Genomic DNA, 144,179 nt, shown 5'->3' on the forward strand with positions numbered 1-144,179 from the left:
TGGTTGTTTACCACTGTCTGAGAGACCCCAAAATGCCACTTCCGCTAATGACTCAAGAGGGTGTGACTTTTCCTTGGATTTGGCATCCTGTTCATGTCTTGGATGCCCTGGGGTGATCACGAGCTCCAACCCTGGCTTCTCAAGTGAGAAGCTCTCTGCCAAGGCACCTGAAAATTAAATAACACTTTTCCTAGTGCTGTCCTGCTCTGCCCTTAGTGGCTGCAAGCCTCTGCCCACAGGCTGCCTGAATAGCCCAACCTTCCCTATTTCTGCTCTTAGTCACACCTTAAAACCAGGGTGGTCACAGAATCACAGAATGGTTTGGGTTGAATGGATCTTAAAGACCATCTCGTTCCAACCCTCTGCCATGGACAGGGACACCTTCCACAGGTGTCCTCACTTGGAGCAATACCTAAGGAAGGTACAAAAGAGATGTTCACTTTGCAAACTAAGATTTCCATCAGTATTCAGTCTGCATTGTAACATGGTGTCCAGGACATATTTTATGACTATTTCTTTCCAACTCTGTGCTCTCTGAAATGTCACCAAATTTCATAGTTATTCCGAAGCTTAAAGTCCCTTTCTTTCCACTTCTAAAAATTCAGCCAAGTATCCACTAGATTATTTGAACCAAACCTGTCTTCACATGCCTGTCAATAATACTTATAAAAAATGCAGCAAATGTTTCTTTGCCTCACATCTCTAATGCTCTATCAGTAAAAATTAAAGATAGATTTGTCTGAAAAAAAGTTATAATTTAGAGTGTCTCTTCCTATTCTACATGAAGGGACTCATCTTCAAAGCAATCTGCACAAATCCCATTAACAGCAATAACAGAATTTGTGCAAGTAACTCCCCAAACACCACTTTGAACATTAAGCCCTTTAGTTAATTCAATATCAGATAAAAACACGATCTAAGGAAATGCAAAGAATGGATATTCTGGTTTGTGTTCCACAATGGGTTGGATACTCTCAGACAAGCATACACAGATATCACAACTCAACAATGGTAAATGGAAACAGAAAAGCTGTTTTGTATTAGAGGAATTACATTGGGGGGGAGGGGGGGGGGGGGAAGTAAAGAGAAAGGCCCCAAAGAGCAACCTCAAATAGAAACTCCATTCCCAGAAGAGAAGCAAAACCTGGAAACACATTTCTGAAAATGTCAGATTGGGTTTCAGAGGAATCACAGCGGAAAACATCTCCCCAGATTGGGTGCATCAGTCTGCAATTAAATTCCCGGCCTCTTTTCCAGTTTCCATCTTCACTCCCTCCTGTCCTATTGTCTATCCCATCAGGCACTAGGCATCCTGGCTCCCAGCTTCTTTTAAGTCAAAGGACAGACTGTCTTCACTGGGTATGGACCTGACCCCCCCATCACCCACATCCCAAGCTTTGGTCACTCTGTGTCTGAACCTCCTGGTGAGGACCTTCCTTGAGACCTGTGGGCACAATAATGAGCTCAGGACTCCTGATGGAAGTGATTACCACACTTGTTCACTGGAAATCTAATCCATCTCAACTATGCATTTTCTGCTCTTACTTTTATTAATTGCTACATTAATCACTAGTCATATTGAGCTTTTCAAAATGAAGTGGCCCTTCAGTGGCAACATCAGCTCGGTGGTTTTGCCTGGGAATATTACACTTCATCATCCAAATGCCATCACTTTTTTTTTTTTTTCATATTCTGTGGAAGGGCTGGGGAATGGCTTGTTGCTGGAGGTCTTATTTTGACACTCATCTGAAGGTCAGGTTAAACAAATGCCAAATAGGAATAAGATTTGTCTAATTGGTCCTGCCTTGCAGAGGGGAAACAGTCAACCTGACACCTCAAGGTGTCCTGCAGCACTATTTTTTTCTCTGGTTTTAAGATTTTATGACTTATTAGAGAAGACAGCATAATTACAGCTTCAGCTGAGATGCAGTTATAAAATCAGCTTACAGTAATTGAGTGCAGACACTATAGCAAGAGGTGTATCATACTTAAGTAAATATTGTAGTAGTAGAGGGACTTTGAGAACCACTAAATTTCACAGGAAGGCATGAATCTTAAAATTAAAAAAGCAATAAAAATGCTATCGAAAGCAGCAGTAACAGCAACAGCATGGTTATTAAAAACAATAATTATTTGCCTTGGAAGTCTGTCTAGAAACCTTAGCAATGAAATGTAACTGCTTGTTTTGTTCATTCTGTACAAAAAAAAAAGAAAGATGGTGTTTCCTCAGAGAGCTGAAAATCCAGCTTTATTTTTGTAGGGTTTTTTTTTTCATGGAGTAGTTGACAACATACTGCCACTTCCATGAATGTTTGATTGTGTCAACAAAACAAGGATCTAGAAATCCTTCACAAATTAATTGCACATGAAAAAACACATTAAAAATGGAGGAGTCTTCAAAATCCTGGTCTGTGATGCCAGAAGCAAGACTGGCTGGTAGATTTTTTTTTTCCCCCCTCAGGAAATTACACATGGCAACAATATTTCATGTGTTGGTCATTAGTTTCAAGGAGCTCAGTTGGAATATCTTGCCAATTTTTTACTAATAACCACTTCACATTACATTCTTCAAAAATTAGCTCTTTGCAGAGCTCTGAGCATGTCGTTCCCTGAGCTGGGGCAGAACTTTTAAAACCAGTGTCTGACCTTTGCATTACTTCTAAATGACTATGTAATAAGCTGCAGGTAGATACATGGATTTATCTTCACCTCTGGATGCTGAAGAGTATCATAAACCATTCAAGCTTTTGCTCTTTTAGTTTTATGTCGCCATCAGATTTATCTCAGAATTATTTCCTTTTATAAATCCTTCCCCATTTTCTACATCACTTTTCAGTGAGGCCTTCTGTGGTCTAGCAAGCCATTTGTCAACACACATCACTACCCATTGCTCTGATTCTTTACTCTCCAGGCTGTTTGGACAAATCACTTCACTTTCAACCTGCACTTCTGCCCCTCCCAAAGCATGGACTGTGGTACAGTATTATAATGAGTAAGACCACAGGATTTTCATCACAGGACTTTATTAACATTGTAAAAACAATCTGTTCAGTGGCTCAGTCCTGTTGTAAATCGCCCTAAACCCACGTGCTTGCCCATTGTTGTTATTTTTGCCTGATAAAAAGCAGCCAGTCTTGGTGAAATAAGAAAAACAGTGGAAGATGGAAGGAGCGATTTTGTTTCTCCCTTTCTGCTGTATCCGCAAGAATGGGATTGATGGAGCAAAACCAAAACAAAACAAGGGCCATCCAAGTTCTTTTCATCTAATTCTGTGCTCACTTTCTCCCATGCACCCACCAATGGATGCTGTCGGGGTGTGCTTTCACTTTCACTGGGGAATGGGGTGGGGTGGGTGGGTGATGAGATCAATGAAAAATGCTTGGTAGCCAAGCTGGCCCCACAGAGACCTTCACAGCAGGACTCGGGATGCCACTGAGAGGTCTGAAAGGAGAGATGACTTGCAAAGCTGGAACTTAAGCTCCTCAACACATCCTGTAACTGCAGAGAAAATTTTATACGAGACATGTAAGAAACATAAGGTTTTGTTTTTGCAAAATGTCATCATCTCTGCAGCTCACCCTTTGGAATACACAAACAGCCCTTTTCCACCACTGCAGGATGGCTTTGCCCACGTTCAGTGGTTGCTGTGTACCTGGAGAAGCTGCATTTTGTGCCTCTACTCCATGTGCTGTGGCCCTGATGTAATTCTTGCACTGCCACCACCAGCTCCTCTGTCCCTAAACCCTTCTTTGCCTGTTGCTCATTGCATCACCTTCATTCCTGTCTTTCACCCTGATCCCTATCACTCTCCTAAAAGGTATTTTGATATTCTTGTGTCATTCTTGTCTCATGTTTTCCCATACTGCTTCTGGGAAGAACCTGCAGGCACATAACCCCAAAGCCTGAGGCTTGGCATTTATGGAGTGCTGAGCCAGGGAGTCTGTGTTGTACCTCCCTGGAGGTTTGGGGGTTTAGTGAGGGCAACACTCTGGTCCAAGCAGCTTGGGCACATTCATCAGGGCTTTGTGTGGACCATGCAGAGCACACAGATACATCAAAACACAGCCCAGCTAAACAAAAAACTACGCTGGAGAGATAGATGATTTATTCTTACTTTATTAACAACGTGGCTTACAATCGTTTCAAGTAAAAAGGGGATTTATTTAATTCTGAATAAAAATTAAAATATAACTCTGAATATAGATTTTCACTTATTTACATGAAAACATATATACAGAATAGAATCTTACAGCAAACTAACAACATGCCCTTCGCCCTGTGAACTTTAAAAAGTAAAAACACCAGCATTGATTGATTTATATGTATATATATATACACATACATATACACACACACATATATACATATATATACACACACATACGTATTTGTTACACACCAAAGGGATTTATTTACACAACTTGTAAGTCAAACTTTCAGTACAAACTGGAATTCAAAACAATTCAAGGGTTTCCAACGTGCATCACCACGAAAGGACCATAGACTGCTGGTTGTGGAGCAAATTTCTGCCATTCCGTAAGGGACAGGAGGGTTCAAGTGCTTGCCTTGTCCTACCATGGCACATGAAAAGTCTCAACTCCCCTCAAAGCCTGCACTTGAGAGTTTCACCTCTGTTGGAACACACAGGTGAAGGCTGCTGGAATAACTGCACGTGTTGGCACATCCTGACCAGGTCTGGCAGAACAGGGATTGGGAAATTTGATGCATACATTTATTTATAATGTATAAATTATGGACATTTATAAATTCATAATCCCCAGTGAGACTGGAGCAACAACAAGCAGGTAGAGTGCCTCGGGAATGAGCTTTTTCATCCTGTTACATCCTAACACACAGTATCTTGTAGACCCACAACCTGAACTCAGGGCACTGTCACCTTTTCCTATGGGACAGAGCTCAAGTGCTAGCCCGGTATTTCCTATGGAGGTCTGAAAGGTGCAAGAGAAGGTTCCTCAGCCTCCAAAACCCAGAAGACACTCAGGAGCCAGGTACAAGGAAGCAAGATTGATTTCTCCTACTATCCAGCCACGGGGCCTGGAGACATCTGAACCAAATTTCTGCCATCTCCACTGGGAAAACAAAATATGAACCTTTCAGCATTGTAGCTCTGAGTCTCCAGCCAGTTTCTTTCCTTCCTCTCACCTGGCCCCTCTAGAGGCTCGAAAACATCTTTGCTGTGAAAAAGACTCAGAAGAGCTTCCAGGAATTGATGCTCATGGGCCACAGCTGTGCTTCTCTGTTGTGAGAGGTCCCTCTCCACAAAGATACCTCTCTCCTTCCTAAATCCCACCCTCCCCTCTCCCACATCCTTGGCAGTCATCAAGACTTACCTTTTTCCTTGCAAAAAAATTAACACAAAAGACTTAAAGAAAGAAAGGCCACAAGTATTTAAAATTATGACCCACATTGGGTTTGTGCAGTTCAGCGTCCCCTGTAAGAGAATTCCCGTGCATGGCACCAAACCACTGCAAAACCACTCTTCTTCTGCAGGACAGCTGACATTTAAAGGACTGCTGGGCTGTAAAACCCTCATCTTTGATGACTGGCTCATATTCTACAGGCAGCCATTAAGATCATTTATACTTCTTGCTGGGGTATTGTACCAAAGCATAAATGAGAACATTAAAAGCTTCTGCTCCTTTATTGGGAGTTCATGAGCACCTAAGGACATAAGCCTTCTCTTGTGAAGTCTGGCAGATTGCAGCTGGATTTCTGCCTACTAGAAGCAGGAGGCATTTAAATTTTCTGATAATTAAGTGCAGGCTTTTTGACTTTTAAGTGAAAAAAACTGGTGAAAACTTGGTCCCACAGCCCACCCATTTCTGAGGGTCCTAACACTAACCTCAGTTATTTCTGGATCAAATCCTGAGTAACAGATTCCTTTAGTTCTGGGTCAGCTGATGTGATGAAGAATACTGCTGAGGAGAAAATATACATGCATCCACATTCTGAAAGAGTTTTTACATAAATATACTGTATAAAACATTTCCAAAACTCACAGGATTGGAGGTGATGGGGTATTTGTTGAGTGCATCTGAGTTAAAAAGTGTACAGTCACAAGTAAAAAAAAAAAACAAACCCTAATGTTCAAGACCTTGCAGATTACAGAAAAATATTTCCTGGAGAAGGGAATCAGATTTGTAATCCCAAGCAATGGAAAATACAGCGTGACATATCTTAGCACCAAAATGGAGCCCTTGAGACTAAATTTCTCCACGTGTAATAAAGCTGGTTTTAATAGTGTTCAGTTGCAGCATGTTCTTCTCTTTTGGCACTTGAATTTGGAAATGAGAGGAACAGTCTGAATTCATCGTTTTCCAGACGCACTGCACCAGAAAAGCAAGAAGTATTTGAAGTGGCCTGATTGCACAGAGCTTCTAAAACACTGAGGTGGCACAGCAGCTCTGCCAAATTCAATTTTGTGCCCTGCAAAGACCAAGGCAGGCTTTTCAGGTGACCAAATGTCGCTTATGGCAGCCCAGCATCGCCTGGTGTGTGTTCAAAGAGGCTCATGCGGCCCTCTTTGACTGCAAAAGGCTGAAGGTTAAAGCCAAGGAATGGTGACTCCGCAGATTAAGGCAAATTAGCTGTTTGCCCAGAGTGAAATATTAAAGGGGCTTTAGGTGTCTAATTTAGTGAGAAACTTTGCAAATCCTGACAGACATCCAAATACCTCTGGCAGTGGGTCAGGCCATCTCAGCTAGAAAGTGCATCTGCAAGATGCTTCACTAAGGACAGGGTGTGCAACCATCAGCCTGGATGTTGGCGTTTCCTGAGGGAACACAGCATTTTTGGGAGGTTTCTGCACCCCACAGGACCAAACTATCAAGGGTTATGGCACGTGGTTAGCACGGTGGAGCTGGAGACCCTGAAATCCTTCTCAGAGCTGAGAGGCCATCATGCCTCTGAGAGGTAGAAAAAGCCACGGACTTTGGTCTTCCTGACACTGAGGAAAAAAATGGGAGTATGGATGGGAGCCATGTTTTGGGGCTGAAAAAGGAAAAAGTGCCCTAAAACCAAAGAGAGCATTTTTCCTCAAGGGAGGAGAGGAGCACCCATGACAGCAGGAGAAAGGCAGGACAGCCAGAAAGGGAATCACGGACATTCCCTAAGTTAATGCTTTAATCCAATTTCAGAAATGAGTGCTTTGGGCCTGAAAACTGGGAATTGGCAAGTCAAGTGCTGAGAGGATTGGGAATGGAGCAGGGACCTGCCCACGGATCTGTTCAACCTCACAGTGCAAGCTCAAAAGGAGTCAGTGCAGATGAGGATGGGCAGGTAACACACACTCTTCAACCCCCTGCTTTTCTTCCAGAAGTGACCATCCTTGGTCCTGTGCCTGAAGAGAGACCAGTAACAGGGGCCTGCACACCCTTCTTGTGGGAGAAGAGTGGTCTGTGTGAATGTGCTGCAGTTCAGCATCCAACAGCCCAAGAGGAAAGTCAGGGTTGCTCCCCAGCCTCGGGCGATGGCCTTGGATAATCCTGAGTTCAGCTCTTCACAACTGTGGACTTTTGCAGCTGATAACACAAGAAACTTCAGGCCTGGATGCCAAATTCAGAACAGAGAAGATACCACTGTCTAATATCAGTGTATCTGTGAAGGTGCACCAGCTCTGAAAATTTAACTTAGAATCAGGTCTGGACCAAAAAACCCCACACTTCCAGTGGTTTATACTTCTACATTGCAAGGTAAAGTGATATTTTACCCCAGGAGGATCAGGTTTCCATCATTTCCTTTGAAATACATTACTCCAAAGCCTTACTAATGTTCCAAAATTGAAATGAAGTCCAGGCAAGAGTAATTAGTTCCTTCTGATCTCTGCTTAATCCAAGCATACTTGTCCAGTTAAACTACACACCATCCACTTTCCACTTCTGTAAGAAATTGCCCAAGAAATTCAGCTTCAGCTTTTCTGGAAAGCAATCAGTGCAACAGACAACAGTACCCCAATCCCACATTTCTTCCCAACCCGCAGACTAAAAAGAAAAATAAAGCATTTACCACCCAAGGTAACTTAGGTTTCAGGTTTTCAGCTTCTCTGAAAGGACAGAGTGTGATAAATGAGGTGACACTGAAAGACAAACTGTGAGGACAAAGAAACCTGAGGGAATAAAAGAGCCAGAGCAAGATAAAATTAAAACTCTTTTTTTGTTGTTGTTGTTGTTTAATAGGCGAGTTTTAAATATGGTTTAGCTTCCCTGAACAATCAGTAAAGATTCCCATGTTCTCGGCTCAATGCCTCACCCGTTCCCTACTCAGCCCAGCATCAGAGCTGGTTGCTCTCAGAGTCTGTGTCTGTCTGCTCCCCAGTTTTGCCTCCACGAGTAATTAGCTGCCATAGGAATATCTACAGTTACAAGGCTGATGGAGGAAAAAAAGTGACATTTTTGCAACGTGTCCCAGAAAGCGTTAAATGTCTCTTGACAAATCCCAGAGGCAAGAAACTCCAAGGACATCAGAGCAGCAGAGGATGCTCAGAAGAAGGTGGATGTGGCAAGTAAAGGATCGGTGCTGGGATGCTGTTTAACAAACAGCCATTCTGCTCTCCCTTCCTTGAAATGTCCTCACACACCAGTTCTCCTGACAGAATTCTCTCCTGCTGACAGAAGTAACAGGAGGACTGGGCTGAAGGAAGGAGGAGCTGGGAGAACCAACCTCCCTGATCTTCTCAGCTGTGCTCTCATTTTGTCCAATCCTTTTGTCTTCAGAGACAAAACAAGGAGCAGCGTTTTTAGGGGACCCTGAGAGGGATCCAAAGCGGTTATCAAACCAGTTGCATTGACACATTTCTCTGCTACTGTCAGTAGGAAATCCAGTCTGAAACCCAGTTTTTTGACGTCTGACTCCACTACAGAACCTTATTCCTGGATTTCTGAGAAAGAAAAAAAAACACCATTTGATGCAGAGGCAACTGCTACTCTCTTGAGTTGGCTAAAACTTGAACAGGATCTTCAGTACAAAGCAACAGCTGAGAACAGATCCAGTCCTGCTGATCTCCCTTGTAAAAAAGATCTGATGAAGTCTCAGGAGTTGGCAGGATCTGGCCCAGCCTGCAGGAGTTGCACCAATCACATTCCTCAGTGGCAAATCAGGAAACTCAGATGCACGGCAAACAGAGTCAGTGCTTCTTAACACACCCTCTGGGGCAGTTTCCAATGCAGTCCAGAACATTTATTTCTGAAGGTTCCCCCTTCACTCCAAAGGATTTAAGGAAAACTGATGAGGGAGAACGCAGCAGCTGCAGCCTGGTGTCGGTCAGTAGGTTCTTCGGAGCCCAGGATGGTCAGCAGGACTCTCTGATCCAAGTCTGCTGTCACCATATGGGATGTGCTTGAGGTGAGGGTTATCTGGCCATAAGCACTGGCTTCAGATTTAGGGCTAGAAGTGACATTTCCTTCTAAAGAGGTTTTCACTGAGTGGGCTTTGGCTTTAGGGCATTGTAACAGAGCTGTGTATAACTTCCAAGCTGATTTCCCTGAGGCCAGGGAACAGGGGTCTGTTTACGGTGTGAGAACAAAAGTCTGCCAATGACAGTGGTTTCCTATGAAAACAGGCTAAAACTCAGCATGAACCACTTCTGGAGGGTGGGATTCATTTGCACCTCAAAGCTAGAGCAAAATTCAGTCATGATCCCAGTTTGGTTTTTTGGGAGAACTTCTCATCACCGTGATGCCACCAACCTCTGCTGAGTTACAGAAAATTCAAGCTCAACAGGTGTCACTAATGGGGTCATACATCCCTGCAAAGTAAATGGGATAAGAACAGAAACACAACTGAGGCAAACCTAAGGTGTCCAACCCACTTCCTCAGTCTCTCTGGTGCTTTACCCTGCTTGGCATGAAGCAAGCCCCCAGTTTCACTACCCAGGGTGGCACTGGACACACTGGGGGCTTTATAAAGAAACACAGAATCATTAAGGTTGGAAAAGACCTTCAAGATTATTGAGTCCAACCTCTGAGTGATCACCACCTTGTCAACTAAAACACAGCACTAAGTGCCAGGTGAAGTCATTAAATATAGACCATGTTTGATTGGATCCTAAACACCATGGTTACAAAGCCTGAAAAGATTGATGCTTTTTATTCCCACCCAGCAACCAGATTCATGGAGATGCAAATGAAACCAGCATTCCCTCAACAGTCCCATCATTAAATCTGAACAGCCTTTTTTTTTTTTTTTTTTTCCCCCACCCTGTGGGGTTCAAAGTCAGATCTTTGAATTGACTTGGATTTAAGAGGATGGGCTTGACTATGAAAGCTTTCATGTTCCTGTACAAGAATGGAGTATTGTACAGATGCCATCACAGAGACATTCAGCTTATTGTGCAGAGCCAGCACGGCTCAGGATGTGCCACTGCACACCAGGTCTTGTGTCATCCTTGCCAGTTTGCTGCATCTTTGTCTGATACTGTAGAGACCATGGGTTGAGTCCTCTTTCACGAATCACTCAGGAATAACACAGCTTATGACTGGTGTAACACTTTGTCCTTTTGTAAAACTGGAGAGGCAGGAGAAGAAAAAAAAAAAAAAAAGCCCATTGATCACCAAGATCAAATTTGCAGTAAACCCCAGGTAATGCTACAAACGATCACTTACATTTCAATATGAAAGAAGTGCGCCAAGAGTTGGCCAAAATAAATGTTCATGCTCAGAAATTGGCTTAGACAAACCATCACCATCTGGAAGTGTCTGACCCTTCTCCTTGGGAATGTGTCTGCCACGAGCAGGTTTGTTTTGAGGACGACAAACCATCTGATCCGTGCTGGCCCTGCACCACTGGGTGACAGGCTGGTGAGGCTCCTGAGGAGAGGTGCCAGCAGTCTCTCGGTGTGCTTTACAAGTACAGAAAAATTAGTTCCATTTGTTGCTAGTTTTCCTTTCTGTTTGTTTTCCTTCCCCCTTCAGATTAATTCCCAGTGCTTCCAATCCCGCGTGTTCTTGGAAAAGAAATGGGATATGGGAAAAAAAAACACCCCTTGAGCAGGTTGAAATGTTAAAAAAAGAGAGGGAACAAGAGGGAGGACAGAAAGAAGTGGAGAAGTGCAGTCAGTTGGCATATTGTGCATAGAAAGCAACTTTTACTCGCTCGATCTGGTGGCACAGTTTGATGGCTGGACCAAGCTTCAGCTCCATGCACTCCTGCACCGTGGGCAGTGTCAGCAACAGAAGGGCTTGGCCATCGATGTCCTGGGAAAGAAAAGACAGGGAGAATGTGGTTTTGGGTTTTTTTTTAATGGATTCTTGAGGCAGAAAGTATAACCAAGTTTGGAGAAGCAAAGAAAGGAAGTTTGCCCCAAAAATTAAATGCTGTCCTCTGCCCTTTTTTCCCACTTTGGTGCTGTCCTTCTACTTTCTCTGGGATACATCATGCTTTTCCAGAAGTTGTCTAGTGTGTCTTCATAGGCTCTTTCACCTTCCAGTTTGGGAAAAGCCTGCCAGCTGCTCAAATGAGGAATCACCTTCTAAAGAAACCCTGTAGGGTCCACAGAGACTTGATCAGTCCCATTTTATGCCTGAGGAACTGAAACAAGGGAGAGGCTGCAGAGAGCACACCAGGAGACACAGAGGGAGCTGAATGGAGAAACTGATGATGGTCCTCTGCCAAGTCAGACCCTTCCCCCAGCTCCTCTGGACCATGATTTGCTCAGCAGAGGTTTCTTTCTGACTTGTTCTATTCCATGTCCCCTGATCCACCCAGGACCTGCCTTGTTCCACTTCAGCCACTGAATGGCCAAGACAGAGGGGCCTGGACCACCTGGAGCCCTTGCAACCTCCAGTGTCCCAGAATGGTGCAGTCTGGAAGGGACCTCTGGAGGTCATGTCTTTCCCTATGCACAAAATTCCATGAGCTAGCACCCCAGATGAGCAATTTATTGGGGACACTACTCCTGGCTTTGTGATCCCTTTCTTAATTAAGAAGCTGAAGTCCTCTTTATTCTTTAAAGAACTGAGAAGCAGACAAGAAGGCAACAAAATTCCTTTTTACTCCTTAGGGAGGATCAGAGTCTAAGCCCAGCAACTCACAGGCAATGCAAACTCCCCAGCACAGCCCTGATTAGTCAGCATTGCACACAGGGAGGATTTGGACACTTTAAGTGCTGCTTTGATCAGGACTGTCCATGGCTAAGGTTCTTCCTCCACTCAAGCTTCATGGCATGGCCCATTGCACCACAGCTTCACAAGGAAAAGCTCCAGTCATTTGTGTGTTTGATTAAAGTCCTTATAAAACTCTCTGGCAAAGGAGAGGAAGGGTTGGTTTTCAAGCCCTGGCATTATTCCAGGCTTATTAACAAATGGTTGGAGCACACTGTGACACAGTGACTGCACCATCCTGCTATGGAGAGTCTGAGCCTTGCTCCAGGCTCACACTTCACCTTCTCCCAGTCAAGGCAGCTGCCTCAGGTACAGAGTTATTCCTGGTGAAGAATCAGAGACAGTTCAATGTGCAGTTGGCCATACCACTGACTGCCATCAGCCATGGCCTAATTAGCCACACTTGCTTGTCCCTAACTATGATTTGTTAGCTCTGCCCTTCATTTTCAGTGGTGGCTGCTACTCATTAGCCAAGGAATGTCTCTTTCCATATAAATGTTAACCATTCACACTGGCTTGAGATGAAGAGTATTGGCTCCTGCAAACCCTTCTGCTTAATGGGGAGATGACTGCCATCTCCTAAAATCAGGTCCTCCAAGGGCCTGACTAGAAAATGTAGTGAGCAATTAGGTGTCTACATACTCAAGGCATCTAGGTGTTAATGAAAAAAATCAGGCCAGTTTCGGGTTTTAAGCAGCATTTTTCTGCTTCCCAGGTAAATACTTTAAAACAGGGTGGAACCCACGTGGCCAGGAGAAAGCTTGCTACGTACCAGATAACCACTACCTGTTTTACACCGAGGTGCTTACCTATGTGATACCAGAATGGCACTGTGGACCTCGGCACAGAGCGTCTAAACCTCCTGCTCAGGACTCATTCTATTGAGTTTCTGGTCCCTCTGAGGATCTGGCAAGGATCTGACTCAAGTTTCTAAGGGTTTTCATGCCTTGCCAAAATCCGGGCTATAATTTGGCCTGAAGAGATCTAAAGTTTGTTCATAAAATCTTTATCAAAGCCCCAGGCCCAGCTATGAAGGTGGTATGTGCTATGATTTGAACAGACACCACAGACACAAAGAGACAAGTTACATAAAGACTTCTACCTGCTCCTGAAATATTTTGGCAAGGGGTGCACAGTCAGTGAGTTTAATAAACCTCACAACATCCGTCACAGTCCACTCCAGTGGGTTACTGTCCAGGACAAGCTTCTCTTCCTCTTCTTGCTTAATTTCCTACGAACAAAAGAACCCCAAAAGCTTTCACAAAGCAAACTACCTTGTGTGGAGAACCAGGGCAGGGCTGCCCTCCTCAGATGAGGAAGGTTTGGCACTGCACTGGCGTGGCCTCACCTTGAATTTTGAATATTGTGGCAGCTTTGGTCACTGCAATATTAAGAAAGGTATTAAGCTCTTAGAGAGTGTCCAAAGGAGGGCAATGAGGATGGTGAAGGGCCTTGAGGGGGAGCCATGTGAGGAGCAGCTGAGAGCACTTGGTGTGTTCAGCTGGAGAAGAGGAGACTGAGGGGACACCTCATTGCAGTTACAATTTCTTCATGAAGGGAAGAGAAGGGGCAGGCACTGAGCTCTGCTCTGTGGGGACCAGGGACAGGACCCCAGGGAATGGCCTGGAGTTGTGTCAGGGCAGTTTTAGGTTGGATATTAGAAAAAGGTTCTTCACCCAGAGGGTGGCTGGGCACTGAACAGGCTCCCCAGGGCAGTGGTTACAGCACCAAGGCTGACAAAGCTCAATAAGCATTTGGATGACCCTCTGGGGCACGTGGCGTGACTCCTGGGGATGGTCCCTGTGCAGAGCTAAGGGTTGGATTCGACGATCCCTGTGGATCCCTTCCAACTCAGCACATTCCTGATGGTTAATTTAGGAAGAACACTGCTGTTAATGGGGATGAAGCCAATGGACACACTCACTTCCTTGACCTGCGAGCACTTCTCTGCCTCGCTGTAGGAGTGGGGCTGTGCTCTCCGGCTCCGCCGGGCCCTCTCCGTGGCGGGGGGTCTGTCCGACTCGGTGCTGCTCCGCAGGGTGACGGCTCGCCGGGGCCTGGCCGAGGGCACCTCGGCCGAGGACGTGTCCGTCTGGTCATCCCGGAGCTCCGAGCTGGTCTCCTCGCTTCCCGTCTCATCCTCCATCGCGTCCGGCTCATCGTCTTCGCTCTCCTGCGCCAGAGGAACAGCGCTCAGAGATTAATCCCGCAGCAAACCCGGTCAAACTGCATGCCCGGGATCACGCTGGTCCAGGGTAACATTTACCGTAACCCAATTACCTCATTTTCATTACAGTGCTAAGTAAATTAGCCCTCGACTTAGATTCGTTACGAAATGTAGAAGGAAAAAAAAAAAAAAAACCCACGACGCAAAATCCTTTTTCTCCTTCCAGCGAAAGGTCAGCAGCAATAACTCATCTGGCATGAACTGTTCCTCTGCTGGGCTGGTACCTGTGGCGCTGCAGATGAGCAGGAGGAGGGGAGATGGAAAACTCTGAGGGGATAAAATGAAACTCAGGTTGCTGGAGATGAAATAAGATCAGAAATAGGCTGGAATTTATACCTTCAACGTTGCTTCAAATTGTCGTGGGCGTTACTGGTGTCGAAAGGAAGGAAATTTCTTGTGCCTTTTAAAAATATCTAGATGTACAAGTACTAAATCAAGCATTTGCTTTCTTAGCCGACATTTCTGTAAAGCCCAGGGGAGAAGAATTCACCCAGATTTCCCTGCTTTCAGCCCAACACCTAACTGCTGAAGGGGGAGCACAAATTTCCATTTAAAGGATATTATACCAGCTTCTCGTTATTTCTGTCACACAGGGCTTGCAAGCACACACCAACTGATGGAAACTGTGCATTTTCAACTTTATATATACATAAGCTGCCCAAATGGCTTCGACAGCTTAGCTCTGATCAAAGTGTGAGCATGCATCCAAGCCATATGCTCAGGTCTCAAGTGAAAGAGGAGTTTTAGACAAAGATAGTTTTATCAGCTGAAAAACTTGGCTAATGGTTGATTTAGGCTTAAGTTTAAGTTCCTCTGAAGCAGGTATAATCCGAGGAAATGAAGCAGAACTACACCTAAATGAGGACCAAGCCATGAGGATGCAAGCAATCAACTGAAAGCTGAGTAAAATAACCCCCTCCAGCCCAAGAAGAGGGAATTGAGGTAAATCAGTTTTATTTCACATTGCACAAAGCTGCAATCACTGCTACTCAGCTGAGGGAGGAAACCACACATGAACTTTGTTAATGCCATCACGGGAAAATCACCCAGAAACAATCCACATAGAACTTAATCCGCTCCAGACTGTATTTGGACACGAATCACTGCTGAAGCTGAGACCCTGTTGTATCACACAGCATACTGAGGCCTCAAATACCCTGTATTTGGGACACAAACCATTTGCTTGTATTCCAAAGCTTCTAGAGCTACTATTGCTTCATGTTATGAGCCAAGAAATATTACCAATAGTTAATGAAAAAATAAAATTCCTTGAAACCACAATGGCTCATGAGCTATTTTTATTTATTATAATATTTGGAGATCCCAGACGTGAATCACAGAACTCTTTCACTCTGGTAGATGCTGTGAAAAGCATCTAACAGGCTCATCTGCCTGCTTAGAAGGAAGAAAAAGAAAACAAAGATATAATATTAGGCAGAATGTTAGTAAGTGAGCATTAGGAAGGTGGGAGCAAAAAAATCTGTTTGCTAACTCCAAAATGGACAAGGTAAAAACCCCCAAAGTGTCCCAATAAAACCAGTCTGATGTTAGAAGAACAGAGTAGCACGGAAAGGATTCAAAATAGAAAATTAAGAAAATCAAAGTGTTTGGGTGTGCTGAGAAACCCCACAGTAGGAAAATGCAGAATGGGGGACAAAAAAAGCACCAAGGGGCTTCTGCTGATTTATCCCAATGCAACACATACCTCTGCAGAGCCTGCAGCATTCGAGTCAACAGCTGATGACCTCCTTTTCTTCTGCACAAAGATGGATTTCCGCCTTTTCCTGCGTCTGGCTGGCTTGACATGACCACTTTTCATGTTGTTATTTTCCCCAATTGGTGGCTTAATGATTTTTTTCCTCTTCCCATAGTAATAAGCTGGAGAAATGAAGCAAAATGCCTATAAAAAACTTTAATCACCGAAGGAAGGAAACCTTGGCTTGCTTCTCGCTACAGATTCAGCACTGCACTCTAGGTGCACTTTAAACTTTAAAATACATGGATATGGGAAAAAATGTCCAGTGTAAATATAAGATGTCATGTTGGACCAGCACAGAGTGTTACAGCTCTTATGTATCCAGATTTATTGATGATGAGTGAATAAGTCAGAATTTAACAATATGTGTTTAGGCAAAGCTTCCACGAAGCTGAGCAGTGATTTGGAGGGAGAGAGGCCAGTGTGTTTCAGCTCTGACCCAATGCAATTCTTTGTCATTTAACAGCCTTAGACACACTTTCACTTGCTAATGTTTTCAGCAGAAAGTGGACAGGGCCAGCAATCCTCAATCACACACAAAGGAACAGGTTTTTATTGCCTTCAACTATTTTGTGGCCCAAGTTGAAATTAAGGATGAGAGTCCTCTGAGCTTTACACTGGGTGCTTGTGTTAAATGCATTTTGACATGCTCTGGGGGTGAAAGATACTCTGCCCTTGACCAGCCAGGGTATCCCAGGACAACTGAAATGGCACTTGGCACCCATGTCAAAGTTCAGAACTGAACGAGTTGTTCACCAAATCAACGGAGTTTTGAGGAACAATTCATCCAGCCACATACCACCATCAGCTTTGAGATGACACCATCTCAGCTGGAGCTCCCCCAGCTGCACTCCTCCAGCTCTCCATTTCCTACCAGCAGGAGTCTAGCTCAGGTATAGTCTTCTACAGAAATCCATCCTAAGTGATCTGAGTATCTCCCTGAGCCTGTTTCTCCTTCTACTCTGCCACCAACAAGAAGATAATTGCTTTAAATCAATCATATCGCTTTTTGCAGCCTTTGTGGAAGAAGGACAGCACTCACTTCCAATTTCCTGACCTGTTTAAAGAGCCAATAACATCAGTAACATTGACAACAAAAAGTGCTGAACACATGCCTAACAGCAGCCTTCCTGTATGGGCAGGAACATTTTTAAATATTAAACAGCCTGAGCAGAGAGAGTTAATGCTCCCAAACTCCTTCCACCACCACAGCATCGTGATACTGGCCTGTGATGCTGAATGTGCCAAAAACTCTTCGCTGAGTTGGACAGGATTGATCTCACCTAACAAAGCTGTCTCAGATATAGCAGTTTAAATCTCATCTTACTACTGCAGGTTCCTTTTATGGGCTCTTCATGTTAACTTTACATATGAAGAAAAGTCAAGACTTCCAAAAATGAATGACTTTCAAACAGATACATTTGGGTGGAGTGAGATGGATGGCTTCCTGGAGATCCCTGTTTCTCTGTACAGAATACTAAAGGAACCTGTGGTGGCCTGGTCAGGATTAAATAACTGCTCTTAGATGAGATGAATCCTAATCAGTATTAACAATATCACACAGTAACACCAGTATTAACAGTATTACACAACTCCTGGTCTTCATCACACACTGCTCTGATTCCCAGCTGGCACCAAGAAGCGTTTTGGCCAGTACTCACTGTACTTGGTTTTAGTGTGAATGGAGCAGTTCTCGGGGCAGACTTCGGCCACCAGCACAGGGCTGAACAGGTTGGGGCAGCACTCCAGCTTGGCACAGACCCTCCTGCAGAAATCCGCCACCTGATCCGACGTCCGCACAATCTTAACAGTTGCCCTGTAAGTCTTCCCTCTGTACCTAGAGAAGAGTGAAAAACCCAGGTTACCACTCAAGCAACACCCTCTCATGCTCCAGGCCAGACTCTCCTCTTTTAGAGGAGTGACTTTCTTTGGGAGAGCATTCTCTCTTGGGAAGGCAGGCAGAATAGGTCTATTTGTTTCAGTGGCTCCATTTCAGATGGATTTGGAGAATCAAAAGGTGAAATAAATCAGAGGTGTGGACATGATTCAGGAAGGAATGTGTGTGCAGACTGGGTATGTCTGTAGATACAGCAAAACTGTGATAGGAAAAAATCTCAGTAGGCTTGGTGAGGATACTACACAGGACAGAAAACCCATATTATGAAGTCATGCAAAGTTTTTGGGAGAGGATGTAGTCTCTCTTCATACTCTGACCCATGATGAGATGCTTACACCCCTTGCAGAGCTTTCTGGTCAGCACGCTGTGCTTGGGCTGCACTGGAGATGGTACTTTTGGTCTTGCCCATTGCCATCTTTCTTGCTCCCATTTCACATTCCATCTCCCAGCAATCCCAAAGATTCAATGTGTCATCTGCAGCTACTGGGACACTGTGAGGAAGTATCTGAGTGAAATGGTTCTCTCTGCCACACAGGGACCAGATGATTTCAGCACTCTGAGATATGGGCAGTACAAAACCTGAGGACCTCACCAGGAACCTCTGGAGTTGTGTAATGAGGCTGCAGCAATGGGCCCTAAAAATTGACTCCTAGGGAGGAATGCTTAGAGCAGAAACCTCCAATGAAAGGTTTGTCTTAAATTTGTTCTGCTACTAAAACATTTATTTCAGTGTTTTACACAAAGTGTTTCTGAGCGATAAATGGCTAAGAAAGATACAGTTACACCCCTGCTGTACTACACTGCAGATGTGAACTCTGAAAAACCAATTATCCCCATAATTTATTAAACAGCAGCACCAAGCTATCGTAAACAGTGAGATAAGGCTTTTAAAACATCTCTTACACGTCCTGGGGAATGCAGCACAAGAGACAATCACGCGAGCACCTGATGCTACGGCATTATAAATGTGCTCAGGGAGGAGAAAAGTAACACACACAAAAGAAAAAGAGGGAGAGACAGTGAAAGAAAGATTACTGGGTGGGAGGCAAGGAAAGACAAAGATACAGTCATCAGGAAAAAATGAGACAAAGCATTTTGGAGTGTGTTAAGATCCATAAATTCCTAGCAGTGAATCAGCTGGTGATAGTCAGATATGGAAGAGGAAGAGGAGGCGGTGGTGAAACAACGTTGTGGTCAGAGAGTTAAAATATGCAGCGTGTGCCCACTCTCCATTCCCTCTCTGAAGGTTTCACTGGGTCACACAGAGCAACTGGAACGCCACCTTTTGCTGTGCTCCCTCCCAACAGCTCTTTCTGGAAGCACTGGGGTGTGGGGAAAGGGTTTGTGCTACAGAAAGTGTTATAAAGGAGAACCCAAGTGAAACTTGTGTCTGAGAACAGCCCATTCCACCCATCCTCACATCACAAAAGACTCAGTTCAAACTATCACCTCAACAGAAAACTCTTCCATAACCTGAATGAGCATTTCCACGAGGTGCCAGGCTCTGGTATCCTATTTGGTGCCTGACCAAGGACCTCAAGCCATGGAGACAATCCTGGATTCATTCTAATGAATGAATGAATGACTTAATGAGCCAACTTTTCACACACCTTCAGAGGCCTGGAGAGATGCTGTAAAATGGAAAAGTGTTCCTTCCAGGCACAGAGAGCTTCCCTATGAAACAGCTGCAGAGGCAGGCTGACTAAAGAGAGTTTGGCAATACTTAATACCAAAAGATCAAACTGCCACAGGCATTTGAATATATCTACATAAAAATGTTTTATATTTCTTTCCAATGTGTTAGAAGAGACTCCTGCCCTTATTACTTCTCCAGGAGCCATGAGGTCTAACAACAGCCCAGAGCACTGGGTCAGTAAGTCTGACTCTTGTGACAGGCTGCAGGATTTCACTGTAATACCTTCACCTGAACCCAAATAACTTTGGTTGGACTAAATCATCACGTCCAGACAAGCAGCAGCCTCCCCTCAAAGGCCTCTACACTGGAAGAAACCTGGCAGAGAGAGCACCTGTACCTATAACTCATGTGCCTACAGCTCATTTTAGGTCTGGATGCGTCTGAACTAAACTTACATTTATTTGTCCTTGTTCTGACTTTCACCACTAGGATGAAAAGGCTGCATCTGGTTTTGTTTCCTTGCAAACGCACTATAATCAAATTGCCTCTTGATCTTCTTTCTTACAAGCTAAGGAAGCTGCCTGATGGGTATTATTCAAGGATGGCTGACTTTTTCTAACTGTGTGCTTTCCTATTGTGTCTGCCTGCCCAGAAAGGACCCATTGTACTACAGAGCCTGCTGAAAGGAAAAGATGAAACCAGGAAAATGAACAACTGACTGATTTCATAGCCTGCTCTGAATGCAACACACATGTTAATTAACAGAACGGATGGTAAATGGAGATCACCGTGACTGCAGCGATCAGTCTCAATAACCCAAGGTGTTAGTACTGGCCACAGTACTAATACTTTTTACATCATTTTGGCCTTGGCAGCACCTCTTTCAACTATAAACCAGGTTCTACTAATATTTTCCATATTCCTCACTCACTAAAGATTTTTAAACACAAGCACCACCAAATGTAATCTGAGCTGTTCTAGGACAGCCACGTGGAAGGAGCTCATTTGGATATAATCAGAAAACCCTTTTCCACTGGCATCTCTCAAAAAATTACCACCTTCTGATACTCCTATGCATGTTTTTATACCAGGAGTCCTATCATCCCAACCACTTGTAATCAGCAAGTAATCTGCACGCACAACGTGGCAGCAAGGGAGACCTGGAAAACTGCTGTGTCAAGGATAGTATTTTCAATTTTCTTAGAAATCACCATTGTCTTAAAAAATTATTTTTCAGCTAAAACCAAAGAAATCTTCCTTCCCTCTTTCTCTGCCCTCAGATCCCCAAACTGGAGAAAACTTTATGGCTGAAACTATTTCCAAAAAAAACACACTTGGGATCTTTGCTGACCCACAAGTGAAATTATTAAATGAACAGCATTTTTTCTGCAACATCATTCTTCTGTTGAAGTTTCCTTTGGTACTAAAATAGATCAGAGGTTTATGAGAACATAATATCTTCTAGGAGCTCCACTTCAGGACTATTGTGTGATGGCACAGAAACTCTTGTGCTGAAGACACTTCAAACAGCAAGAACACTGAGATTACCCTCATTTTCAAAAGTCCCATTCTAAGGAGTTCTGACAGTTCTTGAGACTAATTTGAACAACTCAGGAGCTAAAAGTCTCAATTTCCTTTCGGGGGGGAAAGGCAAAAACTCCTGTCTACTCTTTTGCAAGAAATGTCCATTTTGTCTTACTACCTTAAAGTCTGCCAGATACAAGAAGTTAAACTTCCTTCAGAGCTATTTAATCATCCAAGTGACACTTTGAACTCCTGACGACAGGATTCAGAAAGGAAACTGGAATGCTCTGATTGTAAGGTCATGTTTCATAAGTCTCCTCCTGAAATAAAGGCTTTAAGTCATTCCACTGGTCCTAATGACTTCTATCTCCAGTATTTGGCACAGAAGGCCACCTGGTCACATTAACTCCTCCTTGCAGCGCTTCAGTGGCAGAGCTGGTGTGGAAGAGAAACCAAATTACACAAGCTGAAGCTTTGTACTGACCTTTGGGGAGACCCATCACTAACTGGCTGCCACCTGGACTTCATGTCAGTGATTGTGTCCAGTTCACTTTCCACTCATCACACACACCTTCAATTTTTATCTCCACAGCCTGGTTCTAAGGATACCGTGGGAGACTGTGTGGAAAAGCCTTGCTAAAATGACTGTAATTTCCACTGTTTTTAGCTCAACCACCAAACCAGTTGTCACATCAGGCACAACTCACCCTCTGGTTCTTGCCAGTCACCTATTGGTCCTGCATGTTCTTGGAAATGGCTCCCAAGAGTACTTGCCTAATAACCTTCCCAGGAATGTTAGGCTGACAGCCTGTACTTGCTTGGATTCTCCTTCCTGCCCTTCCCAAGAACGGATGTGATGATTGCCTTTTCCCAGGTATCAAAAAACTTCCCTCATCCTCATCAACTTCCAAACATGGCAGTGAGTGTGGCCTTGCAATGACACTACTCTCAGGCAGAGCTGCCTGCATCCCAACTGGTTCCATGCACTCTTGCACATCCAGTTTGCAGCTTCCAGTGTATTTAACTACTTTTCCATTTACTGTGGGTATCATTTCACTCTCTCAAACAGGATCAGGGTCCTGGGAGGCTTGAGACCAACCCTTATTAGCAAAGGCTGAGGCAAAAGACTTCAAATACCTCAGCATCACCTACCACAAGTGAAAGGCAGTCTTCTAAAACATCTGCAGTGAAGAGACTTTCTTTGAAATGCAGTCTCATAAATAAGCAACTATGTCTGGGACAGGGGTAAATATTTCCAGAGTTCAGCTACTGGATTTGAGCAGCAATCAAAATTTCATTTAGTGAAGGTGTCCAGGAATACTCTTATATCTTATTTTGATCAACTGGGCTTCATACAAGACCCAGGACACACACTGGTACGGTTGATATTATATCCAAAGTCCTTCAAAAATATGTAAGTCCAAACAACCCCACTTACAGCCTTCAGAAATTAAAACACTTGAAAAGCATGAAGTCCCTCAAGCATTTTATGTAAAATTGGGAAGGCAAATACAGATGTAGGCACTGAACTTAAAGCACCAAAACTATGAGGGCTGAATGCCTGCAGCTTCGGCTGGCCCTCCTGGGAATTCAGAGGATCAAGCCTGACATTTCTAACTCATCATCACCAATAAATCAGGTTTGACTATTTTCACGGAGAGCCAGCAGCGCTGATGGGAAATGACTGCCCTCACACATTGCAGACACATCCCTTTGGACAATCTAAATTGTTTATCTCCTTTGCAAGGTGAGCGTAAATGATTCTGCTCTGGTCACTGAAGACAGCGGAGCAAACTAAACGCAGGCTGCCCCAGGACTGACATCATGCATTCCTGGCAGGGCATCATTTGGGCCAGTGGGGAAAAAACAGCCTTCTCTTCTCCTCACCACCCTCCTCCCTCCCCGTTGCTCTACCCCACTGCACCGTCACCACAAACAAACAACAACATTGCCGAGATCCAAGGAGGTGTCAGTTCCCATCAGAAGGAAGGAGGTGACATGACATGTCACATGACAGCAGCGCTGCTCCAGCTGTAGAACTGTCATCATTAGCAGTGAGGCACCATCAGAAGCCCGTGCAGCTGAAAGTTGGGATACACAGGCTCATTACAGGTCTCTGTTTAAGCTTCTGGAGCACAGCTGACTGTCGCTCCTGATGTGATGTGTCATGTGCCCTTTGCATGTTCCACAGTGTCTGATTTCATGACCACGTTTTCTTTTCTTCTCCTGAACATTAAAACCTCTGGATGAGAGCAACTCAAGCAAACTCAGGAAGTCCTAGGGCAGCCAGACAGTGTTGGAGCATATCAACCCTCTGTCATCCACTCCTGGAAGTACCCAAACTACCCACGGGCAAGCTGGCATGGCCACCAAGCACTGCTCTGTGAGGAGAGCTCCAGCCACAGAAGCCAGACAGCCACAGGAACAAGGTGCTGTCCAGCCCCATGAGTTCTCTCTCCTCAGGAGCCACGCTGGATGAGAATACATTGCTATTCTCAGAGGTCACTTCAAAACTTGCTGTTCCAGCTCTGATCCATTCTGTGGCTTAACAAAGTTGAAAGATGCTGCCTGACTCTCTGAAGAGCTGAGGTTGCTGCTTCCTGGGGCAGCCAGCACACAGCAACAGGTACACAGCCTGGGACTGGCTGGCCAAAGTAAAACACCAAATCTTCTTGCTGCTTTTATCTGGCAGCTATTTAGATGTAAGATATACCCCAGCAGCCTGGCTGTCCTGCTGAATAGATGGGCAGAGGAAACACACAGGAAAGGAGGGGCAAAAGCGTGATGGAAGAAAAGTAACAGAGATGCAGGCGCTCATGACTATGATTAGCACATCAGGTATCAGTGACGGAGGGTAAGTGGTTAAAGTGATACAAAGGAGTGATAACAATCTCTAGCAGCCCGTGTATTCCCAGCTGAGTTGGTCCAACTGGTCTAAGCATACCTGGAGTCAGCAGGCTGCTCAGGGTTGCAGTGGATTGAGCTGCAGACATAGCTGACTATCAAGGATCGACAGTCAGACAATTTCCAGGCTGTCTCCCATTACAAATACGGATTGCAGCAGCCTTAAGAAATAGATGCTTCTGCTTTTGCACAAAGTAAATCCTACTTTGGATACTGCTAATAGGAAAACTGCCCATGAGCTCATCAGTTCTCTGCAGGACAGGATATTAAGATGGGGCATTTACAACCTGATCTCACAGCTGTGTAAGTACCTGTCCTATGCACTTGTAGAGTGCATTATCTGAAGTCTGGCGGTACAAGGTGTGGGAGCCTGGAATCAGTGGAAACCAGGTCATGGACAATTACTTGTTTTTTTACGAATCTGCATGAGCAAGGTTGGCTTTTAGATTTCCACCCAGAACATTTTAACTGACAAACACAAAAGCATGACTTTCCACATGGGTGAAAGAAGCAAATTAAAAATGAGATTTTCTAGTAGCTTTTAATTTCTATTTGCACTACTCCTTCACAAAAGCAGTTTAAGAGTATGCAGAATAAAAGGTTCTCAATTCTCTCCCTCAAACAGAGAATACATGAACTTTCTAGAGTATCTGCATGGGCCAAGATCAAATACAACAGCAATCAATAGTGCTGCATTTGGCAGCCAATCATTTCTAATAACCAAGAGAAAATTGCTTTTCTTTGAAAAGGAGTAACAGAGTTCAGTACAAAGGGTGAGATTCGCTGCATTTAACTTCAGTACTCAGAAAGTCAAGGTGACCATCATTCAAGCAAGAGAGCTGCCTTCAAAGAACTGTTTGTTAACATCCATCCTGAAGTGGGAAGAATTGCTCTTCAGAGGGACTCTGACGAAAGCTTAGGTGAGACTCCCCTCTTTTAGAGAGACAATGGTTGGTGAAATACAACTTAAGTATATCCATTAAATAAAGAAGACATAAATGGGTAGATTTTAAAGTTGGAAGGAGAAAACGAGTATTTACTAGACACATTCTAGAAAGGCATCAAATCTTGACCTGAGTCTCCAATCTGCTACTATTTTGTCCTAATCATTCTCCTGCTAACAAATGTGTCCCTTGTAATTTGTCTGAACTTTTTTCTTGGTACCATTTATTCTAACCAGTTTTTTCTGCATTAGCCTGACAGACTCTATATTAAAAGCAGCAATATTCCTACATTTAGAAAGCCAGGAATTGAGTTAATTCAGTAATAGCCAAGCTTATAAGAACAGCTTATCATAAAACTCAGGACTTCACTTCATCAAAAACTGGACGGCTGCTTGGAGAAAGACAATAGAAATGAACCATTCAGGTGAATATTTCATTTCTGAAGTTCCTACAGAGAGAATCAAATAATTCAATGAAGCAAAAAGATAATTACAAAAGTAAAACTCTCACAATAGGAAAAAAAATAATCTTTTCTTCTCTCATTTTCTTTTTTCCTTACTCAGTTCCGCTTTTGAAACCTCCCGAGTAAAAGAACACACACTGAAGACTTACTTTGCTTTAAGTGTTTCCTCTTGGAAATTCCACTGAGGGTCTTCCACGAGCTGCAGTTCCCGTAAAACACTCCCTGGCTTGTAAGCTGCATTGATCACCATGCTGAGAACCTATTGAGAGACAAAACCAACAACACTGACGGGTCTAAAAGCAGTCCCTGACCACACTGAATATGGTCCCAGGTGCTGCATAGCCAGGAGGAGTTTACAGGTCCCTGTTTATGTCCAAAACTGCACTGGGTAAGTGGCCGGATGCAATGAGTAGAGGTCCCAGAGTGGATCAATGTGTACTGTAGGTGACACCTGAGTCTGACATGGTAAGTGCATTAAACGCTGCCAGCTAACCCCCAAAACCTCCTGCTCATCAGTAATTTTTGTCTTGGAGACAGACACTCTCTCCCAAAGTAGATTCCATTTGCTGCATCTGTAGCGGCTCAATTTATTAAAAAAAAAAAAAAAAAGAAAATAGTTCTGAAGGCACAACCAGGTACAGTGTCACGTGCACCACCACACACTGAACGCTGAAGGGGAAATTCACACACTTGAGGTCAGCAATATGCTTAAATGCCTGAGTGCTGTGTGCCTTGACTGTATTAGCAGAATATTAATGAAGTCTACACAAAAAGAGTTTGCAGGAGGTGTGCCTGAAACCCAGTGTGTGTCCACTCCGTACAACAAAACACATGTGCCGATCCATTTAATCCAAAGTCACCGAGAATAAAAATGCTTCCTTCTATTGGCTCAGGGAATCCAAGCTTTAATAGTCTACACTTGGCCTAGGGAGATAAACACAAGAAAAACAAATCTCTGAACAGCACCAGACCGTGTGTTTGAACACTCTGAATTGTGTGCACATGAATGACTCCACAGTGAGTCTGGATTGGTTTTCATCTAATTTAGCTCTTTACCTAATGCCTGTTCTTAATTCTTTGGGGGCCTGCAAATGATTTCAGTATGATTAACATCTTGAAAGTTTCCCCAGCACCCATGAACGTAGTTCGCCAGAAATGAAAAACTAACTAGGTCATGCTGCAAAGACCAATGTGTTTATGTCTGGGTTTTGGTTTTTTTCCTAGGTTGATTTTTTTTTTTCTTTAAATCCAGCAACCTTAGGATTTGCTAACATTTTGAAAACCCTGTAGGATTAATCATTTCCAGGTAAGGGCTTCACTTAATGCTGCTCAGTACTCTGTAAAATGGCATCGGTTGGAATTGCCTGGATAGGTTATTTACTAGAAGTAAAATTTAATCTATCCTTGGGCCCTAGGAAACATTACTCGAACCACTCTTCAATAAAGTACAATTAGAGACAGCAAAAGTCATGCCTAATAATAGCACCAACACCTTATGCAGCTCTGATCATCTGCACATTTCAGAGCACCCCATAAGGAAGGGCAGCAGCACAGTCCCTACCTCACACATGGGGAGACAACAGCACAGATTTACCTACAGCTCTCCAGCTGGTTCTTATTTCATCACACAAGCCTTTACACTAGTTACTAATCCACATTGATTTCAAGAGAACAGTTGATGAGAAGCTCGTTGCAGGATGAGAAGCTTGACATGACCTGGCAATGTGAGCTGGAAGCCCTGGAAGCCAACTCTGTCCTTGGCTGCACCCCCAGGAGCATGGGCAGCAGGTGAGGGAGGGGATTCTGCTCTCATGAGACTCCACTTGGAGTGCTGCATCCAGCTCTGGGACCCCAAACATATGAAGGATGCGTTGGAGCAATTCCAGAGGAGGCCACAAAGATGCTGGAGCACCTCTGCTCTGGAGACAGGCAGAGAGAGCTGGGGGTGTTCAGTCTGGAGAAGAGAAGGCTTCAGGCAGACCTTATAGTATCTTCCAGTACCTGAAGAGGCTAGAAGAGAGTTGGAGAGGGACTTCTGACAAAGGCATGGGGTGACAGGACCAGGGGTAAGGGCCTCAAACAGAAAGAGCATGTTTAGATTAGATATCAGGAAGAAATTCTTTAGTGTGAGGTGCTGAGGTACTGTAACAGGCTGTGCAGAGAAGTTGTGGAAGCCCCATCCTTGGAAGTGCTCTATGCCAAGTTGGACAGGGCTTGGAGTAACCTGGTCTAGTGGAAGGTGTCCCTGTCCATGGACAGGGGTGTTGGAACTAGAGGATCTTTAAGGTCCCTTCCAACACAAACCACTCTAGAACTCTGTGAAAAGAAAGCTCCTGAGTGAGCCCATCCAGTTGCTCATCCACATCTTTTCTTGCCTGTCTCTCACCAAAAGAACTGATGGGGCACTGGCCTCTGACACACAGACACTGAGACCTGATGTAGAGAAGCCAAAGGCGAGTTTTCAAAACATCAAGTGCCTGCATAGGTCCCACGTTCATTTACAGCTCATCAGGTGTGTTCCCTCCTTGATCAGCAAATCCACAGAGTTATTTAACAACTACACAGGAGCCTGTGTGGCAAAGCTCTTCTTAAGCCCACTTCTACACCCACCCTGTTGGTGGTGGGATAGCCAGGAGCAGAAAGCATCTTGCTGACCAGTTCCTACAAACAGTGCTGTCCTGCCCCTTCACCAGGGTGATGGTGTTTGCATGAGCTGTCAGAATAGTTAGGAGGTGAGCAAGAAAAGAAAAGCCAACTCTGCAACACCAGTGTGGCCATGTCTGGGCATTATCCCAGATCCTAATCAATTCCAGCCCTGCAAAGGGACCCACCATGCCAGGACTTTTCTCGAAGCTGGCTTGTTATCAGCAGCACTCTGTAAACTTCTAAACTCAGTTTAAAAAAAGAGTGTTTTGTAAGAACCACCATTTCCCTTTCAGGGAAGAAGAAAATGGTTTTTTTAAAAGCTCTGGCTTTTACTCCTCTTGTATCTCAAATAAGTCACTGGGTTTGGCATTTCACCCTACAACAGAGTTCTCTACCACGTTACCTTCTAACAACATTATCGCTTCATATTACACACAGATGTAAACAAACAGGTTCTTCGAAAAAAATTAACTGTGATTTAAACAAAAAGAGTGACAAAACCTGGATCAGTTTCCAGCTTTCCAGTTTCTGGCTTTCTTATGATGTCAAACATATAAACCGGTCAAAATCCCTTTGGCTGGAGTGGTGACCAGTCTGAGATTTTGGTAGCTTATTTTCAGCCCTCTCCATCAGGAATAGTCTGTGTGCACCCAATTGTGCCTTGGAACAGAGTGGGGGATAAGGCAACACCAGCCTTTGCTGCTGTGCATCGATGAGGTTTTATTTTGATACTGCTGAACTTTGGGTTTTCAGAGGATGGAGTCACATCAGTGAGCAGGATCACTCAGCACCACCACACGCCTCTAGCCAACCTTACCAGCGCCTGACATCTTAGCTACAAAGTTTTCCAGTTCATGCATTTTCACATACTCAAGGGCTCTTTTCTGAGCATATTCACACGTGCCTGATGCCACTGGGAAGCTCAGCACTTTTCTTCCCATTAAATCTCTTTGGTATTCACATATTTCCTATCTTCATCCTCCTATAAATGGTCCCAACCCTGGATGAAGTGTTCTCAGGAGTTATCACTGGCAAGGTGCAGCTCAAAATACCATCACACCTCTTTTCTCCTGTTCAAGATCCCAGTGATCAGCATCCTTGTGAGGAGAAGCTCAATTTCCCTCCTCTATCTGAGATATAAGCCCACAGTTTCCTAACGAGTGGGTTGCTAAGTCCCAGGCTAAAGGCAGGACAGTAAACTTTATTTTATTTTACTTGGAATACTGATGGGGCACAGAAAGAGAAAGGAAAATGAGATATTTGGGATTCTTTCATTAGGTGATCAAGGACCTAAAAGCCATCTTTTGCCATAGTCAGAGCTGTAGCAGTGAAGTGCTGACATGCTTATGGCAGTTCATGACATTCAAAGATACAGATGGTCAGATCCTAACTTGGAGGAACTATTACAGACAAGCTGAAGCCCACAGAGCTGTCTTGAGGAGGATGTTACTGAACCCTCTTTCAGAAATGCAGTTTATACCTTTCCAGACTTTGGAGGTTTCTGTCATTCCAATATCTGATCAGTAATGATAACTCTATCAGCCTGGCTCAATCATACACCTAAGGCTCAGTGCAAGCTATTTAATTTTCTGAGCACCACAATTAAATTATGCAACTTTCTCCTCAGAAGTCATGCTGTGCTACAAAAAGTCCAAGCTGGGGAGTGCAATAGCCTTTCTTCACAAATGCTGGCTGATTTCTCCTGTTTGCATCAGTTGGACGGTCACATTACATTTAAGTCCATTTTCTTTTCAAGTAGAGAAAGAGAAAAGTATCTTAAAAATAGTAAGAGCAGTAAGAAATGAGGCTAATTAATCTTTACAGCATATTTCTCTAAAATATGGTGGGTTATAGATCATCTGGAGCCTTAAAAAGACACCTCATTCCATTTTACAATGTTGCTGTGGAGTTGTTGGCGTAGACGGAAGAACTGTTCCTAAGTGTTTTTTAGATATTCTGACCCAAGAACTAAATCTAAAGCTGACAATGTGTTTAATTTAACTTAAAGTCAGCATTTATTACATATCACAGCTACTTTACAGTCACCACTTTTCAGCCCAGGTGCAATTGCTGGATGGCAATAGCTGATGTCTCCACTGTATTTGGCTCCAAGTTTCAACTTCTTTTCCAAGAAAATATCTCAGGAATGAGAAAAACTTTGCAGCTGATGTCAAACAACAGGCATTACCAACTCACTTGCCTCTTACACTGAAAGAAACCACAATAAACCACTGGTCCAAGCAGAAACTCGTGCTGGCACTGGTAATAATGAACAGCTTAGGCTTTAAAAATAAATTTGGCACTAAACAGCAGAAGAGCTACTTGTTACTCACCTAAGGCTTTGCATGGATGCAAGAATACACACAGGGTGATGCTTCAGTGCAACAGTGATGGAGGTAAGGACAAGATCTTGTGGGAAAAGAGGGGTGAGGAGCACCATGAACTACAGCTGTGTTGAATTTCTGGATACACCACTCAGGGTTGAGTGTGGAGGAAGGCAGAGGATGGGGAGCTACTCCCTCAGCACCCAGCCAGGAGCAAGGTCTCCCATCAACTGATGTCAGAGAAGACATCTGCTCTCTTCCTGCTTCAGGTAACCCAGGATGGGAAATGGGGCAGGAGTTGGGTGTTAAGCTGGTTTTAGTCCAGGGTTTCTATCAGTCCCAAACACAGAGACTGCTGCCCACAGTGAACAGGCTGGCAAACAGCACAGGCTTTTAACCAGAGTAGCTCTAAAGGCAGTGAGTTGTGGCTGGAGACCAGGGTGATTAAAGAAGTTCTCATCAGGCTGCTACTGCTTCAGTTCTCCTTTCATAGCTGTGTTTTGAGTCGTCTTTCCCACCCTCCCCCATGTGTTGCCAAAGTAAAGCCCATCTATAATTTATCTATTCCAGACAAGTTATGCTGATGCATAATTTACAACAGCTTGCAATTTTCCTATATAATGAGAGAGAAAGATAATTATAAAGCATTTGCAGTCTTGGGGACACACCATCAGCAGGTGTAAAGAAAAACCAAAGCATCAAGCTCAGCACCAAGACTGTGTCTGGAGGGATGGGGACCCTTGTGAGCTCTTCAGCTGTGCAAACCCTCGTGTTTACAGCCCTGGGCTGGAGGAGGTACCTCCTGCACTGCTCTCACCACTCAGCTCCACAGTCCTTCTGGGGGCTCTGGCATCTGTTACAGAACTTCATCTCAATGCAGGGATGTATTCTTTGCCATTTCTTGCCTGCTCCATGTGCTGGGTGTCCCCATCTTCCCCACTGCCCGTGGTTCTCCAAGCTTCTGGCACCTCTCTTATCTCAGCAACAGCTGATAGCAGTCAGGTGTATCTCCCCTACAGCAACACCATGAATGTCTTCTCTTCACCCTTTCCAGAATTTGGAACTGGTTCCCATGGCCAGAATGACCTTAAGGACATAATAAGCTTGAATTTATCTGCAAAATAACACTGACCAATGCTGGGCCATTGCCACTGTCCTGTTCCTTGGGAATTCTGTATGTCTCCAAAACCAAGATTCCAATGTTTCTATGACATTGCTATTTGTTCCTGCAGCAAACAATTCTGCAAGGAGGCAGAGCAAGAGGAAATAGACTGTTCTGTAGGAAGCTCAGGCTGGTTTTCACAGTGGGCAATTAGTGGATTCCATTCTTGAGGAATTTGGAGAATTTGGTGTTAGCAAAGGCTGAAATACCAAGGGAGGACCTGGCAGAAGCTTTGCACTGCTTATGTTTTCAAAATCCAAATTCCAGGAGGAAAGGAGGAAGAGGCATTAGCATAAGTATTGACTGTGAATGCTTCATGTTTTCCCCCCATGTTGCTTTTTCATGGCCTGTTTTTCGAGTAGCAGCAGATTGCTAATGCTCCCCATCAGCAAGCCACGATGGACTCGCTTTCAAATTTGGCAGCTGTCAACTCTTGCTCTGCAACCACTTTATCCTGCTTTCTGCTGAGGGCTGGCTTTGACTTGCTCCTCTGAGACCCAAGTGTCCCACCTTGGGGGACAGCTGGATTTCTGGGCTTTTGTGTATGAATTAGTGCAGGTGATGAGGAATTGAGTGGAGACAAGGGAGTCACACTAGTACAGTACTAGTACAGTACTAGATGTTTTCAAAAGTGGTGGTTTATTTGGGAGGAATCTCACCTTCCAGGTGTTCCTGTTAAGGGCTGGATTCATCTGATTTCAGACAACTGCAAACACCCTGAGCTGGGCACTGATGGTCTTTCAAATACATCAGATAAACAGACACTTGGAAGTTTCCATGTTTTTCCACCAAGGGAGAGGGAGCTCAGATATTCCCCTGCATCCAACATCAAGTGGGATTTATTTAGGTACAGAAGTGACAGGTGGAAGATCTGGATTTCTGAACGACCCGAGTCAAACTGAAATGGTGCCCAGTGGAATTCTGTTTATCCAACAGTACCACCCTGTCCACCTTGCCACCTGCAGTCACCTTGTCTTTTATCTCTGTATGGACTACAATATTTGTGAAAAATATTTAAGAATTCTTTTCAAATCAGGGAGCTTTTCTCTGAGGTCAACAGCAAGTGCTCAGCACTTCAGATTTGGTCCAAAGCAAGCCCTGACTGGATCAGTATGAAATCAGCACATAGCACACACCCCTGCTTAGCCTTCTGTCCTGTTCCCCAATGTTTTGGGCCCCAATGGACCACAGTCACATACACATGGCCACCCACACTGAATCTGCTGCCCAACAGCATCGTGGATGCTGAGAAACAGGCTGATGGCAACAACCACAGAGGCTCTTTGGGGATGGCTCCAGTCAGAACCTGAATTCTCTTGCACACAGTTAGACAAACCTTGCACCCAAGCCAACAGAACCCCCCATGTTTCAAAAAACATCACCTCCCCCATCAAAACCCACAATGCACACACCTGCCCTGTATCCCCAGCCTGCAGTTTTGCCTTATGGAAACCACTACAGAGCCCCAGGACAATTTTAGGTGCATTGTTTCCGAATTCTGGGCCTGGCAAGCCACGGCCCCAACTTTTTCCCTGAGATCCCACTCCCCCACCACAAAGACAGCTGAGCCATACCTCCTTGAGGACCAGCACACACTTGCCAGGCCCCACAGACTGAGGTAGCTCTGCGATCCTGCCTTTGTTTAAATATGGACCTGAGAAGCAGCGGTGGTTGATGTAGAGCTGGGGGCAGCAGTATCTCCCATTGATGGTGCCTGCAAGGAGAAAGTAGCATTGATGTGCCTGCTGCACTTTTGTGTGATACATAAAGAGCACCTCCTCCTCCTGGATGTGGGAAGGAGGGGAGGAGAGTAGAGGAGGCACAGAATTCTTCCGTGGGACAGAGTATAGGGAAGCCCCCACTACTCAAATCTGTCCAAGAGGGGAAAAGCAAATGTTTTTAAAAGCGACTGATTTGGCTGCACACCCTGCTGAAAGGAGAATGGGGAAAAGATTTCATTCATGACAGGAGCCACTGCTCTTTCATAACTCTCGTTGCAGATGGACATGAGCAACTCAGTTGCAACCTGCCTGAAAGGGGATATGAGCTGACTCTCAAAGACAGGGAATCAGCTCAGGGAGAACATCCATGTGGAAAGCCCTAGAAACCCCTCTTTCAGCTACTGTCCAACGTAGTAAGCACTGCAGTGTCATTCCCCTGACCCAACACGGGTCTACAGAGTAGTTTTCCTTGCCTGGGCTAATTATAACTGGCTCCTATATAGCCCGTGGAGAGAAATGGGATACTTTTAGATGTTGTTCGTGTGCCATCCAAGTGGTTATCCACACTTTTGGCTATCATACCCAAAAAGACCCTTTCATCCCCATTTGATTGTAACAGGGCCTGGGATGTTGACTCCAATGCCCATCTGTGTCCCACAGCCTGTTGAAAAAAAAAGTGAGTTAAATCCTGCCCCTCCTGCTGAGTCTGCACCATTAACTGGATGAATATTGTACTCTCAGAGCCTCCTGACATTGCTAAAGGGGAGAAAACTTTGCCTTTAGCAGAAGCAGCAGCCGTGCCACACAGTCCTGATGCCAACACAGGGACCCACTGAGGCCTGGTGTGCACAATTTCACTGATGCCAATCAACAAGTCACATCCATCTCCACCAGGGTTTCATTAGGCTGGCCTACTAATATCATTAAGCTGTAATGGGCAAGTTCCAGGGGAACTCTGACGGCCCCAGCAAGACACAGTGCCCATGTGTGGAGGACCAGATCCCCACCTGCTGCTCATCATGCACTGTTGGGGGGTTTACCCCACTTTACACCCCCAGAGGATGTGGTTCCATCTCCCCACCCATATAACAGCTCCCTTTTTGGGGTCATCCCCCCCTCCACACAGGCAGTGGGTCCTTGAAATAAGGGCCTTACCTGTCGTGTCTGGCTGAGGAACCGGGCAGAGGTCATGAGGTATTTTCTCAACAGGCACTGTGGATGGTAACCTGTAAAAGAGCGATTCTGGTGTCATTAATAGTGTCAGACAGGACAAAAGGCCAGAACCAGCCTTCAGGACTGACCAAAAGATACACCAGCACTTGCCTGGGGCAAGGAATGGAGATACTTCAAACACAACCCCACTTCCACATGGCTTATCACAGCCCAGGGCCAAAGGAGCCAGATCCACCCCTCCTCCAAAAACATACTCTGATCTGTGAGCTTTAGCCCTGCAGGCTGAAAATACTCTCACTTAAACACCTTCAGTTCTAGTTTCTACAGACTGCAAGGGATAGATAGGGAAATGCCCCCCTGATACATGTCCATCTTCCCTAAGAATCCCTTACCGGCCATCAGACACGGTCTGAAAAGTCCCAACCAGTAAAACAATTTCTGTTACAGAGACTTTCTAGCAAATATACTGGATTTAAAAGAATTCTCCTGCCGACTGTGCTGCAGTGTCTGGACAGTAGTTAGCAAAGCCACACAGTTGCTGTGTATTATCCCCCCCTGGAAGAGCTGATGCATTCCTGTAAAAATACCACCTTAAACAACAAAAACTTACTGCTTTTCTGGTTGCACAACTGCAATTCTTCTCTTCCTTCGCACTGCAAAAATGAAGCAAGGAAGGAAAAAAATCATTTTGTACCCTTCTGTCCTATAAAGTGCACCCAGAATGCATAAAAAGCTGCGCAAATGCACTGACTATAAAATGACTTCCAACACAATGAAATGGTACTTAATTACTATCACCATCTTTCCTTGGTATTTTTTAACTAAGTCACTACATCATTAAAACCTACTTTAAAGATGTAATAATACATTTAATCTTTCCTCTGGAATGCTAATATTGTGTTTTATGGGATCGGTATAAAAGAAAAAATTAAAGTAAAAACACAAATATTTTTCCATACAGCAACACATATGGATAAGATTACATTTTACAAGCATGATTACCTCCAGCATAATTTATCCCTCGCTATAAATTGTGATAAGGCTGCATAATGTTGCCATAGCAGTATTTTCTCAAATTAGGCCCTGGCTGCCTGATTTTTAACTTAAGCATATTTAACTCTTTGAAAGGGTTGACACATTTTAAAATCTGCCTTTCTGATGCTAATTAATATAAACAGTGAGGCTAATTTTTCACCTGGTGGCTTGAGGTTTGTGTTGGATAGTATGGAACAGGAGAGCAACACTAAGACACTGAGCTCTCATGAACTGCCTTCAAATGCAAATGGAAAGGAAAGAAATTTGTCTTAATATGCACTGGAGGCAGGAGAAAACACTATGGGCTTAATTGTGCTGAGAGAGATTTTAAATTAAACACCAGGAAAATCTCTGAGCTTGTAAGGGTGGTGAAATAAGGGGAGAGAGAACCTGGGAAGGGGCAGAAACTCAGTCACAGATGGGCAACAAATATTTCTCAATTTACATGGGACAGATCCTGTTTTGGAAAGGAGCACCTGGATGGCCTCTTTATGTTCACTTCAGCCTATATTTTATGAGGTTTTTTTACCAATTTGAGGTCTTTGTCTCTAACTCATTCAACTGCCCAAGTGAACTTGGCTCAGGACTACAAAACCTGGTTTCTCTCTGACAACCCCACTGCAAACCTACAACCGACTGTGCAATCCCAAAGCATGTAACAGCCTTCCCCAACCCCCCCAAAAAAATCCCATTTTTGGAGGGACTCATCACAGAGACAAGTACAAATCGCCTAATTCCAGTCTGGTCACTAATTAGATTTATTACAATTTATTACAGTACACCTACAGCCTGGTTATTAGTCCTCTAGTTAGGTTGATAAGGTTGAAAAGTGGGATTACAGATAGAAGACAAACTCCCTGATATACCCAGTGATGTAATATGCAGGCTGCTTGGAGTCTCCATGTACTTACAGACAGCTTTGTGTGGTGGAGTCAGGTTATAAGCATTCGCTTCACACCAGCCCACAGGGAAAATGTCCATGGACTCAACATCAACTATGTACTCCGGAGAGGGCATCTGTAAACCTATAAACACAAATTTATAATGTGATTTAGAAACGGGAATACCAAGCTCGGAGCCACTCAAGCATTCATCACGAACCAGGGGGAGCGAATGATGGAACGCCAGGAAATAAATCTGCTTCCCTGCATCAAAATCAGGCACCATTTCATCTCCAATTCTGCACAGACAGCAAGGACAGGGCTGTTGCATTTACAGTGCAGGGTGATTCGGAGGAAAACCCCATTAAGAGCACTATAAGGGTGTGCAGTGAAGCAGCCAAAAGCCAGTAAAGGTTAAAGATGCACAACTTTCTCCAACAAAACAGCCTGATTGACCCTTGGATTTTTTGTGGAGTTGCACAAGTGAGTCAGCAGGACTTGTTGGGTGCTTGCTCCTAATGCTAAGAGATTGTACAGGGGCTTTAACAGGATGGCAGCTAACGTGATAGACAGGCTTTTATGCCCAAGTGCCCCCCTGAAGCTTTTTTGTGTAGTTCTGCCCTTGAGTCACTGTTTTTAAGGGTGGGAGACGGCCACTCTTTGTCTAGGAGTGCCATGAATTGTCCTCACTGCACATGAAACAAGAGCTGATCATCCAGCAAGGGAGAGGCAGGATAAAAACCCCAAGTGGCACACATGCACCAAGATCTCTGGCACAATAATTCCAAAACTTCACTGAAATTCTCTGTTTAAAGAAATCTCTTTCAGTTTGGTTGTGTGTCCTTTAGAGGACACCTTCCAGTCTTAGCTTATGTGAGTCACACTCACAGAATCATAGAATTATTTAGGTTGGAAAAGACCTCTAAGATCATCGAGTCCAGCCATTAACCAGTACTGCCAAGACCACCACTAAACCATGCCTCCAAGCACCACACCTACATATTTTTGAACCCTTCCAGTGATGATTACGCCACCATTTCCAAGGGCAGCCTGTTCAAAAGCTTGACCACCCTTTCGGTGAAAGAAATTTTTCCTAATTCTTTTTCTAATGTTCCTATTTTCCACTCAAATGCCATTGCAGCAAATGAAAATGTTCCTGTTGGCTCTGAGTTCTTCTGAAAACAACTCCATGTCCTGAGCCAAGGCACCATTTAACTACCCCAATTCAAGTTCACCTGTGTCAGGCCAGCGACTTCACCCCCCTCTGCCAATTCCACCCTAGGACCTACAGCTCCAGCACCAGCATGAAGTGATCTCCTAATAAAAGAGACCAAAAGATCAGCAGCTTCCCCTGCACCATCCCTGCCTTGGCATCTGTTACAACATCTTTGCCTCCTGCTTAAGGCAGAAGTGTTTGACTGTGCACAGCCAGATGACTACAGGGAACTTCCACTAAGGAATGTTCATCAAGGGCTTGCGGTGTAATTGAAACAGTAATTGAACTTTGTGATGGGAACAGCATCCTGAGGATGAGATGCAGCATTTGGATTGATCTTGTCTCTAGGAACAAACTTGCTGCACTCTGAGAGGGTGTGGATGCATGAAAAACCCTAAGAAAGCAGGAAAATAGGTGCTGCTGCCCACACTGCCGGAGGAAATGATTAAAACATGAAATCATGATGCCTGCATAGACTCATGGGTGTCTCCATGGTGTTTCTCTGAGATGAGTATCGTGTTCATGTGTTATAAATTGAAAATAATGTCTACTTCACTGGGATATGGGGCAGAGAAGAGGACGGGATGAAAGCACACGGTACACAACTTGCTGAATCCAAGATCTCAGCAGCTGACATTCTCTGCAAAACCATTTCCCTCCACAAGAAAATATCCCAAGGTCACTGCTCAGTCTGAACCTCACAAAAGCTGAACCCTCCAGTGGGGAAAACCTTTTCACCCAACACCACAAATCCAGCCAAGGAACCAGTGTGAGAATGGCTGAAGTCAGTGGTAAGACATGCACAAAGTGAGCAAGCCATGGATCAAACCCTAAATCAAGCAAGAAATCAACACAGTCTCCATTGACATGTCACCAGGTCTCGGAAAAACCACTATTTTCATTATTGTAATGACATTATTCTGACCAAACGGACTCAATGCTGTTAGAGGTGTTTTCCAAGCTTAATGATTCTGTGATTCCAAATTATTCTAAAAATAAACAGATCAAATGTACTTTCCTGCTGGCAGGCAGAAATAGGTGGGACATGAAGGGTCTTTTCTGACCAAAATGGCTCTGTGAGTCTAAGAACATTCTGGTTTTGAAGTTCACAGCTGCAGCCACCCTGACAAGCAATGAAGCATCATAATGTCTGTTCTCCTGCAACACCTCTACTCCTCTTTAAGACATATTCACAGCTACTCTGTCCTCCCTGGCACTGCCTCTCCCCTCTGACAATTGATAACCCTGCCTTCCACTTCCAGCATCCTACTGCTGCCTTTGGCCTCACTCATGGAAGTGGAAAACTGCTTGTTTGAGACTCATTAGCTTCATTTGCTGCATTTTATGCTGCCATCTTCTCAGACTAAGAAATGTCCATGAGACTTGGGAGGTTAAATGGCAAAGAACAGGGAGATTGGAAACAGGGTGAGGAAAATTTCTGTGACCTGCTACGAATCTTATAGGATGGGAAGAACAGAGCAGCAGCTCTAGAAAACTGTCGAAGGGGAAATTATGGGAAACTCTCTGGAGAAGTGATTAAAAAAAAGGGTTTTCCTCAAAATTCCTCAGCTGTGCAGCGAGGGTGCATTATTACTTGTATAAATTCACACCAGAAAGCTCCAGCTTTCAAATCTAAAATGAACCAGTAAAAATTAACAATGCAGATGATGAGTAATAAAGTAGCGGAAAGTGCCGGGATGCGCCGAAGCATCCCATCAGTCCTGGGCTTCTCCTCCACCACGGGGGAACTATAGTGCTGCTCATTAAATGCTTGCCCTGAAGTTTACAGAGTTTTGCTACTGTACAAAGTGTGATTTATTTATTAGGCAATGTTCCCTCCTGTCTGACTCGACGCTGCTTAACTACCACGTCCTGGTTTATGGCTGCAGTTTGGGCTGTCCGACAGCGAAACTGGGAGGGCAACAATGAAAGCTTCAGACGCGCCCATGACAAACGGTGGGACCCGAGGTCTTCAGCAAGGGGCTCCCATGGCACTTGGGGAGTCTTGCTGCTTCCAGGATATAAATAATCAGTCAGAAACAACAGTATATCAGTGGAGTCAAAAAACCACGCCACAGCTCAAGCCACATTTATTTTACAACTCTGCAAGCAGGGTTTTGTGTTGGGGGTTTTTTTTGTTTTGTTTTTTTTTTGTTTTAACACCTCTTTTAGCATAACTGTGCATACTGTAGTGATGTATTTCTACAGCAGCAAAGATTTCTTTTTATTTTTGCAGTCTTTTGCATCTTTTCCTTTGACTACAGATCATTCTATTCCTGGTATCGAGATATAAACCAAGTGTAAAGCATCTATATATCAGGACTCAAAAGACAAGGAGACACACATGGGTTTTCTCCTGGTAAGTTGTAAAAAACAAAAAAATCCTTTAAGAAATAAGGAGAGTAAAAGGCAGGGAGAAAGAGATGAAGGAGGGAAGCAAGGTTGGGAGTGTGCTGTCCTCTCCCTGCCTCTAGCCACATTTTATGCATATAAAGGCGAAGGCACCTGGTTATTTAAGAAGGGACGTTGCCAAAATGGGTGAGATTCCTTGACCAGATGGGTGTAGGGAGAATATCAAACAAGTGTTGATTTCAATTCTTTAACAAAAATTTTTACCCGGTGTCCACACCAGGTTACAGATGAGCTGTTAGTACCTTGAATTAGAAGCAACCAGTTATCTCAGAGCAAAAAACCACAACTTGTTACTAAACAGAGCTCTACCAATAGCAAAAACTCAGGGGCATTCTCTCTTTAGGTAGCAATTGAGTAAAAAATCTCCAGGAATGGGATTTATCATAGAGGAGTAAGGAAGGATTTGCCTACCATAGAATGTTATTTTTGTAGAGCAAAACCACCGAGCATCTGCCTGTCTTGTATTTTAGAGCAAGCTGCTGGCACAAATGATACTCTGGGTTACCTGCCAATGTTTTAATTAACTGGAGGTGATATACCAGGTGATGACAAAGCAATATATTTAGTATCAGTCCTGCTTTCACTGTCTTCCAGATCCAAAATATGGAGAGCTGAGCATCTCGCTATAGAGGGAAGGTGCCCTTTTGTGCAGATCAGGCTTGAGTTTTCATCTCACATATGATTTCTGTAAGAACCTCCTGTCTCAGGCCCAGTCCCTCTGTTCTTTCCTGAAATCATGCGCTCAACCATGTTTTGTACTCACATTAAACCTTTCGTAACTGTTTTACCCTGGGAGGGCCAAAATCTTACTGTGGGCCACTGGAAATGCCCTTGACATGTTCATGGTTCTCCAGAAAAAGAGCAAGGAGGTATACTACATTTGTAGTTGATGCTGACCTGATTAATACTGATTTCAGAGGAAAACTGAAGCTTTTACATCCCTTACAGATGACGCCAGTAGCTTCAAACACTGGTAAAAACTAAACTATGTTGTGATAATGACAGATGCTACAACAACTTTATGGTTTATCACAGTGCCCATCAAAACACTTAAATGAAGATGGCTTTCTGCTCTTTGAATTTTTACAAATTACAGGTTTTAAGGCAATAGTAAAAAAAAAAATAAATCCCTGTTTTAAGTTACACATACTTAATCAGTCCTTGCCCAGACAAATTGAGAAAACAGCCCTAAGTGCAAAAAACAGAAAAAAAAAAAAGAGCTGACTTATGCTTCATTTCAAGAAAGGTGGAGATGGAAGTTTTGATATGTTATTACGCTTTGCTAGAATTCAGCACTGTCCTAACACTGCTTGTACATTGCTGGTGTCCCCCATGGGGTGAGGGCTTTCTAAAGTCTATAGAGTAGAGTTACTGACTTCAAGACTCCTCTTACATCAGCAAAGAAAATTACATGGTCACAGGGAGGAGGGAAGTGAGCACAGGATGGCCATGGTGAGGAACAGCATATATTGCACAAGCTTTATGGACAGAGCTGAAAAAAGGAGAGGGAGGGAGGGAGGGAGGAAAGGAGGGAGGGAGAAAGGGTTAGGGAAGTTGGTTGCTGAGGGACAGGAGAGACCATGACAGCAAGTTGGGAATCACAGTGGAAGTCTCAGCTGCAGGAGTGAGGCAAACTTCCATTCCCAGGGTGGAGGCGTACCACGAGGGCAGGAAAGAGGTTTCTGTCGTCAGAAATGAGATCATGCTGATAAGAGTCCACATAGATTGGAGGGTGGAAGGGCTTGCAGCTCCCGCAGAGAAAGATCAGGGAAAGATAATTCTTTAGAACACGCTACTGGTCAACATGTACAAAACAGAAAAGCTGAAGAAAGCGATTTCATGCAGAGGATGAAGGACAAAAGTAAGTAAGTGAGCGAGTGAGTGAGTGAACGAGGCAAAGACAAGAAGCTGTACACAGCACTTACCTTCCAGGTGAAGCCACATTAACCGTCCTTTCACCGAGGTGACAGAAGCAACACATATCTCTGCAGGGTTCCTGGGGTTCACTGCCTCCAGCTTCATGTTCTTAGTAAAGCCACGGCTGAAGGATGTCTGAAAAAGTCAAGAGCCAACACTGAAATACGGCACCTCAGCACTGCATGACTTCAATCAGGCTGTCAGTGGGAAGCAGAAATTTACCATGGTTTGCTTTTCACTGGAAATGCAGGATAAACTGAGGAACACACAGGCATCTGGATTCAAAATGGAGCTGCCCACGACACCTGCACTGGGTTTGAAAGGTTAGGTTTTGGTGGCAGAGAGGCTACAGGAGTAGCTTCTGTGAGAAGATGCCATAAGCTTGCCCCATGTCCAATAAAGCCAATGCCAGTCTGCTCCAAGGCAGACCCACCACTGGCCAAGGCCAAGCTCATCAGTGACAACGGCAGTACCTCTGCATCTCTCTCTTTTGGCACACAGGAGCCTGAACAAGTTCCCCTTTTTGGCTGAGACTGTCTTGTGGCTAATAATAATTGGGTTGGGGTAATAATTGCCACTGACTCAAAATGGTACCAATCTCCCATCCAGCCAACCTCATGTGAGAAACTGGAAGCCAGGCTTGAAGTCAATACTTCTGCTATTTTTATACCACCAAGGGCTATGGGAATTTCAACTTGAGCAACCACTGGGAGCTCTCTGTGAGACCAAAAACTTCTGGATTTGGTCTTTTTTTTTCATCCCAGAACATGCCACTAGTCTCAAATATCACTTCGACTGTCCCAGGCCTTGCTCAGCACCCAGATGAGCTTCACCCTGTTAGAGCTGCTGATGGCCAGGACTGCAGAGAAGCAGAGTGAGTTTGTTTAAATGCCTTTTATGTTGCCTAACAAGGAAACGTCATTTATCATCACGCCGCCTCCTTTCATTGCCATTCGGTGCTGGAGGCTCATTTGTACAGAATCAATGGCAAAACAGTTAGCTGGGAGTTTATTTTACTAGGCATTTGGTCATGTCAATCCATTTCATAACTGCCTCTCCTTGTTAAAAATTCCCCCTGGGAAAACAGCTACAGCACATCCACTGCCAGCACCACGTCTGGCTGCACAAGGTGGAAGATGTGCTTGCAAAAAAGCTTCTATCAAAGAGCACCTCACAGCCTCAAATTAAGTGGACAGACCTGCCAGGGAGGTTGAACAAATGACAACAGAGAGATTGCATCTCTCTGCAAAGAACTGTGTTATCAAGAGTGAAAGAATAACAGACACATGTTCATCTGGTGAATGTTTCCTTAGGAGAAAAAAAAAAAGGACAAAAAAGTGCTCAGACCTGATTTAATCTTGGAGGATATTATGCAGAGACTGTTCTCAAGCCTGCCAGTGCTAAGAGAACAGATCCATTACTTGACAAAATGAAGAGATATAAGGAAAAGGGAGAGGTGACTGCAGAAGAGAAGAAACATGACAATTTTCCGTCTCTATTGGTGTGAAGCAGCACTGTCCAGCTTCCCTCACCACTTTCAATAATCTTCACTTAAAGTCCCTCAATGTAGAGGGTTCTGCATAGGATGGCACAATAAATGGGGTAAAGAAATCCTTACTCTAATTTGATTCTCAAGTCAGGCTCTGTTGATGGTACAGGTCTTCTGAATTCATCAACAAAAACTTCACCAATTCACTATCAAAGCTTCCAAGCCAGGCTGCCCTTGGGCCACTACAGATGACCAATGCCATGCAAAACCTGTGCCTGTGCTTGGTGAGACTGAGTTCATTCTGCTTTCCATAAACACCTCGTCCCCCAGTCCTGTGACTTCTGAGTACAGTGAAAAGACATGTTATTCCTAGAGGAACCTGTTTGTCCACCATCCACACCACCACTTTACTTCACAAACCCTTCTGGGCTCATTTTAGTTGCACCAGTAACATTTAGGTACCACCGTCAGTAACATTTTCGGTTATTGACAGGATCTCAACTTCCATCAGTTGACTGGCACATGAAGAAGAGCATCAGGTTACTGGAAAATGCAGAAAGCTGGATCTGCCTTTCCCCAAGTGATGAACACCTCTCAGATCCAGTCACAGAGGACTGTCATCGCCATGAAACAGCCTGTAGAACATTTCTAAAGCTCTGAATCTTATGGACTCCAACTTAGGGACTCTTATGGATGGGCTGCTCACTCCCACATCGCTGTTGTGGCATCAGGGAAGCACATGAACTGTCCCAAACCTCACCCATGAGGGTTAATCACTCCTCTCTTACTAAGCTCAGTATTTTCAACCTTAGCTTTGAGAGACATGTGGTTGGGTTACATGTATCCCCCTGGGAACCAGAGAAAACACCCAATATGTGAAAAGGAACAGATGAAACCATGCAATTTCTTTATATCTAGTTGGTTTTTTTTTAATAGCACCTGAATTACTTGTTGTGCTCAGTTGAGATCCTTCTTGTGCTAAGTGTTGTAGAGAAACAGAGAGGAGATGAAGAGCAGGAAACTAATCAGGTAAAGACAAGAGGAAGAAAAGAGTTTCTTCTCTTTTAGGGATGGAGACCTGGAACACTTCTCCCGTTTCCTTCCTAAGGCAGACTCATGGTGGTCTGGGGAACCTCCCAAAGCCTCGCTGCAGCTTTTCTGTGCAAGCCATTCTGCTTCCCAAGGACAGACAAGGAGCAATGCCAAGGCCAAAGGAAGAACTTACGTTTCTAAAGCACAGGTGAGGCGCCGCCTCCGCTCCACACTGCTTCTGGTAGTCTGCCCAGTCAAAGTCCTGGCCAGAGTAACCTGCAGGAGGACGAGACAGAAAGTGCCATCAGCCACCACTTCACAACGGAGAGAAAGCACAAAATGGTCCCCAAGAAGATGAACATCTGTGTTTCAGCATCCCATCCCAACACAGTGAACTGTGCAGCATCACCAGGTAATTCCTCTGCGTGCCCCTTTATGCACCATGAGAGCCAATGTCAACACTTCTTCAGCCCTCACTCACACACCTTCTGCATTTCACTTTGAAAACTCAAACTCTTCATGAAGAAGTAATAAATATTTTCCTTATTTTCCCTTTTCTGTTAGTATCTACCAACTTTTAATAAGCCCATAACTCCTTAGAAGTGCTGCTGTCCCCACTTTCCTGGTGGGGCTGCTCATGGACTTCTTTCTCCTTCCTTCAGCTATCTATAAGATGGGGTTGTGGAGCTGGACATGGGTTATGAGCTGGTCCCTCAGCAGTGGACAAGGAGAGGATCAGCACAATCAGAAGCTGATTTATCCTCTCTTTCAAAGCATGAGATGAGCCCTCTCTTCATTGACATGGATGTACCCTCCATGACTGACTTCCCAGGAGCTCAGTGGATGTGAGCTGAATCCCAACACAGTCAAAATGTTACAGAAATTTGGAGCAGAGCACGAAAATGACCAAATCTCCCAGTCCCAGCAACTAGATGATGCCTTCAGCCTCTGCTTCTATGTAAAAGAGGGAAATAACATGGATTTAAATGAGCATCTCTCAAAGAGTCCCACCACAGAAAGGCAAATCAGACCTTTGCTCATCCACTATTCTTACTTGGCTATTTAGGCAATAAACTCTTGGGACAGAAACGAATTTTTTTTAATTTGTTTTCTTGGGGCTTTTTTTGCCTACCTCTTAATCTGTATGTTCACAGTGCCTGAAACCAGTGAGTGTTAATCCTGTCCAAGGCCCTGTGGATACTCTAATAACATTATGGCAGAACTAGTCTCACTAGAAAGTTTCAGGAGTCACCCAAAGGCCAAGTTCTCCCCCCAGTCTCCCTTCCTGGCATCTCAGCCTGGCCTCAATTCACAGAACATCCCTAAATTCCTTTTGCATTGATAGGCAAAAAGGGACATTCAAGATCGGATGTGAATTAATCATTTATGACAATGAAAATGGTGACATTTTTTATGGGCAAGAAAGGATTGGAATACTGAGTGTAGTCCCTTATGAGTCAGCCAGATCCCAAAAATGAAGGTAAAAATTTTGAAAATGAAGACCCAAGCATCCTGCTAAGATGCAAAGAAAGTATCTGGGATAAGATGAACTTCTTATCCTAATGACTGCATACATGACAAACTACTGAGATAAAGCCTTGAGCTAAGATGCCTGTCTCTGTGGGGCATCAAAATGCATAATAATTGGAAAATTAGAAATAAACATGCACAGGGAAATAAAAAAAGGGCAATTACTTATAAAGAATGTTCATGTTTCATATAAAAAAATACTCCTGCACTGTCTCTTCTTAGCAAATAATTTCTGCAACAGTATCTTCCCTCTTCTTCTCCATCTCCTTTTTTCTCTCGAGTTATTTGTTTGCCAGATACTTCTCAGCTTCATAAAATGAAATGGAAAACAGGAGGAGATGTGCACATCACTTGATGTCAGAGGGGGATCTGTCTGATCACGTACAGATGTTTGCAGTGGGGACATCTACAGCTGTGCCTGTCACCCTGGCTTCCCCAAGGAGTCAGTCAGTCAGTCCCCAAGGCAGATCTAGAGGTGGTCTGTTTGTCCTCCTGCAGACAGAGCAGAATTGCCCTGTGGAAGTCCCTCCCACTCTCCATCAATGCCAGAAGTTGGGGATGGGATCCTGTGGGGACAGCCAGGACACAGCTGTATAAATGAAATCACCTGGGGTCCACCTCAGCTGCCAGAGAATCAAAAACCTGACCATACCCTGCACTTCTTCTCATCTCTGATTCAAACCCCTCGTGGACAGGTTTTGCATCTCATTTGCAAGATACGCAAAAACCTTGTCAGAGTGGAGGGAAAAGGCACATTAAAGTGGTTCCAGTGAGGTGTGAAAACTTGACTGTGCTGTCACTGCACACCCACCGGCTGGCTTGGCCCTGCACCACTGAAATCACTGGAAGATCTTTCACTTTAGACTTCCGAAGGAATGAAAAATGTGAGGGCTGTAAGAGGGTCTGCCATAATTCAGTTCAGCAGCACAATGAGGACGATTCCAAGAGGAGCACACCAAGGAACTGGCTCAAACAAGCCCTGACCTATATAAGGCCTTTTTATGGAACATCATGGTGACACTGCACCTCAATTACTGTGTCCAGTTCTGGGCCCCTCACTTCAAAGAAAGACATTTTGGTGCTGGAGTGTAAGAAAAGTGCAACTGAGCTGGGAAAGAGTCTGGTGAGTAAGTCATATGAGGAGCAGCTGAGGGTGCTGGGGTTATTTAGCCTAGAGAAAAGGAGGCTCATGAGGACGTTATCACTCTCTACAATTATCTGAAAGGAGGGTGTAGCCAGGTGGGGATTGGGCTCTTCCCCCTGGCAACAAGCAACAGGACAAGAGGGAACAGCCTCAAGCTGTGATAAGGGAAGTGTCAATTTGGATGGGAATTTCTTCACTGAAGGGGTTGTCAGGCATTGGAATGGACTACCCAGGGAAGTGGTGGAATCACCATCCCTGGAAGTGCTCAAGAAACAACTGGACGTGGCACTTGGTGCCATGGTCTGGTTGACCAAGTGGTGACTGGTCAAAGGTTGGACTCGATGATCTTGGAGGCCTTTTCCAACCCTAATTATTCTGTGGTTCTATGATCATGCCACAAGCTGCCTCCCTCAGTACATGGGGAGGTACCACATATCCAATGCCTCCATTAGCACATGGCATTCACACACTGTTATCCTGGAAGGCTCAGCCCTAGTAACAACACTGAAAGCTGTGTTTGCACGATGCAACTGCTCCTCAAACATTTAAAACCTTGCTGTGTTTGCTATCTCAGCTCTCACCATGGAAGAGCCCAGCAGTCTAACAAGAAGCAAATACAACAATATAAATGTACTCCAGGCTTTGGAAGTGGCGTTTCCTTAGTAAGCCTTACAACTAGGAGCACTATCAAAATGTTTTTCCCCTTCTTAATAGCTCATAAAACAATGGTTGTTACTCTAAAGGGAAGTGGTCTATAAATCCAGCTCTAATAAATATAAACAGTGCTTGTTCAATGTTTATACAGTGGCAGTAAATGGGTATTCATTTTTGGCACTGTACAGGAAAATACTGCTCTCTATTTGTAGTAGCAAATGCTTGCACCTCCTGTTCATGACTCATTTACTTTATGTTTGGCTTCAATAAACCCCTGATAGGCAAAAAGGCATGAGAACAGTTATCACATAAATAAAGGACTCTGAACTCAAATGCCCCAACCTGGCACATTGTTCTGATGAAATTAATTCAGTTAATTTTAAGAACTGAAGCCATCTGGACAACACTTACAGAACCAAAGACTTATAAAGGTTGGGAAAGACCTCTCAGATCGAGTCCAACCTTTGACCCATCACCACCTCCTCAGCTAGACCACATGAAGTCATTTCTTGAACACTTCCAGGGGTGGTGACTCCACCACTGCCCTGGACAGCCTGTTCCAATGTTTGAGCACCTTTCTGGTGAAGAAATACTGCAAACCTATTCCCTGTTGGGGGTGATGTTGGTTGGGAATGTGCAAGCACTGGGGTAGCAGGAGGCTGGTCCATTCTGGTGCAAGACGGGGAAATTCTGGATGCTCCAGGGCAGGCAGAGCTGTGATCTGGGTGGAAGTGGTGGAATTTCCTCCTTGTGCAGACCAGCTCATTAGCAGCCAGCTCACAACACAGCCTTCCCCACTTTGCAGAGCTGCAGCCCCCTCATATCAGTCCTGGCCTTTTATTTTTACCCAAAGCCAGTATTATTCTGCTCAGAGAAGTATGGAACCCTCAGAAGAGGTTTGGATACTTTTCACTTTCCCTCTGCTTTCTTTTTTTTTTTGGTGGTTTATGGGGTTTTGTTGTGTTTAGTTTGGGAGTTTTTATTTTTAAATTAATCATTCTAGTATCTGATTACATTTCACCAACTCAGAGAACTTGTCTACCAACTGAAAAGGCTTTTGACACCAAAGGTGCTAAAATGAAATTTGGGCATGCAGCCCTCATATGCAGTGTAAAAAATACAGCAATATCTACAATGCATCTATCTGCCACTGGCTTCACACCTTTTAAATAGCTTCCCTTCAGAATTTCTAATCTCACAGAAGAAACCAAATTTTATTTTTTCAGGGGAATAAGGGGAGACTTTCTACATTTTCTCAGGTGTCCAGGTAGACCCCAATCACCAGGCATCACAATGGATCATAGAATCACAGAATGGTTAGGTTGGAAGAGGCCCTGAAGATCACCTAGTTCCAATCTCTGCCATGGGCAGGGACACACTAGGCCAGGGTGCTGGTCTCATGCACCAGACCAGGTAAATACTTTCCCTTTAGACTTTACTGACTAAGATGACAAAATATTCATAAAACAGATGCTTCAGACACATCTAAAAACCTTGGCATCTAAAAAAGTGTTTGCACATACTTGATCCATAAAACACCACCTCAGACAGGCTTTGTATCAGCATGAATTGGAAATTATTAGGCCATGACCCTGTAAAGAGAAATGTCTGGCCCATGGTCTGCTTCAGTTAATTATCCAGCCTGGGGGAAGCTGTATGTGAATTTGGGTGGAAAAAATGCAAAATACTTCATTTGCTCTCATTTTTCGCATCTTTTCTGGCCAGTATCAGTGAGCACTTACACAGATATTATCGTTTCACCTAGATTTAGGCAGGAGGGAGCTAAAGCCCCAGACAGCACATTTACTGAATACATTTATGTCAGTATAAGCAGCAGAGTAATAATGGATGCATCGTATGCAGCCTCACGCACGGGGCTCCAGGACTTTGGTGGGAATTTCAAATTGCATCTGCTGAAAAAGCACTCTGAATACACATAAGAGGACTCTGAATCCAGCATAGAATAACCCTTCACTTCCCTGGGTTTGGCAGTACCATAATTTTTCCAAAATGAAGACAAATCTTCCTACACAAAACTCAGTGGGATGATTTTTTTTGTTGTTGTTTTTTTTTGAGGTTTCTCTTTCTCCCAAGCAACACCAAGTTCTGGCAATGGACCAACGAGCCAACCAGCTTCAAAAATCTAAAATTCCACAGAACCAACACCTTTTTCAAGCAAAGAAATATTGCTGGGGCACCGCAGGAGGTTGTCTGAAACTGAGAGTAATTAACTGCATCGCTACAAAGTTGGGGAACAGCACCCTTGGAGGCTGCTTCTCCTGGCTCTGACCTGAACACTGCTCACAATGAGCCTTTGCCTGGGATTTTCTGAGACAGCTAAGGAAATGCCTAAACAATCCTGGGCAGGCAGCTGTTGAGTTCAGTTTGGACATTCAGATTTAGGAGCTTTGCTTGGCCTTGGTGTTGTACCCAGGTGGATGCTGTAGGGAGATGCCTGGTTTGCCTGTAGTGTGACGGGACTTTTAATGCTCCTTTTGTTCTTTACACACACAAAGAATTGCTAGGATTCATTTAACAGGAATTCACAAGGATAAATTCAGCCTGATTCAGACCTCAAAGCACATGGACATTAATCCAGCAGCAAGACACGTTTGCTAAGAAGTTCATTGGCTGGTGTGAGGCAGAACAGCCCAAATCATTGCAGAGAGCTACTCTAGCTTGAGATACTTCAGGTGATGCTCTGCAGCAACCACCACCACAGTTTTAAAGGCAATAATAACATGCCAATTTGCTTCAAAGGAAGCCTGAAAATCACTGAGAAGGAATACGAACCCTTGGGAGGTGTGAGGTTGACTCCATTTTTAAGGCACCACTGTATTGGCAAGATCCCTAAGGAATCTGCATGGCAGAGCATTGAGATTTTGCTGGGTTCAGGTCTCAAGTCATCGATGGTCACTTGTAAATAATGATTGTTAAAAACCTAAGGGGTAAAAAAGAAGAGAACAAAGTCAGAACATTAGGTAACATGGAAGCTGAAAAAGCCAAACCTTGGGATTAAACTACTGAAAATAACCTGCTCTTACCTAACCCTTTCCATCCAAGTATTTCCACCAAAGACATCAAAGCCTGAGTTTTAGAGATGGGTAAACTGAGGCAAGGGAAAGCACTGGGGTTCAGAGCCACTCAGTGTGCTCACAGCTGAGCAGGGGCTGGAGGTGATTCTGGAGACCTCACAGCCTTCCTCTCTCCTGCCTTTGACAGCGTGGATTAAACATCCAGCTACTGACTCCATTTAGCTGTTTTATTTCCAAAAGTTTGCCAAATGGGCAGGGAAAATACATATGGATGGAGGGGAGACAGAGACAAAAGAGGGATCCCTTTGTTTTGCATGGAAGTGGTGGATGAACATCATCCCCACTGGTTTTAAGTGCACACAGTCAGCTGGTATGCTTGTGGGAAAGACTCAATTCATTAATTAGGAACATCCATGGATTTTAAACATATGTGTTCTCCAGCCAATTAAGCACCACCAATTAAGTACCACTCCCAAATTTTACTAAATGTGGTGGAAACCAGGCAGAGGTTCCTCATCAGGCTGTTCTCATCCCTCCTTTCTGAGAGCTCACCTTGGTCACTGACGCAGGGCAGATATGAAATGGCTCCCTCAAATTCACTGCCTCCAGCTTCATCCCCACAGTGAAGAAGTGGTTTCTCAAATCAGCATGGTCCTGCAGGAAGAGATGGGAAGAGGAACACATGGTGACATCCAACAAGGAGCCAATGCATTTGAAAACCTATTTGAAAGGTGTCCACGTGGATTTTGTCACTTAGCCGAGTGCTTCTGATCCTATGTTCTTCTCATGCCAACCCAACCGCAGAAAGGGAGGGGGCAACTTCACTCCTAGAGGACACATCTACAGGACCAAGCCCATCATATCTAAAGCACAGTGTATGTCCACCTCATCAGCAGCATCTAGGCAGAACTCAGTCAACAAAGAGATTGTGCTCACCAAAATGAGGACCTGCCTGAGAAATGGCTGCTTGAAAATCATCCCCTGGCAGAGCCTCTTCACCTCTGACAGCCACTACCACCAGAGAGCAACTAGGGGTCCAAGAGCATCAGGAGTCATTCTGACATACCCCAGGGTAATGCACAACATGGATGGAAACAGCTCAGGACGGCCCTGATTTGCCCTGATGGATGTCCAGCACCTGCAGGGCACCAAAATAAGCACCTGCACTGGTGCCCAAGATGGCAAGTTGGAAAGGTGTTTTTTCCAGCCAGGAGACTGAAGGTGGACTAAGGCCTGGACAGTGAACTCAGAACCCATAATGTGGGCAACAAGGGAACATGTTGATGGGAAAACAGGCAGCTGTGCTCAAGTCCAACAAAACACTTTCATCTGGGATCAAACCCCGGAGGATTCCCCAAATCAACTTTAGGGATGGCAGCAGGATCCTGAAACTCATAAGCAACCCAGATTCAACTCCCCAACTTGCTACCAGTTTAGTGTTTAGCATCTAATTACTCCATCCCTTGTGACCCCTATCTAGTAGTCATACAAGCTGGCATCCTAATTCCAGAGCAATGATTGCATTTTGTGTTCATTCAATAAAAATGTCCTACAGTAGTTCCAAACCATCGGTGCATTAGCCAAAACAAGCACAAAAAGAGATGATGTTATATTTAACACACACTCACAGGCTGCTCCAAAATACATGCAGAAAGCTTGCTATCTAATAAGTGGTTAGCAATGACAAATCCATCTACATTCATTGCTACATGCTGTATTCTTGTTCTAAAATGATTTTCTATTGATCCAAAGTTGTATGTCACCGTGCTTTCTTTTCCCAAGACCTGTCTCCACTTGTTAGGCTTAACAACTTCTATTTTGGGATCTTATATTCCTGGTGCTGCCAGAGATAAGGATTTTTACAAGCTCCAACCGTGGCTAAATGAATTGTTGTTTTCATCTCACAACCCTGCAACGTTACGGAGCCTTTTCTGTTAGAAACAAAAAGCAGTTTAAAAAAAAAAAATCATAATGGGTTTAGTCTCTGAGCAGAAGAATACACTGATGGGGAAACTGAGGAAGATTTAACAATAATGGCCTGGAGCTCAAGGAACTAATGGCTGAGGAAGGAGTAGACTTTCAGGAGTCTGAGAGCCCTCCAGTATGGTGTGTACACTTTACAAGGGTATGTAGTGATAGGACCAGGGGGAATGGCTTTAAGCTGAAGGAAGGCAGATTTAGATCAGATATTAGGAAGAAATCTTCACCATGAGGCTGGTGAGGCACTGGAACAAATTGCCAAGAGGAGCTGTGGATGCCCCATCCCTGGAGGTGTTCAAGGATAGACTGGATGGGGCTCTGGACAACCTGGTCTAGCAGAAGGTGTCCCTGCCCATGACACAGGGTGGGAACTGGATGATCTTTAAGGTCCCTTCCAACCCAAACCATTCTGTGATTCTATGATTCTACAGCCATCAGTTATACTTGCATTTGCTGGCCACCATTTCCATATCACTAAAGCATCAGAAAGAGAGGAGACCCATTTCTAGCAGCTTTGCACAGACAATGTTTCACTGAAATAAAGTCTAAAGCAGGGAGGAGAATGTGGCTCCTGGCACACGGAGGTTGCACAGTACCAGGAACAGAAACATTATCAAAAACTGCCAGCTTTAATACTGAAAAGGCTTCAGCAGGAGAAGACGGTGGCTGCAAAAATCCAAGCTCGCCAGCACTGAACTTTAAATCTCTAAAGGCAAAAATGCATCTGGACTGGAGGGCTGCCTCCTCCTGCACTAGGATCCACACCCGGCGTCTCTTAAGCCTCACTGTGAGATTGTAAAGAAAAGGCAACTTTGCAAAATGTGCATCTGGAAACAAGCTTACACTGCACCATCTTCCCATCAAACCTTCCACGATTCAACTCACGCTCAGATCCAGCTCGACACATAATAAGCCAAGATCCACCAAAGTACTTAATCATGTTTATCTTTAAACACGCAAGTAGTTTCATCAACTTTTAAAGTGATTTGTTGATTGAGACCAAAATACATCGACACCAAATCACACTGCTTCTCATTTTTATCTGAATAATTTTCTTTGGTCTTTCTCCTTCTATTTGCTTTGGCTTTTTTCAAAGGGGAAAAATAATCAGATAGGAAAAAAAAAAAAAGCTAATAATATTTAAAGCTATTTTACTTCAAAAGCACATCCCCTTTTCTCCATGTGCTATGTACCTTGGGATCAAATCCTCCTTCTCATTTAGCACAGCAAGTAAATATTTTCCCCATTAAATTAGCAGCAAGAGTGAACTCACAAGAGAAGTTCATGGGATCTCCAGTACATCTCCCTTGTGAGGGTCAAAATCCTCTTTGAAGCAAGAACATGCATTTATTTGGAGAAATGCTGTGGAAGTAAAAAGCCTGTCTGTGTTAAATGTCATTTCTGAGACGGAAAAGCTTTCGTGGAGAAAAAGCCTTTGTACTGTACCTCTCTGGAAAATGGTCAGGGTCTGGATATTTGATCTGTCTCACATATTTACTAAAGAAAAGCATCAAAATTTACCAAAGCAGCTTTAGATTTTTGCAGCCACCAAAGGGGGAAAAAAAAAAAAAAAAAAAAAAAGATCCTGATGCCGCTCTCCGGTTCCAGCGCTGGAGCTGCCTCAGCCAGCAGGGAATTACTTAGGATTTGGCATATGCTCCTCTTCAAAACTCCAATTAATTTACATAATTTCTAAGAATAGGTTCCACAGAAGTGATGGCAAAGCTTTTAATTAGTATTAGACTCAAAGTGATACACTGGATAATGAACTGCTCTCTCTTCCCTTTATTCACTTTGACAGGAACGACGTCTGTTTAATAAAAGCAGCTACAAGAAGAGGACTGGAGGGGTGAGACTTTCCCCTGGTCCCTGCCAGGCTCTGCAGCTGAACAAAAGAAATGCCTGAAATGATTGTGGGCGGTAAAATTCGACCCTCTGCTGCCGTTTCACGGCATCCAACGCCACCAAGGAGGATGTCACCAGCCATGATTTTCTAGCAACTTCTCCAAGTGAGTTTCAATTTTCTTTGAAATGGAGGTGAATAGGAAGAATACTTTTGACCAGCTGGAGCATTTTATAGCCTTTTTGGATGGTGAATCTTTACTCTTATTGGAAGTCAGTGTTTCCCAGGAGCAGCCTCACTGACCACACAAAGGTTTAGGTTGCATATTAGGAAAAATTTCTTCACTGAATGGGATGTCAAGTGTTGGAACAGACTGCCCAGAGAAGTGGTAGAGTCACCACCCCTGGAGGTATTTAAAAAACATGCAGATGTGGCACTTGGGGACATGGTTTAGTAGTGGGGCTTGGCAGTGCTGGGTTCATGGCTGGACTCAATCTTAAGAGGCGTTTTCCAACCTAAACAATTCAGTGGTTCTGTGACTCTATGATTTATACCAGCAAATTGCCTGTCCTGGGGTTCACAAGCCCTGAGCAGGTGATGGAAATACCCTCTGACTGCTGGAGAGCAGCCAAGGAAAATGGATCAACAACCAACAAGGATGCAGGAGAGTCTCCCACAGCAAAGAGAAAAATCATGCCACAAAAAGTACAACAAATTAACGTGGTGCAGGTTTCAGAAATGTCAGGTGAACTGCGAGCCTAAATGTCATTCTGAAAGAGATCCACAAACAGCATTCCAGCTCTTAAGGATGCAGATAAGCTTTAGGGAAGTACCTGTGTGGGTGACATGCTTAAGTCCTAATAATAAAGTCACTGAGCACTGGCTTTAGGTCTTGAACTCAAAAAGTGGTATTTCAAAATTGTCATAGTCATTTGTCTGTCCTGCTACCTAAATATCTTGCTAGATGTGGCTTCTGAGTATTTCTGCTCAACAAAGGTAATTTAAGTGTAAATAAACTCGATTTTGTCCATGTCACAAGAGTGGAGCACAGGTAATTTTACAGTGCACTGGATAAAGCTGATAGAACAGGGGGAGCTGGCTAAGCTGCTTTTGTCTGTGACACTCAGGGAAGCTGCACTATGGGCTTGTTGCTCAAGCTGTGTCCCCAAACACAGCGAAGGGCATCAACTTCAGATTACAAAATCCTCATTTTTAATCCATTCTGCTCAAGACCACTGGAATCATCTCATTTTAAACCCAGCAGCTAATACAGTGCATAGATAAGAGCAAAAGGTTCTCCTTTGAGCCTAATTTTGATGTTTGAGGGTGATTTTCAAATGCTCTAAAAGTCAGGGCTCTTTTGGTCCAGGACAGTCAGATCCACACAAATTATAAAAGCACAACTTGATGCAAAATTCAGACGTAAGTCCGAATGCTGAAAAGTTTCAAGGCTGAGAGGCTGATTAGAAACACTGAGCCCCTAATAAATTATTGACCTGAGCCTCCTTTAATCCCCACTAACTGTAAGACCGTGAAATGCTCTTGCCTTCAGCCCCATCTCTCCTGGTTTACCCTGTTAAAAGACACAGAAGAAGCGGGGCCCATCTGGTATGACTGGGAACATATTAGTTGATTCAGTTTTTGTTTTCAAAGAAATCGCTTCCCCTCAGTGTTTTCTCTAATTCTCCAAGAAACTGGCTGTTTCTAATAGCCTAATTTTAATCACAAAGCTCATGTGTGGTAACCAGTCACAAACACAATAATAGCAGTGGTTAAACTGCCTCTACAGGAATCTGGCATTTGTTTTTTAATTGAGGGGAAAAAAAAAAGGAAAAAAAAAAAAGAAAGAAACCCTACCAAATGCAATACTCTGCATTATTTGCAGATGAATCAGTCTTGTTTGAGATTCATCAACTTCCTTGGCTAAACAAGGAGCAATTTACCCTGAAGGTACAATCACTGCAGGGAGACAGAAATCCCCCCCCCCCAGTAGGACACAAACTGTCCCTCGTTTTGACAAGAGCCATCAGAAGAAGACCAAAATGTAGAGATGTGGGGTGGGATTTAGAGGAAAGGGTAGTGGGAGGGAGGCTTCAAAGACACCATGACCCTGAAGCAATGAGCACAAGAGCCAGCTACAAACTGCACCTACTGAAGAGCCCCTTAAAAACTGCAGACGCTTCTGCCAAGGATCGAATTCAGCCCTACGGATTTTAAGCTCCGCTTGTTGAATAAAAAATAGTTACCATAGAAACAGCAACATTGCAGAGTAGCCAGTTGAAATCCAAATACACCTTCTCCGTATGGCTCGGCCCGATGCAGATGGCATTAGGGCAAAGATCCCCTCCCACGCAGCGCCTGCTCTGCTTCGGCTGGGCGGTGCAAGCACGGGCAGCAGAGGTAGGAGTGACAGATATTCATCCACTCGGGGTTTTTGGTGTGTTTGGTTCGGGTTTTGCAACACCCACGAGCGTTCACCGTCGAAACCCGGCTGTGCCACGCGCACAGGTCCCACTTCACAGGTGGGAAAGTCAAATCGAAAGGGGAACACGGGTGGGGAACACCTATTTGAGGTCTCAAAGTGAAACCAGCAGCGTCTCTTCTCACACACAGCGAGGCATCACCTCTACTGTGAAGAGCGACTGAGTCAGCCCTCAGTAACATCATGGCAGGAATCACTGAGGAATCAATAGGAATTTGTTAGAGAAGGATCAGGAACCAATTCAATGCACACTGTGGGCAGCAACCACTCTGAAAAACAGCTACGGAGCAAAGCTGGCTTTTGCTTTCTTTGAGGAAATTCGTTCATCTGTAAATCATAGAATAGTAGACTCATAGAATGGTTTGAGTGGGAAGGGACCTTAAGACCATCTCATTCCAACTCTCCTGCCAGGGGCAGGGACATCCCCCACTGGACCAGGTTGCTCAAAGCCCCACCCAACCTGGCCTTGAACACATCCAGGGAAGGGGAATCTACAACTTCTCTGGGCAACCTGTTGCAGTTCCTCACCACCCTCACTGTAAAGAATTTCTTCCTAATATCTCACCTAAACCTTCCCTCTTTCAGTTTTAAGCCATTACCCTTTGTCCTGTCACTACTTGCCCTTGAAAAATGCCCTAAATGGATAACTTTCAGGTATCACCCACCCTCTAGATGGGAGCAGATGCTGGTTCTAGGTGCACATTAGCCCTTCTCATGAGAAACACTACCCAAAGACATGGAAGGTAAGAACCTGTCATGCACAAATGCCCCACACAGAGCCCGGGTGCAGCAAGTAAACCAAACCAGGCTCTTTTGTTGACCTCTCCCCACCCTGAGAGACCCCGGTGTGTAACGAGAAAGAAAGCCCCACACGCCAGAGGGATGATTGTAAGGACCACTGTGGTATTCTCCCAGCGACGGTGACTGGGTCTTACAAAGAGGAGCAGCTTCAAGGAGCCGAGACAGGAGCGGGTCAAAAGGCAGCGGAACAAGGGAGGGATTGGGACGCCGCGCACGTCTCCCAGCCCGGCAAATCGCAGCCGTGGAAAAGGGCTGGCAAATCCACGGATGGGGAAGAACAGATGGAGTATAAATAATCTGGCAGCGCCTGCGAACAACATGGCGACTCACAGGCTATTAAAGCACAGCGTGTGGAGCGAGGGCCGGCCAAGCCACCGGTGCGTGAAGGAGCCCGGGATTGCTTATGCCGGGATTTGGCTTCCGAGTGAAACCAAAAGCACGTTCGTTTCGAGCCGCTGCATCAGCACGTGCCCGTCTATTAGGGGGTGGATGGAGACAGAAAAACCCTGTTGGACTTCAAGTCTGTTCACACAGCCAGGTCAGGAATCGTCTCTGAGCAGAAAGTATCCCCTGGGTTTCTCTCACTTAGATTTATACTCTTTCAGAATAACAAGTACTGGTAGAACAAACCCTAAAAACATGCCAAATGTTTGTTTCAAATTTAAGAGATGTTGTCCTCCCTTTTGGAAAAAGAAAAAAAGAAAATCAGTCTTCCAAGAAATAGCCAATCTCATTTCTAAAATGCACAATTCATACGATAAAAAAAATTATGTTTTAGAGGACAGGAAGGGATCTTTTTTAATATTTGTCTTCATACTTTTGAGTGTAGAACTAGAACCACCACTCCACCATGAATTTCAGGGGGCAGCTCTTGCCTGGGTGATGGGTGGTCCCTCCATCAGTCTCCTTAGGAGAGATTTGTCCCAACTGATTCCCTCCACATCATTAGTCTTGCCATTAATTAATGCTATTACTGGTAACAGGAGACATCCAAAAACTCCTGTTAAAAACAGGATTACAGGGGCTGGGCATAGTGTAGAGGCATTTTTGGTAGAGAGGGAAAAAATTTCAGGCTGGAAAGAAAAAAAATTTAGGAAAGGAGGAGCAGAGAGTGGAGACAAGAGGAATGGGACCAAAGGTTATAAATCAGGAATGGCCACCTGTCTTAGATAACACCTCTCCCTTCTAAGCATCAATTATTTAACAGAATTTGGGTTAGAGATGTGTGGGGGGGGTGACAGCTCCACCCAAGACAGATACTTAAAACAACTGGGGGTAATTTGGAATAGGAGGCCCACATGCAACATCTATGGAAAGATGATGAGCACCCCAAATCCTGGATAGGGTTTAGTTGCCCAAACAGAGGTGTCTGGGGTGAACTGAAAGACACCTGAGGATCTATGACATCTGCAAAGGACCCACAGATACAGCACAGGAGATCAGAGGAAGCATAATGGGATGTCTGAGAACATCCCCAGCACACTGTGGGCCTCTCACTAGGAAACTAAATCCTGTGATCTGTGTCCACCATTCATCTTCCTCAGACTACTGGGATGTAACTCTAAAATACGATTTATCCATAATATTAGGGCTAGAAGGTGAGTTGGGAGCATGGATCCCTTTCAGAGAGCACCAGCAACATCAGCACTGCAGCAAACCACTGAAATTGTCACATTTAACTTGAAATCAGGCCCTGGTTTGACCATACTTCATACCCAAAGCCCTGACCATTCTCTCAGGTGACCTCTGAAGCCTAACCCATCATTTATAACTGGTGCTTAACCAAGTCTGGGGGATCCCTACAGCACCCTTAAATGAGAGCAGATACAGTAAAGGACACATCTCCTTGGGCTGTGTCCTTTTGGAAGGATTTGTGCTCCTAAACCATTCAAAAACCCTTGAAAATCCTGCCTGTATTTATTTTTCTTTTAAGGATCAACATGTTTTCTGAAAAGAGTGGAACAACAAAGTGGCAGGTGTGCTGCAAAAAAGCTTTTGTGAAGAGAAAAAAATTATTCCAGGACGTGCAGTTTGCAAAACACTATGTTTAGTAGCTGCATAATAGCAGCATTTTCTAGCAGTTGAACATCACGTTCCTTCTCAAAGGATCCTAAAGCATTTTACAAATGCTTTCAACATATGGCCAAGTGTAAAATAGCACCAGGAAAAAAAAAAAGGAAAAGAAAAAAAGAAAATCCTGTTTGCAGCTTTCTCCCTGATTTTTGCAACAGGCTCGTGTGGTCTGGTGGCTGGTGTCCTCTCCTTGGATGCCAAGGGGGATCAGGGTTGTGCTTTTGTAAGGGATTTTTGGATCTGCTGCTGAAGATCACCAGGTGCCAAGTTCAGCGTTGCCACACTTCTCTGAGCATTGATAACTCAGGCTCAAATTCGTGGTTTGTGAGTTCTCAAGGCAGAACCCAACACCAAAACCAAAGAGCATCATCACTGACAGCGGTAATGGGCTGACAGATCCTGAAGAGGAGCCACTTCTCACACAACAAACACGAATCTGCTTTCCCAGTAGCACCTCCTGGGACCAGTTTGATGTCACTGCCCAGGCACAGCTCTAAGGACAACAGCAGTTAAAGCTGTAACCCAGCCAAAAATGCACATGCTCACCCTCAGGACTGTGGAGCAAGCACACAACTATGCTCTCCTCAGTGATGGAATTCTGTAGGGAAATGTAGGAAAGGCAGAAGGTAACCCCTCAATTTTTACCATGTCCGCCAAAGTAAATATTCCCATCTTTCCAGAAGATCTTTAAGAGTTGCCAGCTGTCAAACCCTCTGTTTTATACCTCATCCAACATGTGACTGGTACAGTAGCACAGAGCCCAAGGCACCATGAAGAGACATTACTTCTGTGCTGGCTTTGCAAAAGTAAAATTAAGAAATCAAAAAGAAATTATTAAAAGACACCTTTGAATTCAACACTTTTTGCCAGGATCTGGGATTCTCCTTGAAGGTCCCACACATAAATATTGGGTTATTTTGCAAGATTCATTTGTGCATGAAACAACTCATGTTTCAGTCATTACTAGAGGAAGACATGCTCACAGGCACGGACAAGATCTCGTATTTTTCTCCTTAATTAGAATGCACAAGATGGAGTTGATTCACCCTACATGGGCACACACAAAAACAATTTATTCAGCCTCCAGCCTTCCCAGAACCAGGGGCTCAGACAGCACCAAAGACTAAATTCAGCCCATCTTGTGCTCAGCTTCCATATTATAAATAAAGAAGCCCTGTTGACCCAATCCTGCCTTTTTGCCACATTTGGCCCCAAAGTAACTCCCTCTTGGGCCATTCAAGCACTCCAAGGTTTTGCATTGTCTTCCTAAGAGGTTCATCTTTGGAAGCTCAAACCACATGGCACAGCAACCAGGATTTGCTGAATTCTAATTTATGACACTCATGCAATAATTAAAATAAGTGGGTATAAGTCTGGCACGCTGAGAAGAGGCAGCAAAACAGCTGTTAGTAATAAACTTCTTTAAAAAAGGATGTTTTATGAGCCTCATCACAAATATTCTTCACTCTTTCATACAGACAGGAATAAAATACATGCATCAGCCATTCCCTACTGGGATTTAATCCCTGCCCCACACAATGTGTTTCTGATCTTGAAACTGCCAGTGCAAACTTTTAATAGAGTTGGCAAATCGAGGCGTTGGATGAAAATAAATGGCAGAGACTCAGAACTCTCCAAGCACCATTTCCATCCCAACACGGGGCTCCTCAACCCCAAATTCGAGCCAAAGGCCAGCACACACATCTTCCTTCCTACTTATCCCAGTCTAGCAGAGCTTTCACACTGGAAGCAAGTGAGCCACTGCCTGGGCCGTTAGCAAAACGCTCCCAAATTAATGTTGCTAATTTAAGTGCATCTTTGCTGGGTGAGGAGCCTGGATTCCTAATGGGAAAGCTGCTGGCATGTCCCTGCAGAAAGGGTGAAGGTGGCATGCAAGACAGGATGGGGCATGGTGAGTGCCTTCTTCCAATATAAAATTAGAAAATCATTTATGTTGGAAAACCCCTCTAAGATCAAGGCCAACCATTAACCCAGGACTGCCAAGGCCACCACTAAACCAAGAGCCTCATCCACACATGTGCTGCACCAGTTCCAAGGATGTTTTTGAGTACATCAGTGTGACGTTGCTTAAAGGGCAGGGAATGAACCTGGAGAGTCTTCAGACTGATGGTGGGGAGGGCACTGTGATACAGCAGGTCCCCAGGCAAGAGGTGGCAGTGGAGACAGTGGGGCACAGCGGTGCTTCCACACACCTCCCTGAGCATCCTCTTGCACCCACAGCCGTGCTGCCCATCACACTGAGGGTGTAAGTATTAGAAACCAGACAGGCACAGCTAGAAATCAGGATTATCTGAAGCTATCATGATTAACAGCAGCGCAGATTTGGATGGGAAATTAAAGCTGGTGCCTCAGGGCCGAAACACGTCTCTATTAAAAACCAGAGTGAGAGGGGGAAAAAAAAGAAAAAAAAAAAGATGTGGAAATAAAATTATCTCCCTTTTCCACTACAGGTCCCTGAAGGAGGTTTCTCTGCCTTGTGGCTTGCGATCAGATGAAAATTTTGGTGCAAGGCTTGCAGAAATCTGTCCCGTTTGTGTCAACTTTTATATTCGTAGCCTTACAACTTCACGGTCGTATATGATGTCTTTGCACAGGTCTAACAGAAAAAAACACACGAAAAATAATGCTGGAGAAATCACTGCTGATCACCCCCAGCCCTGAGAAAACACTGACCATGAAATCACTTATCAGAATGGAAAGTCCACACCTAAAAATGTGCTTTATACAAGCACCCTACTTGTGACCTCTCGTGGTTATGTATTAGAGCAAAGGCCTTTCCTGCAGAAGTTTAGCATAAGCTGCTAAATACTGCATGATATTTATTCATCGTGGGCTCTGTAAGTGAAGGAAAAATGTGTGTCTTTTACCTTGAACACTTCCATTGGAAGAGGAAAATTTGCTGCATCATTAAGGGATTTTTCCAGAGCGCATTTCCACTCAGATATAGTCTTCAGAGAATAGATATCTAAAGTAATAACAACAACAAAAAAAACCAAAATCAAGGGGTGACTGTTTAGGGATCAAACATTTTTGAAATGCTAAAGTTCTTATGTCATACAAATGGACAGTACAAGTGAAATGAACAGTGTGTGTATTCCAAGCTGTACAGCATGGATAAATTCAACACAGAGGCAACTAGCAGGGACACTCTGGAGGGATGATTTTGTTTTATATCCTGAAGTGAAACCGAGAAAAATGCACATCCTTTAATTACTGCTGAAGAAACGAGAATCGTATTATCTCGTTACTTGAAAACAGCAAAAAGCTCTCCTTTGATTTCTCAAAACACCTGATGGTTTCTAGTTTGATGAGCCTCAGGTCTTCAGCCAATATTGGTTATATTTGAACAAAACAAACACTATCTTTACTAAGGCTCCTGTTCACTGGAAAGTGTTGGTTTGGTTTTAATTGCAGGGTTGGGGTAGGGGGGAGGGAGGTATGTGTGGGAAGAAACATTTCAGCTAAATGTCTACCCAGACACATTTTTTTGGTACCACACTCAACCCAGAGCATCACACCAGTTCAAAGGCTTACACTCATGAATTTCCATCATTATACTTTCAGGCAACATCTTTGTGCAGCTTCACGTTGCTTTCAGTGAGTTTCTTTACACAGGTTTAATATTATTAAATCATTATATTAACAAGCCCTTTATGGTTCAGTGCAGTGAAATGCCTATGAATCATCAAAGGAGACAATGTAGGAAATAATACTGTGATGAAGAACGTTATATTGGATTTACTTCTGCCCTAGAAAACATACTGTTATCTTGCACATAACAAGTTATTGCAGAACATTCATATCAAGGCCTTAAAGAGACAAGATAGGTAGACAGATTGCAACAATTATTAAAATGGAAATGAACATTTACTCAATAATAAACTTGATATGGAGTGAACAGTGTGGAGCTTTTCTTTTGCCAGTTTGGCTTCATGCACTTACATCACAGTTCAATTTGGCCCAATTTGCATTTAAATTCTGTGCATCTAATAACCATATATATTTACTAGCTAGCAAAGATTTACTGCTGTATCTTACAATTCTGAAGGAGGAAATAAAAAATATGTATTAAAAAAAAAAGAAATTGGCAAGCACTGTTTCCACCTTGCACTGATGGTACAAGAGAATTTTATGCTCTGAACTCAACAGATTTAAGACCTTATCAAAACAGGATTTGCAGAATCACTCACTGGAAGTGGATGTATTTATACTTCCACTATATCAAATCTCCCTATACTTCAGAACAGACATCAAGGATATGCATATGAATTTAAACACACTTAAAGGGAAATGTTAACCTTTCAGGGCAGTATTTTTAATTCCTCAGCTGTCTGGTTATTAATGGCAATATAGATTTCAAGCCTTTGTTTGCAGCGTGTGCAGCGGTCACAAGTGTTAAGAAGTGCCCTTCTTATCTAATTGTTCATTATTTTACAGCCCTGTTTCTCCACTTCTCCCTTATTTACAGGAGTTCTGATCAACTTGAAGCACAGGCAGGGGAACGACTCACCCTGTTTCTTTTTGGTTTAAATGATGCCAAACAGGGAAAGACTCAACACAATATGATTTTGCCCCATGCTGCAGCCAGCCTGTTGTTTCAAGTAACAAAAGTCTGAGTTAAGGAAAACCCTGCCTGATGCTTCCCTGCTGGAAACAGACCCTCATTATCTATCATGATGGTAGTGAAGTACAGGAAAAAAAAAGTGGTATTTTGGGCAACTTTGATCAAAATCAGTGAAAAAAAGTAGCAACTTCTTTAAACACTGTCAACAAACATCAATACAGAGGCAACTCCAGCGTGGTTTCAATAACCAGCAAGGAATATCATATGCGCATTTAATTAGTGGCACATCACTTATGCTGGCGAGTGTATGGACACTAAATTGCACGGTTAAAAGAGCATAAAGCATTTTATTTAAGTGCTAGGGTTGCAGGTAATTGAACCAAGTGTACTGTGTCAATTTGTATTAAGGTTAACAAGTAGCGAGCAATTAAAAGGACCGGCAATTTGTCTTTAAACAGAAAGTAACATAAAATGAGATGATCTCGTCCTGCATAAACAGCTGAGCTAAGACCATCAGTGGCTCTGCGTCAAGCAGCCCCTGCCAATTTTCACTAGCAAGAAGGTTTATTTGGGATTCAGATATACAGCTGAAGGAGAAAAGCTGTGACCCCTTTGCTTTGGTTAAACAGGCTCACGAGACACACAAAGTCCCTGGAAGTTGCCATTTGGAGAAGACAGCCAGAATCACAGCATGGCTTGGGTTGGAAGGGACCTTAAAGTTCCAACCCCCCAAGGACCCTCCTGCACATTCTTGTACATTAAGTGGGTGTTAGGATGTGGATGGCTTCAGGAAAGAGACCTCTCCACCCAAAATATTGTAGACCTTTGGATCCATGGGATCTCATCTATCTGAGATGCTCTGCACTTCAAAAGACTGACCTCAAACTGCTCTGCAAGACGAAACCCAACCTGACAGATCCTCAGAAGTGGATCAACAGGGGAAAACCACAGCTCAGACATAAAGGGAAGTAAAGCTGAGGGTGGATATGCAGCATCCAAGTTGAGGGTAGGCAAAGCACTGTCTGAGGCTGCAGAACTGATGCATAACTGAACATCCTTGTATGATAGCCAGGGAACACACAGCCTAATTTGGGAGGAGCTGCATGTCAGAGGAGCATCTTGTCAGAGGAGATTCACAACAGCTTTCTTTGATATACAGTCTAAGGCTGTTCCTGTTATATCAACCAAGGAGTCAGATGTTGAAAATTTAGACAACCAGGTCTGTGTTCATTGGTTTCAATCCCCCCTCCCCGAGTGAAAAAAAGTAGGCTTATAAAGATGTCATTTCATCTTATCAGTGTTAGACACGTCTCAAGCATCCCCTTTCCTCCACCCATCATAAAAAGAAAGCAATTGCTCATGCTGAACTATCTTTTGTGTCTACACTACAGCAGGTGAATCTAATCCCTGGTGTGTAAAAAAACAACATACTGCCCACTGACTCTCTCCTTTCTAAAAAGGTCCACACCAGGTCATTTAAACAAAGGTCTTTCTAGTCCAAATCCTCTTTAATATAGAAGTAACTAGCAAGCATGTAAGCAGGCAAGGATGTATCCCTGGCCACCAGTCTTCAGGCAACTCCATTCTTTGCCAGTTTGTGGTTTAGCGGCTTCATCCCTGAGCTTCTTTAGTGCTTTCTGCTGCCAGCATCTCATCCTGACAACTCTCTACAGCTTCCCGGCCTGCTTGCTCCAACATTCCTTTTGCAGACACTGTAATTTGAAACAGATCCCCCAAGACCAGCCATTTGGCTCTTTTTTTCTCTCTTCCTCCTCTGATTTAATGTCTCATACACTTTATTCATCCACTGCTTCATGAGCATGTAGATGTTATGTGGATATCAGATGGCTGATACAGTCCACTATATCAGAATTGGAAAAAACAGCATTCCTGCCCTCTGGAAACTCATCAGATTCCCATTTCTGACTGGCTACTCCCTCAGTCAAGAGTCTGACAACTGCATAGACCAGAAGGAGGTAATCTAAGAGAGATCCTTAGGGGCAGTGGTCAGGAGAGGACTTATTAGAAAATGGGTTCAGACCAGAAGGGTCATTTCTCAGCAAACTCCTATGAGACTCAACTTTAGGACATGTGAAGTGATGACCACCTATTTAAGTCAGTGGAAGTCAGGAAGAAGATCTGTGCATTGAATTCATTAATAACAATGCTCACTAAAAAGGGAATGACCAGAAAATGCCAATGAGAGGAAACATATCAGATGAAGATAGACGAGAACAAGATAGAGAAATTTCAAAAGCAGTTAATCAAGGACAGGGGAATTTCACAGAAATGTAACTTCAGCAAATAAAGAGTCCAGTAACAAGTTTAAAGACAAGTGGGAAAAAAAATGAAAAGAAAAAGGAAAGGGGGTGTGTGGAATCCATGGAGAAGGAAGCACAACAATGAAATGAGGAAAAAAGGACAAAAGAAGGAAAGAGCAGAAAGTGAATGAAATAAACAAAGAGGAAGCACAAATCTTCTTCGGGCCATTTCTCTATTGATTCACCAAACCTATAGAGGCCAAGAGGGTTCAAAGGCAGACAGTGGGAAAGTGTTCCTCTGTAACACAAATACAAAGTTACAGAGTAAGCAGTATTCATGAGCTCTTGAACTACAATCTAATTTAGAAGTGATGAGGAACATTGATTCCTACCTATCAGTGAAAAAAACCACATGCTTAAATCGTGGCCAGAAAGACCTGGCCCCTAAAACACCACTGAAAAGGGCTGGACAAACAGTTACAGATCCTTGGATTATCCCCACCAGCTCTGGCTTCTTGGTGGAAAACTGGACGAACTGCTTTGAATGGACACTGCATCCTTCCAGGAGTGAGCTGGAAGTAAACTGAATTTATGAAATAAATTTCAGAGTTCACCTGACCCATTCTGAACCCAAATCAGATGGCTCCCACATGGCCACATGTGTCACAGACAGAAACTACTGACAAAGCAATGTGAACGCTGGAGAAGCAGAAACGGGCTGCACAAGTACCTCAGAACATCAGTGAATGTCAAAAAGGAGGGTAATACTTTTAGGAGGCTGTTTACCTGCAGGTGGGTCCATTCTGTATTTATTCTCTTGACACCAACCGACTGGTCGAAGTCTGCAATCCAAGTAAAACAACCACTGGTCATAGGATTCAGTCTCCTCCAATCCCACATAGCGAAGGCGTAATCTTCCTCCAACATTTTCAACCACACTAACTATCCAGTACTGAAAGGGATTCTGGGAATCCTGCAGCTCTATTAAGGAATCAACTGTAATGAGGTCTACAGGGTTTTTTCCTCGCAGAGGCTGTTTGAATAGAAGCAAAACTCCTTATTTTAAACTTTATTTGAAGACTTCTCAAGGAAACAGATGACAGCAGAAGATTATTTTTGTTTTTCACACCATCATCCAAGCGATCAGCAAACAGTCTGTTCTTCTTCTATTTTACCCAATGTCTTCCAAGTGCAAATTCAGAAGTAAAACAGAAAACAACAGTTGTGCTAATTTCTCAACCGACATCATCAACAACAACAACAAAAAAAGAATAATAAAAGGTGGAACAGCCCATAAGGCACACCCAGTTAGGATGCTGCTGGAAAACTCAAAGCCCAGTTATACTGCAGGATTTCAAACCCAGTTCTCGTTGATTGCATCTGATAAGAACCAATCACAGGACTGGACCCTGACATTTACCTAAAAGATGACCACTTTGCACACTCTGTGTGTTTATCTTTTCCACCACAGGGTTTATCTCATTCCTACTGGCACGGGGAGTAAATGATTCCCCAAAGCCACGGATCCAAGAGTCTGTGGGGGTTATTCCAAAACTGAAAGCCAGGAGCAGGTTCCCACCAGCTTAAGTGGTCTTAGGATCAAAGGACAAGGCACACAGGATTTGCCAGCTCAGGCCACCATTCCCAAGAAATCCCAGTGGTTGAGATTATTTGCTTACAACATAGCAAATAATCTGTTTCTGTGATCCCGGTTTTGCAACCATTTCCACATGTGTGTAACTTTGCACCTGCAAAGCTGCCAACCACAGGCATTAAAAAACCATGAGATGCTTTGCAGAATGACACCTTTGGGGCTCTGATTTTCTTTTGGCACTCTGAGCATCTCTGTGTATTCAAGCTTTCCTCTAACATCATGGTTAGGTTTCTTATTTTTTATTAAAAGCAAGTTTGAATTCTTATGCGATGTCTCGATTCCAGGGCTTCAAGAGCAGCATTAAAATGACCCCAAGATCTGGAAGCACTGGTCCCCAAAGGAGATGCTAAGCAAAGGCAAAATATATTAAAAACTAGGATTTTTTTTTTCCTGTGTGTTTGTCCCACTTTTACTTAATTACACAATATAAACCTTTCACATTACTTTAAAAAATATTAATACTGTAAATCAGAGTCCAGAGTCAGTCCAGGATGGTTCTTTCTAGTAGTGGCTACAAAACAAAATAAGGAGAAAGCCTTATTTTTAAAAAAGTTCTTTTTCCTGTTGAATTTCAAAAATATTCAGAATTTTGAGAAGCAGCTGATTTTCATACATCTCTCTTTATCCAAAAAGCAGGCAACAAAATGAGAATGTGATAAAAAATGTAATTAAAATTTTCTATAACCTTATTACATGTACAATTTTAACCAGCTTTATGATTAATAAATATTTCTCAGAACAACGTATTTGCCACTATAAGCTACTTTACAGTGTAAGCTACAAGCATGTGTATAATCTCTTCAAATATTATTTCATGGCAAAATGCAGTGTCAAAATTCAGTAATATAATAGAAATCCACTTTAATGTGGGTTTTTTTTCCTCTTACGCAACTGCTTCATTGCAACAAAACATTCTTTAATAGGAAACGATGGTGTAATGATTTAACTTATTATAATAAATCCCTGGCAGTATCAAAGTGAATATTGCTTCTCTGATTTGTGTGCTAAATTTTAAGCCAGTGGGTTGTCACTTACCCCACGAGAACTGAATGGCTAAGATTAATAATCAGCTTGCATGAAATATTAACATTTACCATAATGCAAGAACTCTTGATATGCATAGCCAGCATGTAGAAAAAAAAAAATGTTTAAAAGTAGCACTACATATTGATTTAACAGAGTAACAACAATCCGCAGCACTCAACAACAGCAAATCTGTCAACAGGGGCCAACATACATCGCACGGCACAGACAGTACTGAGCACATAAAACACCAGAAAGGGGTCAGAAACTGTTTGGAGTCAACACAACGTTTTCCCTCTCTGCATTTCTGCCTGGGGCTGCCTCTTTTCTCTGCCTGAGGAAAGGGAACGGAGAGGTTTGGAGTACACCAGAGATGGGGGTTGGACACCACCAGCTTCTTGCACGTGCCAGCTGGGAGTGGTCCATGAATGGGGATGCAGCAGGACAAGGGTTATTTGGGGTGTGCAAGGGCTGTTCATCCCTCAGATTAGGGGGGATGGGGGGGCAGGGAATCCCTAATGTCACACTATTAATGCTCCCTGCACAGGCATGTGGAAAAGGGATGCAGCTGTGGTTGGTGGAAGTCATCAGGGACAAAATTATCAAAAATGGTGCCTGGATGCAAACTTGCTTCCCAAAAGGCAAATTGAGTGCTTACACTAACGTAAACCACCTGTATGCCTTCACTCCTGGCCTAGAGAGGGGCAGAGAGAATGATCTCCTGCAGGACCATCTGTCTCCCCTCCAAATGCCCCCACAGCATCCACATGAGAGCAGGGGAGGCCCCGATGGAAAAGGCACCCTGCTACCACAGTTTCAAGGTGGATCTGTGGGATTTTGGCCAAGAATCTCAAGGAACACCAAGGGTGCCCCAGGTGCAAGTCACCCTGTGAATATGCTGCACAAACCTGGACTCTAAGCTGTATGGGTGCATCTAAAAAACAGACCCTTTTGCTCTTCTGAGCACTGATGCCTGAGGCCATCTCCCCCAACCTGCTTGCTAGATGTGACTGCTGGGTTTAGGTGGTGGAAATGTCCTTGGGAGAGCTCCTTCCATATATACATAAATCTGACAGTTTATGTACATATCAATCTACTAAAATCCCCTCTCCTCCAATCTGTGTCACAGAATCATAGAATGGTTTGGGCTGGAAGGGACCTTAAAGGTCATCTCGTTCCACGGGCAGGGACACCTTCCCTTAGACCAGATTGCTCAGGGCACCATCCAACCTGGCCTTGAACACTTCCAGGGATGGGGCAGGGACGACTTGAAAGCTCAGGTCACTGGTTTGGTGGATCTAAAGGGGCACTGAAGGGCTGAGTCCTCCTTCCTACGGATCCCCTCTGTGCTCTCCTTCCCACCCAGTCTTTTTTGAGTACCCGGCTTTCCAAGCACCTCCCTCCACTCAACGGAAAAACAAACTACCCATCGCTGGACCAGAAACAGAGCCAGCAATGGCACACAGACAAACCAGGAGCAAACACTGCTGCAGCACTCACACCACCACGACACCGTATGGAGAGGAACTGCAATCTAATACATACACCTTCCAGCAAATTGGCGGGAGCCGTCCGGGCGCCGGTCAAATCGTGGATGAGAAACTCCGTCCAGTCCATGTATTTCTCTTTGATTGCTGGGGAAACAGGAGGAAAGAAAAGAAATGCTTAGCACAGCACACTGCAACGATTTGCCAGGTGTATGTCGTGGAAAGGACTTGGTATGTTTATTAAGATGTATTTATTAAGTATATTCACTACGAGAGGGGGAGACACAGGCACAGGTTGCCCAGAGAAGCTGTGGATGCCCCATCCCTGGAAGTGTTCAAGACCAGTTGGGTGGGGCTCTGAGCAATCTGGTCTAGTGGAAGGTGTCCCTGCCCATGGCAGGGGGTTGGAACCAGATGGTCATTAAGGTCCTTCCAACCCAAACCCTTCTGCGATTCAGTGATTTTTATCTTGGGGTTTACAGGCTCTAAACCTTTGGATGCAATTGCAATTCAGACCAGGAGAAAAGCTAGCTTGTTGTCCAGCCCCTTGGGCAACCTCTGTACACAGTTAAATCCCAAAATATGGGAAGGTGTTGCTCCACTGTAGTCACTGACAGTGATTTAGAACACGGTGGTTTATCACCTCCATCTCTCCCATTCAAAGTTGGCCACTGCTTGTGTAACTGCTCGTTCCCTGCTTATCACGTAGGCTCAGATGTGATTTATAAATGCTCTTTGTATGTTCACTAATGACCTCTGAGGAAAAAAAAAAAAAAAAAACTGTGCAAACTCTCAGTTCCTTGACAGGAAATCAGAAACTCCAGGTACTTTCCCCACAAAGCAGAAAAATCACCCCTGAGAACATCATATATCAGCTGCTGAGTCAATACACTTGCAAGAAGAAAGACTTAAGGAATTTATCAAGAACTTCTCTTACATTTAGAAAAAACTAAGTAATTTCTGAGCTAAATACTGTAAGCCTGCGTTACTTTAGGATATGCACACACAAATTTTTATAGGATTTGAACAGACATACATAAATGTTGCCTCTAGGATTCCAATTCTGGGTCAGTTTCAGTTTAAACAGGTAAAATTTGTGCACCAAAAGGCAGTAATTCAGCAAATCTCAGCTTCAAAGACACAGATGCCTCTTCAAATGCATTGTGCATTTGCAATCAGAAACCAAGAAATCAGACTTCAATTCCACCTGCCTGTAAATGGGAATTAAATTACACTGGAAACATTATTCTCTCCCAAAAAAAAAATCTCACTTATGTGTGAGAGAACCAACAGGGATATGCTGTTAACTCAGCAACACCTACAAGCATTTGAAAACTTCAACATCGCCCCTCAATAAAAAACTGGATACATGGTTTAAAGACCATTCCCCCATGCATGCAATCCACACAGCTGGGCATGGATAAAGACTGAAGCCATGCCCAGCAGACCTTCCCTCAACCTCATTTCTCACTTCTGCTCCGTCCCCAAAAGCCAGTTCTCCCAACTTGAATTACACATCCAGTTTATAGTTCTAAATTACTTCAGAAGTGCATTTAAAAGTATTTAAAATTACCAAACCATGAAGTGCTGGACTTGAGCCTCCATAAAATAACACCTGAACTCGCCTGGAACCATTCTAAGTCTTTTGCAGCACTGATTTTGCATGATTTCCAGGAGATTTATGTCCCTTGCATTATTTAAGAGGGAAGAATAGCCTGAGAAGAAGTGGTTTAGACATGACACTTTGTCTCTCAATGCTCCTGCTGAGCACACCTCATCAGTTCCTGTCCACCTACATCAGGATAAAGAAAATAAGCTTAATTTTGGCACCAGTGAGAAGACAGTAATTGTTGTAGTGAATGAGATCAGAGTCCCTCTAGCTCAGGCTTTCTGCCTCTCCCTGTGAACAGCACTGGGTGCAGCAGAGAAAGGTGCAAGTTGAACTTGATTTTGGCTCATACCCACAAAGTTGTCAGCCAAATTTTGAATGCCAGAGCTTCACTACTAAGGAATGACAAATGTGATGAAAAGAACACAGTTCGAACCTTCAAAGCTGGCAGGAGTGGGGGTGGGCAGGGGGTGCTGGGGGAAAATGGGATTTTCAAAGTTGACAACAGATTTCAGGGGCCTCCATTTCCAGATGCCCAGTTTGAGATGCCTTAGCGGTGCCCGACTCACAGATCTTCCTGTCTGTCAGCTCACAGTTTGAAATCTAAATAAGATGGTGCTCCCCTCCCCATCCAAATCTGGATTGGAGGCTTCCAAAGTCCGAAAGTGCCAACTTGACCCTTGTTTTTCAGATTCAGATTTTGTTTTCAGCTTTTCAGAGTCAGCTGAAAAAAAAACCCAAGCTATTCTCACTTTCTGGTTGGTTTCAGAGCTATCCTCCCCATACAAATCTAATTTCTAAGGTTTTGCTTTATTTTATTCTGCTCTTGCAGTGTAGATAATGTGAGTCTGAACAGCTCTGAGAGACAATAAGTAAGTCAGGAGCAGTCCATGAGGTTCAGATATCCATGTTTTCTCTACATTTCAACAAATCCATCTTCCCAAGAGACTTCTGTGAGCTCCTACGCAGAAACTGCAAAGGCATGTAGTGACAGGACAAGAGGGAATGAGCTTAAGCTGGAGAAGGGCAGGTTTAGATTAGATATTACAAAGTTCTTTATGCAGAGAGTGGTGAGCTCTGGAACAGTCCAGACAGGCTGTGGACTCCTCATCCCTGGAAGTGTTCAAGGCCAGCAGTATTTTACAAGAGCATGATTAATGTCACCCTAATTCATGCTCTTACTGAGCTGCACAGACTCAAATGGTGGTAAGAAATCTGCATAGTAAGGAAGCCCGTGGTATTTCTGCCTGGGTGACATAGGAGGAAACACCCCTTGATCTTTGGAATCTAGGGAGCTAACAAAACTGGGAAGAAGAGTTTTACCAATCCAAGGAGGATTAAGTACCAAAATCTACTGTCCCTTTGAACAGTCACCCTTCCCTCTCCAGGCACAGCTCATCTGTGAAGATGGCACCTCAGAAAGGGACTGTCAACCACAATGGGGGACCAAATAGCCCCAGTGACAAGAAAGGATTTGAGATATTCCAGTTATATTGAGGTTACTTTGGTAATTACATCCTAAGCAGTGATGGCTTGCTGGATAAAGACAACAGCAACATAATCACACTGGTTGGTACTCTAAAGCAGGAGGACAAAGGGGATCTACAACAACAAAGCTTGAGTCCCAATAGCATTTTGAGCACCAAACCCATGTTAGTGTCAGTCTCATAGTCCTGCACAGGGTCTGCTGTGCACAGAAAGGACCAAAACAAGACTGTGCCATGGTCTGAGATCCTGGGGGCCAACTGCCATCACATTTATCATGGTGAGAAGCAAGGATTCAAGAGAAGCAGAGAAATGGGAGCAGAAAAAAAGATTCAGTTTAATAATCTCACTGATGCAATGGCCACTGTGTGAGCTGAATGGAATTGTTAAACATTAGATAAACCAGACAGGACACAGGTGTTAGCAACACTCTCACCGTGGAAAAAGCATCAGTCAGAGCTCGCGTCAGATTAGCCACAGTACAGCCCAAACAGAAGGCATGCCCTGCACAAAGGGATGCTCCCAAAATGCCAATGTTCTCACAACTGCTTCTCTTTCCATGTCTAGCTGCCCTGTCTGAGCTGCAGCCTGTGCCCACAGATGTGCCTGTTTCCTTTGGATTGGGTTCAGTTCCTCTTGGAGCCACCGCAGGTGGTTGTTTTAACACCTCTGCAGCTTCAAGGCCAAAGGCTTTAAAGCATCTCCCTGACACAAAAATGCCACAGAACCACCTGCCTTGGAGCAAAGCAGAGGCCAGATCTGCACGCTGCGGGGCCAAGGTGAATCCATCACAGAGCCAGTAGCTCTCCTCCAGGTCTCACTCATGCAGGACCAACTGCACAGAGAGAAAAATCCATCTGGATCTAGACCACTACAGAAAGACCTGAAAAAGATCCCACATTTCCCTCTCCAATTCCCCAGGAGCAGTTGTAGTGATGCACCAATTCCCAGACTCAGTGCTGGGTTGGTAAAGGCTGAGCCCAGGCTTTGCCTCCTCCTAAGAGATCTCGGTGAAATTGTCCACACTTGGAAAAAGTAAAAACCAAGTCTCTGCAGCTCACTGCCTTTGTGTCTTGCACAGGAAAATGCAAAGCCCCTCTGCCTCCTTCCACGAAAAATACTCATTTCAGAGAGCAACTTCCAGTTTGGCAAATATTACGGGAGATTCTTAAATCAGAAAGAAAAAGGACCTTTCCACATTAAGACTCTATTTATTTCCACAGAAGTCACAGTGCAGGTGATAAAAGTGAGATCCCCTTCCACAGGGCTGAACTCCATCACAAAACAGATTGCACCCAATGTCCCTCAAATAATAATAATTCTTCCCACTTCTTTCTCCACCCAGTTCACCCTGCCCTCGACGTCTCTGCCTCCCATTCCTCTCTCCCCTTTAGATCCTCTGCCGTTTCCTCACTTTTACTCATTCATCTCATTTTCCCAAGCAGTGCCTTGAGACTCCAGGTTGTAGCTGGGCCTGACTGCTCTAAACCTGGGCACAGTGGCAGCATCTGAGGACCAGGGGCTGATACACAAAGTACCATCAGCACTGCTCATTGGACATGAAGTTTTGCCTCAGACCAGCCTTTTCCCCTTGCACTGTGCATGCTGACCACGAAAGCCATGCCAAGAGCAGCTGGAAAAGGCCACAGCAATGCACACCCTGCATCACCCACATCCCCTCCAATCCCACTTAAAACATGCCTGAAAGCCAGGACAGCGGCATCATTCCCTACAACCCTGTAAATCTCTGTGCCCTGCCTCAGCCACAGTGCATAATGGGTTCAGATTTATCTGCCTCTCTAGAGAAATAAGAGATTAAAAGAACATTTACAGTCCTGTGAAAGCCCTGAGTCACAGGCGCTCCATTCAATGAATATGAGATACTATTATCACATTAGCAGCTCTTGGGATTTCATCTAGTTTCCTACAAGTTGCTGTTTTTCTTCAAGCCACTCCTCTCAAGTCATGGGTTTCTGTGAAAATTCTCTTTTTTTTTTCTCCCTTTTTTCCAAGAACAGGGTGCTGCTTTAAAGTGCAAGAAAAACCCTGAAATCTGAAAGACCGATAAGACAAGGGAAAGAACACATATTTTGTTTTCTCCTTTCATGACATTGCTTTTTTTGCTCCCCCCCCACAAACCACCCACTTGATTGATAAGATGAAGACTCAGGGATTTGAACTGCTGCATTTATTAAAATAAAGGGACAGTAGCACAGCTACCTTATTGATATATAGAACCTAAACAGGCTCCTCCTTGGAAACCCCTCAACAAACCTCATGGGTACTCCTGCCCAACAACTCTTGGCATAAGAAGGCCACGCTTTCAGCCACCAAGGACCATTGAGTGTGCCACTGCTTCAAAATAATGCATGATAATATAAAATAATACATAATGCATGATTGAGAACCCATGCCCTTCTACCTACCCCCTGTTTGAGCACATTGACTACAAGCTCGCAGGCTTGAGGACAGTGTAACACCAGCCCATCTGACAGGATTTCAGCTGCTGCCACCACTACCAGGGCCAAAGACAAAGCAATAATATCAAAGTATGCTTAAAAAAAAAAAAAAAAAAAAAAACACCAAACAAGAAGGAAAATAAAATAAAGCTTTTCATGTTATTTTTCCTTTTTTTTTTTTAATAACCCAGGATCACTAGCAACCTGTCGACACCTCTCCTGGAGAATCCCCACTGGAACCCATCAACTTCTCAGCAACGGAGTTTTAATTTTCTCATATGGTGAAGAACAGCATCTTAAACAGCTTTATAAAATGGTTTAGGCTCTTTCAGATAAATCTGATAAGTGACAACACTCTCAGTGTGGAAAATACTTTTATTACGAAAAATTTAACTCCTTCCTAGGACTGCAATGAACAGAAATAGTTAACAAGGAGAATTATAGCTGGGCAGGACCCGGGCAATTCTTCTCACTCCATTATGAAATAAACTAAAATATCAGGATGTCATAAAAAAATGGATTAAAAAGGATGTTCTAATATACATAGCTATAAATTTAACATATACTAAATTTACTGGGGAAGGGGAATATCAATCCATCCCACTCCCACCAGTCTGATGGCAGTGCCAGCAGGAAATGCCCAGAGCCTGGAGACGGATCACAGATCAGCAGGAAAGCACCTGAAGAGCAGCACAAAGGAATTCCAGCCACTCCAGCCAGAAAGGACAGGTGACAGGTGACATTATAGTGGTGGTGTGTTTCAAGTCACCCAATGTGGAAAACCACATGCTGGATGGGGCTTGGAGCAACCTGGACCAGTAGAAGGTGTCCCTGCCCACAGCAGGGGGGTGGAATTAGATGGTCTTAAAGGTCCCTTCCAACCCAAACTATTCTGTGACTCTATGGTAAGATATGCAGTTTTTAAAAGCTAAACAGCATATTGCAAAAATATAAAAAGCTTACAGTATTGATATTTTCTTTTGATTTAAAAGTTGTCACATATTTGATGCAATATTTATATGTGATAAAAAAATCTTAAAATATAAATATTATAACTACGTTATAAAGGTCTAAATGACACAGTCAAAATGAGATGTCTTTATATCAAAATAACATAGAACGCTAAAACAATTTGTTTAGACTTCACCCATCAAAACAATTTGTCAAAACTGACATGTTCTCACAAAATATTTCCATTTTGATAAAACAGCATTTTGACAGAAAACGGTTGAATCCCCACATTTTCATTCAGCTTGCTGAACTGTATACATCCTTGAGAACCAGACTGGATGTGAAAACAGGATGGGAATGTGAGTGATGTCCCTGCTCCTGTGCCCCTAAGCAAAAGGCTCAGGCTGTTTCTGAACCCTCCCCAAGAGCTTCAGGGAACACACTCTGCTGCATACCCTACAAAGCCAGATCCCCCCCATTAAGTATTTCCAAAATAAAGTTAAAACTACATTAAAAAAAAAAATCTACTTGGTGATTTAATGGCATTTTCTATAAAAATGACTGTTTGCTTTGAGTTCTTTTGTAGGCTCCCTGAATAAAAGCCAAATGGGGCTGGAGACATCTTCAAACAAATTTCTTCCTTAAAACTTCAAACAGTCTTCTGTTCTCACAGTAGCAGAGTTCTGTGGTTTGAATGGGATCACAAAATAATGCAAATGAAGTCCAAAAGAAAAAAAAAGAAAGTGCATCAAAAGCTGCTGATCCATTTTCCTAATGGTGCAGCCACAAATACAAAGATTCACCAACTTCAGAACTCAGGCATCAGCTTCTATACACCTGTCTTAAATATGGAAAGTGTTCAAGGAAAATACTATATAGAGAGGATTTTCATGAAAACCAGAAGTTATAAGCAACTGTCCATCAAAGAATACATGTGCTCAAAAGACACTCCTGGAGTCAGCAGTACTCCCTGGTCCCATTCCTGGGAATTCACAACTGGCTAATAAACAGATGTTAGAAGGAAGGGTGGTGTCTGAAGGAAAATTCATAGCTCTTTTATCCTACTAGAAGATGCTCCTTCAAGCTATTGACTGATCTACGAGCTCTTATAGCTCCTAATTATCCAAGGTTTTTTTTTAAATAAAACTGAACAAGTGCTAACTTCAAATTAATGTTTAGCCCGCAGGAGCTACTTAATATAATAAGAATATTCTGCATGCTTTTTTAATTGTCTTCAAAATACTTGGAGCCCTCTGGTTTTTCAGCCTGCCCAAAGCACCCTGATCCCATTTCTCAGAGAAGATTATGTTGTACTTTTTATGGTCTTGACCCAGTAAAGGGGAAACACACAGGCTTTAACACAACTCTGCATGCAAGAGCACTCCTTGACTAGAAAAAGTAGAGGAAAGAAAGCAGAGAAAGGAAGGAACATATGCTTCAGGTTCTCACTGGAACAATTCCCTTACAGTTTTTGCTGTTCAGTTACACTGAATTTCAGCACAGTGCAACCATTATCCTTCCTGCTGCCATTCAAGGTTTCCAGAAATTATCTCCTTACATTCTTTCAGTCAAAACAAGCAAGTTCAAGTGCAAAAAGCTGTCTCCCTGTCCACAGAAGACTTTGCTTCCTAACATCCTTTGAGCCATTCACAGATGTGCACACCACCCCCCTCGGGTTTCTCTAGTCCTTAATTAACTGTTATCTTTTTAACAATTAAAAAAAAAAAAGCAGCAGGTGGTTTGGAAATTGCTTTTCATCTCTTGAAGCTTGCACTGGCCTGTGCTACGACTCCAACCCAGCTGTGGGAGCCACAGGTGGAAGGAGGAGAGGAGCTGGATGCTGTGGGAGAAAACAATCAGTGTGTGCAAGCAGGGTGAGTGGTTGCTATTATACTGAAGTTACTTTTTTGAGTGATGCAAGACCTTGCAGAAATCTTCTCCATTAACTCACTGCAGCTCAGGAAGCCTAGAAAGACACTTTGCCCAGCAAGAAATAAGGGGCAGGAGGGTCGCCATCAGATGCTGAGGCACTTTCATGCAGCAGGATAGGCTGTCTTCACCCCAAATACACATTTTGGAAACAGACACAGCCTTCTTGAGATCCTATATCTGTGGCTTTCTGCTCACAACCCACACTGATCAAGATCAGCAGAGAAATTTGTCTCACAGATCCCAACAGCCTAAGAGATCCCAACAGGAGAGTGACCTGTGTGCCAGAAACCCCTATCAGCCTGCCCTGACTGACTGAGCACAACGGCCTCAGGTGCCCATCCAGCAGTAAATGATCTACTCATAAGTACTGTAATTAATTACTTCCCTTCAGTTAAAGTCAATACTTGGCTTGCACACTGCGTTATTTAAAATTATTAAAAAAAAAAAAAAAGGATAAAAAGAAGAGGTGCATGGATAATGGGAAGCGACTGCTCTATCTTGGTGGTGTTACCTATCAGCTGCAGTCAGATTATGTAGATAAAGAACAGAAAAGTAAATTTATCAGCTCCATTTGCACTTGTCATGTCCCGTCGCTGCAAGACTTCGACTCAAGTGTAATCGGCACCACACAGCCAGGGACCACTGGGACACAGCTCCGCTCTCCCCTGGGATACGGGAATGGGGGAGAGAGAGATGCAGATGGAAGATGGCAACCAATTCATTCACCTGGTCTCTCAGCATAACAAAAAGTCACCTGCCACCATCCAGCCTCAACAGGGTGGAATTCAAGGATGAAGCATCCAATTTCTTGGAGCATTTACCATGCATAACTCTATTTATAACCTAGGTTAATGGTTGGGACTCAGTGATCTTAGAGGTCATTTCCAACCCAAAGGATTTTATGATTATTTATTTTTAGGTGTTTTTACATTAATTTCACCTGGAACACAACTCCTCAACCTTATCATCCAGACCCAATACCAAAAAACAGAAATACCCCCCTTAACACCACCATGAATTGGGAAGGGAATGCAAAATATCCTCTGGATGCAGACATTTTTATGTGGGTCAGTTGTCTGTTCTCTTGTATCTGCAAGCATGAATCTAGGTTGATTATTCTGATTTTGCTGTGGCATCCAACATGCTAAAAAAGGGCCCATTTTTTTCTCAATTACCTCTGCGAGAAATTAGGAGAAAACCTGATGCATAACTACAAAGGCCACAGTGTTTCACTCAGAGCAACTGGTTTCTGCTTCTCCAAAATTCCTTACCTAAACAGAAACCGTACACTCTTTAAACGCTGCAATAACATTGATCTCTGCCCAATTCAATTCTAGGTACGAGGTAACTAAATCTCGTTGTTATCAACAACACTCTTAGAAATGAATCAGGAATAGCTGACTTAAATGATCTTGGGTATTTACACACACAGACAGGTATTCCTGCAAGGTATTTCTGGAAGGCAGGCAATGCCCAGACTTCGAAAGCTCTGCACAAACCACATAACCATAGGGGTTCCTCCATCATTAGTATCAATGTCCATTAGGGTGATGGCTCACTGTGAAAATGAGCATCCGAGCTCCTCAGCTCTCACCACTTAACCCCAAGCCTCCATGTACATTCCTTGATTATTTTTTCCTCCTGTGCCGTGCTCTGTGCACAGGAGAGATGGATCATCTGCAACGAGAGCTCCAACTCCCTATCTTCCAATCCAGGAGCCTTAATGAAAGCCTGGTCAAATCAGCAGTTCAGGGAAAGGGGGAGGGGAGGAAGGGGAAGGGGGGGGGGCAACCTGGTATTGTGATTGTAATTTCTAAACCCATTTTTATCCCACAGAGATAAAAAATAATAATAATAATAATAATAAAATGTTAAGAGCTCTGTTATCCAGGAAAAATCAGCACCTTAACCAAGGTGCTCAGAAGCAAACCAGACCACAGAGCTCAGAGTGTGACTGCAGGACAGGGGCTATGAGTGCACCTATATGAGACATAGGTACCTCCACAAGATTCCCTGCACAAAACAAACCTCACAGGCAGTTGCACAGTTACTTCCTTCCAAATTGTAGCCCCTCTGGGTGAAAACCAAAAAAGTATTTAGTCATCCTTGCAGGCACAGAGATTTGCTGTTGCACGTAGACAGAAATGCACAGACATCCTGTAAAAACATGAAAGGATTTGTAAAATCCTGATTTAAAAGTTTCCAAAGCTGCTGGGGAGGACGTTTGTGTAGTGCTTGAACATCATCACCCTGGTAAAGTCTACATGTAGCACTTCATAGCTACAGATGAGAAAAGCAGAAAAAGGAGAAAAGTATGTGTATAGAGCAAAATCCAGTAATTCCTGGATAAATCCCCATCCAAGTTATCATTCATAACCTCAGCCACAACTATTGCAACCCAGCCACCAGCTTGGTTCAGACCAAGTCCGGCCACCATTGGGCCAGTAGTGGTTATGAATCAGTACAGGGATCTTTGACATCAAATTGCCTTGCACCAGCTGTCTCTGACATCAGAAAATGGAGCTTGTGGAAGAGAGGAGATCTGGAGGTTACCTGACTGATTCAAATGCCAAACACTCTCCCCTTGCTTTGGCAATGGACACAAGAGGCACCTCTATGCCCTGTCTGTGGGTTTTCACAGACCAGCCCCAAATGGATTCTGTGGCTTAACAACATCTTAAAAGTTATGGGCCACTCTGTACAGGGATGTCATTGCAGTATAAATATCATGCTCAAGGCTCTGACCTCACATCTCCAAACTCCATCCAATTATCTCACATACTAAGTGCCTTTTCTCACTTCTAAACCCTGCAGTGGCTTTCTGAAGGATATTCTTCGGAGACAGCTCTGTAAAATGCAACAAATTTACAGCAGCACAGTGTTCTTACATAAAGCATAAACCAGTTCACTGCACAATTACCTTTCTTTCCCTGTCAATGCTGACAGTCTACAGCAAAATATTCACTACGAATAAAAGCATCAAAACACAGAAGACAAATAGGAGGAAGCGATGTCCAAGAAATCCATTCTGTGTTTGGGTTGTTTTTTTGGCATTTTTTTTCATTTTGTATTGTACAGAAACAAGAGAATGAGTGGGGATGATGCCTGAAGTTTATTATACGCATTATATTGTTTAATACACTACAGAAGAAACACCAATTAAAAAAAAAATGAAAGGATAGAAGTTTTGGTTAATGCTTAAAAGTAGGGGTTTTTAGAATCATAGAATGCTTTGGAAATTGGAAAGAACCTTAAATATTCTCTAATTCCAACCCCCTTCCATGGGCAAGGTTCACCTTCCACTAGACCAGGTTCCTCAAGTCCCCATCTACCCTGGCCATGAAAATCTCAAGGGATGGGGCATCCACAGCTTCTCTGGGCAATGTGTTACAATTTTTTTCCTGTTTTATTTGTGGTTTGTTGTTTTTTTTTTCCTCACAAGCAGATATTTGAAAGGAAAAAAAAAGCCATTAAAAGTTTCAGCCTCAACCCCCAACACAAAGATGCATCTCAAAGGTGAAAGGTAGAGGGATATTCTATGAGAGAACCCCAGCAAGATTCAGGGTCACCACTCCCTCTGGTGCCACAGTGCTCGAGTTGGTGAGGTACAAACAGCAGAGCAGGATTCAGTAGGTCTAATTTAAGGATTTGCCCATGGGTTTTCCCCCCAGTCTCACTGCTCACATGCAGAACTCAGGACAATAATGGAAATCTAACCATTCCCAGGACCCAAGAGCGATCCAGCACACTTGAAAATTATCATGGAAACAGCAAACAAGCCTTGCTCACCACGACTTCAACTTCTGACACCCCATGAAGCAGAAACATATGTTTTCAAAAAAAAATCATCAAACTCATTTTGCAGTTTACAGTGTGTTCTGTAATTAATCACATTTGTATTGCCAGCTCCTAATGACTGAATCCCTTTTAATCACTGCGGAGCCTCTCGGCTGTGTGATGTAAGCACCACAAATCAGAACCTAGAGGGCCTTATGAACATTCATCACGCATCCTTCCCGAAATTAATGGTACAGTCTAAGCACAGCCAGGCCCCATGAGGTGCTTAACATCCTATGCACAAGATGTAAATTCCTAATCATCATCACAACACCATCAAAGAAATACTCCATGAAGGCTCATTTTGTGCCTGCTAAACATGTGTTTTCTTCACTTGAAACTAGAAAAAGGGCTTGAACTATAAATCCCAGGATCAAAAACATCCCCCAAACTTTGAAGAGTTTTAAATTTGAGAATCGGAGATCAACGTGGAACATTATGCAAAGCATCGTCTGAAATGAGAATAGTAATGTGTTACAGGACCTGAAATATGAGCAGCTTTTCCACAGTGCTCCAAATTTCCTCTGAATTCTAAAACTTTAGCTTCTCCATCAATCTGGGATATTTTCACTGGAGACGATGGTGCTCTGATGTACCCAAATGCCTTCACTGCTAAATCAAGTATCAGTGCAGAGCCATGGTTCATTCAGCTGGTTTGTGAGCCCTTCATCTCATCTCCATCATAAAATGTCTCCTCTAAGTTTTTTTTTGGCTTCATTCTTTCTAAATAAATTTTCGTCGGTGTTCTACGGGAAGAGGCCTTGCCAACAGATCCACCTGCCGATGTCCAGGCTGACAAGTTCGAGAACAGCAGAAAGACTCAAAGCAAGGCAGGACTCTATGGAAAAGGGTGCAGATGCCTCACATTGCCAGGGATTCCTCAGCCACATTCCCAGGGTTGCCAGGCATGGGAGAATTGCAGGATTTCCCCCTCTTTAGTATCTATACTCATCATGGTAGAGCCTTTCCAGTAAAACTGGTACAACACACAGCAGGATGTCTTCCTGAGTCTGGCAAAGTTTTCCCTGGATATATTTTCTAGATCAACTCCAGCAGTTTAGGAAGGATCTACATTTTTACACTATGGCCTGAAAATGCTGACTTTCCCCTTGTTTCTTCATCCATTCCCAATGGACAGAGGGGGAAAAAGCTTTTTTTAGCCACTAACACAAGAGGTGGATGCTCTGCCTCACAACACAAACTAAACCATCAGTCAGGATGGGTTTCATCACATCCTTAAGCCTATTATTGGTGGTTTTGTTTTCTTTTGTGACCAAAGTTTAAAAAAAAAAAAAACACACACAAAGACACAGAAACAAATTATTTGGGAATTCAGAGCAAAAGCTTTCCAATGTCACGCAAAAGGGTCAGGACTGACCCGGAAATCGGAATCTGGGTTAGAAGAACTGATTTTTGATTGTCATCAGGAAAATGCTTTATAGGAGCATCACTTAAAATCTGTGCACTGTGTAACAGCCACCTCCACGGGCTCCAGGAGCATATGGGCTGCTTCAGGAAACAAACCCCTTCCACGATGACTGGGAGCCCACATTATCATGCATAATGAAGGAAAACTCAAGTGCAAGTCACAGCTGGCTCAGGATCATGCTGGTACTTGCATCTGCCACTAACAGCCTCCCAAATCCACTATACCCACGCTCCTCATGAGCAAAATCTGAGGTGCCCCCAGGTGCACCTGAAGGAAAGCACCGCTGAAGACGTGACACTGGACACATTGGTTTGCCCTTGGCCTAAAAGAGCTCAGAAAATCCTCCCCCAGCTCAGGTCTAATAGACATTATTTAATCCTCAAACTGATCAAACGAGGTCTGCTGTAGAAACAGGTACATCAGCTTTGGCATGCTCTGGATCAAATCTCTTGTGGTATTTACCCATCACAATTCCTGTCCAATGCACCACAAATCACCTCCTTCTCTGTCTGATATATAAGGACTGAAAACTGCGCCTAACTTAAAAAAAAAAACAAACCAACCCTTCCATTAATATGCTAAGTCTCCACAGATGTCTCCAATGGTGACTAATTAAATTTGACCATGTTTTACCTATTATATCATTAACTACCTAGGCCCAGTCTTACAGTTGAGGTGGCATTTACATTCCAGAACTCCTCTGGGGAAAATTACAGGAGACCGGGGGAGGGAAATTAAAATGCAATTACCAAGGATGACTATTTAAAATCTCTCAAGCTAATAATTTTTAAAGAATATTTTATTAAAAAATGCATTCAGCTAGACATCAGTTAAGCTGACAATGACCAAAAAGAGTGGTTTGCACCCACTGTTACACTTTCAGGGTCAATCCTCCCATTTTTTCTGTGACTTCTGGGTTTTCTAGCTCCACAGCTTCAAAGCACATATCCCAGGAGTGTGGAAAAACAACTTGGGATATTCACTGTTGGATATTCAAGGTGTGGGGATCTCCAGAGTCATGAGTGAGATGCACACATCAGTGGTTATTTGCTCAGACAATGACACTTTAGTCTCCTCCAGTGACAACACACCAAGCCTACAAAGGGAGCCGTAATTCTTCTGTTCAACAGTGGACTGATGCTCAAATGTTCTGAATTTTGTTCTGTATTCAGACATGGTCTGAACCAAAGGGTTGGATGATGTCAAATGGTGCCTTAACACAGAGCAACAGGGTCAGTACTTATAAAACTTACAATCTCCTCCACCCCCTCTTTTTATTTCGGAGCCTCATTGAGACTGACAATATAATAATTTACATCTTGGCACTTAAAGGATTTGGGAGGAAGATTTTGCTGCAAAGGATGGAAGGGGGTTTTGCATCAGCAAAGGGAGATTTTACTTGAAGTGGTCTCAAAGGTACCAGTCAAAAATCTATCCTCTTCCACCTGCTGCTGAAGAACAAGGAAATCTCAGGAAATCTCTATTTACAGAAAAGCCTGATGCCTGTTCACAGCCTTTCCTGCAGTATTTCCTTGGAAGTACAGATTCTCATTCACAGTCTCCACTTCACACTCCAATTACTCTTTTCCTCCTGTATCTTTGTTCCTCCAGCACAACTTGTACTAAACATCAGGTCCAAAACCAATGGTTTAGTCACAGTGGCTGCAGTGTTATCCTGTGCACTGTGATCAGAATCATGAGCAGCAGAAGGTGAAGCCGTGGGGTCTCAGCTGCTCCGAGCATCCTGAGCAGAGGCTGAGTCCCACTGAAACGTGTTCTCCTTGCAGGAGGTTCAGGAGCTGCAGCAGAAATTGGTTCTGCCAACATTTTGGGCTGGGTAAGTCGACTTCTGCAGCTCGGCACCACTGCAAGGACTTCTGCTCCATCAATCTTTGCCAAAGTTGAACTGTTTTGCTGTGCAACTGGCTTGAGCTTTGACCTCTACAGACATAACCTAACACATGGCCTAATAGCACTAAAGAATAAATGAGAGTGAGATCTGTAAAGGTTTGGACAAGCAAAACTTCCTCAATTTTTAATACAACCCCTCTTCTAAAACAAAGCCCTGCTCATAATGTGGCACAAACTTCATGGGGCTGTACTCCATCCAGCCAACGGGGATAAAATTCAGTTCCCAAAGCTGTCCACTATGAAAATCAGTGGTTCCATGGGAACCCATTCAATCGCCCTTGCTTTTATCTCCCTACTGTGTCTTACTTGCTTTTCACTTGCATGGTCCAGCTGTTGAAAGCATCAACTGGCTCCAGTCCTGCTGTTCCCAAGGAAAACTCAGGTCCCTGCAGATTTTTTAAAAAGTTATTGTGAAAGGCATGCAGCACAGAGCTAATACATATCCTGATCTCCTCCTGGCCATTTGTCATGACAGCCAAGCATAAAGAAACATCACTAGCACGCCCAAGCCCCAGCCTTGCCAAGAGCCTGAGCTTGAGGAGAATTTCAATCTCCCTGCATAAATCTCTGAAATCCAGCACAGAAGTGTCCAAGCCTTGCTGGCCCTGTGGAGTCAGACTCCAGAGCACTTTGGGCTAGTTCTAGTCTCTCAAGTAGCAAACTGGGTGCTGAAGGCTTCCAAAACCACAAAAACCTACTTGATTACATTCAGGAATGACCAACATGCCCAAGTGATCTCTCTGCTGGATAATGACCTCAGCTGGGGTCCTGTAACACCTACAGCTGTGATGGCAGAGGGTGGCTGGCTGCTCAGGCTCTAGGGAAAGGAAAAATTCAGCCTGTTTTCTCTGCCTTGAAAACCCAGATGCACACCACAGGGGCAGGATGGAATGAATCATTCTTTGATATTCAAGCATCTTCCAAACAGCGGAACAGGTATCAGGAGAAAACAAACAGAACCAAGTACAGTGCTGTGTACAGAAATGAACTAATATCAAGCTTGACTGAAAAAGTTGATTAAATTAGTTTAATTTAAAAGCCCAAACAAACCCTGAAGGAGGTTCTTTGTTTATTGCTTTTTACCAACAGCACACGTTACAGAAGAAGCACCATGTGGGCATGAAATATTTATTCATTAAATCTTTCATAAAGCTCCACACTATTGGTTTCACTCAAGATATATTTATAACTTGTCAAAGTCCCCGAAAAATCACTGCTTTTCTTTCCCCTCACCTCTATTCCCCCCCACACACACAGTTTATAAAAGGATTAGTCAGACTTCAGTTTTCATTTCAATATTCCTGATCCTCAGCTCTGCTGTTGCTTGTACACAAGGTGCTGCTTCTTTAATCATAAAAGGATTCATAGTTCAGCCTTCCCTGCACCACCCAAAAGGGACCCTCATGGTGCTGCAAACCATAGGGCTGCTTTACAACATTCCTGCCCTGGGAATGGCAACGCCATTCATTATGGAGGAAGGCTGCAGGACGTGGGAATAAAAGCCAGGGCAGGCAGTCCACCCAAGCAAGGCAGAAAGCACATTCATTTCAGTATGGGCATGTCTGAGTCACTGGCTATCAAACCTCACCCCACTGGTTCAAGAACAACTTCTTGAACCCTTCCTTGGCTGCCGGCCAACCTCCAGATTAAACCCATGCTCCGAGCTGGGTTAATAACACACTTGTGTAAACAGTGCTGTATTATCCTCAGTGTTTGCTGTAAAACGATGTAATATTGTTTTACAAGGTTTGCTGACTACACAGCTCGGTCCAGCACAGGAACGAGGACAGGTTATAGTTACAGATGAAAGCATTTTCCTCCCACAAGGATGCAAAAATCCAGGATTTGCATTAGGGGACAACTGCATCAGTGAAACTGTCAGCTCTCTGAGGAGTTGCACTGATATCTAACCTAGGTGTAGGCCAAACCAAATTATCCTTAGCAATACTCCGCTCTTGGGAGACCCTTTGGTGCCCACAATCACTGCATCCCTGCCTTGCTGGACCCTGGTCTAGTCAGGCCTGCTCCTGTTTCCCTTCCTCCATTTGTTTGTGAGAATAAATAAATATAAATACAGCATAAGCAGATGTTGTTGTTGCTGGAAACTAGGCTTGCTGGGTACATTTCTGCTGAAATGGCTTCTTACTGGAAAATTAGGTTTTGATTAAAGTGTGTTCTTTTCTTGCTTTTAGTAAACAGAGCTTGCTTCATGGGCAAGCTTTGGACTTTTTTTCTTTTTTTTTTTTTAAACTGGAAAACTAAACCATCTTGGACAGTTTCAAATGCCTGATCCTCAGCAAAGGCTGCTGGGTTCCTGAGGCACAAAAGCATCCTGAGGGGCATCAAGGAGACATCTTGGGATGGCTCCATAAGGAGAGGTCAGATCCTCATGAGGGAAAATCTAACCCAGACAAAAGGGAAAGGGAGTCTGTGATGTTTAATCTGCTGTGACTCAAGACAACACTTTGGGTGTTTAATCCCAAAGACAACCATCCTGACATTTTTGAGGGGGAAAACAATGATTTTTTTTTCTGAAGGAAAATATTGACTTGGAACAAAAGGACCTGTGTTTAACCAACCACTGATTTTCCCCCTCGATTGCCTCCACCACTCACAGCAGTCCCAGCTAAAGCCAAGCAGAGCACACCTCGCATTTCCCACTCAGGCAGTGCTCCTCTGCCTGAGTTTCACAACTGAAACATCAGGATAATTCATTTACTCCCGAGTCCACCTTATAAACCTGCCGGCAGCTCACCCCTGCAAGGTTCTCTGCACCTACGCCTCTAGACCTGAAAAATTATATTAAAAGGAAAATCAAAACAGAAGAGGTTGACCTCAAGCCCAGCAGACCTGGAGATGATCAAAAATCTCTGCATTTGATAAAGTCTACGACTCGAACTCCTTGCAAAGCCCGACCCACTGGTCAGGCTGTGCCACATTTACACAGTAGTTCAACAATTAATTACGTTCTCAAAAGACACGTGGGGGCCTGTTACACTCAGTTTACCCCAGAAAGGCCTCACTTGGCAATATTAAGTCCTTTGAAAGTAACTAAAGCCAGCAGCACATGCAAAAGATTTGCAGTTTCACACAATAGTGAAAAGACCCTTTTCCCTATCAGGACAACATTACCCTGATGCCACACGAGCAATGGGCTGACTCTTGAATTTTCACATCCCCAGTAGAGGGATCTGAGTCATGTCAAGGAAGGGAAGGAAAAACTACTGTGGGTGCTGTAACAAAAATATGGTTTTTCTAGGGAGCAAGTCTGCAAGGGGCTTTGTGGGGCTGGGGGGGAAAGGCCAAGCCATGACATGCTCCAGTGATTTCCAGCTGCTGTAAATGCCCAAGAGACACCAGAGTCAACTGACATGACTCCTACTAGGGCGAATTTCAGTCCCCAAACCCCTGGATCTTCAGTCAAAGCCAGCATTATTTTTACATCCTCTCCTTCCCTCTGCCATTACTAGGAGAAAAAAAAATGCTATTTTTTACATGCTCGTTAAGTATAATCTGCTAAATGTTCTATGCCAATGCATAAAGCTGCCTACTATGCTAATAGAATACTTAATTGACATTTATTTGCTGACTAGTTATTTATGCTAACGTCACCCCTGCATAATTAATAGTCTGCTAAAGTCAGCTTGAAAAGCACACAGAAAACACTGTACTAGGAGTCATTTACAGCATTTAAAATAAAGAAATCCTGCCATCTATTTACATTAGCTCAGTCTAAACTTGGTTTTGGTGGAATAAGGGGACAAAGATTGGGCAGAGAAGATTTTAAAAAACAGCCCCATATACTACTTTAGAAACATCCACAGTCTTTGACAGTGCAACCTGCCAAAGAAGATTTCCGAGTTTCATTTTACTTGGCTCGAGGGCCCAGTTCTTAGCTGATGTAAAACACCATAAGCTCATTGAATGCCTACTCATGTTCTCCAGCCTCAAGCTCTTAGGAAGTAATATTTCAGGTGAGCCTTCAGTGTAAGAGCTAAACCAGGGCCAGATCTGCTCTCAATTACACCAGTAGAAAAGCAAACTCATCTCAGGTAAGTTAATGGAGATGAGCCAACTCCTCAGAAAGATAAAAGGGTAAGTCCCCCCTGCCCATCTGATCCCTCTACCTGCACCCTAATCATAGACCTGCAGACACAGTTTAATTTTTATTTCCTCTGGCATGAGATTACCAGGGGAAAGTTGGCTTCAGTTTGAAAAAACAAACATTATCCGTGATTGTATTTTCTGAGTGGGAAGTTCTGGAGGCCCTCATCTATTGTCAGAAATATTATCTGTGTGTCTGTCTCTGAAGAACCTGTAGGTCCACTTTGTGGACACAAGGGACCTCCAAGAATGATACTGAAAGGCCACATCTCCATCACCCTGAGCTGTGACTGTCAAAAAAGCCTTCTGTACACCTAGGGAGTCTTGAATGACATCAAATCCACACCTACAACACACCAGACCATCTTCTGACTATGCAGAATCCATTGAGTCCTCATATCATAAGTTTTGATGTGGCCAATCAGATCCATTTCTCCCCTCTCCTTTACACCAGTGATCTCAAGGAGTAGGATTTTGCTCTGTCATAGATTCAGATATATAGATATATAAAAACAAAATAAAACAAAAAAGCAATGAGTTGTCATTTGGAGGTAACTCAGTTTGCCATGGTACAAGTTTTATCTCCTTCGTCATCCATACCCTGCCCAGAATCTGACCCAGCACTTGAAATCTGAGTGAAATTTCCCTCCTTTGGCCTGGATCTAGGGTAGAACTTGAGATAGACACATGATAACCTATTCAAATAGGGACTAAATGACATTTGCCTTCACAGAAATCCTAGGCAGGCAAAATACTTTATGCTCAACACTCTTAACTGGAATATTTGATAATTAAACTTAAGAAAGCTTAGCACCATGCAAGAGGGAGTCATTTCACCCCAGGATCAGGCTTTTGAGCTTTAATTCCCCTTACACTGGTGAAACAGAGAAGTAAAAGCTGTTCTACACAGAATCACAGCATGACTGATTATCTTGATGACCAAATCCAGGTACAGCCAGTGTTCAGAGCGTTTTTTTACATCTGTACCAGTTCATTGTAAAATCAAAACACAGACCCGGTTCTCTCCCTGCTGTATTTCTTCCCACCTCCAGCCTCCTCTCTCTCCTAGTTTACAGGGAAAGCAGACTCCAGCCCACCACGTGGATCTGCAGGCAGCAATGCCCTATTTGAATTTCCATCTGTCAATAACATTAGAGCAGAACCACCACGGCAATTACAAGTGTACACAATAATCTTGTCGTCCGGCGTCTTTAGCGCATCCCGGAATGCATTAAGACGGTGCCAGGAGAGACTGGGCTCTGTTGGCTCAGCTGTAAATCTGCAATCTGCACAAAAACACCCACGTGTCAATCACGAGACGTTCCCGTTCTCCTCGTGGTTCACGATGCATAATTTAACTACTACGCTTGTCAGGTTCTCCACGCTGCTCGTGCACCCGACGGCAAATGTGCTCATGAACTCAACTGCCATCAACAAAGGGAAACAGCACGTGGAAATAACAGGCTAAAGGAGGCAAGAGGCCTCTTTTCCTTTCACAGTTAAAAGGAATTGCCAGTCAGGGAAAGTTTAGTTAGGCTTAAATTCTGAATGCTCAGTGGGTGAAACGTCCCAAGGGTTGAAGGATGTTGACAAACAACCGTGTCGGCTCCGTGCTGAGGAGGAAGACAGTGTTTGGGTAAGACACAGGAGGGGATGAATGCTGTCCCTGCTTCCGTGAAGGCTGATGTAAGGGGGAATTTTAACTAACTGATGGAAAAATCTGTATTATATCCCACACCCCTGTCGTGCAGAAAACAAATCCTACCACACCACCACAGCCTTGCCACTGTCAGTGAACACTGAAGCAGGTTGTCCTTTCTAATACAAATTACAACTGCTGAAGGGCCTTGTCAGAAAGGATGACAATTTCACACTCAACTACATCAGGCAGTAGTTACCCACTGCTTACACCACAGTTAATATGCAATAAAAAAAGAAATCTCTGTCCCAGGACATGACATTAGAGCTGATCAGTGCCAAAGCTACAGACCATAAGGACAGCTTCACACTTGCCTCAGCTAGTTCATGAATAAACATCCAATTCATTCAAATGAGTTCTATATTAACTAATTTAAATAATTTTCATTTTGCTTTGAATGGTAAACAGATCTATTCTGCCAGGATAGTTGAGTTTGCAATTCAAATTACACACCGATTTGTAATGAGAAAAATATAATTAATGGCAAAGCTTGAAGTAACTACAATTTTACTCCTTTGATTTCCTGTGGAGGAGGAGGAGGGGGCAGAGGGTGAAGCTCTCAGGCACACATGCACTCATACACTATCCTTCCATAAGCCAATACATTTTATTGCCAATTCCAGTATTTGGCTTGAGCAGTCCTGATCTAGTGCACCGCACCACCATGGGAGGACACAACATGACTTGACATTCTCCTCACAGGCCACAGGCACTGTGATGCAACACTGACATCACCCAATAAATAACCATGTAGCAGTCTGCAGATTAAACGACTTCCTTCTATTGGGACCATAAACAATAATTATTTGGCAGCTGCCCCTTAGAAGCTCTGTGTGTGCTGGACATTAAATCAAGTTCTATTGATTTGCTAAACTGAGCCAGCCCATTTTCCTCATATCTCTCTCCCACCTAATGAGATTCTTTGTCCCATCACTCCACCATTCTTGTCTGGCATCACATTTGTAAGTCAAGCACTGATCAGTCCGATCTGATCCGTAAGCAGAAACAGAGCTTTGTCCCAGTGCTGTCATTCTGGCTGTTGAAACAAGTCCTTGGCAGATTCGCTTTTTAACCAAAGCCTTCAGCTCCTGATTAAAATCAAACCCTAAATGTCAGATAACCAGCCCTGGCCATACTGTTTGCATGGTCCTGCCAACAGATACCTTCATTGTAATCAAGATGTGCAGAATCGGTCCCTTCGGAAACGGGCCCGAGTAATTTGGAGCTGGTTTTTTTGTTTCTCCCAAAAGTCCGACAACAAAATAGTGTGCAACGGTAAAAAGGTAAAAAAATCTCCACAGAGTGCATAGAGAACATTAGTTTCTCTTTTATTAATGCACAGATTCTATGATTCTCCAAGTCCTGAGGGCTTAAATCATCTTGGGCATTTTAGATGCCTCATTCCAAAATACAAACCCAGTTCTTAAACGATTAAATGTCTCTTGAAATAACAACCTGTGCATTTAATTTATTCTTTCTGAAAACTATACTAAGAGATATTCAGGAGAGTTTATCCTCTGAGAATGGGAGTGGATGAGGAAAAAAAAAACAAAAACAACAAAACAAAAACCGACTGGGCAGTTGCCCAAATTTAAGACCCTGGTGTACAGTTACATCACCCAGCCAGAGGAGAAGGGACATGTTACACACTTGCAGTCATTCAAGCGAGACAATTCACACAAAGTAGCCACGACCCAAAGGGCAAATTCCAACATATCCATGAAAAGCAGTTGCCTCCGGTTATAAGGCAATCGTTATTTTCTATTATGACATTCGATAAGATCTCTTACCCCCCTGACCCTCACATTTCCAGATTTAGTTTGTAGCACTGTACACCTTTCTGGGAACGTTGATTATAATCCACATAATAAAATGTAGTTTAAGAGACCCATAAAATAAAATACCTCACCCCTTTCACATCAGCTTGATTTACTGGTGCTAAGCCAAGACATTTCTCAGCCATATTTATCTTCAGGACTTCTTTTTTTTCTTTTTTTTTTTAACAATCAGTCTTGTGTTTATTCAAAACACACAGACCAGAAGAAAAAAGTAAGTTTAGCTCAGATTTGGGCAAACAATGGGTAAAAAAAGGCAGGAATGTCAGCTCTGACTCAAAGACTACAGCTCACTTCAGTGGGAAGTCAGGCAACACTTACACCAGGAGAAATCCCACATGGCATAAAACTGGCACATGCACTGTTTTCAATGCTCACATGTAACAGGAAGAAAAAGAGTAAGTTCAGCAGCAGAATCCTTAAATGAGACTTTTCTTTAATGTATGCACAAGCTGGCGGCTAAATATTCATCTCTTCTTCCCTTGATCCAGAATAAATGGGATATATGGCAGGAATACTTACCAGAAACACTGACAATATGCCTCTGCTTGGAGCTATGCAGCAGTAAGGATACACAGCTGCTCTGGTGATGTACATAGTACATATATACATATATAAAACATATATATATATTCTTACACACTGGGGATCACATTGTATTATTAACAGACTGCTCCACATGGGCCACTCAGTAACCTATATCTCTTGCCTTCAACTTCTGTGCACCTAAGAGCTGACAATCAGGACATGCCCTAACCTATAATGACCAAATTTTGCTACCTTTCAGCATGTGTATCTACCACTGGAATCAAAAGCTGCCAGAATCTGGCAATGGAAGGTTTTAAACTTTCAGGGCAAAACACTTGAGTGCACAGCCAACTTCTGATTTTGGTCACACCCAAACTGATCTTGCTTATTTTAGTTTGTTCTCACTCTTGAGTTTCATCCCTCCTTCCTAAGAGAACAGGACAGTTTTCTCCACCAAGTGAAAATCACAGCTTTACAGTTTAGCAGTAAGTTTCCTTGTTAAGACAACGCTTCCTATAGAAGAGCCTTCTGTTGTCACCAACTAGGGGCAACAATGCCTTTGCTAGAGGCTGACTGGCAAAGTGAATCACCCACTGACCCGTGGGGACGTGACCCTGACTGCACCACCCAACACCAGCTGAGGGTCTGGAACACCCACCCCAGACCAACCGGAGACCTGGAGATCGCCAAAACAGCCAGAACTCACCATCTGGAGGCATCAGGACCTTGTTGTTCTGCGTACACCAGCCCACGGGGTGCAGATCTGCTGTCATCACGTCGCACCAGAAGTCTGCCCTGCGGTCGTCCCCGTAGCCGCAGTAACGAAGCAGCAGGAGCTGCCCACATGTTGTGATGATCGTGGCCACCCAGTACGTGTCTGGATTGCTCTTGTTGGCCACTTCTAACTTCATCCCTGGTTGGAAACTGCTCTGAAGGCTGATTTCAACCTTGCAAAATGAGAAAGGCACGGTGTTACTTTTGCTTCTTTGCAGGGAGACCTCCCCCCCCTCCCCTAATAATGCTGCCCTTAAAGAGCAGTTCTGGGGTAGGACATGAGTTGATTTTGCTTCTTAATCCAACCACTTCCTTCACAGTCTGTCTAAGAAGTTCCATTCCTACTTCACTGGCACATACCCCATCATGAAAGGTCCCACACGCTCCAAGAGTCATTCCAGGTGTACTATATCTAAGAGAGGAGTGGTACCCATCTTCATTTCCTAAATCTCACAAATTCCTGGGAGAAAGGTGATGCAACTCAAATGAGGGATTGTTTCCCACTGCACAGCTCCATCAGGCAAATCACTGGACACATGCAAGGTAGAAAGGCAGGCATGAAGCACCCCTAGGAGTTAAGCCCAACTACAATAACTAGTCATATTAGCAACACTGAAGCACCTCTTGAGGCTTGACAAGCATTTATGGGCTGAATGCTGTACCAGGCAGACCAAGTAAAGTGTTTTCACTGAACCCATCCCCAGCAGCTCAAGCCTGAACCAATCCACCTTCCCAGCACCCCTAATAAATGAGCTATGACCCATCACTGAACAAAGTAAATTGTTTAGGTCACTGTCCTGCCACCTGATGAAGATGTCACTCCCATTTACCTAAGCAGTGACAGGTCACACGTAACTTGCCTTAGGACACTGGAGATGACAGTGCATCTCTTTTGGGACACTGCAGGGCCTGCTGTAGGCACAGCATAACTTGTGTTCCAAGGGCCAGTGGGATGTCTCTGGCTGTTGTTGATAAAGAAGAGGTGGATGCCAGTTATCTGGTTCAGGTGCCAGCCTTGTCTTCAGAAAACCATCCAAAAGGTAGCCTGTCACTCCCTACGAGATGTTTAAGGACAGCTTCTTTACAGGTTTATTAGAATCTTATCTGATACTGAATGCAGAGAGACTGTAAATCTGGATAAGCCTGTCTCTGGTTAACTTCTCATTTAAACAATAGGTTTAAATGCCTTTTTTACTCATGATAAGTGTAACGTGGTCTACTTGGTGAACTGAGGATTTCACAGACTTGGGGATGCCAAGGACTGCTGAAATAATACTCCTCTGGCACATGAGCAGTACTCTCTCACTCATCCCACGCCAGCTTCTGACCCAAGGGCTGCCCAGCCAAACTCATCTATTATTTGGAGGTAGCAGCACTCCATGTGATGAGTGTATTCTGGAGGCCAGGGACTTATGACTTGTGACTGAAAATCACATGAAGAGTGGAACCAAACAGACAGATAATAGGATCTCTGACAGCTTTCAGATTCCTGGTCAGCTCAGATCTTTTGGAGGATCATTTTTCAGACTGTGAAGCACAGGCACCAAGGACTGTTCTCAGAACTAAGTTATCTCATTTTACCAGTCCTAGGATTGAGGTGCTGCTGCAGTCACCAGGATCAGTAGGATGACTTGGACATCTCCATGCACCTAAAAACATCTTTAAGGCCTTCATGAAGTACAAAATTTTCTGGTTTGGGCCTGGAGCAGAAAACTGGGACAAGATGCTCACTCCAGACAGCTGCTGGATCAAGAATAAACTCTACAATAAGCATTGCCTGTAGTCCTCCAGCATAGAGAATTATGGTCCTTCATCCTCCAGTACTCCACTGTTGTTAAAATTAACTCAAAATAGGAAATAGAGGACTATATCATTTTTTCAGATCTAGATGATGGAAAGGTTTTTCATCCCTGCAGCTCCTTAGCCCTACAAAATAAGGCACAAAATCACTTGGAGGCAAGGGTGGTTGGAGTAGATCTCCAGATGTCCCTTCCAACCCCAACCATTCCATAACTCTGTGAGATTAGCAGTAGACATCCAAATGGAGACTTCTCTTAAAGCAGCAACAGGTCCTTCAGGAAGGTTCCCTCTCACTGTGTCCTCATGTGACATTACACACATGCAATAGAAGGTGTTAAACAACTAGTGCCAGATGGAGAAGTTGGTCCCAAAACAACAAGATGCTTGATGGGCTCTGCTTGGAGACAGAATCCTTTCTTCAAAGCGTGCTCTGATACTCTCCACCAGTAAATATTTCAGAGACTTCAAATGCTACCTGTGCTAAAACAGACCAGAGTCACAGACCATGCTGTAACTACCACAGCTGTCTGTATGATCCATGTTCACCCAGCAAAAGCAACACCTGCCCCAGAACCTGGTTCTCACACTTCTGAGACAGCATCTCCAGGCAGGAGGCTGAGAGATGGCTTCCTGCAGGCCATCCTGTACTCTAGGGCTGAGAGACCCTGCTAGTCAGTAAATCACGCATTAAAAGGAGCTTTGGAGAAATAAGACAACTCTTGTGAGATGTGTCTTTACTGGTTGGGATGGACAGCAACAAATGCAGAAGAGGAAGTAGATGATAAGAAAAAAAATGAGTGCATTATAAGCAAAAGGAGAGCAATACAAGCCCTCAGAAATGAAAAATTTGAACAAAAATGATAAGGAAGCAGATGATAAGGAAGTGGCAGAGACAGAGCTCTGAGCTGTGACTGCAAACACACCAAGGTCGCCTAAAACCAGTTGGGGGGGGCTATTCCCATGCAGGCTGTCACATATGTGGAGGGATGATTTCTCCCCAGAGTGGTCAGACCCCACTTCAGTTCTCCAGGGACCCCCTGAGAACCAGAAGAGGGAACACACGGAACACCCGCGAGGCTCGGGCAAAGCACGTACGTGTTTGAAGGAGGTGTGGGGAGCAGCACTGGCTCCTGTTTCCTCCAGGAACTCGTCCCAGTTGAAGTCTGCATCCTCAATGCTGGAGCCCTCATCTGTGCAAAGGCAAAAAAAAGTAAAAAAAAAAAAAAAAAGAATGAAAGAAAGAAAAGCAGCCTAAAACACAGCCAAAGAAGGCAAAAGTTGTGTCAAAGAGTTCAGGGTGAGAATAGCAACCAGTATAAACATCAACAGCAGGGAAAACAGAAAGCTTGCCTTAGAGATCTGTGTTTTGACCAGCTCTTTCTATGCTTTCAGCCGACTTTGGGACTTCAGCAGCCAACACTGAGATCAGAAATGACTCTGCTTTCATAGCAGCGGGGGAACAAAACTGTCATACACTGCGACAGGCACTTCTGCTCTTTTATTTAGTATTTGATGACTCTCTTGCTGCAAGGGAGGTGGTTGCCTGCCCACTATCACAAGGGTGCAGTGACCTTGCTTGTGCCCCTGACGTGGGTCACCCAGTACTGTTAACTACAGCAGTGCCCTGCTGATAATATTAGAATTTGCTTCTGTTGCCTGAGCAACAAGTGGAACAAACACCCCAACCTTTGGGGCTGGGGAGCCCCATTTTCAGTTCTGCCACCCTTTCTCTCCTCCCTCAGCCTCCCTCCACTCATAAATCTCAGACAAGGTCTCCATGCCTCCCTTCTCCCCTAGATGCTTTCCCCCCCAAATCCCCCAGCACCTCTCACTAGACCACTACTGCCTTCTTGCTCCCTGCACTTGTTCTTGCCCCATTCCAGATTTGGGGCTCTACATCATGTTTCCCCATCCCACTGCTGCCCCACATCATCCTTCCCCACAGGGAAGGACTTGACATGACTACTCTTTCTTTTATTTCTTTCTTTATAACTGCACTGAGCAGAGCCAAGGCCCCAAACCATCGCTGAAACACACAGAGAGCAATAATTAAAAATAAATCTTCTTTCACTTACAGAAAATCAGCCAAATCTGATTGTTTTCATTTTGTTCCCAAGCAATCTAGCGAGCCCAGTTTCATCCCCAGAGCAAAAATATTTACAGTCTAGCAATGAGCTCCTTGCAATAAGCATTTATCAGGCAAACTCTGCAAGACCCTTTACCTGCCCAAACATTCATCAGCGTGGTCATGATGTAATTAAAGTGACTCATGACAAACTGAATTAAGAACCCTCCCCAGACAGTTTTATGAAGAAAATGGCAGGGTTAATTTATTGCAATTATTGCTACAGGTCTCGAGTTTTCAGGACCAGAAAATTATGCTGTGCAAGGGGAATCTCTCATTATTAAAAGGGGAAGACATAGGTTTTTATTTGCTGCCTATGGCGCCAGGCATACACAGATGAGGGGAAAAAAAGGAATCAGAAGAGAGTTTTTTGAGACAGAGCTGGTGGAGGGTAAGGAGTCTGGGAGTCCAAAGCAGAGAGCTGAGCTGTCAATGCTGTTAAACACTTCCACGCTGCTGCATCAAACTCAAATAACCTGCTTAAATATGAAGATGTAAATCAACACTTATTCCAGTGATAAAGGGGCTACCGGATGACTCTTCAACTCAGCAAGACAAGAAATAACACAACCCCATGATTACAGCCCAAAAATAGACAAATTCAACACAGAATAAAGACTGGGCTTTGTTTTGGTTTTTTGCAATCATTGCAAAAACCTGTAGGCACTGAAGTTGGCTCTGCTTGAGATATTTGACCCAAAATGAGGGGTTTGTTCAACCTTGACTGAACAATGAGCCACAACTTAACCATAAGGTAGGAGCTTGGTGCAAAAATTCTGTATCATGCAGGCAAGCAATTTAGATGAACAGAGATATTTTTCAGCCTCAAGGCCTGCTACCCTGCAGAGTTAATGTTGCAGAGAAGAGCCAGGTGCAGAGATTTAAAAGGCTGAGCCTCTAAAATAAAGTATGTTAGTCCCTGAGTAGATGTGCAGATATGCTTATCCATCCCAGGCTTAAAACTGCCTAAGCAACTTTCTTACCCTGAACACAACCAATCCCCATCCCACTAAAAGTCAAAAGCATTTGACTTTGAAAAGCTCAAAGTGCATCATCCCCTCTGCCTGGCTGCTCCCTTCTCCTGCATCCCCCTGTGTATGTGGTGTCAGCATGGGCTGCTCAATAACCCCAAGGAGATCTTCACCCCAAGATATCTGACATCAACAGGACATTTGGAACAGGCTGCCCAGGGCAGTGCTGGAGTCACCACCCCTGGAGGCATTTAAAAAACATGCAGATGTGGCACTTGGGGACACGGTTTCGTGGTGGCCTTGGCAGTTAACGGCTTGGGTGAACGGCTGGACTCAATGATCTCAGGGGACTTTTCCAACCTGAATAATTCTGTGATTCTGTGACTTCCAGGGCAGCACTGGGCTCTCTTTCCTTCCATTCAGACACTTCTATTTCAGAGCATGAGCCACTTCCCTCAGCCCATGATGCTCTTTGTATAGTCTCAGTTTTTATTCCTGTTGTTGCTCTGTGAGTCAAGGCAAGCATCTCCTTTTCTCCAGCCTTCCTCAGTAGTCTTATGGGAGGAAGCCATTCCACAGAGCAGTGGGAGCAGAGATTTTTACTCAGTTCAGTATATAATCTCTGGCCCTTACAAGGAGTGATGTCTCCAGGGAGTCCAAGTCTTCTCCTGAATTCAGCAATAGCTTTTTTAATAATGTTACCATAAAGATGCTATTTATGGATGCATCAAGTCCTCCTGTACTTCAAAACCTCATTAACCCTGACCTACTCTGCCACACACCAACACAGAGAGACTCACTGCCCCACTGTTCCCACAGCCCCACCAGCAGGTTCATCCCCAGGCAGTCCAGCAAAACTCACAATAGCACCTGTTTAAAAAAAAAAATCACCCAGATCTCTCCTTTCTAAACCCAAACAGAGAGACTTCAAGACCCAGAGGGGAGGCAGAGGGAGAGCTGCAGCCTTCCCTCCCTGTCAGCTCATTTCTCTCTGACACATCACCCGTCTGGCTTCTCTACTGTGTTTTATCTGCAGACTTTATCAGGAAATTACTTTTACAAGGTCTGTAAAAATAATGTCAGAGCGCTCATTCATCACAGCATCAGTGGTTTATTTTGCTTCCTTTCATCACAAGGAATTTTGAAGGGACTGTATGTTTCCAAAATGTTGTGGGATTTTTTTTGGTTTGTTTGGTTTTTTTTAATGGACTTTGTTCCCTGTCAGAAATCTGTAAGGGGGGGTGGATCCAGAGCCTGGCCCAGGGATGAGACCAGCCCAAAGGACCCAGCACCACCCACACATGTAATAGGGCTGCACACAAATCTCCTCATCCACCAGAAAAGCCCAACTGCTGAGTAGCAGAGGACACCCTGAAAGGCAACAAATTTGGCCTTAGACCTATTTTACATATCAGCTCCTTTTCCAATTATTTGTACTTAGGTCCAGAGCTTTGTCTTAATGAAAGAGTCAAGGCTGGCTGGCTCACAATACAGGGATGTATAAACAAGCCCAGGATGGCAAATAAAATCAACAAGTCATTATCTGCGAGCCTCTCGATGGCTTTAAAGTGCTCATGCATTGACACTATAAAAATGCAACTGTTCCAGCTGTTACCAGCTTCCCAGGATGTTTGGCTACATGGGAAATAGAGGGGGAAAAAAGACCTAAAACCTGTGGCTCCAGAAATACGGATTTTTCGCAGGCTTCACTGAAGGAGAACATATTTGTAGCAAATTGCTTAGACATCTTATTTATAGCACAAAGATACATTCGTGACTCTTCGAGTGAACAAAACTGAAATGCTTTAGCAGTTAACACACCAAGTGTGGGGAGGGGGGGGACACAGAAGCACCTCATCAACCACAAACCTCCAGCATGGCCATGGAAGAGTCACCAAGACCCACATTCTCAAAGAAATTCAGGTATCACCAGACAGTTCTCCTCATTCCAAACCAATGTCTACAGCTGGACAACTGAATCTCATCCTTGAGGCTCCTACCACCCTTCCATGGATAGAAATGGATCCAGTGGTGACTAAATCAGGCTGCAGAACACAAATCCCACCTCAAGAGAGGAGTCTGCATCACAAGGAGCTACCAGGATTGAGATGTGCTGCTCTGCCCTATCTCCTCTTCATCCTCAGTGGGGACAAAGGGGAAGCTCCAAATGGCACCTCAACCCAAAGTCAATCCAGCACCTGTGTTAAAATGGGATGACTTTTGTTCTGGAGCTGTATCTTTCTCTAACCTGGGGATACAGGCAGCATCAGGTGTCTTAGAACACCTCAGCTCTCAATTCAGATGTTTAGAGGGCTCTCATAGTCACTTCTATAATCACACTATAGAAGGGAGGTTTAAACTCTTTTAAGTCTATGGAAGAACCCAGGGAAATATTTATGTTCTTTCCTAAGGTAAAATAAGACTGTCCTCCTTCCTTTGGGTGGGATGAACCCAGGTTTCTCATTACAACACCTCCATACCTACCCATCCTTCCCTCCACAGAGACAGTGCACTTTTGCTGAGTGCTTGGCTTTCCTGGATCCCCAGAGACATCCATGAGATGAGGGAGCCACGTGTGACACTTCCCCCAAGGTAAGTTCCTATCATACATTTTCAGAGCAACACAGCCAGCTGACACTCTTTACAGGGCACCCCTCTCATTTATCCCCACCTCTTGAAAGCCCACCCGCATTTATTATTATTTTTGCATTATTTTCACAGCAAAAGGTGTAGAACGTGGTTGCACTGAACAAAGGGCTGTGCAAAACAGCCCATCCTCACCCTAAAAAGCTTAAAAAGTCACCTGAAGGTCTACAGCTCATAGTTTAACTAGCATTGGCCCCCATCTCATTAGTGAATGTGGCAAAGATTCAAAGTTTGGTCACAGCTTTCCAATGGATAATGCCCAGTGAAATAGGAAAATCATTGTGTCACTACAAGAAGTGAAGAAACTAAAGGCTGAGGGAGAAGCAGTGAAAAACTGGTATAAAAATGGATCTCCTTTTTGGTATCATTAACTGTCTCTACCTGTTAGGGTTAGAAATGGGAATTTCAAGCACCTAATTCCATCAGAAATCACCAGAATGTAGCACCTTATTTTCCTGTATCTACCACGATGATGCCCAAACTTAGTTAGGCAAACCCTCACTTTCAGCTGCCCATCCCAGAGCATTATAAAGCATCCAGCCATGAGCACAAGGACAACATGTTCCCAGCTATACTCTGGCTGGTGTAATGTTTGTGAAGCCCTCTCACCTGAAGCTCTCAAAAAAAATTGTGAAGGAAACAAGGGTGAAGGTCAAAACAAAGAAGTAATGCTGTAATTTCTGCACGTTCATCTCCTCTCTTTAACCACAAAACCTAAAAAAAAAAATTATAAAGGGTGGGGAAACTGTGAGAACACAATATGATGTCCTGGGAAAGGTGTTCCATTGCTTTTTATTTAAATTTTGAATGGCTGATATGTACTGTGGAAGAGATCTGGAAGTAGAAAAGCTCCTACTTCCCACCCCATCAATCACGGGACACAGTCCAATCCATTAAGACTCAAAAAAGGCCTCAGAGCTGTACAACCATCCCCAGTGCCACCCTGACAGCACAGCTGTGCCCACCCCACCTCTGCCTGTGATGAGCTGGGGGGCTGCAACAGTGAACACAACCCCTGGGGTGAAGGGGAGCTCACCTGAATCAAACTGCTCCCCGTTGCCGTTCGCTGGGCTCTGACCCTTCTCCGGGGAGAGATGCTGGGTCTCTCTCATGCTGGCAATGAAGGATGCCCTCGTCTCCATGGCTCAGAGGAAGAGGCTTTGCCTTCCTAATTCATCCTGCAGCAGGGAGTGCCTGGAGGACAAGCTAGAAGAAAGAAGGAAAAACAAACAAGCAATGAGTGGTTTGTTCTACCTACAGCAACCCCTTCCCTCAGTCCTTCCTAGTGGTTTTCACGTTATCCCATCTTGACACAATTGGACTTCATGATCTCAGAGGTCTTTTCCAACCTAAACAGTTCTGTGATTTTCTAACTGTAAGCCTTTGATCTTGCTCTCACCTCCAAGCTGAAGCTAGAGGTGGATGAAAATCACAACAAAGGACCTTAGTGGCAATAATATCACAACAGCAATAACAATAACAACAGAGAAGATAATAAGGTAATAAACAGCATCCACAGGCTTCACATCCCAAAGTTCACTCCAGCTCCCAGTACCACCTACAGAGAGAGCAGGACCAGCCCACAGGGTGGCACAACTCTTGCCAAAAAAAAAAAAAAAAAGGGGGGGGGAGGCAGAAAATTTCAACTCAACCACCCTCCAGCAAGTCCAGCCCTTGACTTACAACTTTTTGATTGCTAACACTTTGAGAGATATATCTCACTCCATAAATATTCAAACTTCCAAGGGGGAGATTTCTGATAATGAAACAGAAGAAACATAGAAGAGAAAATACTTGGGAGCAACTGGTATAACTCTAGAAAATAAAATTCAGCAGGTAAAATGCAAATATCCTAATGAAACAGTGCTGGCTGCAACTGTTTATTGAACGAAGATGGACCTAAAGTAACTATACCAGTTAGTAACATGCAGGGTAGCAAATATTAACTCATTTTAAATTGGGTTATGTTGGCAGAGGAGATTCTTCCAGAAGTAATGACCCTGGTAAATATAAAGTGGACTAAAAACACACAAAATGAAAAATTATACGAGAAAGGCCATACAGGCTGACCAGATCTTACATCAGACACCAGACTAAATGAGAACTGTATTTCTAGCTACAGTAAGCCACCAGACAAGCAATACCCCGAGATACACCTTTAGGAGTAGATTAAAAAGAACTCCAAAGTGAGCTTTTCAGTAAAAACTCTCCGAGATGGTGATGAATTGTGAGGTGTCAGAGGAGGACTGAAAAAGAGAAACCAAGAGCTGGGATTATGGGCACAGAGGGAGCCAGCTATTCACACAAGATATGCTAAAGCAAAGACAGACAGCAGGGAAGGTGTGTGCCCAGAATATCCAAGGTGGAGGACTGGTCCTTCTTATTAGTGGATGCCTCCAAGAGCTGCATGGCAGAGAGGACTGTGCTGGCAGCACCGGTGTCAAATGCTCGATGAGAAGTGTGACTAAAAGTAGGAAAAAAGTTTATTGCCCGAGGCCAGGCAAAGCAGGAGTAATAAGATTGTAAAAATATTATGGGATTTTTTCAACTTTTACTACTCTGGAGGCATATTCTAGAAGACTGGATATGGTGGTTATAAAACAGAAAGAAGGAGAGTGTTCTGTCGTAGATTTTTCATTCCCAGTTTTTAAGGCCGTTCCAGTGACAATTTTAAAGAGGAAATGCACATGTGTGAGCAGCTATAGGAGGAATTGAAAAAGATGAGAAGCATGTCAAGTCTAAGTGTGATATCCATTAACTGGACCACAGTGGGACTGTCTGCTGGAGCAATCACAACTGGAATTAAACCACGGGTGTGCACAAAGCATCCCTGGTGGAAGCGAATTACCAAGGCAGGTGATACAATCCCTCCATCAGCAATTTGTTTTCCCCATCCCAAAGGAACCTGCTAAGGAAAGTTAGAAAAAAATTTAAAAATTGAGATCATAAACCAGTTCAGAGCAATACAGTTGTTGGTCTCTTCATAAAGTGCTCAGTATACTTTGAGCACTCCACAAATAATAATCATCCCTTCCCTGCTGCAGTGGCCACCACGACGCTTCATCTTTATTCTTCGTTGACATGAGACTTGCTAATGAATTAAGTGTATTATGTACTATGAGTATTTTGAGTGCAGCTAACCTCAGAACACACACATCACTCATCCCCAGTGCATATTAGGTTTCAATTAACTACGAAACTCAAAGCAATCAGTTTACTGAAAGTCAAAAAAACCCGTTTCTCCTGTGATAGAGAACACTTACGTAAATATAATTAATAATAAATTAGTTAAGTATCAGGATTTTACATCAAGCTTGTTCAATGGGAGAGGAGGAGAAGTGTCAGCTTAAGCTAAACCTTGGGTGGACTCAGCTGCTTTCATTTTTGCCTAGGAACAGACAATGATGGAAGGTAACCAGGGTCTGCTAAAAAAAACAAATTCAAAGAACAGAAACGGAGAGATCAATTTAAACACAACAAATCCATCATTTTAAAGAGAACTCAAGGGTAACAATATAAATACCAAGAAGAAACATAAGCCTCTTGGTATTGTAGTTAAATCTTGTGACGCTCCTACGATGCTGATAAAACAGAGTTATGAGCCGATAAAAAGCTGAAGGTGCCCAGTCAGACAACAACAGTATTTGCTTTTTCTTATGCAGTCAAGCCCCAGGTCTGCTACCAGACCTGGGCAGATAAGAGGGATTCAGTCCCCTGGATCAGGGAATGTCTCCTGATCAGAAATGGAAAATGGATGGAAAAATCAGCAGGAACCTGCCCGAGGTGTCTGCAGAATGACTGGGATCCACCCTCAGTGGGCACTTCTGGGGCTGGGTTTGAACCCACTTTAATTAAAAGGGGGAAATGCACAATCTCTTAGGCAGATTCAGCAACATCATCAACACTTCTGGGGTTTTAACTCTGTTTTAATACATTTTTTTGCTTAAGCTATGGACAGCTTACTGGTTTTCAAATGTCATGTCGAGAGCACCCACATCCCAAGAAAACTGGATCTTCCAGAGGCTCTTGCTTGGCTTCTTATTTTGAGATTTACCAGTTAGGTATGGTAGGAGAGCACTGCAGGATTTTCCCAATACTATGTGACAACAAGACCAAACTCTTATGCAAACACAAGCTTCAAAATAGCTCTGAGCTTTGGTGTTGATATAACTAACTAGCAAAGAAAGCTGACATAGGGTATTAATTTTTCACTTCTTATTAATTGCTGCTAATTAACACTTCAAACAGAGTCCCCAGCCATACTTTTAACAGTAGCACACTGGCTGGCCTGCAATCATCATCATTACACAACTGTAGAGCACACACCATTGTACTCCAATTCCTCTGTCAGTCTGAAGTCCACTGGAAACCAAATGAAGGACCAAACGAAGCTACACTGCCAGCCTGTAAACCAGGGGGTGGGAAACAACACCAAAAGAGCCTCGAGGTGACATTATACTAGGCAGATGCACAAAGCAAAATACTACAAAATGCATCTGAAAAAGAAGGGGGGGGAGGGAAATCCCTGGTTTCATATCCCTTGTTCATTGTTTCTGCACAGCGGTGGTTCAAACCTATCCGATTCTTCCCCCACGCAGCTCCCATTCCCTTGGCATTTAATTCAGATCCAGGCTCTTAATTCACAGGCAGAAAAAGGCAGCCAATATAATAAAGAATCTCTTTTATTTCCTTCTTCCCACGGCTGTCAGTCTCAGCCCTGCCTTTATCTCCAACACGCTGCCTTGTCATTGTATCAATATTGGCTCTCTGTACGAGCGCCAGCCTTGGCTTCCTCACAACATTTCACATTTCTCATCTCCTCTCGACTCCATCACGGTTTTCCTTCCTTTGGAAGGTCCCCTACCCACCCACAAATCCTTCCCTAAAGTTACTCCTGAAAAACTCACTTTCTGCCTCTAACGTATCTTTGGTTAATTGGGATTGACACAAAAGGCAGGCTGCTGGAACACAGGATGCCAAAAAGATCCCGCAGCTTTGGAACCTCCTGCCCAGACAGTGCATCAGGTGTGCCAATGTAATGCTGAGTCCTGAACGGTGGAGAAGCAGAAACCCCACTGCCCCCTCCACTATTTCGTAGTATTCATTGACTTCAAATGGTCCCAGCTCTCTGTAAGGAGCTGCTTCATGAGTGCAGAAGGGCTGCAGTGTCATAGGACTGTAGAATCACACAATAGTTTGGGTTAGAAGGGACCCACAAGGATCATCAAGTCCAACTCCTGGCCCTGCACAAGACATCCCCGAAAGTCACCCCCAGTGCTCACAGCGTTGTCCAAATGCTTCTTGCACTCTGTCAGGCTTTGGGCCACAACTAGCTCCCTGGGAAGCCTGTTCCAGTGCCCAATCGCTCTCTGGGTAAGGAACTTTCTCCTAATGTACAATCTAAACATGCCCTGACACAGATTTACACCGTTCCCCTGGAAGTAAGGGATCAGTAAGGGCTGCCAGCACAACCCTGTGTCCTTGGTGAAGAGCCCCTACCAGAGATGTGGCTGGTGGGAGGGTGGGTCCATGGCAGCTCCAGGGCTCACAGCATTTCTAGAGGTTGACCCTGGTTAGATAATCAGGTTTTTTCCAGCCCAGCTGGAGCGAAGCTGAACATGGGGTGGCCCCAGCAGACTTTCCTGCTGAATACATCTGCTGATTCCACCCAAAGCCAGGCCCTACCAAGAGCAATTTTGTGCAGCCTTTACCACCTTCAAGATTTTGCAGAACCATGAGTGAAAACGCCGCTGCAAAGCAATCAAGGAATCCAGTTGTCCCCTCTTCCAAGCAATCAAGGAATCCAGTTGTCCCCTCTTCCATCCTACTTTCAGAACACATCTTTTTTTTTTTTTTTAACCACCCATCTGGCCAAGTGGTAAAATGGGGACCCCTAGGCCTGGAGCAGATGAAGCAGTTACCAAGGTAGGACACAGGTGATGCTGGACCAGGTCCTGACTCCACTGTTCACTCCACCTTGGGGTTTTTCCAGCAAATCCCAATGAAACAGCACTACAAGCAACGATGCCCACCAATCCTACCCACCTCAGAGATGGGATTTGTCTCCCCTAGTCAATCATCTGCAGCCAGCCAAGAGAAAGCATCTCCAAAGGACAACCTGAGTGGTCCAAGTCACACACCTAAAATTCAGATGAGATGAACAACCCTCAGGGGGTTCCTGTTCTTGCACAGCACCCCTCAAGATTTTAAATACTGAAATTTCCCAGCAATGGAGCTGAATCATAGAGTTCCATGACCAGTTTGGGTTGGAAGGGACCTTGAAGATCACCTCCAACGCCGTGCCATAGGCAGGGGCATCTTCCACCAGACTGGGTGAAGCGGGATGCTCAGATTCCATATGGTACTGGTCCTGTGTGTGGAGCAGGGTGGAGGGGGACTCAACCCTGTGGGACACAACCTAGGATGCACTGCTGGTGGCAGCCTGCCACAACACTCACACCCCTGAGCATCTGCACAATGCAATGGAGGCTCATTCAAAAGGGCTATTGAACACATCAGCTAAGGTTTACCTCCTAGAAAAAGGGCCTGTCTCTCCTCTCAGACAAAGTACCAGTTGGAAACCTTTTAAGGACTATTTCTTCCAAATTCCTAGGGGGTTTTTTAATTATTTATTTGAGAGCATCCCTTGCCAAATGCTTTCAATTATAGCAAGTGACAATTTCTCTTTCATATTGAAGACCTCACAGGATTTTATTGAGGGAAATTTACTGCTTTGAACAGCTCTGTGTTGTACTCTGGGGGTGGAAGAAACAAATCCCATATAATCTGGAGAACTAGGAATGTTCACAATATTCAAATATGTAAAAACGTGGGGAGCCGAGAGCCTGACGGTTATGAGATGTGGAAACGTGGAGACTAAAGAAGAAGTCTGTGAAACTTCCAAGACTTACACATTCACTACCTTCCAAGTGACTAAAATCAAAACCATCACATACAGTTATGTCCCTTATATGGTCATTTTATAATAATATATAATCTGTTATATATATATAAAAAAAAAAGTATAATCTGTTATCCACATTCATCATGGATTGAAGACAGCAGCTTGGGTTTAAACTGCAGGGGGGTGTGACATTTGATCTGGGCTTAAGAAAAAATCAGTGATAATGACTGGTGAAGAAGTGGGATAGATTGTAGCAAGGTCACTGAGTCTTGCTTTTTGGAGGGATTAGGATGCTGCTGTGTCCAGAAACAGATCTTGGTACAGTTACTCCTGCCCTGGGGTAAGAGATGGTCTGTACAAGCCATGGAGGTCCCTTCCAGTCCTCCTACTCCAACCACTCAAGAGGGCTGATCTTTCTGCTCTTCAAGTCAGCATTTGTGCAGCAGCACAGAAAATAAATGGCTAAGCCTGGAGGGAAAACATGAAGAAACAAGAAACTAAGGAATTACCAGAGCAGGGATGGTCTGGATTGTCCACCTCAAAGCCAGAAAGGACAAGAACCAAACTTTTCTGAAGATGAGTGGTGAAGGGATTTATGCAAGGTGGTGGCAGCCCTCATAATTTAGCTGGTCCTTGTTCTCCTCTCATTTTGCTCTGGTGCCAAATGCCTCATACTTTTTACACCAACAGAGACAAACGTGCTTCACAAAGCAATTTTCTCATCCTCCCTACCTGGCACACTCCAGAGCCCAGGATACACACAGAGATAAACAGCAGTAAGAGAACAGAAAGTAAAATAAACCCAATTAGAGACTCTTAACTTATTCACAGCAAAAAGCCCTGCAGTATTAAGAAAAGAAATAAGAGAGATGACAGGCAGATACATAGACTTGGGTACACATTCCCCTCTTGGCTGTCTTGTGCATAAATATGGATCAGGACCTGGAGATGGACTTAACACAAAAACCTGCCACACTGAGGGCTACATCAAACCTCTAAGGTGAATGGCATTTTTTCATTAAAATTTCCTTCTCATGAGTGAGTTGGATGTTTATAACCATGGAGAAGAAGGCATTACTGCCCCATCTGTATCCTGCCATCTCTCCTGGGAACCCGAGACATCCCCACCTTCAGCATTCCACAAAGCACACCCACCACGGAGAGGGAGGTCATCACATACTAATCCTTCCTGTTTCCAGCTGTTCTGTCACTACTAGGTGGCTGTCACCTTCTTCATGACTCAACAGGCAAGTTCCATGAAGTTGCCCCCCACTTTGGTATAGCATTTCCACTCATTTTAAGTACCCAACATACACAGACTACTTGAGAATAAGGCATATTTAAGATCAGGCATCTTCTATAGCTCTCAGCTGTATCAGGGACATGAATAAGGTTGGGTCAATGTCCCCAGTGCCCTTTACAACAGGAAAAAGAACTGCAAGAAAGAAGCACAGCAACCACCTGCAACACCCTGGTCTTCTCCCATCCCTGGGTTTGAAACTGAGCTGAACTCAGGAAGCCTTTTAGATGGGTAGCTTGAAGACAAACAGGTGCTTATCATCCTGAGACATCTCATCTTGTTAGGTAAAGTCACAGAATCATAGAATGGTTTGGGTTGGAAGGGACCTTAAAAATGCTCTCAACCCCCATCATCTGATGCTTATCACCTCAAAACACCATCACATGGATCAAATCAATCAGTCAGACCCCCTGAGTGGGACCAATCAGCCAAGTGACAGAACTCACCCAGCAGGAAACACAAAACACTGTTTTCATGGACCTTATTTAGAGCCCAATTCAGAAGACCCTCATCAGTAAAAATTCCTGTTGCCCAGTTCCACCTTCTATGTCTTTGCAGCAGTTAGAGCCATTTCAAAACAAAGAAACAAAAAAACCAAAAACACCCCCCAAAACCAAACCAACAAACAAACAAAACAAAAACAAACAAACAAAAAAGATGCAAACTAGAATCCAGCAAACATCTGCCACCTGATTCCAACACTTTTTAGGAAAAATGACATTTCAGGTCTTGGCAGTGTTCGGTTCATTTAAACAGCACAGCTGATCAGCACTTGGGCTTAGTCCTACATGTGCTCACATCCCTGTCAGTGCTTTACATCCAGAGGCAGCTTCACTGACTGACAGGATCTGCCAAAAAAAAAAGAGAACCAGCCCTCACAGCCACTCCTTGGTACAACAGCAAGAAAAGAAGGACTATTCTTTTTGCCAAGCACATATAAGGGCAGCCAGCAGACCCCTGCCAAGGTCTATCCAAAACCAAATTCCACAAGACAAGACATTTTTAACTTAGAGTCCTACAAGTCACATTTACGGTGCTACTTCCACCCAATTTCTCTAAAAAAAATCCAAGCTGGATTCCCTTTCATGTGAACTGCTCCAGGACATCCAGGTTTAATTTCCCCATCATCACACATCCAACAGAGCATCTTGGAGTCTGGTCTTACACCTGCACTGAGCTCCCACCCTGGACCTTGCTCAAAACATCTTCCAAGAAACAGTTAATTACTACTTTTTCCCCTCCTTACTTTAAAGTGCTATTTTTAATGCGCTCAGGAAAGCTATTGCTTTCCACCCAGAAGTCTCCACAAGGAACTTATGCCCCCTTAGACTTTCAGGATCTTCAGCCTATGGTTGTCTTGTCTGATCTCCCACACTGCAGGGGCAAGGATAATGTCACCTCCTGGATTTTAGTGGAGGGAATTCATCTTCCTTGTCAAGCCAATAAATATAAGACTATGCAATAACTTCTATTCAAATTGGGTCTCAGGACTTTACCCAGGAAAACAGGACTCCCTTGCACAAGTCACCCAATGATGCTAAGAGTATTAATCATGAAAGCAAGAATCATGAGTGAGAGTAAAAATAGCAAGGATTCTGCACATAACTTTTTTTTAAGCCTCACACCTACTCAGAACTGATCTCTCGGTCAGCTCTCAAGAACTGCTTGGGGTGGGTTTTTGCTTCCTTTTTATTGCTATTTAATTTTAGAACAACGCTTCTGATTCATAAAAATGGGAGTAACTGTGAACACATTTTCTAAATCAGCCTTCCCAAGAACACTTTGTTTAGGTCTTGCAAAAGGCCAATCTCAAAATAAACTTTTTCAGGAGTTTTTTAAATGTCAGTGACTGATATTTCTGTATATTTCTGTATTCCCCTATTTTGCAGCTCAAACCTTTTAAATCACTGTAGGAGTCATACCCTAGACACAGAAAATGCAGGAAAGACGAATCTTCTGGCAAAAAAAAAAAACCCCACAGGATTATTTGACTGGTTTCATCAGGGATTTCTGTCATGCAAAGATCAACAGTTTCACATGATGAGTTTCAAATATTGATGAGGTACCATTGGCTACTCTATTCCTAAAAAAAAACCCAGCCTGCTATCAGGGACCACATGCTACAATGATAGAACAAACTCATATTTGCAAGTGGCATCACTATTATCAATAGCAAAATCATTTCATTTTCAGCACTGAGGACCCTGCTGCACCAGCTGATACACTCTGTGCCAATATTCATAGTAATAAAGTACTTCTGAAACCTTCAGGTCATCTAAAACATGAGCCCTGTGGTCACCACATTAGTTTTTCTCTGTGAACCCTCAGAAACTCACCTCTGGCTGCTCTGCTTCAAGTTTTGGCTGCCTGTCCCAAGTTCTGAAGCTTTCCACAACTCCTTTGCTTTGTCACTTGGACACAGCCAGGGACCAGCCACCTCCTTCAACTCCCACCACCCTCATAAACCTCCTCAGATTCTCTCCAAGCCCTCACCCCACACTAAGATGAGTTTATCCAGTAAAAAAGTCCTTGAGGAAGCACAGAATGGTTTGGGTTGGAAGGGACCTTAAAGATCACGTCATTCCACCCCCTGCCATGGGACACCCTCCACTATCCCAGGTTGCTCCAAGCCTCATCCAACCTGGCCTTGAACCCTTCCAAGGATCCAGGGGCAGCCACAGCTTCTCTGGGCAACCTGTGCCAGGGCCTCCCCACCCTCACAGTCTAAAAATTCATTCTAATATCTGCTGAAGAAACAAGGCAGCACCTTCTCTACCATGTCCTGTCCTTCAGTGAGGTAAGGGCACGTCCCCTCGCTGATGTTCTCAGGTCAGGCCAACACCCCGTGGCTCTGAAAGGCCAGAAACAGAGACTCACAATACATGTATGCCTTCCATGGGGCCACAGCTCAGCACAGCACCAGCCAAGCGTGGGGGAAAAGCATCCCCAGCCCGAAGAGTTGACGCCTGTGGTGTTTATTTTATTTCTCGTAACACCACCATAAAGTTTTAATAAATGCTTCATTAAAACATCAACTGCCTGTCCAGCCAGTCAATTATCACTCATAATCACAGCTATATAACTATACAGTGTCTTCTACAGATGTTCCTACATCTGTGCAAAACACGCTTTCCACCTCTGCCACATGTAGCATCTGCTGAATATTTGTAAATGTTTTCTCAATATATAAATGAAATTATACCATCTTGCTTGCAATGTATTTGCTGTCCCACTACACTGTGCACCCCCTAAATCATTCAAAAAGTATTTCCTTGCTGTTTACAGTGTACTGGTCTCTCGATAGCTCTTGGCTGTATCTATTTAAATGGCTTTTATATTTTCACTTAGTTACAGATTACACCGAGCCTCCATCTTATCACAGGAGTTATTAGGACCTAATCCTTTACAAGCACTGAATTTATTAGACTTGTGAGAATATTTTCTTCCCTTTCATAAATAATCTGCTGGAGAGAGGGGGGAAAAAAAAAAAGGGAGGAAAAAAGCCATTTGCATCCCTGCTCAGCCAGGCAACAGTCCCAAACCCAGAGAGAAAACCTGCTCACCTGCTTTTCCTTTGCCACTAGCAGAGGAAATCAAATTTGTTTTTACCTAAAGGCTTCTAGGGAGGGAAAACAAACTGCACTAAATCCTGGCCAGCACCCATCTGCCACTGCAGGAAGAAACTCCTCAGAGGAGGTTTTCCTGCTACAACCAGAGCTAACCCTATTGCACCTCGCTGATGCTGAAGGAGGGGTCTGCTTGACGTCCATGCAGCAACAGGACCCCCCTCTCCTTGAGGGAAATAAGAGCAAAGTGGTCCCATAAATACAGTCCCTTCTGTTGGTGTGGTTGTCCCACGGCAAAGAGATAAGAGTGGGGGGACAGGGGGCCACCCCACCCGGGGTTGGGTGTCAGATGCAGAGCCTCAGACAGGCAATACCGACACAAAGCAAGGTGTTCCCATCACAGAGGGCAGTTTGCAAGGGAAGAGCCATTTCAGGCTGCTTTTCCCATATTTAAGTAGGTCCCTCCAGGGCAAAGGGGGAAAAAGTGAATTGGGGGAAGAGGGGTGAGACCCCAGGTACAGAGGGATCTCCCCCTCCAACTCCACATCCCCATCACGCAAGCAGGTGAAGTTGTTTCTCTGATCAGACGCCAGGTCACTGCTACACCACTTCCTTCCACAGAACACCAGGGGCACAGGCTGATTCTAAAAGCAAAGCTGTCCTGTCCTAGGGGCAGCAGATCTGCGGATGGAGAGGTGCATGGGGGGCAGAGCGGGGAGGTGCCTTCCCATTTTACAATGGCTTCATCCCTTCCCACCCCACAGAAAACCCTACAGGCTGACACCACTCCACTGCAGCTCTTGGATTTTGCCAACCAAGTCCCACCACAGTCTGACAGCTGCCTTCCGAGCCACTCTGCTCGTAATAAATGCTGTTTTCTGCTATTTTGCTAAGAAATCACAATTTTCCCCAAGGTCTGCTCCTCTGCCCCCTCCCCACCGCATCCTGCAATGGGAGTTCCCTGAGCCAGCCTGGTCCTGGGAGGGGCTGGAGAAAGGAGGGGGAAAATGTGTGGGAAGATGGATCAGAGCCCTTTCGGAATGGGAAACATCACCCTGTATGACAAGGTGCGCAAAGAGTATCTCCAAGCGCTCCTGCTAAATGACATCACGGTGGGGACCATCTTCAAGAGGCACAGGGAGCTGGGCTGGCAGATCAGCTCTTCCCCCGCTCCAGGATCCTCCCTGGCTCCTCCATCCCCACCCGGGCACTGAGAGCCTGAGATGCTGGAGCATCCCATCGCCTCCCGTGCCACAAAACATCGATGCTCCGAAGTTAACACCTCACAGCCGCGGTGAAACAAACTCCAGGGCACCAGCAACGGAGTGCTGCCTGCACGGGAACAGCGGAGTTTCTCCTGCCTCCGAGGCAGCCTCACTCCTCCACTCCCTCGGAAAAACACATTCGGAAAAAGGCAGCCGGGAAGGGCACAAACAACTCCCCGAAAACTCCTCGCACGCTCATTCTCTTGCGCTTCGCTAAAGCTGCGATCCGCCTCCCTCACTGTGGGCTTTTAAGCGTCTCTCCGCAAAAGCGATGCCGGCTGCACGGCTAAAGTCACTTGTTTGCAGCCCAAATTTCCGTGCAGGGCAATTCCACAGTGTTTCTGCTGAACAACAGCAAAAAAAACCACCCCAGACATCCCCAGCTTGATTGCGCCCAGGAAGGCTTGACAGCTCCAACAGGACATCTCATCCCACGACACTGTCTACTGTTAATGCAAAATAAATCAGCGCTCTGCCTCCCGGCATTTTTTCCCTTTTTTTTTTTTTTTTTCTTTTTTTTTCCTCATGGCACGTCTGCAATTTTGGCATTCAAAGGCAAATCGGCCGCGCTCCCAACTCCGCAGGTCTCCTTCCCAGCACACACAAATGCCCGGTACTTTTCCCACCACCGAGTCCTGCGGGGGGAGGACCCCGAGGATGGATCCCATCCTCATCCCTCCGCATTAATCCACCGGCGCACCTCTCGGAGCAACAAAAGAGAGCCGAACCCCACGTGCGGCACCTCGCCTTTCCTCTTTCCTCCTCTCAAAATGTTTATTTTTCAGTTTTTAAAGACACCTTAACCCGCCATGTTGAGAACAAGCTTTATAAATATTCATTTACCGCAGTTCGGGAGCGCTACGGTAAAATACGTCTAGATCAGGGCTGCACATTTTGGCAGAGCTGATCGCTTTCTTCTCTTTTCTCTCTTTTTTTTTTTTTTTTTTCCCCTTCCCTCTCGCCTTTTTTTTCGGTCCCCTTTCCCCCGCAGATTCAGAAGAAACCCACCCGCACACCCAAAATAACTCTTTCCGCGATGTGCATGAGCCTCGTAAATTTGAAAGGAGGTCGCGCAAGCGTTTGTCAGGAGAGCAGAAAAACGATGGGTATTACTTAAAAAAAAAAATAAAAATTAAAAATAAATAAAAAAATAAGAAAAAGAAGAAAAAGTGGAAAAAAGGAAGACGAGGGGGGGAAAAAAAAGAAAAAAAGAGAATAAATTGGAAGAGAAAGCAATGAAGAAAAAAGGGGAGAAGGGGTAAAAAAGAAAAGGTGGGGGGAAAAAAGAAATGAGAGCATCTAAAACGCTATCCGACGAGGTAAAAAGAACCCCCCTGCACGCTCGTGGTGAACCTCGCAAGCACCGCAGCCCCCGCCCGCGATGCCCCCGTCGTGCCCAGCCCGGGGAGCGGCTCCGAGCGCCGGTCCCGGCCGGGGGCTCAGCCCCAGCCGCCCGCCAGCACTTCCCAACAACTCCACCGCGGTTTTCCCCTTTGGAAAAGATGGGGGGAGAAAAAAAAAATAAAAAACCCCCCACACACACACCCATCTCCCACGTTCGAAGAAAAAAAAATAAAATCAAAAAATACTTTTAATACATCTTGAGAGAGGGAAAGCGACTCCCTCCACCCAAAGCGCCGCAAAACCCCGATAAATAAAATAAAGGCAAACGCCAGCCGGCAGGGTTTTGGGAAGGAAGGCAGGGGGGGGGAATAATGCAGATCGCGGTGCCTTACCTGTGCGAGTTTGGGTTATTTTGGGGTGTTTCCCGCTGTTTTTCGCCGCGGCCAGCCCCCCGCGGAGCGATGCGCGGAGCGGCGCGGAGCGGAGCACGCCCGTCCCTATCCCTATCCCTATCCCTGTCCCTGTCCCCGCTCCCGCACCCGCGGCACACTCATTCCAATATGGCATCCGCGCAGTGCGCATGCCTGCCGCTCTTTTTTAGGGCTTTTTTTTTTTTTTTATATTCAGCAGCCAACTCCTCCGGTGACCTTTTTCAGCAGTTTCAAGAAAAGAAATTAAGAAAATCCACGAAAAGCATCACACGCGCATCCCAACGCCATTCCCCCGCTCCCCCCCGCGGCTGCGCGCCCGCGCTGCCCCCGCGCCCCCGAGCCGCGCCTCCGGCAGGGACATGGATCAATTAGCCAGGGGAGGGATGGAATCCACGCGTGGAGGGATGAAATCCACGCGGGGGTTGATGGATTGATGCCGCGGTTCGGGGCCGCGCTCCGCGGTGCGGGGCAGCGCGCAGCGGGGACACGGGCTGGCCACCCGCGCCTTAAATGCCATAAAACGCCATAAAATACCACGCAGCCTTTAATACCGGAGCTCTGCCCCCGAGCTTCCCCTCCCCGCCACCTTTTCTTTCGCTTTTCCTCCTTATTTCGCGTCGCGAAGAAACTTCCAGGGAGGGAGATGGGGAAAGAAAGATGGGGAAAGAAGGAAAGCGAAAAATGCACCGCATCCCTCATCCCGCCCGCTCCCTCCGTTCCGCCGGGCTCCGGCATTACCTGTTTGTTCCCCGTTGCAGAAAACAAATAAAATATGCAAAGAAAAGCAGGCGAAGGCACAAGGCGGGATGTAAAATCAACTGGTGGGCACCCTCAGCCCTCCCGGCGCGCAGGGACGCGCACAACTTTCCCTCCTTTGCTCCTCAGGTTATTTCTTTCGGGTTATTTGGTGGGTTTTTCTTTCTTCAGCGGTTTTGCAGGGGATTCGCGGCAGAACCGCGCTGCACGTCGGTGTGTGCGGCTGTGCTGGCGTGGGGGAGTTTGCACGTACAGGCACACTGCGGGATTTTTTCTGGTTATTTCTATTTTTTCCCCCTTTCGAGAAAATCAGCCCCGCTGCAGAGCTGGAAAATCATGCCAGCCACCATTGCCCATGACCCCCGCCCCGGCTGTTCCTGCTCCCGGGGGTGCCAGAAAATCCCCAGGGGTGGGTGGGATGGGGATAAACCCCTCTCTGCAGCCGGGGTTACTCGGGATGCTCCGACCGGCGGTACCCGACAGATCCCGGAGCTTCCCCTACCCAGCTTTGCTCAGCAGCGGGGCTGGGGGTGTATTTTGCAGGGTTTTTGCTCTCTCTCTTGCAGCCTTGCTCACGGGGTGCGTGACGCGAATTGAAGGGGGTTTTTGGAGCCCCAGCTCCCGTCTCCCCTCAGGCGTGCGGGGGCCGCACCCTTGGTAGGATTGAGGATGCGAGTGGGTGCTTTTGGAGCATCCTCTGGGATGGGGGCTGGTGCAGGGCACACACATTCAACAGGTCTGGAAGAGATCGGAGTGAACGGACATCAACCAGTCCTGGGCTTTGTCCTTTCCACCGTGAAATTAACCCCAAACGCCGCTGTGTCCATCCCCACACCCAGGCGGCCAAATTTACATCTCACCGCCCGGGCTCAGATGCAAGTGGCTGTCTCCACTTGCATTGCTCCTGTCGCTTCTGAGCTGAGGTTTGAAGTTTCCAGGTTGATTTTTGTGAGCATCCCTTCTTGCAGGAGCAGGGGAGTGCTGCAGGCAGGGTGTTCTCACACCTTGGGACACAGCAGAGATGTGGCACTGATTTCCCACAGGTGGCCCCGGCTCCTCTCTGCCCCAGGGCAAACACCAGCACTCTTTTCACTGGTTCTGGCTGGGGATTCATCACTCAATCTCACAAACCCCTTTCTCTTCCACTCTCTCCAAACCCCTTCTCTTCCACCAGCCTCTCAGAGACAACCCAGCACACCACAGCAATTTTGTTGTACAAGTGAGGAGTGGAATAAAGATGAAAAAAGATGTGATTTGTTTCTGGGATACGTTTGAGGAGAAGATACTGAAAAGTGGAGAAAAGAGCAAATGTTGCAGACAGTGTTTCTTCACCACAATCCATGTTCTTGCCATTCACACTCCATCTCTGAGAGGCCAAGAACATGGGTTTAGCCTCTCCTGTTCCAGCAGATTTCCTGGAAGACATACAAATCAAGCAGTTTGTATTTTTCAGGCGTTGGGCTGGATGGGATTTCAAAACAGCAAAGGAACACTGTCAGAACTTCAAAATAAGACAAAACACCCAACAGATGCCAGGAGAACACTGAAGCCCCATTTCTCCAGATGATTGTGGAAATGGGTGACATTTTCAGCATGGTGACATTTCAGAGTTTCAACATGCTTTTGAAAGGAAGATGCTCTGCAAACACCATGTCTGTGTTCTTGCTCCTTTTAACCTCTCTAAATTGGGTTGCACAGAAACTCCTCTCACAGCAGTCTATTTTCATCTAGAGGTGGTGGTGGGTGACACCACCGACATCCAGATCAGGGACACAGCCACAGTGACTCTCACAGCATTCCAGGTATTTCTCCACTTCCTTCCCATTAACATCACACGCCTTTGTGCTTTATTTCCATCCAAACTTAAGTGCTCTTTTCAGGAGTTTTGGTTCCACTGTCTTCTCTGGAGCTGCTTCTTTGCTCTTGGCCTTGGTTTTCTCTGTCCTGCCTCTCTTAGTTTTACTTAGAGACCATTTCTGAAGGGCTGACAGTGCAATTGGCCCTGTATGCAGAGATGGAGAGGAAAGCATTCTCCTTGCCCATGTGTCTCCCTGTCTCCTTGCGATCTAAATTAGCTCTGTAGGTGGTGTCCAAAGAAATGGAATGAAAAAAAAAAAAGGTAGTAATTAAAGCTAAGGAACAAAATTCCTTTGGAAGTTTTCTAAGTGGCTGCTATAATAAAGCTTTCAGATATGACTGAAAAGTGCAGATTTATATCAAGTTTGATCTGAAGATGACTAACAGCTCCTGTTGGCAGCAAAGACTTTTCATCATAGATGCTCATAGATGAGAATACAAATTGGTTTAGTGGACAGGAACGACAGTAATAGCTGAGAGATTTCATTTTAATACTGGCTAAATCACTAGGAAAAAAAAGAAAGCACCTTGAGAAATACTGAATTGTCCCTGTGTAGTATCCCAAGATGTAAAATGGATTTAAGCTTTAACAGAAAAACTACACTGATGTTGGCTCCAGTTCCAGACTTCGTGGCACACAGGGATGTATCTTCAACTGATCTAAAGCAAATACATTAATTTCACTGCTGTCCGTGCTCCTTAATGCCACATCTGTTGGCAACCACGTGAAACCTGAACTTGTATTTCAAGCTGGGGATAGAAGTCTTCACATCTAAATTTTGGTGTGGTTTTTTTGTTGTTGTTGTTTGGTTGTTTTGTTGTTGTTGTTGTTGTTGTTGTTGTTGTTAGTGGTGGTGTTGGTGGTTTAGTTTTGTTTTGCTTTTTAATTAAAGCACTTTTATGCAAATTGCACTGATAGAAGAAGGAGATTTACCTGAGCACCAAGCACCCAAGTTGTGATGATCATCCATCTGCTCTTGCCCCTGATGAGCACCCCAAAATGAACTGTTCACACCCTAAGTTTTCCATAACTGAACACGAGAAACATTTCCAACCCAGTGAAATTCAGACAGTCCCATTACTTTAGACCAGATATCAACAGTTCCTGTTCTCCAGGATGAGATTATCAAGACACAAAATATCTCCCATTTTCTAGGCTGTTGTCTTCAGTAGGTTCAAGTTTTTGGAAGTCAGATGGGGATGCAAAAAGATCCCCTACACAAAGAGGCACAAACACACACACATAGAGGCTGTGGCATTAACATTCCTAATTTCTCTCTTTTCTCATGGCTTGGGAAGATAAATACCCTGGGGGACATTATGGGATGTGTAGATGCTTGTGCATTTGGGTATCCATTTCTGGCCCAAATTTAACCAGGTGCCTAAAGGACTCAGACCATCCCTCAGGCTTAATATGGAGCTGAGATGAAATCTATGTTCATAAACATGAGTAAATGGCATTAGCCTTGCAGGTAGTGCAAATGGGGAGATCTGAGTCAACCTTTCTATAGGTAAAATAGCAAAACTCAGGCTGTGGAGTTTCATCTGTGGTAAACACTATCAGACAGGGCAAAAGTTATTTGGTGGCAGCCAGGTTTATAGCCAAAGCATATGGTTATCTCCACTTTGGGAGATATTTGCCTGCTCTTGGGATGCTCCCATCGAGTTGCACTGTAATGAAAAAGGGGCAAGGCTGTGCAGCTGACACTGTTGAATTATTTGGGGATGGTTAGAGGCATCCAACCTAAGTGAGCTGAAGGATGGAGAGTGTCTAACAGGAGCTTGATGTCAGAGAGGAGACCAACAGGACAAGTGCAGCTCCTGTTAGTTCCTCTGTCACAGAAATCTCTTCTGTCTGGGACTGCTCCTGAGTTCATAGTGAAGCTGCTCTGCATTTTCCCCCTCCACTCAACAAACCGTGGCCTTCAGCTTCTAAGTTTTACAGTTTTCAACTCATCACAATCTTTACAGGAGGTAAGAACACCATCAAGCCCTTAATTCATGACAGTCTGCGGGCCACGGCTATCACTTACTTACTTACACCTTGGTCTTCATTTCATCCATCAGCCCTAATTCAGAGAGAAGTTGGTTCCTGGAAGCTGGCATTAGGGCTCCAAAAGACTAGTTTCACAGTGCCATCTCCTGGAGATCAGATTTAGGCTGCATTTCGAAGACACCCTTTTTTTTGTCTGATGTACCAGTGCTTTGAAGGCAGGTGTTTAAGCCATGATCTAAAGAGGAGATTAGCATAAGTGAAGTTAATCCAAAATTTAAACTCCCTCTTTATGCTTCACGTTAAAGAGTCCTGCTTCTTAAATGCTGTGAACAGCAAAGAGATTGCTGGCTTGGGATTCAATAACACTCGCTGGGTTTTATGCTCACAAGCTTTGTACCTCTTGGCAGCACCAGCCCTCTGTACAGTGATTGCAGAGGTAAAAAGCTGGTCCCTGGTTGTGCCCCTTCTCCTGAAGCAACTCAAGGAATGTCAGAGCAAAGGGATCATCAGCTCTCAGGGCCTGGCATCCCCTCAGCCTCCAGCAGCAGCTGCCCTGCAGAGCCCTGCCCGGGACACGTACACGCCCTGAAGACCCACCCATCAATTCCACAGCCCAAAGCGGTTAAATTACCAAATTTTATTTATTTTTACTGCCTGTTGATCAGAAACCGCTGCATCAGAGTTGTGACTATTCAGCAGAGGGGCTTTAACTGGCTTTAACATTAAACAGTGACTGGAAAAGCTGAGCCAGTGCCTCATGCCTGGAGCTCAAGAATGCCCAGAAAGCGTGGTCTCTGTGCTAAACAATACCTCTTCCACCTTAGCAGTAAATGAAAAGGAAGCACATGTTATATCCAATAAATCACAGAGCTGAGGTTCAATACTGAAGCTCGTAGCTATGAGCCTTATTGATCGTGCCAGCACTACAGAAAAGATCCACTCTCATATCGAGAACTTGCTCATTTCTACCACTTACTAACAGCTTCCTTATTTATTTCAAGTATTTACAGGTTTTTCATTGACAGGAAAATGTCTCCTGGTTTGTTTAGCCTCTGTGAGCTGGTGTTGGGAAGGGAGGCTGGGGAAACTGAGGCAGGAGGGAGCTGAGATCTCACACACAGAAATGCAGTCCCAGGGAAAGGCTGTGGCAATGGAAATGGATGTAGAGCTCAGATGCAGCACAGTGGTTTGGACTTTCACTGAACAGTGGTGTTTCTGCCCAGCTCCATGATGTCAAACAAGTAAATTCTCGATTTCCTTTCCCTTTAATACAGGAATCTCTGCAATGGCTGAACAAGAACCTCTGACTGACATGGGTATGACCTGTCAGGAGCTCACATCTTATAAAAAAATGTAAATTAGGCAGCACATCTGCATTTCACATCATTGCTGCAGCATCCTGATGGGGGATTGGAGCATTTGCTGCACACTGAGTGAATTCTGTACCAGAGCATGCAAAATATTGGGTCGTTCTGTCTCTCCACGTGCCCTCCCTGCTTCTAAAGCCAGTCCAGGCACCATCACAGTCCAGGCACAATTCCACTGGATATATAAGCTGGTCAGTTGTGGCAGAAATGCCTCAGCACCTCCCCACAACAGCCCACAACAGCCCTTCCACAGCACTGCTTTGTGCTCCAGTTTCTCTGGAAAACATCTCCCCTTGCAAAAAAACCTAATCTTGTGAAGACCCATTTGATCTCCTGCCTCCTTCCAGCCCCCATCCACCACCATCCCCCAAATAACAGTGAAGACTTAAAAGGCCATGTGAATAATTTTGGGTTTTTTTACAATACCAAGATGAAAATGATGCATTGGGAAGCATCTTTCTGAATGTGACTATGAAAGAGGCTTGTGGATGACTTTTGCTCTTTTTAATGGCTCCTTCAGTATTAAGGAGGAAGATTAAGCATGAAATGTCCCTAATTGCATATAAAGGCCCTGCTTTCCACAACAGAGTAAATGTACATTGTATTCAGCTTAATCTCCATCTGCCCCTAAGAGCATAATTGATTTTTTATTTTAATTTGAAGAGGCTGACACTCTACTTCTTCCTTGCCAGGTTGCTAAGCACATTTAATAAGGATGCATGTGAGTGGAGGAGTCTACAATATGCCATTAAAGGTAATAGGTAACATATTTAGGGTCATGATGAGCTCAGGACTAAGTACCTCAGTCCAGAGATGGGGAGGGACGATGTATAAATACTTTCCTTGCTAGAACTCTGCTGAGCAAGACATGGCTGTGGGCTAACAAAGAAGGAAACAGAGGGTTTTTTCCATGAAATTAATTTTCTGATCTCATTTCAGACCATGCCCCTGTGGTAGTTCATCCCTGCCTGCAGGTGACCCTGGTTTTACTCTAGACTGGCTGACCTTTGACAAGTGACCACCTCTGTGCCTCAGTTTCCCCATCTCTAAAGTGGAGAGAGGAATGACACTCTGGCTTTATAAACTGCTTGAAGAATTCACTGCTGAAAAAAAGCCATATCCTGTTCCTTATAAGTGTTCTGTACCTTATAACTGAGTCTTGTCAACCAAGTGAGTCTTTTATTCCAAAGCAAACCCTGTCACCCCCTCTCCCATTACATCCCTCAGCCCCACACTCCAGTGATGCAGCTGTGCAGGATCCACTCCCTTCTGAGATAATGCAAAATCTCTGAAATATTCCTAAATTTACTCCTTTTTTTTTTGAAACATCATGTGCTCATAGGTCTTACCTGCATTTCTGATACCACACAAGCCTAAAATACAATTTCTTGAAAAGAAAGATTTTAAGAACTAATATTATGTTTATGTTTAAACATGCACAGATAATATTCCTCTGCAGCACAGTGATTTCTGCCCTCCTGGTTTCCCTCTCCCTCAGTCTTGGCAAAGACTTACTGCTGGGCAGTTCTTTGAGGTGTGCAAGGTGTGGAGCTCAGTGAGGTTGAGGAAGATAGCAATTAGGATGTCCCAAATTAGCTTTCAGCCCCTATAGATGGATTTGGGTTTTTTTTTAACAGAAAATACTGAGTTAAGGGTTGGAATAGATGATCTTAGAGGCCTTTTTCAACTTTAATGAATCCACAATTCCATGATTCTATATCCCTCTTAAATGAGATGTTTTCTTACTCTCGTCTAAAGCTCGAGGACACACAGCAGAACGGGTGACATCCATTGAGGGTCTCTGCACACAGTCAGCAGTTTGGGACTTCCCTTTCATTGTGCCCTTGATGGAATGTTTGGGAATGAAACCACATAAATTTAGACAAATACAAAAAAAAAACCACCAAACCTTGCTGCAAAAGCCTGATTCTGCTCTGCTGCTGTTTGGTTCCACTGCACACAGATGAAGGAATAACCTTTGCTTCCCCCAAAATCTTGCCTTTAGAGAAGAAGCGCTGTGCAGGTGAGGAACTGCAATCTGAGTGAATTAAAAGCCAGGCCCACAGACATACTTAAGAATTTAAATCCTTCTTTAATTTTCTATTGCAAACAACAGGTTTTGGGAATGTAGGAACACTTTAAAGACACCCAAAAGGGTGCAACCAGCTGTGGATGGGATCCTGGGATCTCTCCTTCCAGGAAAGCATCTTTGCTCAAGGCAGGTCCTCAAAGTCCTTAGTTTCATGATGACATTGATAGCCTTCTCTCCACTTCTGGACTCTCAATAAGCCTGCCCAGGACATGTCTGGTTACATCCAGGCACCTCCAGGCTTGTGTGGAGCCTTAGTAAGATCTGGTCCCATGGCAGCATCTGGTCTATTTGAAATTCACACCCGCTCTGAAATCTTGCAGAGAGACTCAGCTCCTACATCTGTCACAAAGTTGAAGCCAAACCCCCCCAAAGAAATTCAGTCTTGAAAAAAATTGCAGCTGCTGCCACATGTAGAGAGAGTGAAAATCCTCAGCACCCATCCTGCCTGCCCACAAATTCCTGTAAAGGGAACGAGATACAACTTCAGCCCCAAACCCCAGGATTCTTTCCTGAGTATTCCCTCAGTGAAGAGTGGCTTGGGTTTTGCTGGATCCCAGTGGGCACAATAAAGGCTGTGCTCTTGAATAATCCACATATAGACCCTGGAAGGATCATGGGAGGGGGGAAAAAGCTGGATTTTGACTGTGTGCAGACATCCTCACAGAGCCTCCAGTGCCAGAAGAACAGGCACCCAGCTGTGTCATCTGAGCCAGCCACTGATTTAGATGGTGGCACTGATCTGATATCCTAAAATGCAGCATGGGATGTGGTCAGTGAGAGTTGAGGACATTTAATAAGAGCAGAGGTTTTGTGCACTTTAACCTAATTGCTACTTCCCTTTTGATTTTGTAATCCGGCACCACTGGAGGCCAGGATTTACAGTGGAATCTCTGGATAGTGCTGTTTTCCAGGTGCTTTCCAGTGGGCACATCTAGACATTTAAATCCTGCTTTGAAGCCAGGCAGCAGGACAGGAGCAGCTTCTGACACTCACACTAGCCCTACTAGGGACAGAGAGTTGCCATGTGAATCCCAGAAGAGACCATGGCCAAGTACTAGTGGACAACATGAGCAGGTAATATTTCACTGGCACTGGACAGGATTTTTGGGACCTTCCCTGAGGAAGATGTGCTTCCAACAGCTTTGATGTTTTAATATGAAAGCATTCTCCTGGTTCCTTGCTTTCTGACCACCTCGCTTTCTAAATGTGAGGTATAAATGTAAAAGCTTCTTGGCATGGTGTTCTGAGCAAAGAATAGTTTTTAGTGCTCTGAAAAAAAGGTTTTGTCTAAAGGAACGCAACTCTTTACACAGGACAAACCCCATTTTTGTTTGCTCAATGCACACTTTCACTTTTTTGTTCATATATCCACAAATTCATAATGTAAAATGAGAGAAGGTTTTACCCTGACAAATCTTATTAGTCCTCATCTCAGTGTCCTTTAATTTGCCTCCTTACAAACAAAATGATGTTGCACAGTCCTGTCAAGAGGAATTGCTTGCTGACAAGCACTGGATTTAAAGTACTGTTTAGGTAAACAAATCATGATTAGAGTCAATTAATTGATTGTGTTACTGTCTGTGAAATACCCTATTTATCCAGGATCCACAAAAGGCAGCTCATTATCCATTAGCATAAACAAAGAGTGAAAAGTAGGAGCAGTGGCAAAGGGGGACTTTGGAAGAGATGCCAACAAGAAAGAGCCAGGGAAAATATTGTCTGTTTGAAAAGCAATGTCAGGGATGAAAGCTCATGTGACAATGGCTTCTTAAACTGGCAAGTGCAGTGTCATTGTCACTTAATTGTGAATTCGTCAATGGATGTCAGCATCTCCATGTAGGTCAGGAGGTGGATTAAAATGTCTAAATGGAGAGCTACAGTGCTGTTTGATTTGTCTTTGGGTGTCCCACCTGGCCTCCAGCTACTGTTCTGAAAGGGTTGGACATTTGACGTGTCTTCTGCCACATCTCCTGGAAAGTCTTCTGGTTCAAGCCACCAAATCCCACCCCAGGTGTCCGACTTCAAAGTCAATGGAGATCCAGCAGCCAGTTGGTCAGTGGGATCTGGACAACAACAGGGCTGAGCAAATGCAAATACCAAACTTAGGGGTGAGCTGAACTGTTCTCAGGACCAGACTGGCTGCACTGACCAGGTATAAGGGGACAAACTGACACCTCAAATTGATTCCTCAGATTAATCTCACTCCTTAGACAACCCAAGACTGCATCCCAGAAGCAGGAATTGGGATTCTTTTCTAGGGAAATGTCAGCATTTGGGGGAAATTTCCATAATTTTCACACTCCGCTCCTGGAAGTGTTCAAGGCCAGATTCAGTGGAGCTCTGAGCAACCTGGTCTAGTTGAAGGTGTCCCTGCTCATAGCACAGGTGTTGGAACTAGATGATCTTTGAGGTCCCTTCCAACTCAAACAGTTCTGTGACACTATAACTTTTATGCTCTTCAATTCCTATGCAATGGTTTGTGCCCAGCCCTGTGGTAGGATGGGAACAGTGATCCATGACCATGGACGCAGATCCCGATCCGGTCAATGTGACAGCACAGGACAGAGGACTCATGTTCCTCCTCTGCTGAGTAACAACTGGTGTCAAGGTAGGAAAGGAATTTAATTTTCCACATGACAAGCTTCAAAATGCACTTGATTTTCAGCTCAAATTTTCAAAAAAGTCAAGCCACTAGAGGTAACTTTCCCAACATGGATGGGACTGTGTTTCTGGGCAGAACGGGCTCCAAAGGCTTTTCTCCACTTTGCTGTAGAAAAAAAGGCAGAAAACTCAGCATGCAAAGTCACTCAAAGGCATTTGCACAGCAAAAGCAGCATTTTCAAAGGAGACAGAGAAAACTCAGACCCAGTGGGAGAGGATCAACATTTCCTTTGGACTGCTCGGAAAAATCCTCCCTGCGTGAGCTCAGAGAGGTGGCCCCTGTCAGGGCAAAACATGTGATTACAGAACAATTTCCCAAAAATGATTAGTGCCAGCGCTTGCAGGTTGGTGGCACAGAAAGGTGACTTTCCCACGTGACTGGTCACAGTCCAAGGATCCACCACTAGGCCACTCTGCCTCCCCATTTTTCATCTCACCAGGTAGTCTTAATGCTAATCTGCTTAAATGCCTTTTTACAGCTGGTGGCTCGAGGCAAGTTGAGTTAAGAAACCTTTACAGCTGTACAGTCGTTTACAGGGCTGCTTTAAGACATGGCATATATTATGTATGAAGCTTTATAACAACCATCCATATCAGAGCTGATGGAGAACATGAAAGCAATACAGCACAGCTCCTTCCTACAGCACTTTGTTACAGGTGACAAGAGATAGGAGATGCAAAGACTGAGTAAAACCGGGAACAGGAAATTATTTTCCTGAGAGACTTCTAAAGAATTTAATGATAAATAAGACTTTTAAAGCTACAGTGAAACAAAGGGCTCCTTTAATTAAAAAGAAATCTGATCCCATAAAATGTTTAAGGTTGTATTTCTCTGGCTGAGCCAGGATGTATTGAGATAACTGCATCTGAAGTATTAATCCCCTTTGTAATTGGGGGAGAAAATCACTGCAGGGACCTGGATAAGAAACTCATCTCCCTCCAGGGTAAATAGCAAATATTGTATCTGTGCTGGAGGCTTCCTAACTCCCAAGTGTGCATGTTCACTCCAGTCGTGCCCTGTCAAAGTGCAAAGTAAAATGTCTCCCAGGACTACAGCAGCCTGTGAAGAAGCCTGTGAAGCCCCTTGTTCTGGCCCTTCAGGTGAGAAGAGTCCCAAATCCAACCCACAGCCAAGAAGAAACCCTGGTCCCACAGATTTCAGCAGGGAGCAGAGATTCCCCACAGCTTCACTGCTCATATGACAAAATAAAGCAGGTACTTATGAGCCACACTGCTCTGAACCTCTTTGAATTAAACCCTAGATGAGGGTGGTAATTGGGAAGAGCTTTCCTCCCAGAAGACGAACTAGAGTCTGCAAAACTACCTTAAACTCACTGTTGCTGTAATCCTTCCCAAAGCATACAGAAGTTCAAATCATCCTGACTCCTACCCCAAAGCAAAGCTCTCAACTCCCACCTCCATTTTCCAAGGCTGATTATAAACAGAAAGTCTTGCTCCTCCTGGGGTTTAACCCATTTTGCTTTCATGCCAAAGACGAGCACAAAAGTTGAGTTTCACTCTTAGTGATTTCAGCCTTTTTTAGTCTGGAGATCTCAAGAGCCAGCTCGTGTAAATAAAACCACTTTCTAGCACTAAACACTTCTCATTTTCACCCACAGAGCACCTGGGCCAGCTTTTCCAAGAAATTCATTTGTGTTGTCACTCCTTACAGTGGCATAGCATGCACAAACTTGTATAAAGGCATTATAAGAAGTTCATGAGAGGGACACACGGTGTAATGAGACTAAATGAAAATATATGTAACGAAAGCTTGGAGAGAAAGCATTTGCACACTGGTTACGAAGAGCTAATGTCCACTTTAAGTGGTACCAAGAGCTGGAGCAATTGAAAGATAACAAGGAGCAAATGAGTAATGAATCAATTTTATTGTGTGCTGTTGAGCAGTCCTCGCTGGAAGACAGTGCGCTGATAAAGGGGATGGATGGGAAGTGACAGCAGCAGGGACAAGCACTCCCACACTTTCTGAAGAACTAAATGATTTCTGGAATTATTTTTGCCTTAGCCAATAGGATCCTGCTGCAAAAAAAACCTGGGATGTTTTCTTGTGGAGGTCAGCATAGACACAGCAAGTGAATGGCGCACTCTACTTATGGAGAGTGAAAATACCAGTTTTATTGGACAGACAAACTCATTTTGCACCTTTCTTTCTGGCAACTGTTCTCTTAGGGTTCCCTGGATTTCAATCTTTTTCATCTCTGTTTAATTCTTCATCAAAGCACCATTTCTGTCTAATTTCAGAAATTTGAGTCAGTTCTGAATCTCACTGACTAATGTTATTTCACCCCTGTGTTAACTTGCAAACATCTCGTGATGGCAAGCAGATGGCCTTTGGAAATCCCTGGGCATTCAGGGGTTTGTGTTTCAGTTTTAACATCCAGAAGTGAAGAGTTGGGGAGGACAAGAACATATGGCCTACATCAGCATTAACCCAACAGGTCACCTGCTACAACAGCAGCTTTTTATTAGGCCAAGGCTGAAACTAGAAAAAAACCACATTAGACGAAAGTGAGAACACTGTTTAGGGTAAGTCTGAAATAAGCATTGAATTAAAATATATTGAATGGTACAAATTTATTCCTCCCAAGCAAAGAGGAAAAATCTCAGGCTTGGGCCCTCCCTGGCCTTGAGCTATGCCAAAAGCTCAGATCTCAGCAGAACTTGCAGGAAAAGATGGCAAAAGTCACTAGGCATAGATCTCCTTGCAAAAACTTTACTTTCCTGCCTGTGGAATTACTATTCTGGTGCAATGAGTAAAATTTAGGCCAGTTAAAACCTTGTTTTCAACTGCATGTAACAGAGGAAGGTGACTGTAAAGCTTCCACCCTTCACTGGTGCAACACTGTCAGAAAAACTTTTTGAGATTAGACCTTGTCTCAGACACCTACAGTGACTGGGGTTTGTAAATCACTCTGTAAGTCAATTTTCTAACACTTTCTGTTATAAAAAGAACTCTTTCTATATTATGTTCATAAAATCATGAAATAATTTAGGTTGGAAAAGACCTCTAAGATCACTGAGCCCAACCATTAACCCAGCACCACCATGTTCAGCACTTAACCATTATCCCTAAGTGCCACATCCCCCCACTCCCAGGGATGGTGGCTCTACCTGTAAATGGCTTAAAGGATCCTTCCAGATGCTAAATTCAGGCATGGGGTGAGGAAACACAATTTGAGGAAGCCTAGAAAGCCAGTTTTGACTGCAGGGCTGCATCTCAGAGACCTTAAACTTTTCAAAAGCAACTTATCCAATGCCCTACAGTAACAGCCTCCCCTCCACAACTGAAGGAAATGGTGAGCTCAGTATGTGTACAGATTTATGCTGTAATATTTCTGCTTAAAAAGAAGTTGTATGTTGGCTATTTGTTGCATGGATCTAGTGTTTGGGAACTAAAACGTGAAAACACATCTCCAGTAAATGGACTCTTTCAACTGAGATTGTTTTGTGTCAGATCTAAAAGATTGGGATTCACAGATCTGATCTAATGCCATCTGGAGCCAGGAAAAAGATTCCCCTTGAATTCAAAACCACAGGACTAACCTAAGTAACCTCATGGCTGTGTTTGTTGCTTTGGAAAACCACTGGATATCATGATGAATAAAAACCATGAACAGCAAAGTTATTGTTTTAAATAAAATGCATATTTTAGAGCAAAGTGTTTCACTAACCACCACCAGATTTGAGGTTACCCATCACAAGGAAAATGAGCAATTTCTCCCCTTGGCGTTTTCTTTGTGACTTTTGTTTCTTGCTTAAGTACATGAAGTCACTGGGAAGGGAGGATTAAACCTAAAATCGAGACCCCAGCAGATCTTCAAGAAGAACTGGCTTAGCTGATCAGTTCTTGTGCCTCCTACAGCACACACCCAGTGTTTGCAGGCTGGATAGTGAACTGGGCTGGGACTCACACCGTGTGGTTTCCTGGGTAGGATCCTCACAATGCCAAGGAAAGTAACTCAAGTCTCACTGCTTTAATTCCTCCTCCATCTAATAAGATCATTATGGGCTTCTTGTACAGCTACCAAAGACTTGGCAGCTTCCACACTTGATTTTTGTCCTGAAGAAAGTACGTGCATGTTTCTCATCAGACACCGACTAGGAGAGTGAAAAATAACAGTTTTAAGACAGTTGGTGGTTTATTTCAGCAATCCCTGGGAAGAAACACTGCAGGTAGCACAGGGGCAGATTTGACGGAGGTTTCTAGGCTGAAGGGCTGAAGTCAGGCTTCTTCCTGAATCTTAAGAAGGCTTCTTTGCTGCAGTACTTGTTGCATCATTTCTAATCCAAACATTATTAACACCCCTTTTCCTGCACACTTGGGTGTTTTTCCAGAAGGAACCCCCCTCCAACTGTAGCAGTTATTAATATAATAAATAATAAGTCCCATGGGGACCATAGCGACACCAACGTGGTGTGTAACAAGAGAGAGTTTATTCAAGGAGTCCCGGCTTATATAGCAGCTTCAAATGCTGCCACGTCACACAGGTAACTTAAGCCAATCCCATACAAGCATTCAACAGAGCATGTGTGACAGAGTACTTAGAACTACAACTCCCAGGATGCTTTGCAGCACCTGGTGTAACCAGACCCCACAATTCCCCCATTTTTATTAATAACAAGATACAAAACAGTGTAAATTCAAAAAACAGTGTAATTCTTAACAAAACGTTTTTCACTTGACGTAGTAAACTTATTTTTTGTTTAAACCTTATATGCTTAAGAGTTCTATGTAATAATAAAATTTTATTAATTAAAAACCTTATTTACCTAAGGGTCTTCTGCAATTGGGTAGAACAAAAACATTTATTATCTGAGGGTCTACACACAACTAGGGAAAACTTACTTTATTAAAACACAAGGAAAAGTTTAAAGGAGGAACATCTTGTTCTGAGTTCTTTTTCAATGAGATTTGGCAGAGGTAGTGTATGTTGTGTTTGTTTCATATATAAGGTGCAGTATGGTTCACATACATTCATACATTCACACAATCTCTCATTCATTCATTCGGGTGGCCACCCCAATCATTTTTCATTCATGCATACATGTAATCTTTATTTTGTTTTCATATTCTAGCTATACAACTTAAACTTTCTAGTAGTGTTTGGTCAGAATGAAAATTGTTTGACTCAGAATTTACTTACTTAATTACATGCATATTCTGTCTACTCCTCTCCTTTGTTGTGAATATGGAAAGTTAATGAATTTAAAGGTATAAGAGTGGTAAGTAGTGTGTATATTTCTGAGTGTGTGCTTAGAGACATGAATAGGTAGGTTACTATTACAATCTGTTAATAACAATAGAAATTCTTAAAGATGCTAATTACTACTTAAACGAGATAGTTACAAACTTAAACTTATTTAGATACATTTAAGAACTTAACAATTTTAAACAATACTCAGTAAATGTATCTATTATTAATCTTAAACAAAGCTACAGGGAAATTAGGAACCTAAAAATGTATTGACAAGGTAATGTTGAATTTTCTCTTGTTAGTGTAAATAGAAAACTAAAGGCAGATTAACTAAACTATCTTTTTAGACAAAAACATTTGTAATAATTTCTAAAGGCTTATATGTAAACATGTAAAAACAAGTCAGTAATATAGTGTCTGTATAGTTTTGGTCCCGGCCCGGTATTTGCACCAGGGCTCGCGCCGCCACTTCTCTCTCCACGGGAGTGGGGAGGCGGTGTTGTCACCTAGAGGCTCCCGGTGGGCCGTGAGTCGGCTGAAGCCCTGGGCCCGGCCCGCTCACGGTCGGGGCCGCTGTCGCTGGTCGCCGCCGCTGGGCCTCGGCTCGGCGCCGCGGTGCAGCCGCATAGTGCGGCTGTCGTGGCCGCGCTGCTGCGCCGCGTGTCCGCTCTCAGGAGCGGCGGCGTCGGGCGGCTGGCTCCTGTAGTGAGGCGCGGCGCGTCAGCCTCTAGGCACGGCCCGACCCGGCCGTCACCTACTGGGCTGCCCGCGTTCCAGGGCGCAGGCGGGCGGCGCAGCCTCCTGGGCAGCTTCGCGCCGCCGACACGTGCTCGCTGGGAAGCTGCCGCTGCCGCCCCAGCTGCATTTACAGACCCAGTGCCACAGTCCCGGCGCAGTCACTGCTCCGGCCGCCCGGGATGGCCGCCAGAGGCCGCCCCGCGGCTTCTCCTCAGGCACGGAGACCGCCGGCCCGGGGTTCCACGCGGAGCTCACGCCTCGGAGCTCCACGCGGGCCGCGAGGCCCGCCCGGCGGTTGCTGCCAGCTGCGGCGGGGGGCTTCCGCGCTCGGGTGCGCCTCCCGTTCGGCGCCGCCCATGCCGGGACCTTGGCCCTAAGGGCTTGCGGAGCTCTGGCGCCCGGCGCTGCCGCCCGGCCGCCGCGGCCAGCTACCTACCCTGCTGCAGCGCCGGGCCCGCCGCTCCCAGTGGCGGCGCCGCCGCCGCCATCTGGGTTCTGCGCAGGAATCCGCCGCCGCAGCCTGGCTATCGACACTCAGCCGGCACTGCGAGAGGAAGTCGCCGCCGCTGCACGAGCCCGGCCCGGGAGCCGCCCGGCCCGGGGGTCCCGGAGTCGCGCGCCCGCCGCCAGCAGTCCTGCGGAGCCGCGGCGCAGCTCCGTCCCCGGCCTGGGACTCACCCTGCGGCTGCTGAAGCGTCCACGACAGCTCCCGCTGGGGCTTGCTCTGCGCCCGCCGTCGCCTCACTCCGGCCCATGCAACGTCGGCGGTTATGCCACTACATCTCTTTTAAACATCGCCGCTGTTGCTGGTAGGCGCAGCAGCTGTTGCTTAGCCATCAGGCTCCCCAGCCCGCGGACCATGTTCCATGCGTTTGCCTCCATGCAGAGGCGAGTCCGGCAACATGGCCCCGCGAACAGCGGAAGAGAAGGCACTACCTCTTTGCCCCGGCATGGGCAAGATGGCGCCGCCCACGCCTCCGGGCAGTGGTCTCGGCGATGCCTGCAAGTTTGCCATGGCTTGGGATTCAAAGTTTGTTCCCTTTACCAGTCACATAATTCACGACGCGCGTCTTTTCCTCGCTGAATTCACGTGATCCGCGAAAAATTCAGCACAAAAAGGTATATTCTAAGGCTTTTTTTCCGTGCTGACTCGGACCTCCTCCCCTTTCCACACACAGCAGTAGCACGTGGAGTTCTCATGCTTTACGGTTGTTGGGGAGGGAAGATCCAAAGTTTCTTTCTGTGAGATTGCAGTTTCTGCAGCAGTAGAGTTTTAAAGTGTCCACCTTTTACTTCTGTTTTTCTCTGCTTCTCACCCCTCTTTCCAAGCAATTTCACTAAGAATTGTAAACAACAGCAGTCCTAAAACAGTTATTTTCATTAATTTTAATCCAGTTATTTTATGTTTATTAACTTTTCCAAAATCAATTCAATATTAGCTTAAGGCTTTACAGCTATTCTGTAGTTCACGTGAATTAAAGTTTTGTTTTCTCTTTTTCTTTTCTCCCGCCTCTCACCTGGGGCGTAGATTTTTTCTTCTCGAGGCTCACTCTCAAAGCGTAGGCAATTTCCTACCGAATTCAGAGCCTTTTTGAGCTCAATCGGTTTCTCCGCCTCGCCCATCAGTTTCCTTTCCTCAGGTACCTGGCGTTTCTTTCTTTTTCACGGCGGGCGTCCCTCAAGCGACAAACTGGTGCCTGGCGTCTGGTCGTATTTCTTCCTGATTCAGGATAGGCTTAGGTCCTGTTCCGATATATGCAGTTATTAATACTAATAAATAATAAGTCCCATGGGGACCATAAGCGGCTTTAACGTGTGTGTAACAAGAGAGTTTATTCAGGAGTCCCAGCCTACCTCAGCAGTTTCAATTGCTGCCACGTCACACGAGGTAGCTTCTTAAAGCCCAATCCACACTACAGGCATTCAACAGAGCATGTGTGACAGGTACTTAGAACTACAACTCCCAGGATGCTTTGCCTATAGACAACAGACCCCATCTAACCCCCATCCCCCCGCCCCACAATCAAGTGAAGCTCAGTAGGGTCAAATCTCTTCACAAAGCTCTTTGGTATCTGTAGATTATCATAAGTTCTGATTTAGCAAAAAATTTTTCTTCTTCCTACCGTGTGTGTGTGTGTGTGTGTGTTATTACTCTGTATATTGCCCATTGGGTGAACAAAGAATCATTTCTTATTAACAGCCGAGATTAGTCTCCTTGACAACGAAGGAAGAGTAGAGAGGGCTGGTGTGTGGGGCTGGAAGGAGGTGGGGAAGGAGGTGTGGCTGGTGTGTGTGGGTCAGTGAGAGGAGGACTGTGTAGTAGCTGCAGAGCTGCCTAGTTTACTTTTTCTTCCTGTCGAGGTGGGTTTGTTGCATTCTCTTCTCAGCGCTGTTGCTGGCTGCAGGCCCCATTCTTTTTATCCTAATCAGCTGATTGTAGGTTTTCTTCATTGGAGAACTTTCTGTTTTATTAGCACAGTTTTTTTCTTTTCCTTCCCCTTCCCCACTGGTCCTCTCTGTCTCTCCTTCCCAGTGTGAGGTTCCTACTTCTCAACAGCGCCACCAGTGACTACAATAGGACTCTACAAGTTTTTGTCAGTGCTATGCAGCCACCGATTCTGAATGTGGGACATTACAAGTTTTGCCATCTCCAGTGACCCGGCCAGGCGCCCCCTGCTGACTGTGGTTGGAACACTGCCAAAGGGTGCAAAGAAAATTGAACTATTTTCCTTTTGCCAGTTTATCGGTTTGTTCTTGAAGGGGGATTATTGGTAGGTATAGAGTTATTGCTTAGTTATATTTTACTTGGGGTTTTCCCGATGTTCCTGTTAGTACACATGCCTTTTAATAAGAGGAGCTGTTATTTTCCCTTTTCCATAATTTGTTTTCAGCTTCAATGAAGCCTCTTAATTTTGGATTTATATAGTTGCTAACGGAAAGAGAAGTTTGGGTCTTTTCCTCTAATCCATCCTCAACAGGCCATATCATTAAGCTGAGATAGTAAGGTGCTCTGTCTCCTGTAGTTCTGCACCTGAATCCGTGCAGTAAATGCAAATAGAGTCTGGAGCAGGTGATTGGCTTAAGTTGTGCTATGTGCTGATTCAGGAACATCCCAGGAGAAGATGCTCAGATTTCTTTCCAGGATATTGTTTGCAGCCTGAATCAAATATCTTGCAGCTGTAAATGCATTAAAAAAGTAGAGACGATATCTTAAGCTATAACATTTATAAAACATCCAAGGATGGCTTGTGAAGGAACCTGTGGTTTTCAGTGCTAATGGAGAAAGGCTTGGGAGCAGTGAATGTCATGGTCTTGGCAAATTAGCATTTATTTCGAAGCTTTCGGGAAGCGATGAAACTCGGGAAAACAATCAGTTCCTCTCTAGTTAGGTGCCCATAGATTTAGTGAATATTGCGTTTCTGCGGTGGGTGAGTCTCTCCGTTTCCCTTGATCTCTTCGCGCCATCATTAGGCTGTGGACTCAGCCAGCTAAAGATCTGAAAGGATTCATCAAGCCCACAGGCTTGGATAGTGAACTGGGCTGGGACTCACACCGGTGTGGTTTCCTGGGTAGGATCCTCACAATGCCAAGGAAAGTAACTGAAGTCTCACTGCTTTAATTCCTCCTCCATCTAATAAGATCATTATGGGCTTCTTGTACAGCTACCAAAGACTTGGCAGCTCTCCACGCTTGATTTTTGCCCTGAAGAAAGTGCACGCAGCATGTTTCTCATCAGACACCAACTAGAGAGTGAAAATAACAGTTTTAAGACAGTTGGTGGTTTATTTCAGCAATCCCTGGGAAGAAACACTTGCAGGCAGCACAGGGGCAGATTTTGACGGAGGTTTCTAGGCTGAAGGGCTGAAGTCAGCTTCTTCCTGAATCTTAAGAAGGCTTCTTTGCTGCAGTACTTGTTGCATCATTTCTAATCCAAACACTATTAACACTCCCTTTCCTGCACACTTGGGTGTTTTTCCAGAAGCTGCCAGAACCCCTCCAACCCCCCATCCCGCCCCCGCCCTCTTAATCCAAGTGAAACTCAGCCAAAGGGTCAAATCCTCTTCTGAAAGCTCTTTGGTATCTGTAGGTGTCATAGTTCTGATTTTAGCAAAGAATTTTTTCTTCCCCTTCCCCCTGCCGTGTGTGTGTGTGTGTGTGTGTGTGCTCTGTATATTGCCCATTAGGTGAACAAAAGAATCGGCCTGGCCCAGTAATAGCCGAGAGATTAGTCTCCTTGACAACGAAGGGGGAGGAGTTGAGGGGGAGCTGGTGTGTGGGGCTGGAAGGAGGTGGGGAAGGGAGGTGTGGCTGGTGTGTGTGGGTCAGTGAGAGCGAGGACCTGTGGTAAGCTGCAGAGCTGCCTAGTTTGCTTTTTTTCTTCCTGTCGGAGTGGAGTTTGTTGCTGTTCTCTTCTCAGCTGTTGCTGGCTGCAGGCCCTGCTTAACACTAATCCTAATCAGCTGAAGTTCGTGAGTTTTCTTCCATTGGGAGAACTTTCTGTTTTATTGCTGGTTTTTTTTTTTCTTTTCCTTCCCCCTTCCCCCCCCCCCCAGTCCCTCTCTGTCTCTCCTTCCCCAGTGTGGGGTTCTGCTTCCTCCAGTGGTCCAACAGCGTCACCTGGTGACTACAATAGGACTCTACAAGTTTTTTGCACCTTCAGTGACCCAACAGCGCCACCCGGTGAATGATACAGGACATTACAAATTTTGCATCTCCAGTGACCCGACGGCGCCCCCTGCTGACTGTGGTTGGAACCGCACCAAAGGGTGCAAGAAAATCGAACTATTTTCCTTTTGCCAGTTTATCGGTTTTGTTCTTAAAGGGGATTATTGGTGGGTATAGGAGTATTGCTTAGTTATTTTACTTGGTTTTTTTCCCGTGTTCCTGTTAATACACACATACCTTTAATAAAGGGCTGTTATTTTCCCTTTTCCATAATTTGTTTTCCTTCAATCGAAGCCTCTTAATTTTGGATTTATAATTGCTTGGAAAGAGAAGTTTGGGTCTTTTCCTCCTAATCCATCCTCAGCAAAAGACCCTTGTCTCATTTAAACTGGGACAGTAGGGTAACACCATGCTCCTGTAGTTCTGCACCTGAGATCGTGCAGTAAATGCAAAACAGAGTCCTGGAGCAGGTGATTGGCTTAAGGTTGGGTAGCATGTGCTGATTCGGGAACATCCCAGGAGAGGTAACTCAGGTCTCTTTCAGGATGACTGTTTGCAGCCTGAATCAAAATAATATCTCTGCTGCAGCTGTAAAAAATGCATTAAAAAAGTAGAAGCGATGTCTTAGCTATAACATTTATAAAACATCAAGGATGGCTTGTGAAGGAACCTGTGGTTTTCAAGTGCTAATGGAGAAAGGCTTGGGAGCAGTGAATATTCGCCAGGTCTTGGCAAATTAGCATTTTATTTCAAGGCTTTCTAGGAGAGCGATAGAACTCAGGGGAAAACAATCAAGGTCCTCTCTGGTTCGTGCTACATGAATTTAGTGAATATTTAACGTTTCTGCAATTGGGTAGGTCTCCGTTTCCTAACTGATCTCTTCGCATAAATAGTTACCCAGGCTGTCAGACTCTGACATCCAGCTAAAGATCTGAAAGGATTCATCCAAACCCATGGCCCCCCACAGAGAAAAAGGCTTCCTTTTCCCTAAGGCAATCTCAGGTCTGCCAGAGAGACACCAGAGCTGTAAAGAACAAAACTGTATTTGATTGGATTTTTTTCTCTTCACCCTTTTTTTTTTTTTTTTTTTTTTTTTCTCCTGAGGAGGAGTCCGATTCCCCTGAAGTGGAAGGGTGTTCAGAGGAGTAAGATCTCCAGAAACATAGGGTTAGGACACTATTTGTCTGTCCAATAAACAATGATGCATCTCAGGGACAGGCTGGAGATGCAGCCTGGCAAAATGAAGCATGGCAGCCCAGAAAATGCATGTCATGGAGAATTTAGGAGATCAGTCATCCATCCTCCCACCTCAGGCAGGGATTATCCAGCTGTCCCTGAAAGAAGACTACTGGTTGGTCTCAATTAACAGATGGACTTGATGGTCTTAGAGTTCTTTTCCAAGCTCAACAATTCTATGATTCTAAAAAGATGGATGATCTTAAAATTTTCCCTCTGCCCCCAACAATTTACTGCATCTCTTAACTAGCCTTAGTCCTGGAAAAGGTGTCCTGATGCCAACATAAATACACCCTGTTGCAGTTTAGAACCAGGGCATTCTGCCCAGGTCTCAGTGGCCATAAATTCAACCATCATCTTAAGCTTGAAGGAACTTTTATCTGTCCATTCCATTCTTTAAAAAGATGAGGCCCAGACATCAATCTGAATGTAGTATGATCCCAACATTCATCCCCATGCCAGGAGGCAAAGAGAGAGAGCTGAAAGTGTGCTGTAATTTTTCTTTTACAGTTTGAGAAGAATGTTTAATTTTCAAGAAACTGATATGAAAAGCAAATTTTGAGCCTTTCAAACAGTTCTATCCTTATCTAAGTCAACATAAACCTGAGGATCATCTTGCCACCACAAACACATTTCAGGCCTAAAACTCTTGCACCTCACCCATGAGGGAACTGTGATCTCAGATGATGCATCCTGGCATTGGAGTATTACAAATAATAATTAAATGTCCTACCAAAATTAGACTGCTCAGGTGACCTAGAGCTGACTCTGAGTATGTTTAGGTGCTTGCACTCCAGTTAGACACCCCATTTGGCTTTCTCCTGTCATGTTTTGGGGCACAGGCATAGAGGATAGTTCATTTTGGTGGCAAAGCTGCTTTAACACCTGCCTCTTGCCCCAGCACTGCATTGTGAGTTTATGAACCCTCATAAGTTGTGCCAGCTTAAACTTTTTAGGAGTTGCCCTATACACAAGATCAGCAAAGGGATCTGAGCCAAAGGGGCACCAAATCCTGTTGGTACTTACTTGCAGAGCTTCCCTTCCAGGCCAGCTCCAAGCTGGTGCAGTACAGAAGAAAATCAGGCCAAGCAAACCATCTGCTCTGGTGGTTCAAGTAAACTCACCTCACTTGCTACTCTGATGGACTAATTGTGATCCATGGGCTACAAGGTGTCTTCAAAATGTGAATCAGAGAACCATAGAAGGGTTTGGGTTGGAAGAGGCCTTAAAGACCATCTAGTTCCAACACCCCTGATGTGTGCCAGAATACCATCATCTCTGTAGCAATGTAGGGTGATACATGACCTGGAGAGAGTCAACCCTGAAGCAGGGACATCATCCCAGAGCAAGAGTGGGATCTGTGAGAGTTTCCTCTGTGCTGTTGTAGGACCTTCCACTTTTGCCTCCAGCCACAGGTGAAGGGCCATGCAGAGTGAGTGGGATGTGTTTGAAGGGCTGGTTTGCACAGCTGAGATGTTCTGAATGAGAGGAGGGGAAAAGGGAAGCTGAAACATGCCTCTTTCTGCCTTCCAAAACAGCTGGTCAAAGACCTGAAAGCCACTGTCACCTGCCCCTCTGGTTTACACAGCCAGGGTGAGCAGGGCAAGCAATGTTTGAGCCTCAGCTCCAAGCCAAGCACAGCCATCCAACACTGCCACAGGCCCTGTAAAGTGGGAAAATATTCCCAGTCATTCAGAGTGAGACACTGAACATCTCATAATAACACAGCTAAAGCGCTTATTGAAAATAGAAGAGAATTACCTGGACAATTACTCCTTGGAGTATCCTGCAATATGAAGTCCTGACTGATACAAAAATTGGTGTTGACTTCTTGCTTATGAATATAACCTGGAACTGATTGTTAGATGTGCCAGGCCTTGTAAAAATGGGTAATTCAGCAAGAATGAGGTCTAGCTACTATTTAATCAGAAGGGATCATTGCAGCTGGCAGCATGAATAAAGTCTGCTCCAAGTATCAGTTAAAGAAGTTTTCTCAAGAGATCTTGTTTTCAGGAGCAATTTCTTCATCAGATGAGAAATAAAACCAGATGAATAATTTACATGAACATCAGCCTGGAAAGGGCAGTTTCATGTGCCCCCCTCCAACTCAGCACAATAACCATCTGCAGACCTGCCACTGCCCTCTCCTCATCCCCACCATCATGCTGGGGGCCCTGGGGGTACAAAACACCTGAGTGTTTTTGAGGCAAGTGAGTTGAAGAAAAAAAATGTTGTGTTGCTATATAAAAAAAGAAGGATATTCATGGTTTTGTTACTTTTTTTCTGACATGAGCCATGGCTGAACTTCCTGCAGATGGAACAGACTTATCTCAGATCTGCCCAGGCTGGGTCAGGGCAAGATGCCCTGAAAGAGGCTGTTTCTCTACATGGGCTATGAAAGCAGCCAAGAGATATCTCAAAAGGGACACCTAGAGCCAGAGGAGGTGGATCCCACCCAAGATTAGCTTGTGCAGAGCAGGGACTGGATTTTTCATCCTGTCATTGTACCAGTACTGCACCAAGGGCATCCGAGGCCATGGCAACATTACAAAAAGTAGTAGACCTAAAAAAAAAAATCCCCAGACTGGTGGGGCTCTGGTCATGGAGGGAAATGCTGTCTCCTGCACTCTTACTTCCTTCTCATCTCCGTGCCAGGAGCAGAAAATGCAAACAAGCTGGAGCCCCTGGCCCTGTGCCAAGTATCCCGAGTATCCCAGCTGATCCTGAGCCAGCAGCTTTGCACAGCTAAGTGTCCTTGAAGTGAGGAAGCCTTGAAAAACGTGTCCTCCCCCGGGTCTGGTTTGAAATCAGAGCCCAGCCACAGCACAGGCTGCTCAGTGTAAGCAGGTACCTGTGTTGCATGTAGGACATCCCAGCTGGATGCACATGGGAAAGGATTGATGTGCAGACAGTTGTCATTTTGGCCATTGCAATGGGCTGGACAATCCCCAGTGCTCCAAAACACTTTTTTTTTTTTTTTTTTTTTTTTTTTTTTTTTGTTGGCAAAAAACTGATTTGTCTTTTTGAGGCAGAACAGTTATAATAACTTTAATAACTTTTTATAACTGTACTAGAACAGTTTTGCCACAAACCCTGTTCCTCCAATGACACTTGCAGGTTTTCTGGGGTAAAAAAACATATCCCCTTTCCTTTGTAATTCCTGTTTTCTCAAATGCATGTCATTCTTCCTGCCTTTCTCCAGATTTCAGCATTTAATACATCTTTTGGGCAATACCAAAACTGGGTTGAACCCAGCAACTACTCCAAATTTTCTATGAAATACTCCAGATGACCTCCCAGAACAAGACGTGCTTCATTGTGACACCATTTTTCCTATCAACTCACATTTTGCCTGCTGCCCTTTTACATCTCCTGATTCTCTTTCCAGCCAGATATGCCACTTTCTGCCTCCCTTCTTCCCTATCACTTGTTGCATTTCCTTCTGCTGCCTTTGGAAACCCTCAGTTTAATTAAATAATTTCTAATTCTCAGGAATGCTTGCAGACTCCTCTATCTTGATATCCCTGATCATCTCCTAAGGGTTAATTTACCTCACCTAATTTCAGATGCCACTGAACTGCTCCGGATGCAGCAGCAAACAGCTTTTGGAGCAGCTGGTGGGGGGTTGTCTGGAGGTGGTGCTCCTGCAGAACTCATGGGAGCTTT

General features: G+C 44.4%; 1 protein-coding gene across 5 annotated transcripts; it reads right to left on the minus strand.

The window, feature by feature from the left end:
- Positions 1-4,100: 4,100 nt before the first annotated feature.
- On the minus strand, positions 4,101-118,901 carry SFMBT2 (Scm like with four mbt domains 2). 5 transcript variants are annotated; one of them, XR_007629952.1, is made up of 22 exons: positions 118,671-118,901; positions 104,159-104,328; positions 98,476-98,570; positions 95,513-95,753; positions 71,086-71,174; positions 67,650-67,896; positions 62,906-63,003; positions 51,391-51,492; positions 50,597-50,744; positions 44,669-44,751; positions 41,963-42,089; positions 36,440-36,553; positions 35,104-35,146; positions 34,476-34,546; positions 33,174-33,313; positions 25,617-25,726; positions 17,761-17,936; positions 16,049-16,221; positions 14,041-14,289; positions 13,219-13,347; positions 10,620-11,210; positions 4,101-10,521 (listed from the first exon to the last, which is right to left on the minus strand). XR_007629952.1 is itself a non-coding variant. In XM_050324076.1 (21 exons), the coding sequence occupies exons 2-21, from the start codon at positions 104,262-104,264 to the stop codon at positions 11,070-11,072; spliced, it is 2,682 nt and encodes an 893-aa protein (XP_050180033.1). In that variant the 5' UTR covers positions 104,265-104,328; positions 118,671-118,901; the 3' UTR covers positions 4,101-11,069. The 5 variants fall into 5 exon arrangements, 4 of the variants coding, with proteins under 4 accessions (XP_050180033.1, XP_050180034.1, XP_050180035.1 ...); XM_050324076.1 differs by having other exon boundaries at positions 4,101-11,210; XM_050324077.1 differs by lacking the exon at positions 118,671-118,901 and adding an exon at positions 117,894-118,001 and having other exon boundaries at positions 4,101-11,210.
- Between the last annotated feature and the right edge of the window lie 25,278 nt (positions 118,902-144,179).

The sequence above is a fragment of the Myiozetetes cayanensis genome, unplaced genomic scaffold, assembly GCF_022539395.1.
Source record: "Myiozetetes cayanensis isolate MyiCay16 unplaced genomic scaffold, myiCay2020 scf3, whole genome shotgun sequence".
Lineage (NCBI taxonomy): Eukaryota > Metazoa > Chordata > Aves > Passeriformes > Tyrannidae > Myiozetetes > Myiozetetes cayanensis.

What these genes read in the sequence shown, in the direction of transcription:
- SFMBT2 (XM_050324076.1), bottom strand. Translation starts at nt 104,264, where the DNA reads ATGGAGACGAGGGCATCCTTCATTGCCAGCATGAGAGAGACCCAGCAT. An exon ending in CCCACACCTCCTTCAAACAC is followed by an intron (nt 95,754 to 98,475) that starts GTACGTGCTTTG and finishes TCATTTTGCAAG; the next exon opens with GTTGAAATCAGCCTTCAGAG. An exon ending in CAGAATGGACCCACCTGCAG is followed by an intron (nt 63,004 to 67,649) that starts GTAAACAGCCTC and finishes TTATTACTTTAG; the next exon opens with ATATCTATTCTCTGAAGACT.